Genomic DNA, 101,699 nt, shown 5'->3' with positions numbered 1-101,699 from the left:
CCAGCTGTCACTGCCAGGTGAGGAACTATTCCTTCCACGCAGGAAGTGAGAATGTACCGTTTAGTTCCTCCTTCCTGTTTTGAGTGGACACCTGTAACTTGAGAGGAGGAATGGCACCAGGCAGTGATTCTAACAAATAAGGAACCATACAGTGGTATAGAAAACAGAACTACGTATTTAAATAGTATACTGAAAACTATAAAGTAGAAGGAAGAATCACCCACACTAGCAATCTCCCATATCATACACACATGTGGTATGATTAAGGATTTTGCAGCCAAACAGTCCACTGGCACATTCATTTACACGTTTCCGGTTCTTTTGACATGCTTTCTGGTCTTTTACAAACTCGCTGCCTGGGTTGTAATGGTGGCATCAGTTTTTGTAAGATTGTACTTTAGGGTTCCCTGAAAAGTGATAGTGTTTCAGTATCACTTCCCCTCTGTGTTTTACAGTATATTCCTCTGAGCAGCAGTTGGTCAATGTGTGGTTGTGTGCACTGTTAGCCGCATCCTCAGTCACCCACCAGCTTGCAGCTCTCTGCCATTTCACCACATATTGTGCAGAGACTGTCTGCTAGGAGGAAGCAGGCAAATGCATGCAGAATACACGCAGATGGACAGACAGATCCACAAATACAGGTTTCCTCCTCGGAAAAGTGTAGTTTACTGGAACAGCAACCACACCGTCATCTATCACATAGCATGTGGTGTACTCTGACCACAGCTGTACGCAAGCTGAGGTGAAGTGATGTTCTGTTTGTTTTCATCAGACACCACAGGAAGCTGGCACGTATCAGTTTAGATCTTTTATCTAGGCCTTTTATATTTTTCTGGGGGCTGTGCTGTGAGTAAAATGTCACGTTAATCTCTAGGGTAGCGATCGTGCTGTCTGACAGTCTTCTTCGAAGCTTTGAGGACAGAGATGCAGTGCTGTTCAGACAGCAGGGGGCGCTGGCGACACAGACAGGCTTTCAAGGAAACGGCATCCACATCAAGCAAGCAGGACCTCTACATGTTATATTGAAAAAAGAATGGAGTAAAGGCAGCATATAGCCTGGTTGATACTGTGGCAATGAACCATGAATTTACTCCTTAGGGTATAGTAAAATTTCAGACTAGTACCTAAAGTTCTATATAACACTGAGAGGATATGAAAATAGGCTGTGCTCCACAAACAGTGAGCTTCACTCAACCATCTCACACTGGCCTTTTTTCTGTCTGATGTCACCCCCTGAAGTTTTGCATCTGATTTCCAGACAGCTAAAGCCATCAGGACGGTCGGAGAGGGGCCGTCAGTTTTGCGAGCGAGAGCAGTCACGGGCTGTCACTTCACCATTGCGCCATGAGGACGAGGGAACCCCAGGAGGGAGGGGACTCAGACTGCTTTTCAGAGACATGCCCACTCGGGTGTGGGATGTCACCCGTGTGAATGCACACCGGAGCCGGGGCGCCTCTCCAAACCACAGAGGACGGGGCAGCTGGTGAAAATGGGGCTTCATGAACCCCAAAATGGGCGGTGCAATTAGAGACGCCATGGTCTGAACCAATCATATCACTTTGCTACAGAGAGCAAAATCTTAATTGGCCAATTCGAGTCAAAGATTCGTATCACATGGTCGTTTGACCTGTTCTGGAAAGGAAAACGTGCTGGAATGCTGACCCTAAGCCTCTGTCTGCTACCTTTGTCCCTATGCAGCCTGTGAGGTTTAGCGTATACACCGTGCCACCGAGCCGAACATCACAGACCAATCCCCCTTTATTTTTAGCATCTTTGGCATATGAATAAACATGAGGGTAAACACTTGTTTTCCGCTGTTGCCTTCAACAAAATGTAAATGTGCTGATATACAGCAGGAGTGGCAGTCTCATTTCCTGGAGGGCTACATGTTTGCTGGTGTTTTCCCCAACCTCTGCTTTTAATTACCTCATTAGCGAGAGTGTTTACTCCCTTTGACTCTTTGTTTACGCTCATGAGCGGTTTTGCAAAGGCTACGTTTACCACCGAGGACTTCACCTGCGCCAGGAGTTGAGAAATATGTAACTGCCACGTACCCCGGGATGTGGGGATGTAGATTCATACAGCAAAAAACGATTTTTTGCTATATAAATCGATTTGATTCAATTAGATCAGGGCAATTGGTGGGAACAGAAAAACACATGTGAAGCCCCTCCCCTAGAGTGGGTTTGTCAGCAGAACAGCCTGAGAGGGAGGATTTGCATGTGCATGCAATTGTACAGTTGGTACCAGTCAGTGTACCAACTGTACAATCTCCTCTGTGTGCATAGTATGCATAGCACTTCCTTGTGAAATGCCTGCAGATGGATTCATTCCTACATGCGATACATTCATTAAAAGACGGCCTTGACAAGGGCTTGCGGAGGCGTGCAAACTTTATTCTGTATTTGTCAGGCTGGGTAAATTAAACCCAGCCAACCCGCTGGTGTGAAGCGCCCGTGACGAGCCCGACGAGGTCACGCGACCTCGGTAACGGCTCTGGTGGGGATCCTCCTGCGAAACGAAGCGCACGGATAGCACCGGTATAAAGCGATGGCGTTTCATAAGCTCGCCGCTCCCTGGCATCCGCTGCGTAGGAGCGAAGGCATGCCGGAGAGCCGCGGAGCGTGGGCGAGAGGCTCATTCCTCATCTCGCCTCGCGCCGGGCACGGCCCTCCGAGGCAGACTCGCCCTGCGTGTGTGAGAAACGAACCCTGTGAAAGGTTCGGTTATGGTGCGAAATTATGTCAGGACAGTGCGGGATCGCCAGGAATGCGACCCCGCAGTGACCTCACAGCACCTTCAGAGGGGGACTGACGGTAGTGCTGGACACTGGAGTGATCAGACTGTAATGCACCGTTACATATGGCTGAACCCCCCATTCTTCAACTGAGACACCAACTCCATCCGTGCAAAACAATGGATAAAAAACAATGCACTTCATTAGCTGTAGAGCTAATACTCTAATATTACGAGGGGGGGGGGGGGGGGGGGGGGGATATTTTATAGGTTCCATTACTGTGAATTACAGCCTCTGGTGACCACAATAAGAAATACAGTACTTTACCTGCATGTGAACTGTGTGCAAAGCCATTTTGTGAGGAAAAAATGCAAATCTATACTATTAAATCATTTGCACCTTCAAATTTTTTTTCTTCACGCACATACTTCTATGCAGCTATGTGAGACTTGTCAGTGTTGTAAGTCTTATTTGCAATAAATTGTGGTGTTAAATTGAGGTTTGCAGGTGGATTTTCACTATGGCACCTCTGTGGTCAGACAGTGCAGTCCCCAAAGGGAATGGTCCCAGCACAGGGGTTGCAGCAGTAACACTGCTCAGCATTTGGAAGGGTCAAGCTACATTGGAGCGGTCGAACCGCACTGGGCTTAGAGTGGTCACACCACACTGGTGTGCAGAGAACCATCCGATTTAACACCACACTGCTCACAGACACACCTGGAAACCGGGACTCAAGAACACAAGCACCTGAAAATTCTCTCCAAACAAGAGCCACACGAACATTGTTACTATAGTCTTTATTGATCTGTTCATTTGCATTAAAGGGGAACTGATGAAACAGCAGTTCCTATATGGCTTCCTGGTTTGCGGCAGCTTTGGGTTGAGTGGAGGCTTCAGAACACATTCCAGAACATGACTACTGAACACAGTTACTCTGAATACATTGTGTAGCTCAAGCCCAAAATTCCCCTTTAAAGGCACAGTGGATTTCCAATATCCCAGTCTGTTGCATAACTGAATAAATATCAGTGCTGTATTCCATTATCAAATTATGCTAAATGAAAAGCATAATTGTCATACACCAACAGCAGAGTGCATCCTCAGAGAGAATTAGTGGTAACCTAACGCAGCTCATTCTAAACTACTGTACATTACTAGCTGCCATTTAAACATCATTTAAAAAAAAGTACCAAATTAGAATCTTCAAAACCCAAAGGAAAAAAAAAAACTGTACATTATTAGCTAAATTAACCTCATTCCATCAGTGAATTCATGTTGCCATCCCTACAGGTTATGAGAGGACAGTGAAACATTTGGTTTGCTGAGGAGGGGTGTTGTTTTGAGTTCTGATGTGGATCACACAAGTGAACACCGAGCAGGTGAGATTAAGAGGGTCAGGCACCAGTCGTGCGAAGCGGTGATGAGGATTTAGAGAGGGCTTACCGGGCCCGTCTACAGACCAGGAGAGGGCGCCAGTGAGACGATGAGAGCACTGACGGAGTAACGCAGCAGCAGGTACCGACTCCCAGCATGCCTTGCTTTAACCACGTCTCCTGACCCGACAGGTGAGACGCCAGCTTGGCGCTGGCGTTGCTGCCAGAGCAGCCAGCTGACTGGTTGAGCAGTGGCTCAGGCGGGTTTCAGACGGCGCTGGCAGCGCGAGTCCTGGGTCTTTGTTACTCAGACAGGAAATCCAGCCTGCCTCAAAGCTCTTAAACAAGAAAAGCGCAGTGCTCACTCACTGCAATTCCAGTCATGGGCTGGCAACCCTGTCTTCTAGCAAAGCAGCCTAGCGTGCAGGCCAGGTCACTACAATGTCTATATACCACCCAAAAAATACATCCTAAAACACGGCTGGTGCTATGCCTCCCACTATTTCCTTGGTATGCTGACTGCATATGAATGGTCTCATCAGATATGTTATGAAGGGATTTATGAGGGGTTAAAAATATGTTACCCTGCCACACCAAACAAAAAGATTTTCAGATTACGGGTCTTATTTAGGTCAAAACAAAACTCTACTGTACCTTACCAGAAGGTCTCTAAAGAAATAAAACCACTATGTATTAAATGTTAAAAATAAAGAGCTTAGAGAGTGTAAGCTACCACAGAATACAAAGCATTAAGTTTCTCTGCGTCTCTCTCCAAAATGTCTCCTCGACTGACAGCTCAATATTAACGTCTCCACAAAATCCATGCCTGCTGAAATTCCACGCTGTTCGTCTTTTAATTGAAAACTACACGCACCTCAGCATCTGCGACCTGAGGAGAGAGTGAAACCCTGGCACCCAGGATAGAAACAAGCTTACTCAGGAGAATGTGCGATTTGAGCGACGCCGAATCATTGTGTGCAAAAAACGAAAGCTCAGAATGCGAGTCAACCGCGGTCACGGCCTCCCGCTTCTGACCCGGGCCTCCCCGTCCGCGGTTCCCCGGCCGGTGACGTCACGGTCCCCGACGCGACGCCCTGTCCGGGGGCGGGGCTCAGAGAGTCTCGCTGGCGAGCGTTTCCGTGGAGAGCCAGATCTTGGCCCCGCTGAGGAACTTGCTGAGGGGCGTCCCCAGAATGCTCCGCCGGCACAGGTTACCCACGGGGGAGAAGGGGAAGGAGGAGCTGAGGTAATCGGGGGGCGAGGGGGGGTCCCGGGGCGTGTCGGCCTTGAAGTACATCCTGCGCTGCTCCGGCTGGGGGGTGCCGGGGGCGGAGGCCGGGGCGGAGGAGGGGGGCGCGCCGCCCTTGTACTGCCGCAGCTGCCTCTGCAGCGTCTCGATCTCGTCCGCCAGCAGCGACAGCTTGTGGAAGGCCGTGATGGGGCCGCCCCGCGAGATCTGCGCCTCCGGGACCCAGCGCAGGAAGTAGAGCCGCCACAGCTTGAGGTGCGAGGGCAGGAGCTGGGGCAGGAGCAGGCCCTGCAGGTCCGGCGGCCGCGAGAGCCAGTCCCCGAAGAAGCGCTCCGACGGGCTCTCCGCCGCCTCCCGCAGCTGGGAGAAGTCGGGCCGGAGCCGCAGCACCAGCGAGCTCCGCCGCGGGAAGTAGTCGTGCTCTCCCAGCAGGCCGTTCCGCAGAGAGGGCATCCCCCGCAGCGTGGAGCTGTAGTTCTTCTGCAGGGACAAACAGAGACAGCACTTACTGCACAGGGGGAGGGCGGCTCCACCACTTTAAACAACATCTGCCTTCAAGCAGAGAGGGGAGAGAGACACAGACACCCTGCGGGAGGCCTACCTTTGTGCGTTTGAACGACTTGACTGCCCCATTCTGTACGCAGGGGCCGCCCTTGCCCACGTACAGGGGGCTGTTGAACAGGGCCTGGTCTTTCAGGGTAAACTGCTGGGACCAGTCCCACACTGGGGGGAAGCGCAGCGCCTTGTCCCTCCCCAGGGGGATGTTCTTACTGCGGGCGAAATCCTGGGGAGGAGAGAGGCGGTCACTGACACAGCTCCCAGCTGAACTGCCTGCGGAGCAGACATGGCGTGCCCCACTCCCGTGTGTGCGTGTGTGTGTGTGTGTGTGTGTGTGTGTGTGTGTGTGTGTGTGTGTGTGCGCGTGTGGTGTGTGTGTGTATTGTGAGTGTATGCGTGTGTGTGGTGTGTGTATTGTGAGTGTATGCGTGTGTGTGTGTGGTGTGTGTATTGTGAGTGTATGCATGTGTGTGTGTGTGGTGTGTGTATTGTGGGTGTATGCGTGTGTGTGTGTGTGTGTGGTGTGTGTAGTGTGAGTATATGTGTGTATATATGTGTGTAGTGTGTGTGTAGTGTGTGTGTGTGTGTGTGTGTGTGTGTGTGTGTGTGTATGTGTGTATTGTGAGTGTATGCGTGTGTGTGTGGTGTGTGTAGTGTGAGTGTATGTGTGTAGTGTGTGTAGTGTGTGTGTGTGTGTGTGTATGTGTGTAGTGTGTGTGTGTGTAGTGTGTGTGTATGTGTGTATATGTGTGTAGTGTGTGTATGTGTATGTATGTAGTGTGTGTAGTGTGTGTGTGTGTGTATGTAGTGTGTGTACGCGTCTATGCGTGTGTGTGGTGTGTGTATTGTGAGTGTATGCGTGTGTGTGTGGTGTGTGTAGTGTGAGTGTATGTGTGTATATATGTGCGTGTGTGTGTGTATTGTGAGTGTATGCGTGTGTATGTGTATGTATGTAGTGTGTGTATGCGTCTATGCGTGTTTGTGGGGAAGGGCTCACCCTGCTGTGCTCGGTGTGCTGCCGGGCGCAGTTGAAGAGGAAGGTGCTGAAGACCGGCACCCACATGCTGTCGCTCAGCACGGTCAGGTAGGTCTCTGTGAACTCGAAGGCGGCTGGGTACTGGTTCATCAGCTGCCACACGCAGTCCAGGAACAGCAGGAAGAGGGGAGCCTGGAGACAGATGGAGGGGCGGGGCATGCTTACTAAACAGCTCCTCCAGTCTAACACAATGAATTCATTACTGCATTTACTGGAAACGACGCCTTTCAAAAAAGAGCTTCGAGATGGGGGTGAGGCGGAAGGCCACTCGCCTCAGCCTCCGCCAATGTGCAACCTGGGTGATGGATGGCAGCCATTTTGTGCCACAACACTCACCATAACATTAGGTCAGGTGGAGAAACCAGCATTTCATTCCATCACATAAAGCAGGGTGTAATTACAGAGCCTGAGGGAAAGCCACGCCGGCTTTCACCAGACCTCACAGCCAGACCGAGCCCACCTCCTCTTTGTCGTTCCTCTTCAGGTGGTTACAGCGGTCGAGGAAGCGGTGGCCGGCCATCACCCACTCCTTCTGGACCAGGCTCTGGAAGCCCTGCAGGCTGCGGAAGTGGGGGTCCAGCATGATCTGCACCAGCGAGGACACCACGCAGCTCAGGTCCCGGTCCTCCTCCTCTGCGAGAGAGGATAGCACAGTCAGGCGCGGAGCAGAGGGACAGGGACGGGAACATCCGAAAAAAAAAAAAACAGAGCCCCGTGCCTCATACACGGGCCAACAGCGTCTACCTTGCAGAATGACGGACGCCTGCTTCCCCTCCAACATGTACACCACCTCTGCGGAATGCTTCAGGAAGGCCCTGCAACCAGAGAGCGCAGACAGGGTTCAGCCACACATTGGGGAAGGAGCGTGATATGGTGATGCAATGAGGTGGGCTCCGAGTCCACAGTATATCAAGGCCATGCTCATAGCTACTGTGTCCATATGGAAAGTATGCTTAAACGGTGTGACAGTCCAAAGCCGAGGACACGCCCCCAGTCCTCTGAGAAGGTGCCAGACAAAACAACTCTCAATGTTGCTTTTCAAAATTAAACCTCATACTGGCCAGGGGTACGTGCCAACTCAGAAGAGAGCACCACCCAGCCCAGCAGAGGTGTCTAAATATTTGTGCATACCTGACATACTCCAGCCATCGAGAGCTTTCCATGGACGACAGCCACTTCTCCTCTGACTCCTCGAAGGGCTCTGCACACAAACAAGCTCACGGTCAGCATGCAGTCCACAAACAATCTCATGGTCAGGGTACGATCCATAAATGAGCTCACAGTCATCCTGCGGTCCACAGAGAAGCTCACGGTCAGCATGCGGTCCCCCAACAAGCTCACAGTCAGCACACGGCCCCCAAACAAGCTCACAGTCAGCATGCAATCCACAAACAAACTCGCTGTCACTTTGCAGTCCACAAGCAAGCTCACAGTCAGCTTGCAGTCCACCAGCAAGCTCACATTCAGTTTGCGGTCCACAGACAAGCTCACGGTCAGTTTGCGGTCAACAAAAAAACTCCACACCAGCCATTTGCTTCAGGAGGTGAATTTCACCATTCCTAATCCCGCTGCGCAACAGCGATGACACGCTAATCAGGAAACAGGGAGCTGCACGGTGAAGTGAGGATTAGGTTTATCGGCACACAAAGGGCTCTCTTTCTTAGGCTTTCATCGGGCTCACCGATCACACAGATGTGCCGCAGCCTGACGAAGGCCGCCTGCACGTCCTGGATGCTCGGCAGGCTCTTGTCCAGGTCAGACTTCAGGACGTCCCCGCGCTTGGGGTGGCTCCTGGTGACAGCGTTGCAGATCCTTCCGCGACACCACACCCAGGGGAGAGGAAGGGCGTTTGTTGTTATTGTGGTATTGGGGCACGTAGAATTTTGGTCATCGCCACCACCCCTCACATGTGAACCTGTTTATTTTCTCTACCATTTCTGCTTGATCTGCTCGTTTTGCAACGGATAAAATAGCCTGAAAATACACAGCAGCTCTAGCAATGGTGCTTGGGCAAATTATTTGACCAAAGAGCAAAGCAAACATTTCAAAAATAGCATTACAGTAAACAAGTAAAACAAACAACATTCAAAATATTTACAGTATTAAATTTAAGACACAAGAATGAACTTCGAAATTATGAAAAGAATACCATGTCACAAATTAATCTTATGGTGAGAAACTAACAGCAGAGACCACAGGACATTAGCAAGACATTAAAGGGAAACACTTCCTCCTCCTCCTGCCTCACCTCTGGTCCAGCTTCCTCTGCTGTGCTGGGTCTCTGATGCTGGCCATTCTGACCAGGGCGCTCCCATTGTGGTGGTTCCAGCACCACAGCTGGAAGGAGACACAACAGGCCGGATCTAGTGAATCCACACCAGTCATTTCACATCGTCACTCTACTAAAGATCTCCACACACTACCGCAGGCCCTAACGTTTGAGTCAGAACACTGTGAAAGGCTAGCAGTGTTACCCTGGATACCGCGGGCCTTTATAACCCGCCTCTCTTCGGCAGGGTTTGGACAGCAATCAAACGGGACGGTGGACTTACAGGGATACGCTGTGCGGTGAAGAACCCGGAGTACTGCTTCAGGTCCTGATCCGCCAGGGACACCGGAACCACAAAGTACTCCGGAAGACTGTAAAAGAGGCATTAGTACCGCTGTGTGTGAGCGTGCACTCTTTCATGTGCCAGCAGCCATTCTCATCTCTGCTTTCATCTGTTTGTGCAAGACACAGAGCCCGACTATTTTTAATTAGGCCGACATGTGCAGCCCTAATCGCACGTAACAGAGGATCAGGACAGTGTGTCTCGCGCTGGCATCTGTGTTATTGTGTAGGAGTGAGCGGGTCTCCACAGCACATGACTGCAGCTAAAGCACACTCAAAGTACCAAGCACTGCCACTGTGGAGCGACTACAGTCCCTGGCGCCGAGGCCAGGTGGCATTAGGTTTCATTACATTAGCTTTCATTGCGTTCCAGGTTGTTCCTCTGAAGTTACGTCCCTCAGAGAGTGTCATTTTCGGTCTAAAACATGATCAGCTGTTCATGGAACTTGACAATATTTAACCCGCATATAAAGTTATAATTGTACCTCGAACCTGCAGGTCAAAGGTCAAGGCCACAGACGCTTCAAAACCTTTTCATATTCCAGTCTCAAATTAAGCTGAATATTGTGAATGAATTAAGACCAAACTACTACTTGTACAGTACATTCCACCAAAAATTTATGGATTTCCACGTCACAAAGTCAAACGTCACAAATGCTCCTTTTTTTTAAAAAGTACTCCTACAGAGAAACTTTTGCATGAATTTTTATGTGATTTTACATAGACGTTCTGTTCACTTCCCCTAAACACCACTGATAGGAAAAAAAGTCAAATGTCCAGGTCACAGAGCTCCTCTGATGCTTCAGATGAAACTTTCATGCTATAATCCCTGTCGATCTTTATTTAAAAATGAGATGTTAATACAAATTGTCCACCACTCAATACTAATAAACATACAGACTCCCTTCTTACAATTTGGATTTCTGATATAAGATAAGATACAATCTACATAAAATTCAGTCTTTCAGTACTTTTATACAGGGCTGTATCTGCATATCGGCCAAGTGCAGTACCGCCTCATATCTAGTATTTCAAGTCTGGCAGGGCATCGTGGTTCATGTTCAATCTTGCCCCACTTGCCTGTCCAACTGAACTGCCACAGTATTGCTTTCAGCCTTCAAATGTAACCGTTAATGCTTGAGTGCCGCTTCTGTAAACTCTGCCTGCAACACCCTGTAGTGATGACCTGACTCAGCAACCACAGCAACACAGTGCAGCAGCAGCCGTTTGAATTTTGCAGCAGCAGTGCCTGCTACAACTCCACAGTGCTGGGCTTTACAAGCCTGTTATATAAAATATTTCACTTACAAGTCTGCTGGGATAACAGGAGCGTGGTAATGCAAATCCATGGCTAATGCTAATCCGGGCCATTTCGCTAATGAGCCGAAGCCCAGGGGACTCCATCCCTCCACGCAACGCGCCCCTCACCCCCCCCTCCACCCAGCAGCGAGGCCGGTCCCCTGACCTGGGAGAGACGGAGAAGCCCTCGTTGACCGAGCACACCCTCCACTCCGACGCCCCCGTGCGCTTGATCTCGCGGTCCCAGTCGCAGGTGCGGTCGAAGAGCGGGGTCTGCGGCCCTCCCGCGCGGTCGGCTCCGTTGACCTGGTCACCTGCGGGCGCGGTCCAGCACACGCGGGGAGGGGAGGCTGAGCGTTACTCTCGTTTGTGCGCCGAGGTTCGGCGCTCGGCGCGGCGAACCGCTCGCTTCATTTGCAGCTCAACGCTGCATTATCAAATTTGCTCCCTCGCGACACAACAGGCCGTCAACTCCAAATTACTATCATCATCGTTTTTTATTGGGGAGACGCCGCTATCCACAGCCTTTTACAAGGCCATCGCGGCAACAAGCATTAAATCCATTTCACAGGAGCGACGAGAACACAAACACTGAACAGCCAGTGATGCAATGAGCAGGCAACAAGCTGAAAAAAAACAGAGTCTGAGACAAAGAGCAGCAAACAGTAACCGCTTTAATATAAAGATGCTGTCACTATGCAGGGATGTTAGTGGGGGCAGATCAAATGAATCAACGACAGTATTAGTCACTGCTAAGTTCATTGTACATGCATAGGCTTGGTGTGCTCAAACATGAGGCCGCTCATCCTAAATAAGGACTGCATGTGCCGTAACCTGATAATTAAGGAAGGCAGCAGCACTTCAAACAGTTGTGGTGTGGAGCTTAACATGGACGGGTGTGTGTGTGTGTGTGTGTGTGTGTGTGTGTGTAAGGAGAGCACAGAGGTGCGTACCTGAGGGCGCGCAGTGTCTCTTCCCGACGTACTCGAACCCAAACAGCAGCTGCAGGTCGGCCGGCTGGGAGTAATGGGCGATGGCCAGGCAGACCTTCAGAGACAGCAGGGCGGGGCACACAAAAAACCAACATCAAAGAGCAGCAGCAACAACAGCAGCGGCGGCGGCGGCGGCTCCCGCCCAGAGCCCGCGGGCGAGGCGTGCTGCGGCACTAGGCCTCAGAGTCACGAGGCGCACTAGCAGGGTACCAAGGGTGGAGATGGACTATGATGAACCGGCGTTTTTTTGGCTTCAGTTTAATTGCGTTCCTCAGCCGTTCTTCCGAGGCCAAACCCCTGAATGCGGTCCTTTTTTTTTTTTTTTTTTCCTCGGCTGGCGTGCCTTCCCCCTCACCTGCCTGCATCCGCTTTTCTTGGCGGCCGGCAGGTGGACCGCCTTGGACACGCTCACCTCGAGCCGCGCTGGGCCATCACCTTTCTGCTACAAAGCCCCCGGTTCGGGAAACAGAATTTCTTGTTTCACCGTGACGTCGGGATCGGTTCCAGCGCTAAATCATTCGTGCGTTTTTTTTCACTCTGTGCACGGAAACTCAATCCGAGGAAGACAAAAGTGAACTGGCCTTATGCTGTCAAACCTGCCAGCCCTAATCAATATAAAGAGCGGGAGCGCTCATATGTGGTCTTTCATTTTCAATACTTTCGGTAATAGAGGCTGGCATTAGCAGAGATGTATGCATCTTGCCCATTTCTGCTGTTACACATACGAAAATATTTCTCTGCCAATTTACCCTTACCAAAAAACGCAGGCTGGTCTTTTTTGCAGGACTTTAGCGATAGACACCCAAAATAAACACGGTGATATTTGGAGCTTTCAGACTTTAGCGTGGCACGCGCTCATTTCAGCAGCGCTAGAGAGCAGAGCCCTCTGCGCAAACCCCACTGCTCCTGGGACGGAGTCCTGAGGCTGGCGTGCGGAGCCGTCTGGCAGTGGCAGTGGTACGGCTCTGCACAATGCCGTCCATTCACGGGAGGAACTGCGACAGACACGGGGCACGCAGAGAGGAAGGGGAACTTGTGAGCGGCGCTGCCTGCTCCCGGCTCTGTAATTTCCCTCCGCATAATGAGCTATTACAGACGCGCTGCGTTCCATCTGACACAAAGAAAAACAAAAAGAGAAGGGAGCCCTGCTCTTGCTCCACAATCGCCGCGCAGCGCCGGGGACGGAGCAGCTACGCACCACGCTCAACCGCTTCGCTCCGGCACCGACACCCACGAGCTGCACGACGCTAAACATAGTCTGGATCCCGAGGCTGAAAATAACCGGCAGCAGGGTGACCGAGCTGTTAAAAACACAACACACACACACCCCTTAAATTACAGCCCAAACCACAGCTCAGTTTGGGTGCAGCGATGCAAGTGGGTACAAAGCAAGCCACATTTTCCTATGGGGCACCTGACAAAGGCTGGTATGGCCTGCACAGTGTGTACTACACACACTGTGACCACGTAGTGAGCACTAAACATAGTGCTACATAGTGTGCACTGCGCACATTGTCTGAGGTGGTAAGCTAAGCGTGTACACACGTGTGAGCCACAAAGGAAGCCCACCGCAGCTTCCCAGTTACTCGAATACCGAAGGCTCAGCTCCTATAAGACGACTCCGAGTCCCTGAATTACATGACCGAGATTAGAATTCAATTCTTGCCCAAACCCCCCGGCTTTTGAAACTTTAGGAATGGAACTTGTTGCGTAAACGGATCTGTGTTTGCTGAGCGATCGGAAGTAATAGCTGAATAGACATTCTGTTCTCTCCCCCCCCCCCACCCCCTCACCACCACCACCACCACCACACACACCATCTATTTCCCCTCCTCCTCTTTGCAAGGGCTCACACGTTCACAAAAAAACTGGCAGGTACTACCGAGCACTGAACTCTAGCACCTGGCTGCTCTGGAACAGGACTGCAGCCCCACGTCTCCCCAGCCCTGAACGCCCTGTCCCCAAGCGCTGGGTGACTCCAGGTGAAACTTCTGCACACCATTATCGGCAGCAGAAACATTACTTCAGTGACCTTCAGGTTAAAAAAGGAACCCCCCCCCACCACCACCACCACACACACACACACACACGCACGCAGTGGACCGTGGAAATACGTGCACATAAAAACAATAGGCAACGCGCTACGGCTTTCAACGTTCTGAGGCCGTCCCGCTCGCCTTCCTCTTTTTGACGGATGACGGGTCTTAAGCGGTCACCGTCCGTCGCTGGGAAGGAACCGTGAGTCAGACCCGCAATGTGGAATCTTCATTTTACACCAGTTCCAATCTCCCTTAGCAACCGGATCTGTTATTCTCCAACAGCGAGCACGCCGCACTCTCTGAGTCATCGCTCACAGGTTTCACTGTAAACATGAAGAGCCGAACAACTGCTACAGTCTCTTCATCTCATATTAGCGTGAAACGTGCCCACAATGGTAATGAATAACAAAACCGGGCACGTTTGTGCTCAGCTTTGACGACTCTGTATTGCAATCAAGGCCCGAGGAATGAACTCAACCCTTGATTGCGCCAGATGATCTTGCTGCATAAACTGGAACACTTCATTGAGTTATAACTTTGAGAATAATTCATTATTCTTGCCCTTTTCGCAGTCAGTTGATTAAGCCCTTTGGAGGCTGTGCTTGTCCTTACCGAGTAATGAACTTAAACAAGTTGTGACATTTTGATCTTTACTTGAAAAGGTTTGGAAGAAAGCTGGTCTGAAATAGAGCAGAAACCTTAACAGAATCAAAAAGAAACAAGAAAATGTCAAAGACACAGGAGACAGATGGACTGAGATTAAATCAGAGGAGCTAATTAAGCAGACAGACAGGGTGGCCAGGACTAAGGGAAGAGAGAGATCAGCTGGGGGGTGAACACGGGAGGGGGGGGGGGGGTCTAGCTGACAGTCTGGGGGCTGTCGGCACGTGGCCGTCAGGTAAGAGGGCCTCAGGCCTTTCTCCGGGGCCTCCTCACTGGCAGACGGTGGCAATTTCGGCTCTATTTTAGGCACCCCGCCCACCAGATGGGACAGGAGGATGAAAGGGCCACAGCCCAGGCAGACAGAGCCAAATCCCCTGTTATCTGAGTCTGAGGGAAAGACTGCGGGGATGAGAGGAGAGGGACACGGGGCAGCCCCTAAAGGGGCTGAGGGGTTCTCTGTGCTGGGGTCCCACACCTCTAATCCAATTTTGTATGTCTCATTTAGATGGGGGAGACATTCACACTGACATTGATGATAATGCTGGCTGAAATGGCAACTCATCTCAAATGATTACAGGTGTGACCGGCATTTCGGAGGTGGTATTTAACAACAGAGGAAAAAGAGCACGTCATGTTGATGCTTGCACAGCATACCAACGGTACGACTACGATCATCCATTTCACATACAAAATGGGGGGCGGAATACGCAGGACAGCGCGTACTGAGTAAAGTATGAGCAAAATCTGGAAAACATCACATCACACTGAAAAAGGAACCGAGCACGGCTGCTTCAATCGATCGAAAGTACATTTCACTTTTCAAATAAAGTATTGCGGGGAATTCAGAGTGAAAGAAGGAAGAGGTCCATTTTTGTAAAAAAAATCACATTTCACCTTTCTGATTGAGAAACAGCCGCGATGATGAAATCACAAATCCACCGTAGTGCATGTGCAGCTCCACAGCGTATTAAATCGGAATCCTCTTACAAAGTAATCTGCCTTCGCACTGAAAGCTGCGGTTTGGGAATCCCCACCAGGGTGGGCTTCGAGCGGGATCTGCGCCGCCCCCACCACCTACCTTCTTGGCGCTCTCGGGCCCCGCCTCGTCGAAGCGGAACCTGACGATGCGGAAGTCCTTGCAGTAGACAATGAGCTCGGTGGGGTTGAACTTCAGCTTCTGGTTTGATCCCAGAACCTTCTGCTTCCCTTTCGCATCGTTCACTGGGGAGGAAGAGCGGCACACAGAGAGGACAGAGACAGGAAGAGAGGCTGAGTCGGATGCAGGATTAATTAGCGCTAATGGAATCGGACAATAACGGCGGAGGTTTCAGGGGCCCCGGGGCAGGGAGGAAGCCAGCGTGCGGTGGGAGAGGTGCCAGAGGGGTGGGCGTGATGAGAACCAGCGGTCCCTGTGGGGGGAGACCGCTCATCTCTCTGGGACAGACAGCAGACTCCTTACTGTGTGCGATGCTCAGAACTAGCTCTGATTCACTGACAACAGCTATAAGATAAAAAGGTCCTCACACCCGATACTGCAACAAAAGTAGGCTGTAATAGGAAGGGGGGTTCTGGGGGGAAACCTGTTGTTTCATTATTTGCGTTTTGGAAGTCTCCCCCCTCTCTGCACATGGGACACACTTCTGTAATTCTACCAGATTCTTCTTCTTTCAACTGCTTTCAAAGTCAGTCTTCTGGCATTCGGTGTCTGTGTGTGGGAGGTAGATGCTTCGACTCCAGAAACACCATCTGGTTGATCACATTTCTCTCGAGCCCATCAGATGAAGTCTAAATTAAAATGACTTCAAACAGATAGCGCTTTCTGAAAAAAATAGCCGCCTTGGTGGCAGAGAGGCGCCTAAGCCACCACCAGGCAGAAGGCGTGCTAAAATATTACCTGCACCTATACTGCTGTGTCATTAGAGGAGAGCTTTTCATCGGTGGTGTAAATTATGGTCCGCCCACCTCCGGCAGCCTGGTGTTGCAGAATTTTCATCGGGGGCGAGCAAACAGCGGAAGACCGAGGGTGGGAGTTATGCAGTTTCCAGACAGCCAAACATTTGTTTGTTCTGAAATTACCTTAACCGCTGTCCTACTATGAGATCCAACGCTACAGAGCGCGAGAGGTAAAAAGGTTGCAGTAAATGCAGCTTTGCTGCCGTTCCCTGTGGCGGGTACCGTGCCCCCTGCCATCGTCAGCCAGGCACGCTCACACTGAGGACTAACAGAACGCAAGGCCTCGCCCCCCCCTCGCCAAGCCCTGTGTTTTGGCGCACCCGCGGCGACAGACAGAGGAGGGAGCTAGAACGATCCGCCGCTGTTTTTGCCAAGCCCGGCGCTCATAATGCACCTTTGTTGAGGCTAAAGAGACGGGGGGGGGGGGGGGGAACGGCTTCATGCTCTGTCAGCTCAGTACAACAGCTCCATGCTTGGGGACCGTGTCAGCGAATAGGGCCGCGGTGACCTAATACAAACAAGATTAATCCCGGCCGGGTTTTTCAACCGGGGGGCAAGTGGCTACGCTATGACCTCATCTGTATAAACACCTAGCGCAGACCCGCTCTGCCGGGGGGGGGGGGCGCTGGGGGGCGTCGCGTCCACCAGGGGTTTCAGCCGATGCTCTTAACTGTGCGTGTCTATGGTCATTTTCATAGGCCATTTAAAAAGCACAGTGAAAATAAGCAAACGGCGCTGGGGTCTGACAGAGGTGGGGAAATCTATTCACGGAGTGATGGTTCAGATAGAATGCAGGGCACTCCCGTGGACTCCAGACACACATTACACGGATGGGAAACTTGAAAGGATCAAAAAAAGAAAACAAAACCTGCCCACTGTAGTGTGGGCCCATCTATAATTGAACGTGTCCAAAAATAAGACAAAATTTTTTGTTTTGGCGGCAGAGTGGGCCGTGGCGTTGAAGGACACCTACGCGGGAGGCACGTGAACTCCCAGCGGGATCTGAGGGGAAGGTTCAGGGACACTGACGGGGGGGGCAAGGCCGTCGCATTTGACAGGTCAGTCGTTCAGCAACGTTGCTAAAAACAGTGCCCATTCTCTCCTGCCCTGTCAGGAATACACTGCATCGGGTTTCTGGGCAGGAGAATGTCAGTGTTGTAAGACAAGCAAAAATATCATTCGAACGCTCTGACGGACGGCCCCAGTGTTGGAGAACTGAGTCCACTTCCCTTGCATCCTGGGTACAAATAACATTTTCTCATAAATAGCGGGTGCAGCAGCTAGCAGTAAACATAATCTTCATGTTCCTTATATACCTGCCCTTAACTGCCGCAGTCTTCAACTTTTACAGCGACATCATTCACTACCACCGCCGAGCTTTCAGTGATAAATGCATTCCGTCCAATCACGCCGCTTCTTGTCCCGGCGCTCACTGACCCGCGTGACTGCCGTGTGAGGGGTGGGGTGCGGCGGCTCACACCGGGGCGAGACGGGGGTTCTGGACGGGTTTTAAGCGACACAGAAGGCGACCTCTTACCTGTGACCACCTGCTCCACACACGCCAGGGGAACGTCGTGCTCTCCGAGTAATCTGTTCGCATACTGGAATTTCTGCAGAGCATAAAACACATTTCAGTGCAGTCTGGGACAAGGGACAGTCGAGACAGCTGAGCAGTAAGCTGGGGAATAAACAGTTTACACAAATACCAATTAGGCTCCAGGTTCTTGTAAGTGATCCTATGGACCACAGAACAAAAGCCTGATCTGAGAACCTTCACTGCACATTCCAAGACAAAGGATATGCGTGCAAGTACTGCCCATGAGTACTGATCGATTTCCATCTTGGCTGAAGGGTAATAACAAACGCCCAGTAATGTGACAGAAACTAAACCGAGCTAGCCAATCTCCTCACATAAGGTAGAGCGTCAAAAGTGCTTTTGTTGTCGCATTTTTAGGTTGGTGAAAATCTAAATTCTCTCCGTTAAACCGGTGCTTGAGGAAACCATCTTTTCTAATCAGGGACACAACGTCTTTAGCACGCACACTAAGAGGGGGGAACTATAAAGCAGTTAGACTAGAGAGAGGCATGAATCAGCCGTCACGTGGAAAATGAGAGTATGAGGTATGAGCGTGTTTTCCAGCGGGATCATTATCACCTGCTGAGTAATGCGCATACCTCCGAAACAGAGCAGATAGGCCAGGGGCAACTTGCACACCCTGACTCATCACAGCAGCTGAATTCATCAGACCAAACCGGGATGACGGATACAGAAAATAACACGCTGGCTAATTCTGCAACCGCATGACGGCAGAGTAACCAACATGGAAAGGTGAAGTGTGTTTTTTTTTTTTTTTTTTAAACACACACAAAGGGTTGTGAAAGTCAGCTCTCAACCGGCCAATTCCTTTTCGCTGTTTTAATTTCATCGTAAACACTTCAGCAGGACCTTTCACAAGAAAATGCACAGACACACATCCGAATAAAATGTAGCTGGCGAACTGCGTAACAGGTCCGCCCTGAAGCTGCCATCGATGACCAAGATAATGACTGAAACCGATCTGATAAAAACATCTGCAAATTCACTTCCGTCGAGACCGCCCCTCTCTCGCCTGCGGTGATGCTCAGGACTGGGTGTCTGACAGTGCACAGCCCCCCCCCCCCCCCCCCGTACCTGCTGAGGCAGCGCGTCGTGGGTGACGAAGGAGATCTTGAAGTTGGTGCAGATCAGCTTCCCCCACAGGTCGTCCCGGCTGCTCTCGGCGCCGATGCACTTCCTCACAAAGTTCACCTCGTTCACCACAATCTCCCCTGCGAGCCGCGGCAACACGCAGACGTTTGTAAGCAAAACAGATCAGCCGGGAAGACGGCATTTCTACAGTCTTAACACCACCGGGGTGCATGCGATACCGCACCGCCGAGTTCAGTGGAAGATAACATCGCTCAGCACAATGTTTATGCACCAGCATTATGCTGATATAAAGATATTATCATGACGCAACACATGCTGAGACTGTAGGCATGCATGATGACCGACCGTGTCCTTATTCAACAGGCAATAGCAACTTCCAAAAAGCAATATCTGCTCTTATATCTTATATCTCTCATGTAAATCTTAGACTTTACATACTTGGGGAACTACAGCAAAAGGAAACTTGGAAGGAAGTTTGAGGACAAACTGACACAAGGGCCAACAGGACCAGAGGAGTCGGTGCATCTTCCTTTACTTATTCATTCTTTCACCCTGGTAACTATCGGTAAGGGGATGGTGGCGAGTGGATTTTATTCAGGTTTCCTCTGTTCAGCCTGAGGCATTTGGTTTCCCCCTGGAGAAAAGTGATCCCTCCATCCCTCCCCTTCAGGCCGAGGGACTGGGTAATGGAAATACCTGAGAGAGCTGGGGAGTTAACCTCCACCTCCTCTCCAAAACCAGGGCTCCTCTGCTGCGCCCCTCTCCTTTCATCACCCGACCCCTACACCCGCCTTCGTTCTGTACTGACGGCCGCTGCTCCCTATCCACACACGGGCCCCTCCTTCGCTGACAAAAACAGCAGCTTTTAATTAGCGGGGTGGCTAAACTGCCCGCGGGCTCGAGGGGTGGTTTAATATAGGCAAAGTCGATGAGTCACTCTCCTCCCCACTCCAAACTTTCTCTGAGCCGGGTTCCCCGGTCTCTGCCTCTCCTTAACCGCCTTCCAGGGAAACCCCGTGAGCCGCTGGCTGAGAACGGGAGGTTAATGCCCTCTCTTAATGCCAGGGAAAGCGACGCCGCGTCCACAGGAAAACTGTGTCCTTGAGACGGGCAGCGAGGACGCGTAAACTTTTACTGCGTCCTGCCCCGCGCAGGAAACGGAATACGAGCTCTCCGCGAGGTTCCGAGTTCCGCTGTACCCTGAGCGCGGCTCGGTTTTTACACAGACTTCAAAAGGGCCCTCTTCATCAAAGACAGGTGTGCGCTTTTGCCCTGGCCAGGACATAAGAATCCCTGCCCTGCACAGCGTTTTGTTGGCTTGCTCACGCTTGAAGACTGCCCAGCTTAGTTTCAGAGTAACGGCAGCATACGCAGGAATGGTGGATGCTATAACACAAGTGGTTCTCAGGCGCAAAACAAGTAGCTCAGCTTCAACACCACTGCACCTCTGACGGAACTGAAGAGCAAACCCTTCCACTGAAGCACCTGCTTCAAAGCTCAGTGCGTCACCTACGGCACCGGCTGCCACAAAGTGTCACCGCTTGTGTGGCAGCCAACTCAAGCCTATGCATGGCACTGATATGTTGCCATCTATAAAACCAGAGCAATCCAGCCGTTTCCTGCAGACTCCTGGCGGGACACATTTGAAATTTGAAAATAAAATACATGGCAATTTGATTGGACAGTTCCTGGATCTAAATGGCTCTGATTGGCTGTGTTGGCAGACGCTGACAGAAGCACACTGACAGAAGTGCTGAGAAAGGGCGGCATCAAGGCCAACATGAGCGACGCAGGCTTGTTCTAGATACACCCCAAACACCAAATACCAACCAGGTTCCTCAGTAAGTGCGAGTGTCAGTTTCACTGTGAGTCAGAGGGAGGCGATTCTTGTCCTCTGACTCATCCTTTTAGATCATTAAACGGGGTCAAGCTGCAAGCGTCACGCTGCGTTGCCGCGGAGCCCGGAGGTGGGCCGCTTCCCACAGCCCCCGCTGCGCTGAAAGCTGCGACGACACGCTGACGGATTTACGGCTGGAAATCTGCGGGCGTCGGCTCGCCCGTCCCACCCGCGACACGCGAAACGCAGGCCCTGTCCGCGCGTCTCAGTCCCCGTGGGACCCAGACGCCGCCTCAGACAGCACATTCGGGGGACACGCAGCGCGCCTGAGCGATTCCGGCGACCGAGGCAGCGCAAGTGCTTTCCAGATGTTCCTCTGCCTGTCTGTCACCGCCTCTCCTCGTGCCGGCTCACGAGCTCTATGACTCCCACTTAACCACGCGCCTTTATACACCCCACGTTAAAATGCTCCTGTAAGGCTTTCATTAACTGCCTTATGGCGTCTCATTTGACTGACAGCTTTCTATGTTTTATAGCAGGGAGGGGCTGGCACAAATCTAGACCTTGCATGTGCGACTTCAGACATCCCTCATTTAGTTTTGGTGGCTGAAGTTTTCCATGTCATTCCGTTGTGTTTTGAAGCCAGAGGGAGTCATATGGAGAGACTCAAGAGGGAGGGATAACACCCAACAGTTGAAGCCAGAGGAGGTAAAACCATTCCCCTTTGCTGGCCCTCTAAAGAGGACACTGATTGGCCCCTAATTTTCTGCAGGCCCTCTCCCAGAATGAGAGTGGAACATGAACAGGGATACCGGGGGGCTCCCCGGGGGCGGTCGGTGACAGGACACTGTGGTTTGCCCTCCGCGATGGGGATCTACCATCTGTTTCACTGGACAAATTAACAGCTCTGAGCAGGCTGCTGATTGGCACAGGCCACCATTATGGGACTGCAGTGTGATTTGGGGGCTTTTGCTCTGGTGGGCCCATTGCGGTGCATGCACACCAGACGCCTAGCAGCCCCAATCAATCAGCACAGCACATCTCTACACAACCAAAGTTTCAGCACCCCTGCAATGCAACACAGAACATCAATAAAAGGAAAGGAAACCAATTATGTTTAAGCACTGAAAGACTGGGACATGAAAATACTACCATGTGCGGTCGTCAAAATAAATCTGTCTTGGAATATCAGTATTTTACTTGTCAAACTGCCTTCCCATCAACCAATCATATACAGGGTTACATGCCTATACTGCTTCCTGGACATAGAGCAAAATAATTACCACCAGCTAAAAGCCACAGCCCTATAAGCCTTACTTTCTTTGCAAAAACAACTGATGCAGCTTAACTTGTTTAAGTTTAAATTTTCCATGCCCAGCGCATGCAAACTATTACCTAGATGTCATATCATACAAATACATTAGTGGGCTGAAATAGATATCAGCTTCCTTAAACTGACAGAATGAACCTGGGAGAGTAACATATCCGTCCATATTATCCTCCTGCCATTAATGACGTCCTCCAAGCTGAGAACACAGACGGACTGACACAAAACGAAGCAGGTTCAGAGAGGAGGAGGAGGTGGACTATGGGAGTTCAGAGAGGAACAAACAGTTTCAGAAGAGAGCGTAGTCTGAGGCGAAATGGGGGGGGGGGTAGAAACAGGGACAGATTGAAAAGATAGCATGTGGGGGGACAGAGAGACAGAGAGGGACTGTGAAAGACAGGAAGGGTATGGTGAAATAAGCAGAGAAAGAGAGAGGGAGAGAGAGACCGAGGGACAGGAGGACAGTTGAGGCCCCTTTGTTTGGATGACTCGGCCTGACTGCAGCCCACTGTCCGTACTCTGTGGAGGGCTACGCTGGGTCTGAAAGGACTATTCAGCGAGGGACAGCGCTGAATGAGACACATTCAAGTCACGCACTAACACGGGGGCAGAGCGGAGGGACCCGACAACAAAATGACTCACTCACTCCATTCAAGCTGGCCTCACAGATAGCCACATGATGGACTTAGCCAGGGATAACACAAACACCTGGACGTCACACAATGCATGCTGGTGTTGACAGAGAGTCACGGTCAAGCTGACTCTAAACTGAGCGTAGGGAGAAGAGCTATTTAAAACAGAGGCACGTTAAAAATAGAGGGGATCATTATGAGAGGGAAAGTGAATTTAATATTCTCCCCACAGTCCTTTATAAAATCCCCAAACCCTAACCCCTGAATGCCCTCATAAAAAGGATTAGCTTACTAATAATGTGCATTAATAAGGCAAGCCAAGGAATCAAAGCTAGGAACAGACTGCCTAAAAACAAAAATATCAGACAGGCTATTGGTCAATGTAGGACAACGCTCCAAGCTTCAGTCTCAGAGTCGATTGCCTGCTTTAGTCCTACCTGGCAACTGCATTAGTATATTGAACAACATAAGTTCCAAAAAAAGACAATGAAAAATACAAATTTCAGCTGTCTAGGCAGTTTAGGAAACCTTACATGAAAAGGGTATTCACATCAACCCCCACTAAGAAAAAAATGTTCTCCAGAGTACAGGAATAAGACCCAGAGACCCTGTACCCCCTCCCCCTAACCCACGTCTCCCACAGAGCATACCAAGTGCAAAACCACTCTCCGAACACTGCCTTACAAATGACACACTGCAGAGGCCCCACAACCACCTCCCCCTGCTTGATAATCCAGCCCTGTAATAATATGGTTTCATTATGAGAATAGTAGCAGGATCACAGCGTGGTAACGTTCCAGGGTCATCCGGGCAGGGCAGCAGACTGCCTCATTATAAACAGCTCTGGAAGTAGTCCTGACTGCTAACGCTCACTCGCTGGCGCAGAGCAGGCGGCATAAAACTGGTAAAAGAGATGTTTTGTTTTCAATGCAGCTGCATAACTGGAAACATGCAAGCTTCTTCAGTTTTTCTTAAACAGGGCAGGTCTGTCTTATGCCAGTTAATTACAAGAGCTGAATGCCACAGAGCACTTGTGAATTCCTCTATTGTACTCATCCAGGTATATTTTAGGAAAGTAACAGACAGAACCTGTTCCGAAGGCTAGACAGCAGAAAACGTTTTCCTTATAATCGTGTTACAGTGCGCTACATCACCAACTGGTTTATTATGACATCCACTATGAAAACCTGAGCACGATAACAGATTTAAAACTCCAACAGTACATGAGACAGGAGACCTCACAAGCAGCAAGGTCAGGAAAAACTTCAGCTTCAATTTCAGGAGCATAGCAGGTTAGCCAACTTCTTGGCTACTGCACAACTCCAGCATTTAAATCCAAACCAGACTTTAAAGTGATGGAGGTATATAAATAGATGGAGGTATTATGCAATAGACTGATTTTGGAAAAGCAGTACTGCTGTATAAATTACCCTGTTGCTGCTTCACATAATACAGTAGGTCCACAAGTGTGGTACAACCATGACTACTACACATGGATGTTAAGTCACAGTTACAGAAACAAGCTCTAAAAACAGCTCTACTATGTGCAACAGAGCAACACTTTCAAGAAAACAAATTCTCCTGAGGAGGCCATTTTCTGGGCAACAAAGAGGTGTCAGAGTTTTGAATGAACCGTTAAAATCCACTTCTGTGGACACACGGCGTCTACTGGCCTCACATCATTCTGTGCAGAGCAAGGCCAGGAAGGTGATGCACGTCAAATGAGATGCATACCTTAATTACGATCAACACATTCTCAAGCCACTCAGTGAATCCTGCAAAATGACCCGACCCTAGGAACGTGATTCCACAGAGTTCCTTGAAGACAGCACAATGGCTCAGCCAGTGTTTTCCCAGCATAAAAAAGAGCGGAGTAAATGACTCTGAAGTGTTGCAGCATCTTTGTAAAAAGCAGTCACCAAAAGAACTGTGACGCAAACCAAGCCATCCCACCTCACAGCAGCTGAGAGGTGTCAACCTGAGGCAACAATGATAACATCATCCAGCTCCAGGCAAGTAGGTCCACAGTTACATTACGGCCTAACTGCATACAGCAGAGTTAACACTGTAACCACTTACCCTAATTTTCTCCTGTCTATATCAATCTGCACAACCTTGATTGTGCTTGATCATGTCACATCCCACAGCACAGACAGCCATGAAGATATTAAAAGTTATATGTACTTAAAGCAACTTGTCATTTGTTGTGGTACAATGGACTTCTAACAAAAGACACTTATCATGTACTTGTGTTCGGAAACAACTATCCACAGTTAATTTCAGTACAGCGAAAAGCAGGCCATAGACTGCTTAACTATGGGTGAATTGACAGGAACCTGCTTTCACAGATTTCCCAGGACGGGAGCTATGGTGCTGTGCTTCTCATTGAGGTGAGATGGGAGACATAAGGAAAACGTGGGACTACTACCTTGTGCACACAAAAAAAACCTTACAGAACCACATCATGTATTCGTCAGTTAAACTCCCAAATAAACCATGACCGCATCTGCATCGCTGAACTATTTAGAAGTCATCATTTAGCCATTTTGAGTCACCTCACTGGTCTCCTGAACCGCAGTTATTTCTCTGAGCCTACAAGCGACGCTATGGCTGGACTGCACAGAGAGGAAAGAGGAAACATAGCAACTGTTTTTAGAACAGCCAGGTCCCTCTGAGTGGTCGCTGAATGCCTTCGTCTACTAAACACGGTGCACAGTGTTTTTTAAGGTTATGAAAATAAATAGCAATCGGTTTCACTTCTCTAAACATGCACCTTACAGTGGTAGACTGTCATAACTCGAACTCGGTCCCAAGAGGACATACCAGACAATTAGCCGAGCACAACACAATCAAATGTACCTTTGAATTTCCACAGTATGCTCGACTGCTTACCTGGAAGTAACTTGGCCTCTAACTTATTGATTGTCGGCTGAGGGGTTTTCGTCAGTTCTGTCTGTGTATGAGAATCACATACGTAGCCATTACTCAGAAACACATATTAACGTTACTAAACTACAATGGCTGTGCATACGCAACAATGACAAGAATTTCACACTGTTTCTAGCTAACCCTATGAAGCTGGACTGAATATCTTAACTTACGATCGTACACTGGGCCGGCGAATAGTTGCTAACCAACACAATTTACTTAGTTCAGGTGAACATTAACATGACTGCAGCTTACAAAACTTATGAACTAATAGATCGACGCGGCATCCTACTGTTAACTAGTTAGCGAAGACGTTTCGGCTTGTTTTGAAAACGGCTTACCTGCAAAGGAGGAAGGTAGGACTTAAATGTTGGTTTCAGAGGTTTGACGGAAAACATCACAAGCAGAATGGTGAAGTAGCTAGCCAGGTAACACCTCGCCAGCTAACAGTCGCTAAACCAACAGAAAACAGGTGGCTTGCTCTGAGACAGCAAGCTGACAAAACAATAATGTCCAAAAAAATAGCTCAGCTAGATAGCTAAACGCCAAATTCCATAACTAGCCAGCGAGTTAGCTAACGTTACTAGTACTAAAGCTCAGTGACAGGGTTGCTGTTAATTCATTGTTTGCAGTGGGAAACCCCTGTCGTGCGGTGTGATCACAATTCTCCATATGGTAAGTCAGCTTGCTGGCTTACAAACCATCAGAAATGTGCGATCTCCGGCTAATTTAACTAACATTAACTAATCTCCGTGCAGCCCTTGCGGAGGCGGCGTCTCTCTCCAGTCTTACTATATCGCTGGCTGGCTAACTGTGCATGCGCAGCACAGAGATCTCTGCTAAACTTTGCGAACGGGTAAGCCGAGCGGGTTGGTTAAGATGTCCATGCGTCGCATGTCTCTTGCTGTGAGCTTCAAACTTTCAGCGGGTACTGAACCTGCGGTTTCATCTCGGAAGACGGGAGAGAGAGCGCTGGAAAAAAAGTTGTTTTGCGCTCCCCGGTCCCTCCCTCTATTCTGACGTTCCCGAATGAACCGATGCGTTCGAAATTCGGAGATCCCCACGTTCTACGTTCGGAACGTAGCTAGCAGCCATGTTTTACACTTTGAGGCATTTCGGGGATTTTAGAAAGCCCTTTGCGCCCCTGTCGCATCGGGAAATTATATATTCCGAGTTGGTTCACGTTGTTTTTACTTTTGATCGTATTTATCACCCATGTTTTTCACCCCTGTGGTCAACCGACTCGCGTAAGAAGCTTGTTAGCTATACAAGCCAGCTTACTACGGAACCACGGTGAAGACAAAAGTTATTTCACTTGAACGCCACTTCCACAAGCGAAGCAAAGGTGTAACTACAACATTTTCATTTCGAGAGTTGGTTGTATCCAGACGTTTATGTGTACTTTTTTTTATTCAATGTCTATCATAATGTTAATTTTAACGATTGTTCCAATATGTGGAATTCATGACCCCTTCCTCATAGTCCCATAAAGGTCTGACATGAGTGGACATCAGGCGCCATCTAGTGGCACATGTAAGTTGAATAGGCTGAACATTAAATTCCGTGTGGAAAGTTTTAATTGTTCATATTGCCTGCAGACATATTAACGCTATACATTGCCATATTAACTGCCACTCTTAAACTTTACAGAGAGCTTAAAACAGGACGAACAACTCGACCAAGGAAACGTAGCAGTCAATCATAACACAGATTACCTGTGTTGCATTCAAAGCTGGAATTTGCACATCTACATGCATACATACTGTACATCAACGTAAAAGAGGTAATGACAGCAAAAAGAAATGTCTATGTCTCTAAAACAAAAATCACAAGCCTGGATCTTCAAGTACGGTTGTTCTGCTTTTTCAGTGGCTTGTTGAGAGATGCTGCATGTGTCTGTGACTCTCGTACACGCAAGCACGTTGTCTCCCGATAACGCACAACCTACATTGATGAAACAGTCCTCATGGCCAATATAAAAAGTAGGCTAGATCGGTTTCAGTATGGTCCGAACTCAGAATATAAATAGTCACTGTTGCTGTGGTCATTGAGCTTCCCTTGTACAATGAAAATCGCACATTCCTTCGTCCTTCGTAACCCCCCGAATTGTGACATGCTATTGCCTGAAACCACTACTTTCTTACTAGCTTGCTTGCTTTGCGAGTGGTAGGCTAGTACGATCGTGGGCTATTGCATTTGCGCAATAACACCCAGAATTAGCAATCTATCTTGAGCGGAAGCATTGTGGTACAGTGGTAAGTAGCAGGGCTGTTAACCCTTAAATTATCGGTTGGATAGCCAGCAGGAGGACTGCTGTTGTACCCTTGGGCAAGCTACTTAAACTAGAATTGCCTTAGTAAATATCCCTCTGTATAATTCGATAATATGGAAAATTGCAATTTACAGTTTCTCTGGATAAAAGTGTCTGCGAACCAACTAAACATAAGTTGTATTTCTGAGTACAAGCAGAAGTATAGGCCTGTACGCTTTTACATGCGACTACCACGAATTCTTAGACAGAACGGTGTGCAAAGCACACCATCTGTCGGGAGACAACGGTGACCCCTCTAGGGTTGTTTTGCAAGTCCCGACAAGGTGTTCAGTCCGGGAGCTGGAGTTTTCTGTCTCCTGCTGTAGAGATGCGGCTTCTCAGGTAGAGCTTTGCCTGAGTGCGGTGTGTAGAGCACAGTCGTGAAAACAGTCTGGTCCCCAGCTCTCTGTGCATTGCCTCCAGGATCTGGTGAGGATGATATATGTTTATGAAATAAACGGTCCAGCATAATCTTATCAAAAGACACATTGGAGACTACTTACCCTTAGAAATGCTTGTCCTTGTCACCATATAGATGGTACTGACAAAGAGAGTGATGGTTGAAAGGGCTCCAACTACATACAAAGGTGTGAAGTTCCCTGCAAAAATGACAAAATACACTTAAAAGCAACACTTAGTCAGTTATGATGAAACTGAAACATGATTATTTTTGATTCGATGTTGTGAAAGTGCCAGTGCTGTTAACATAAGAACTTGGCTCCCTTCAACATCCCTTCAAACTGTAACTGTTACACTGGTCTTAACATTGATATTCCTCACACATCCAACTTTAGGAGTGCATAAAGATCAATAAGCATATGTTTGGATCAGTACACAGTATATAAGTAATTATGGAATAACTCACTGGAGTCATTTGAAGATTGAGCTGGTGTTGATCGTTCATTCTTTCCCGGCGTTACTGGCGTTACCTTACTCTTCACCGTTACTGTGATATTGGTAATTATCCCCCAGTAGCCTTTTTTACTCTTGATCACGTTTAAAGCACATATGTATTGTCCACTGTCAGAAATTTTGCTTTTTGTGATGGTCAGGTTATGGATGCGGGGGTAAATGAGTGGAGATGATGAAGTAGTGTTTGTAACCCTGGCGAGGTAGTCTTTTTCAAAACGACAATGGTTATTGTATTGTCCATCATCCATAAGAGAGAAATCATAAGAATAAACACATGTACTGGTGTTGCCATTTGTCTTGATCCAGTACACCACATAGCGTTGGTTTGAGAACTTCTTTGTGATGTTGAATTTACACATTAGATTAATCTGCTCTTCCTCAGATATTTCAAGTGGATCTCCTCTTGTTATTTCAGACTGGGGCTTTTCCACTGTGGAAAAAAGCAAGACTTTAGTAATTAAAGGACTGTAGCAAAGACGAGAGCAGTCACCCCACCCAGCCTCGCACCCTGCTCTACGGGGTACCAACCATGCGACTTTGACCGCGACGCCAAAGAGCCTGGCTCGTTGGTATGGCAGTCAGAGCGCATACTCCACTGTAGCGACAGTCACACTGCCTCTGCCTCTGTCACACTCTGTCACACTGCCCTCCCCTTTGGGAAGCGCGCCCATGCACTTCACGCACCGAGGCGTCCCTCACGCATTCCCTTGCCGTACTTCTCCCATCCCAGGGTGCCCCACTCACCAGTGCTTCACCCATCTCTGGGGTCCCTCACACCGTGCTTCACACATTTCTGGGGTCCCTCACACCGGGGTCACCCTAACCTGGGGGTCCCTCATACAGCTCACACACTGGGCACACCTCTGATGGCCTCGCGGCAAACCATCCCACTTCTGGGAGCCTGGAGCCTGGCTCTTTGGCGTCGCAGTCAAAGTCGCATGTTTGGTTCCCCATAGACTCGGGTTCTAGGCTGGGTGGGGTGACTGCTCTCAGCCTTCACTACAAGGACCACCAGCAATTTGGGACAGCAACAGAAAATAGAAAACAACAGTAGATAAACATGAGCCAAACAAGAGGTTGTGTAAATTTTGTATGCATGTTGCCACAACAGTAATAATCGAAATACCTTGCATTTGCCTTGTGCTTTTGCTTCGCTCAATGTATTGTAATGTACAGCACAAAATACACTATTTCTATCTTACATCAATATAATAAGGATATGTAAAATAAGAAATTTCCAAATACATCACATTACATCTACAATCTGCAATCACATTATCGTATCCATGAATGTCTTGCAGTTATAATTCCCAGATGGTTTCTACTATGTTAGTTGTAGATCTTCGAAAACATTTTTTTCAGTTGAGGAAACATATTGAGAACTCACCCAGTGGCCTTGCAAGTGCTAAGATGAAAGTGTCGAAGTCTGATTTAAATGGATATATATGTTTTAAATCAAATATACTAACACAACTAAAAAATCCATTCACTTTTTCAGGATCAAATGTCCAACACTTCCCTCTTTTTCTATTATTGTGTGGTTCTTCGTCGTTGTCATCACCATCGTCATCATCATTCTCGTGATCATCGTCTGCCTCGCAGTCACTCTTACAGTTTTCACGGGTGACATTTCTATCCACCTCGTTGTCATAGTCAGTGTCAATTTGCCAGCCTTCGTGTTCACATGGTATTCTCACTTTTCTTACTTCTTCTTTGCTCTCAAGGTAAAGGAAGTATGTTTTTCCTTGAAAGATAAGCCAGTTTCATAAACTTACAAACAAATTAGGACTCAAAAAAATTAGGACTACAATCAGTCTTCAATGTTCTCCAAGCGAAACGATTCCATCAAAACAAATATTTAAAAGCCTGATAATGTATGAAAGCAGTTTAAGTTCATTAATACACCAGTGACTCCTACAAGTAGGAGTATTTTGAGTTACCGAAAATACACAATCCCAGATACATGTAAACCATTTTATTATGTAGTGACCATTTGGAATTCCAAGCTAATAACATCATTTAAAGTATTATATATCATGTTCACAATTATCAGCATGCTGTTACATGGCTGTACCACTGCTACCAATTTATGTATTAAAGACATGAACAATCTCATATTTGTCATTTCCTGCTGAATAATGTTTTTAAATATAAAATTAGCTTTAAGCTCTACACAAAAGATGCCCCTCCCCTGAGCACCCTTGCTGCACAGAACATTTTGCTTTTCTGTTGAAATACATCAAGAGCAATTTTCCCTTAATTCTTGAACCTTCTGATGATAAATATTATCACAATCACCTACCTTGAGCTTCTTGTAAGAGAAGTAGCAGAAGGCTAACACACAGAAGATTCATCGCTCCCTGCTGACAAGCTAGACTTTTAGTGAAGAAATTACTTGTGAAACTGCAGCGGTTAAATACATTCAGGCAGCCTTGCCTAACCAAACAGGAACTGACCGTCTTGCTGTGCCTTGTTTCATAATAAATAAAACCAAATACAAATACAGTACACACTGAATTAAATACAAATACAATATGCAGATATCTTGCTTCATTTTTCCATTCAGTATTTATTTCAAAGAATTCGTAATGTAAGATTTCAAAGAATCTTACATTAAAATGAACTTCTTTTCACATGAGAAGTATCTGGGGCTATGAGGTACATGTATTCTTCTCAGCTAGAAATGTATGTTTAACAGCAAAAATTCAAGCACACCGTGAGATTGCAATGGCTGCTGGTTGCTGACACTTACATGAAATAGAAAGATCCTTAAAAAATAACACAAGGTATCAGGTGAGTAAAAGACAATAATCAAATATAATTTGCTACTCCAACATTAACAGAGAACATAGATGCATGGTTCACAGGGGTTGCTGTCTCTAGGAAGTGATCTGAAAACAGAAACTAGGGGTCCAAAAAATGTGTTAGTTGTTCCTGAGCCCTCTGTGTATCTTTATGTTTGTTCTAACCATAACTGCAACCAAGGAATTACAACAAGTTGTTACTTGAAAGCATTAGTGGTCATAATTTTGGATTGTGATGACCTGAGAGGTGACATGACTAGTTTGCCTGATCCCTGTTTTCATAATTAGTCCCAAAGGCTATCTGACTCCTTTAAATCAGACAGTCCCACATTCTGACCTCATCTGTCCTCAAGGACAAATGTCGAGACAATACATTGTTTTGATTAAAGTTCTGAAGGCCCCCCTAATGGTCTAAAATGTCAGTGATGATTATCCCTTATTAACCAGTTTAACACAGGGTTTAACAGAATTTTCCTAACAATATGCATACAATATACCATGGTGCCTCGAATTCCAGGTGTGAGATGGACCACTGGTTTTTGAGAAATAGTCACACAAATTGCCGTGTAGTGTGGGACTGGTCTGACATTTCTGTGTTGTATTTTAAGATCATGGAGGAGTTCATAGCAAAACAAGTTGTTAAGCATAAAGTGCAAATACACACCTTTGTAACAGGACAGCTGCAGATCCAATAGGACATCTGGATATGATTCTGTTTGGGTTGAAATTTAAGGGTCATTCACGCAATTTAGTTCATATTTTAGGATCTCAAACCCTAGATTTAACCCTCAGTTGTAAGTAGGCTAAATGTCCTTCTGTAGGAGCAGGGCCTCAATGATTCAGAGCAGGGGCCTCTCTCTTGCTGGTTGCCGATCGAAATTGTGACAACAGGTGGAAGACCTGTGCTAGATGTCCTGATAGGAGGCCATCAGGACAAGTGGGTTGCTGAAACAGGGGCTGCTGTTAGTATTGTTAGCATTGTACCGGCTCACACCTGGAAACATCATCATACACTGGAATCACAAGGCTTTAGTTCTGATGAGCGTTCAGTCTAATCATACTAATCACCCCAATTTAGTACATATTTTTAAGTGTATATTCTAAAATGTCTAATAAAGGATGGTTTAACTTCTTAAGGGCACCGTCCGTCGGAAATATCTAGAAATAGAAATATGTATGTATGTCATGATAGATAAATTTTGCATTTTCACATCTCAGAACTTTTTATCAATCAGATGAATAAATGCTTTCATGTTCTGTACTATGTTGTATTGCAAACTATTCTTTTAAATATAGGTTACATTTTTGAATTGATTAAATTATACTTGACAGGTAAAATCAGCGGGGTCAATAAAAAGTTCCAAAAAAAAAACAAATGGCAATGAGTCAATTCGTGTTATTTTAAAATATGTTTGGGGGAAAATGATAGAGGCATTTAAACCTTAGTTTTCTGCAACCTTTATTGAGCAAGAGCTGAAAACCAACATAAATAAAGGAGCCCAGGACCAGGTCTGAGATCCTGTGATCCAGAGCAGGGCAGTAATTCAGGGCCTTTTTATGCTGCAATGCTGAAAAACAGAAGTGATACTTTCAGCAGCACCCACAGCTTCCTTCTTAATCATCTGCAACAAAAGCCAACCACAGTAAAATGGTCACTATATAGACGTTAAACACATACACACACTCTCTCTATTTCACTCTCTCTCTCTCTCTCTCTCACACACACACATACACACAAACTCTACATAGCTGTGAGCACAATATAGACATATATCCATTTGGTGAGTTACAGCTATAATGTTCTTTAGATGAGATAGAATATGTCAGCAGGCTAAGCCAAATAAATCTAGCTAAGCCAGTACCTGAAAACATCTTGTATCTAGGAACCATTGTGTGTAAACAATCTGTAGTTTATATGCAGTTACAATGAAGCCAGTGACATCCATCGGCAAACGGTTTTGTAGGGTGACCAAGCAAAGTGTCGTAATGGCCTAGTGAAATCCGGCTGCTTTTGCACTGAGGTTTTATTGAGCAACGGTCGGCTGTCAGTAGGACCTTGTGACTGTATTTGAGGATGCTTCACTTAATATGTCACTCCTCTTTTTGAAGTGGGTCCAGAAGTGCTTGCTGTATGCCTAATTCGAACAGTTCAACATGGCGACAGTTTCAGGATATCCATTTTCAGCACGTATATGGTGCATGGCAACATGCCACAATTGAAAAACCCCTCTTACGTTAAAAGTGAGCTTTGTCACAACTGAGTGTTTGCTTTGCATTTTACCAAACCCCTTGCTGCTTTATGGAAGTTCTTTTTGAAATTGATTCAGCAACACTTTCGCAAATGTTCCTGGAACAAAAAGATCTGTTCCCTCACTTTAACTTGAACAATAGTGTAAAAAAATATAGAAAATTAATGTGCCCTTCCTTGTATGTTAACTAGTTAACTAAAATAGGTTCCACATTGAACAGGCTGAACATTAAATTATGTGTGGAAAAATGTTTTGATCATTTTTCACATTGCCTACATGAAAATTAACATTACATATTGCCATATTATCTTCCATCTTGTTGTGTTACAGAGCTTGAGAAAGCATAAAAAACAAACCTAGCAACCAGTCTGTAATCATGCAAAATAATGTTTAAAATGCATGTCAGAAGTTCTTCCAAAGTTGTAATTTGCATATCTACTTATAAGGGAACTGTTGTAAATTATGTGCATGCATGCTGTGCATAAACATATTATTACATTAAAACAGACAATGACAGCAAACAGTGTGAAATGTCTATGCCTCTAAAACAAAAAGCACAAGCTTGAAGCCTTATTCAGGTATAAAAGATCTGCTCCCTCTGTGGATTATTGAGAGATGTATGTGTACGTATCTGTGTCGTCTTTGACTTTCTCATACACGTTGCGTGCTGTGTCTGCGGTCCCCTCGGGCTGTTTTCCTTCCCGGACAAGGTGTTCAGGCCGGGGGCTGGAGCCGTCTGTGTCCTTTCGTGGAGACGAGGCTTCGTAGGTAGAGTTCAGCCTGACTATGGAGTAGACCTCATTGGAGGGAATGTTCTGGCCCCCTGCTCTCTCTGCACTGCCTGCAGGATCCGTGGCCAGGGCTGACAGCTGTACCATAGAGTATGGCTCAGCTTCTCTCCCAGCCACTGCGTAAGGGGAACCTACACTCATGAAGAGTAGGGAGGAGGGTTCTTATTAAAGTGATGATGATTATTCACCGATTGATGATTAATAGATGTGGCTGGAAGGGGTTAAAACTCATATTTTGTGACTGTTTCAATATAACATTAAAGGAACTCACAATCAGGGTCGTTTGTGTCTTCTCCCCTTCGGTTTCTGTAAAGAAAGATATTAAAATAACTTATTAATTATTCATCATAACTATGGTCATGACCATATTTAAAAGCTAATTAAAAGCTGTTTATTACCTTTGCACTCTTACACATTTTGTGTCTAAATGGAAAAACAAATCCTGGTAAGAAACATGGAATAGACTTTTGAAATAAACTATAAAGCATAATGTGATTAAAAGATATGTTGGGACTACTTACCCTTAGAGATGATGCTCTTTGTCATCATATAGATGGCAAGGACAAGAAGAATGATAATTAAGAGGGCTCCAGCCACATACAGAGGAGTATACTTCGCTGCAAAAACAACAAAATAAAATTAAAAACAACACTTAAATACGTGAGATTATGATATAAGTTAAATGTAACACAGGATGCTTGTTGATTTGATGGTCAGCAGTACAGTTAACATCTGAATATGGCTCCCCTCAACACCCCTTCAAACTGTAACTATTGATACACTGGTCTTAACATTGATATTCCTCACACATCCAACTTTAGGAGTGCATAAAGATCAATAAGCATATGTTTGGATCAGTACACAGTATATAAATAATTATGGAATAACTCACTGGAGTCATTTGAAGATTGAGCTGGTGTTGATCGTTCATTCTTTCCAGGCGTTACTGGCGTTACCTTACTCTTCACTGTTACTGTGATATTGGTAATTATCCCCCAGTAGCCCTTTTTACTCTTGATCACATTTAAAGCACATATGTAGTGTCCACTGTCAGAAATATTGCTTTTTGTGATGGTCAGGTTATGGATGTGGGGGTTATCGAGTGGAGATGGTGAAGTAGTGTTTGTAACCCTGGTGAGGTAGTCTTTTTCAAAACGACAATGGTGATTGTATTGTCCATCATCCATAACAGAGAAATCATAAGAATAAACACATGTACTGGTGTTGCCATTTGTCTTGATCCAGTACACCACATAGCGTTGGTTTGAGAACTTCTTTGTGATGTTGAATTTACACATTAGATTAATCTGCTCTTCCTCAGATATTTCAAGTGGATCTCCTCTTGTTATTTCAGACTGGGGCTTTTCCACTGTGGAAAAAAGCAAGACTTTAGTAATTAAAGGACTGTAGCAAAGACGAGAGCAGTCACCCCACCCAGCCTCGCACCCTGCTCTACGGGGTACCAACCATGCGACTTTGACCGCGACGCCAAAGAGCCAGGCTCGTTGCTTTGGCAGTCAGAGTGCATACTCCACTGTAGTGACAGCACTCTGTCACACTGCCCTCCCCTTCTGGAAGCACGCCCATGCACTTCACGCACCGAGGCGTCCCTCATGCATTCCCTTGCCGTACTTCTCCCATCCCAGGGTGCCCCACTCACCAGTGCTTCACCCATCTCTGGAGTCCCTCACACCGTGCTTCACACATTTCTGGGGTCCCTCACACCGGGGTCACCCTAACCTGGGGGTCCCTCATACAGCTCACACACTGGGCACACCTCTGATGGCCTCGCGGCAAACCATCCCACTTCTGGGAGCCTGGAGCCTGGCTCTTTGGCGTCGCAGTCAAAGTCGCATGTTTGGTACCCCATAGACTCGGGTTCTAGGCTGGGTGGGGTGACTGCTCTCACCCTTCACTACAAGGACCACCAGCAATTTGGGACAGCAACAGAAAATAGAAAACAACAGTAGATAAACATGAGCCAAACAAGAGGTTGTGTAAATTTTGTATGCATGTTGCCACAACAGTAATAATCGAAATACCTTGCATTTGCCTTGTGCTTTTGCTTCGCTCAATGTATTGTAATGTACAGCACAAAATACACTATTTCTATCTTACATCAATATAATAAGGATATGTAAAATAAGAAATTTCCAAATACGTCACATTACATCTACAATCTGCAATCACATTATCGTATCCATGAATGTCTTGCAGTTATAATTCCCAGATGGTTTCTACTATGTTAGTTGTAGATCTTCGAAAACATTTTTTTCAGTTGAGGAAACATATTGAGAACTCACCCAGTGGCCTTGCAAGTGCTAAGATGAAAGTGTCGAAGTCTGATTTAAATGGATATATATGTTTTAAATCAAATATACTAACACAACTAAAAAATCCATTCACTTTTTCAGGATCAAATGTCCAACACTTCCCTCTTTTTCTATTATTGTGTGGTTCTTCGTCGTTGTCATCACCATCGTCATCATCATTCTCGTGATCATCGTCTGCCTCGCAGTCACTCTTACAGTTTTCACGGGTGACATTTCTATCCACCTCGTTGTCATAGTCAGTGTCAATTTGCCAGCCTTCGTGTTCACATGGTATTCTCACTTTTCTTACTTCTTCTTTGCTCTCAAGGTAAAGGAAGTATGTTTTTCCTTGAAAGATAAACCAGTTTCATAAACTTACAAACAAATTAGGACTCAAAAAAATTAGGACTACAATCAGTCTTCAATGTTCTCCAAGCGAAACGATTCCATCGAAACAAATATTTAAAAGCCTGATAATGTATGAAAGTTCATTAATACACCAATGATTCCTACAGGCTTATCACAGATTCTGAGTATTTTGAGTTAGTGAAAACACACATTCCCTGATACATATAAACCATGTTATTAAACACTGATCATTTAGAATTCCAAGCTAATAACACCATTTTAAGTATTATCTATAATGTTCACAATTATCAGCATGCTGTTACATGGCTGTTGCACTGCTACTAATATATTTAAGTCATGAACGTATCCCATATTTATAATTTCCTGCCGATGAATTCTTTTAAAATAAAATTAGCTTTAAGCTCTACACAAAAGATTCCTCACCCCAAGCACCCTCTGCTGCACAGAACATTTTTGTTTTCTGCTTATATATTGTATATCAAGAGTAATTTTCCCTTCTGATGATAAATATTATCACAATCACCTACCTTGAGCTTCTTGTGAGAGAAGTAGCAGAAGGCTAACACACAGAAGATCCATCGCTCCCTGCTGACAAGCTAGACCTTTAGTGAAGAAATTACTTGTGAAGCTACAGTGGTTAAACACATACAGGCAGCCTTGCCTAACCGAACAGGAAATGACCATCCTATTGTGCCTTGTTTCATAATAAATAACTATTAAACGAGTTAAATACAACATGGTGATATCACATTTCATTTTTCCATTCAGTATTCATTTCACCAGAAACTGTCTGATCAAAATTAAAATCCCTTTGCAAGAGATACCTTGAAACATGGGGGACTTTGAGCTATAGTCTCTTCAGGCAGCAGCCTTCATTTTACAGCAGAAATGAAACCATGTGATTGCAATGGCTGCTAGTTGCTGACACTAATAGTATCAAGATCCTTAAAAAAGAAAAGGAAAGAGAAAGATGACAATCTAATATTATTTACAACTACCAGTTTGGATAACTGAAAACATGTAGCACACACTGTTTGCAGGGTGGCTGTCTACAGGATGTGGGCTTCAAAGATGAACTATTTGTGAAAGATGTGATTCACTACTTTCTTTTTAATACTGTTTGTGCATATGCACATCTCAGAACTTTTAATCAATCAGATGAAGTAATGTTTTCATTCTCTGTATTGTGCAGTGTGGCCAGTGGTTCCTTTAAAAATGGGTTACATTTTTAATTGAATGACCTATAGGCTGACCACTGAAATCCATGTGGTCAATTGTTTAAAGTGTGGATACCTGACCACTAAAATGAAACCATTTGTGGAAAATGAAAACGTTGAAGGCAGAGCAAATGACAACGAGCCACATCACATTGTATTGCAAGAAGGTTAAGAGAAAAATGATGGAGGAACTTAAATATTAGTTTTTGCAACCATGATTGATCAAGAGCCGAAAATCAGCATAAATGGTATAAATAAGTAGGAGTATAAATGGCATAAATAAGGAAGCTCAGATCCTCTGATCGAAAGCAGGACAATTCAGGGTCAAAAAACAGAAGTGATGATTACAGCAGTATCCTTGGCTTCCTTTTTAACCATCTGCAACAACAGCCAACCACAAAAAATTGGTCACGATATATAGACATTAAACACCAACACGCACACACAAACACAAAACCTCTTCTTAGTCACACTTTAACTGTAGACATAAAACACACAGAAATACATTTAGTTTACATTTAGTGACTTATAGCTATAAAGTTCCTTAGATGAAACAGAATATGTCACCAATTTAAGATAAGGAAATTGAGCTATGCTTGTATCTTGTATCTAATACTCATCAGGTGCAATCTATCTGTTGTTTCTACGCAGGTAGAATGAAGCCAGTGGAATCAATCTGCATTGTTAGAGCCTAGGCTATAGTTTTGTAGAGCGGCTATGCTGTGTCTTCATAACCTAGGGCAAAAAAGTTATTTTGCCTCAAAGTTTTACTGAGGAACAGTCAATTGTCAATAAGAACCTGTGACCGTTTTTGAAGATGCTTCATTGGCTTATGACAGCCGCAGATCACTTGGTCTGCTACGTGGAAAAACATTTTTCTTTTTTTTTCACAAAATTGTCTGACCGAAAGTCTGGCATATAAATGGGAAGCACAGGTATACTGAATGACTGTTCCAACATACCTTTTTCAATTGCAGTCACTACACCCTCATCTATAAAAAGGTTGTAATACACCAACTGAGGTAATAACATTACCAGATATCAGATCACAAAAACTAAGCTCTAAATTTCAATTCTCTATTCTTTTCTAGAATCATTAATATCATTCATCTGACACCCAGAGCTAACATTTTAAATATTATCCATTTAGACTGTTAGATTTTCACTAAAGCACTTTGCTGAAGAAATTTTGGTTTACCTTGCTGAAGAGTCTTACTGTGGTCCTTGGAATAAAACTGCAAAGCTTCTACACGCAAGCCCAGCCCTGCAGCCACAGTCCAACACAGCTACTCGGATGGTGAATCAGGACAATGTTTGCCGCTCCTCTTCTTGCAGCAGGTCCCGGTTCAGAGGAAGTGCTTGCTGTACATATAATTGCAGCAATGCATTATGGCATTGTTTTCAGGATGTCCAATTTGGGCATGCATATGGCACAGTACAGTATTTGCTTTGTGTTTTTACCAAATCTCTTTCTCCTTCGTGAAAGTTATTTTTGAATTTGTTTGATTTGGCTACACCTTTGCAAACGTTCCTGGAACAGCAAGTTCCATTCTCTTCCTTTAGGTGGGGGTTTCCCCAGTCAAGCTAAACCGAAAAACAAGCAACAGGTTCGGTGTCTTGTAAAATCAATAAAACATCTTTTGTAACACCAGCTTTCCAGTAGGTGGCAACAGTCTCCCTCCAAACCCCTTTATCTATACTGCAATTAGGTTGACTTCTTTCCAGACCAAAGCCATGTCAAGTACATGTCATTTTCAACACATTCTCTGCAACAGTCAAGAATGGCTTTCTTTCGAAAGGGACTTAAATCTCTATTTCTCCAAAAGCAAATACTGGCCTTAAAGTGTCATGAATTTGAAAAATGGGGGGAAAGTGATGCCAGGAAAGCGAATAGAGAAATTCATCTGAGGTATGAATTTTGAAGGACTTATCCCAAGTGTCACAACATTTCTGTCTTCAGCTTACCTATTCTGCCTAAAAAGTTAACATAATGTTGCGTTACAGTCTTCTTTAACATTAGATACAAAAGACATGATTTTTATCCTGTACCTGTCTATGTACACCTGCTAGTTTATTTTTATAGCGATGAAAAATTAGAAACTGATGGTTTTTTGGCTTATCTCACTGTCTTATAGCTACTCCATGGGCTTCAGAACTGCTTTTCTGCCTAACATGTCTTCTAATAAAATTCCTTTGTCTCTTTATATTGTCCTCGTATTACCTGGATTTCTAGGTAATACGAGGATTAGGTTTTTAGCACAGCCACCTGTAGTTAAATGTGGCTGAATGTGTGAGTTCTACACTGTGCCTTACTTGCCAGAGACCAGTATATTTGGGACTTCTCAGATTCCAGGACAAAAGGTGACTCTGTGACACTTCAGCCACCCCCCCCCCCCCCCCCCCCCCCCATTAACACTAGCCAACATTTAAAACTCTTGATCTCCCAGGTCTGTAATCATTAGTAACTTAAGGTACACTAGTGCCACTTTACCAACGAATTTACCCATTTACCCTCAATCAAGATGACGGTTATGGGAGTCATCCAGCATTCAGCTATGCTGGGTATTTTCCAGAAGCAAAACCCCTTACACAATGATGCTGGTGTGCCACATGTCATTTTTTTTTCTTTTTTTGACTTGTCACGCAGGTCTCCTTCAGAAAAAGCAGTCATGCCACACCCTTTTTCCGCCCTGCACAGCCATCCTGTAAGGCAGCATACCTCTCGCCCGTGAGGCAGAGAGGAGACGCCGCACGCCCTGACACTCCAGACCGTCCGCCCGCGTAGAGATGCGGCGGGTCTGGTTCCGCCCCCGCTCCTGCGTCTCTGCTGTCCGGCACGCGTGGTTCACAAAAACGACAATAACGACCACAGACAGCGTGCCAAATGACTTCGAGCGCACGATAAGAGGACTTGGAGATCTTAAGCAGTGCATTTAAGGTCCAGGTTTCTTGAGCAGAATTCAGCACCCTGGAGATAATGTCAGCAGTGTTGATTTTATGCCAAGCTTGGGCGTCTATAATCTTCTTGGAACAGTGAGCCCCTGGGGAGGCAGGGCCTCCAATTTATAGCATTCAGATTTTTATAATGCCAGTTTCACACTTAAAGAAAGGTTAGTTGCTGATGTTGCTGAGGTTAGTTCCTATCAGTGTTGCTGAGCAAGAACGGCATGCATGACATCATGCAGACGCCATCATAAGAACATGGCTTTGTGATTCTTAGAGCTGCCAGTATGTGCTCAATACAAACCTTGCTGTGTAAGAGCACAGCCTGCTTCTTTCTTCAAGACGGCTCATGTTCCCGTTTCCTTTGTCCACACTTCCATACTCAAAAACACATGCTGAAGGTACCTGCGTGTTTCACCCGTCGCTTGTTTGTGAGAAACGTCTACCCTGTGCTCTTTGTGCGAAGCCTGATGAAAAAGATGGGTGGTCTGGAAGAGCACATTCTGTGTGTTGCAGCCCCAGAATATATGTTTTTTTTCTCTACTCTCTAGTCTATCATGCGAATGCATAAAGCATTATTCAGCCAGGACACACAGCATAGGGCCCCTGATGTGCATGTACACGTTTCATTAAAATGGATCACAACTTTGTTCCCCAACTCCAGGAGCAGGTTTAAACTGACCTAATGCGTGTCATTCTCACCAGGTCAAATTGCAGCAACAAGCGGTGGGCACAGAGCTGATTGCAAAGCGGCATGCTGACTGCAGAGGAATGCAGACCTGGGGAGGGATTTTTGCATAATGCAGATGGTCCACTGAAAGTACACACGCACAGCCCCTTAACCTCATATCAATGCCTGTAGAGTTTCAGGCTCACACAGTGTATATGAATCTACTGGCCGCCTAAGAACATGTTTTTTTTTCTTCATTATGTTTTGTTAACTAGAAGTGAACAGTGAAAATGGTAGAAGAGAGAAAAATCTGTGGCTCGACCTTACAGCATTTTCTGTCCATACAGAGCGGGGCCACAGTTTAAGAACAAATTTCTAGTAGATCAATTTACTTAGCTAACAAATTGTCTGAAAATAATAAATAAACTAGGAATTCTGATCAATACCACGTGTAAGAGAGACGACAAACCTAACGTGTCTTTACCATTAATGCTGCCCAGTGAAAATTGATTATATACCCTGTTCAATGTTTAACAACAGCGACACTGAAAGTGAATTTATTTTTAGGTCTTCTTGACGACATATACGTTGACGCAAAGACGCCCAACTAGAATTCGTCAGGCAGAGCCTTTTGAGATGGCAGACATGCCCTCTGCCCAGATGAGGTACCTAAAGTCACACATCAAACAGTGTTAGGGGTTTCTTCTGTGTTGACGTTGTTCGGATTACGCGCCACTGTTCAAATGCTCATCATCGCCCATTGCACCGGCTGATAAAATCTGCATATGGACTGCTCTGAGACACTCAAATGGTTTAAAATCAGAACATTTGCGCAGAATATCGCAAGAAACAATAATAATAATACAGCCCCAATTGGCTATACGTACTAGGACGCAAATATCTACATATTCCAATGTTCTGTTAAATTCAAGTAAAATAAAAGCAAGTTTTGGTCGTATTTCGGAGCGTCATGCTGTCCCAAAATTTGCGGAGATTCACTGATATGTATTCAATCTGGATTGCTCAAACAATTCAGCGCCCTGGGACATGGCCGATCCATCCACATACAGATCTCAGTGCACTTGCGCAGAATTTTACGCAGCATGACACCCTCAAACACGATCTTTGTTTTGAGAGCTCTTTGTAGTTGCAGCGCAGCGCTGCGCAATATGGACTCCCTCTAGCATTTCTCGAGCACCGGTAGGATTCCCTCTGGAGTGACGCGATGATGTGTGGCTCCCATTGGCTGGGGGCAAAAGACGAATTCACCATTTATGGATTGTTTGCCTAGTGAACTCCACCGACTATTAGCCGCCAGTTAAACTTTGCCGTCCGCTGGTACAGTCTGTAATGTATCTGTGCGCGTGTAGATGATCGCTGCAGTTCAACAGTAACTATGGGGAGGGGGAACGATTGGTCCTGAGGAGATTCTGACTGTCCCGATTTGGAGCACTGCAGGGATTCGAGTGTGCATTGGATTTTTATTTTCCTATCTGTTTTTAGATTTGTCTGATCGAAAACGATCGCTTGTAGAGATTAATCAAGACAACGCCTCCTCAAAACGGAATAATACATCAGAACACAAATAATCCCTGTAAAAGTAAAGAGAAATAATGGTGAGTGACTCTTACAATAAGTCCTGTTCTGTTGCTATGTAGGGGCTGAGAAACGATAGTGACGAGAGAGCGATTTTTTTCATGGTAGGTAGGTGTAAAGACTTTATGTTGGGGGAATTAGGTAAAGCAGTTTATCAGTTGACTGTGAAAGACTGAAAACTCACGGTTTTATGTTGGCGTTTATTTGTGGGATGAGAAACAATAGAAGCAAATGTGTTTCAGCTTTGTGCATGAAGGCAACAATTTTTGAATCGAAAGTTATTGAGTCATATAAACCCACATGTGCTATCTCTCACACAGTTAACAGCTCATTACTTGCTTTTTATCTAGGCATGATAAACAACGAGCACGAGCAGTATCTGAATTAAAGCGACCACTTCAAGGATGCTAAAGGAACAGTAACCCGAAGCCATATATGTCATCTGTATCTATGATTTGAATGTGTGTATCTGTATACTTAATTCGGCAGATTTATTCGAGAGTATCTTGTATTTATTCGACTTCAAGTTCAACCTGCTCGCTGTAGGTGTTGCCGCGGCCACAACAGCACAGACCGCTCACATTTACGACCTATACTGTGCTGTAAACGCTCCAACTATATTCGAGTTTGAACTGTGCGCACGGTTAGGGAATTTTCCTTGACGGAAATCAAATTCTGCTCATTTTGCGATGAGAACCATAAACTAATACACGACCCAGAAAAACAGACTTTTGCTAATCGTTCTTTGTTGCTTTGTCAGCTATGACCTTCGAAACGTTTGCGAAGGTAAGTTTGATTAATAACGGCAACATTTCTTTTCTTGTCGGCTGTGTTTATCCGGCGATGCAGTTATATGTTGAAACGGCCAGGTTAGGCTACCAGTTGTTTTGGAGTGAATCCCATTCTTTGGCTAAGCGTTAACCCATATGTATAAACTTCCTTAGTTTACCGGACACCTACTGTCATCCACAAGGTCTGTCGACACACGGGATTTGAATCCTTGCGTTTTAATTACCATAGTTTTTCGAAGGAAACCGAACGCTCCGAATGTTAGCTGTAAAGCTATTGTTTTGGTATGAGCAGAATTAAATTTGCCCTCCAGTGTGAAACTGATAAATGATAAATATGTATTTAGGTAGTTTCAAATTGGGTTTATGACATTGGTGGTAGATTAATGTACGGATGAGTAGGTTGGACCTATGCCTGAATGCAACAGCGATCCACTGTCTGGCACTGTCGCTGCCCTGCTCAGTAGGTCATCATCCGAGTAAACGGATCCCTGATTTGAAATAGCTGTGATCCTCTGAAGTCACTGCTATCTCGTGTCACCTCGTCCACCTACTGAATTACAGTTTGTATTCGCACTTTCAGCCGGCTTTAGGGATATCTAAGAAACACCTCTAAGGGTACACAAGACGTGCTCAAAATGAACACAAAATCCTTCCTGTCCAATTGGGCGAAACGTCTACGAGTGGTGTTAAACTACGGTACCACTTTCATGCGGTTTATTACCTCTTAGCCTCTTTCTGCCTGTCTTCTCACCAGCCGCTGTTTAAACATGCTCTTAAAGTCGGTGTGTTTCACTCTGTACTCTGCTCTGCAGCATTTCCCAGGGTTTATTTTAGATTTCAAACCTTGGCCATCGAATGGGGAGCAGCTGGGGAAGCCTGCTTGCAAATAAGAAATGCAGTGTTTATGAAGACAACTCGCCAGCAGTACAGCTCAGTTGTTTTAGTTGTGTTTGCACAGGTCTGCATGTTACAGTGCGATGTGATGCTTAGGGTAAATAGCCGACTACTTCATTCTCCTAATAGGTGACTTATTTAGTGTGGGAAGGTGGGGTGTTAGGAAAAATGACCCCCCCCCCCCCCCCCCCCCAGCAAACAGCCTGTGTCCTTCATTTCACATTTAATTAAAGAGGCATTTTAGGTCACTGTGAAGGACAGTGTCTGAACGCAGAGTGTGCGTGTTCACAAACTTATCACACAGCAGCCGGCAGCCTTCGAGGGATAGACTTACTGCAGTACGTAATGGCTCAGGTTTCAGACAGGACCCTTGTTTATCGGTGGTGGTTGAAACACCTTTGAATGTGATGAACAGCTCAGATTCAGGGTGGTAAGAACCAGAGTGCGTTGAAGTGGAGGAGAGGTTATTTACGGATGGACAGTGTCACAGACAGCTCCCGCTCGCTAGCCGCGAGAGGCGGACACACCCTTGCATGAATAAAACCGGGTGGCTGTGGGAGAGGAGATGTAGGTGTGCGTGTGCGTGTGTGTGTGTGTGTGTATTTGTGTTTTTTAACCTGGGCTGGACTCGAGGCTGGGCTCCTCAGGTTACAGCAGAAGTCACCAGTGTGCCTGAATCACCTGTAGAAAGCCCTGCAGAGAGGCATATCCCTCACAGCGGGGCCTCACCTTTTGTGCTTTGAGACAATGACAGAGGCCTTTGTCACCAAGGTGGAGGCCCACATTGGATATCATGTACAGTATTGAATTTCGAATCTCACAGATGATTGAAACGGTTTCGTTTTCTGTATCGGCTGTGGCATTCCCGTCCATCGGCCGTCGCCTTTGACTTTTAATTTCGGGCGTCACTGTTCTTCATCACGCCTACCCACCTTTCTCAGTAACAGGTGTCTCTTCCATGTTAGTTCAGAGCAGGCTTGTAATGTTATTGTCCTCCACAGGCCTGCATTTCTCACATTGTCTCGGTACAGAGGAACAGGTCAGTCCTGTTCTACCGCGATCTCATCCCTGCTTCTCAAAAACCACCTATTAGGATGAAATATGCAGCCCGCAGAACTAGTTCAGCATGGGAGGAGGGATGGAAATAACATTTCTGCAATGCGCTGTCAGCAAAGAACTAGACTCGTGACATTTTTTAATCATCTGTGAATGTAAACGCCGCATCTGTGCTGATGGGAGTGAGGTGGGGGTAAATTCAATTAAAAGAGCTGGTGCACAGCCATCTGCATAATCATGTCCACTGCTCTTCTCGCACCCTTTGCCAGTGGAAACGGTGTGGGAAGGCGTTGACGAATTGCATATGCTCCCACACCACTTCCTTGTGATAGTGACGATTTACAGACCTACATTTTATTAGCATTGAGAAAGTTAGCCTCAAGTGGTGGGCGCTTCATAAAAACACATCACTGACAGCTTGTCAGTTCTGTGTGTGATAACATGAGTTGGTCACACTCTTGACAAAGAGCTCAGCATTTTAAAGAGGTTCTCCTTTCTCGCTCATTTCCAGCAGTTTTGGGTGTCGTGTGGCCGGCAAACCCAGGGTTTACCTCAGTGAGCGAGCGTTGAGCAACCTCTTGTAGTGCTGCCGCTTTGGGGGTAAAGTCCATAGTTAGAGGCCGTGGAGCATTTTTATATCACCTGTTAATTCTGCCACCAACGCCAGAAGCCTAGAACATGGCTCACACTGTGGCCTTTGGGTTTGAGTCTGCTGAATATGATACTGAGCTAATATTTGACGTCCTTCACAAAGCTTAGGGAGTCAGCTAAAGAGAGCGATATTTATTTCAACTGCAGCTTTTTGTGGAAGTCCTGACTGCAACTCCTAATCTTACATTTAAAACAATATGAAAGGGGCTGGTTTTGCTATTTCATTTAACATGATTCAAAATGACAATTAATGACATATTCTTATATCCTTAATTAATGTCAGTTTTTTCACCGTAAACCTAAAAAATCCATATGCTACATATTCATGTATCGAATTTCCCTCTGTTTAGCTGTAATCCAATTAGGTTCTTGCACTAAAACAGAACATATGTATTTGTTGTTTGTTGCTTGCAACCTGTGTGGTTGTATTCATTTAAATCAATACCCTTTTAGGTAAAGGGCAAAACATTTATAGATTCTGTTACCCCTTGAATACAGATGTAGAAAGAGGCTCTTTTAAGTGGTTCTTGTGCCTTTATTCACAAAGGCCCATATATAGAGGCCTTCCCAAAAAAAAAAACCAACCAGACAACCCAAACAAAGTCGACCAAAAACGCTTCACATTTCGCCATTCCTGTCGCATTACGCTGTCCTGTGGCATCCGCCTGAAATTTTCAGGAAAAATAATCAACAGGATGAATCACCACGACACCGATGCAGACTTCCCGCACTCAGAAGCTTCTCGGGGCGTATTATGACCGTTCAGGGTGCTCCAGTATTTGGGTTTTGTGTAAAGGAAGAATCCGTCTCCGACTGTCTGGAGCACCAGACGGTAGCATCAGTCACAGGCTCTCTCTCTGCCAGATGCTGAATAGTAGGTCAGTATGACAGCATATGTTCTGCATTACCAGCTCCTTTAGGGAGGTGCATGCCTAGTTACACCCCCCCCCCCTCGCCCCCTCACCCCAATTCAAGGTCTGCAGTTCATTTTCTGCAGCGTGCGGCAGAGAGCTGGCGCAGGAATGCAGCCCCTCTCTGGAACAGACAGAGCGAGCACTTCCGCAGGGCTGGGGAACTCGTTAAGCTATGGGCACTGTTATCCAATAAACCCACTCTCCTTGCTGATCGATCTTGCGTGTCGGGGCCTTTTTTTCCCCCCTCCTCACAAAATTCCGAGTTCTCCCTGCGTGTTTCAGAAACGGTCCAATTGTGAAGGAATGGGAAAATGCCTCAGGTGGGGAGGTGCAGGCTGTTGGGACAAAAGTGAAGAGACTGGTCGCGCGCTCTTTTAGCTGCAGGTCTCAAGTAATATTAATGGTCACAATTCCGGTGAAAATATTAGAGATGTAAAATTTAAATTCCTTGAAATTTGGAGCTAAAAGAGTGTGCTGTATCAGACTCCTTACTTCACAGCACAGCATGAATTAGCGTAGATATTTTCATTTGCAGACTGTGGTCCAGGACTGATGGTAAATGGATGTGAACTAGCATTACTTCCCTACTCTTTTCTGAAGGGTGTTGGATTGGATTTGCCAGGGCTGTTTGATGATGGGTTTGGGTTGCCTTCACAGCATCTGCTCAACATGATATGTTATGATTAGCCTGAAGTGTCTGTGGTTTTTTCAGAGAACAAAAGAAGTGAAAGGAACTCATGAAACAGAGCAGGCTTTGATGTTATTCTTATCAGAGTGTTTAACATAGCATTGGCACAGTTGCAGTGAAGACCTGATGCTGACCTTTGCTTGCTGAGGAGTATGCTTTGCTGCTAAACCTGCCCTGCCAAGTTTAATTAAAAAGTGCTCACTCAGCACGTTCTTCAAGTCAGAGGATCTTTTACTTGGCGTCCATTTGATGTAAGGTCATCATCCCTGTATCCTCCCTGTCTGGTATTCAGTTAGCGGGCCTCTGGAGTAGATCACAGCGGCAGTTTGTCTCGACTTGCCATCAGTCTGTCTGCTCTAAGGTGGCTTAAAGTGGATGATTATTTAAATTTTTTTTTTTTTACCAGCTCACTTGATTTTGGAGGTGTGGCCTTGTGCACTCCCACTATCACCTGACTGACCACAGGAATAAAAGCTGACAGTGTGGTTTTTTTTTTCCATGCTTTTGATTTAGTGGGTTTTTTCCTATTATGATTCAAGGTGAGAAAAAGCGGTGATGGCAGGCTCTACATTTTAGACCTTTCTGATGAAAAAGTGTTTCCTGGGTTTAATGACCTTGCTACTTTCTTGAGGACGGTTATCTCACAGTGATACAATTTCGCATATTTGTCTGAAGCCTCTTTTGCACTTATCTCAAACTTGGCGGAGGAGAGGGCACCTCTGTGCCAGCTGTCAGTCCTTAGTACAGGCACATGGGGCAGCGGTTTCCTCCTCGTTACGCTGTCCAGCTCACCATCAGTCCCTCAGACCTCTCTCCTGTCTCACCTGGCCTTCCCTGCCGCTCTCCTCCGCGCAGCTCTCGGTCTTGTCTTACTCGTTAACGTGATAGCCGTGTTCCCCCCACCGCCCCCGCGCAAGGCCAGGAGTCTGACGGTTTCTGGCCCCGGGACAGCAGGCTGTTCCACCAGCGCATGTCTTCCATTAAATGAAGAGGGACAGTGAGGCGGGTGCCAATGCTTTGATCGTGCACACGCTGCCCGAGCAGAACTCAAACAGCCCGAGAGACATCCTAGGTTGCACACAGACCTTAGGCACCTGCTTATGTCTGAAAATAAATTTCAGTAGATATTTTGCTGATAGACGTTGATTGATTTGGGAACTGGCTCGGCATATGGTCTTTCCTTAAGATGTGCGGCCAGCACATCACAAACCGGCCCCTAAAAATAAAAATATAAAACCCTCACTTCAATCTTAATCGGGTCTTTAACTACGAAAGGTCTCGGCTGCTTATACAAAGCATCTTTTAACAATTTAGCAAAGATACGACTCCATATAGCAGCTCTCAACATTTGAACCCATATTGCCAGTGACGTCAGGAGTTAGCACGTACCATTTATAGCTGCCCATAGCAGGGGATATTACTTTGACACTTTTTGGCAGAGTGAGAAGTTTGGCCAACTTTTTCCAAACACTCACAATTGAAAACATCCCTTCGCTTGTTTGTAGTCTGCCCTCCTTCCCCTCTGGTCGTGTGGTCCTCGGTCCCGGTTCCGCACCAGCTGTATTCCCGAACCCGGATGACACGGCTCTCTGTTTGCTCAGCGTCACGGAGGCGCGCGCACCGCGAGGCCCCTCGCACGGTGACCGGGTTCCAGCGGAGAGCGGCCTGGCGCTCGCCGGCGGGGCCTCGTCCAGCTGCATGACGGGCCCGGACAGATAAATAAATGCTCAGCGTCGCGGGCCAGCGCGGGCAGGGTTTCAGTTACTCATTACAGAAGCGAGGCCGCGGCGTCCGCCCTCTGAGGATCTCTGTTTGTTTTTGCTATGGGCTGGCTCTGTAGACTGAAACTGCAGCGGGGTCAGTGACACCGCTGTTAAAGCCAGCAGCTGGGAAAGAAGTAAACCGCCCCACGCCGGCCGCCCTGCGTGTGCAGACAAAGTACCAATCGAAACTACGAACGTGTCAGCGTTTGTTTTTAAGGTGTCCTCTCAGCAAAGCGCAGCACTTTCCCCCGAGTATTTGCTGTTGTTTTTAGGCATTGTTTCTACTGAGGATCTACCTTGAGCATCTCTAGGCCTGGTTTGAGCATTATGCGTCAATGTGTGGTTTTTTTTGTTCCTTGATTTGCCCCCCGCCCCCCTTTTTTTTTTTTTTTTTGCCCTTGCCTCATTGTCCGGAATTCCAGCCCCCACTTTCTGCATGTGTGCCAAACCGAACAGGGTTCCCTGACCGAAGCTGGCTGTCATAAGTTCATTTAGACAGCCATGATTGTCACATTGTGTTACCATACCATGCAGTGTGTGCTACTTTTGGGCGGGTCTGGCGGTTGACCTGCGTTGCCAGTGATGCACTCCTGCCACGACTGGATGGAAAGCTCCATGGAATGTGACAGATTTCGCAGCACACCAGGCAATAACACAGAAGGAGAAAAAGTTGCGTGGTGGCGATGTGGGTGGTGTAGAAGACACCACGGGCTATAATGGAATGCAGCTGTTTTTTTTTTTTTCTTCAAACCCTCCAATGCTCCCCTGGAGTGGAAGATGTGTACTCTTGCCCTGTCCCCATGCTGGAGGCTGTCCCATGTGATCCTCTCTTTGTAGAGAAATGAGCCTCAGGTAGAGCAGGTTGCCAGTGAAGTGACCCATGTGAAGAATTGGAACATTTCTCGCTTTTTGTGTAAAAATTACCGCAGTCTGCTTCTTTTTCAATGGAGCGCTCGCATGTGTCTTTTTTCCGGGGGGAAAAAAATCAAAGCCTGTGATTTGACTCGCTTGTTTTTTTTTTTGCCCGTTTGTAGTGGCTGGGAACCGACGTCAATTTCACGTCTTTCCATTTCTAATCTCGGAAATGTAGCGCTTTACTAGGCGCACTGTTTTCCCCGGATATTCCTTACATTTTTTTGACAAGCTGTTGCGAATGGGTTTGCCGGAACATCTGTGCTCAGTTCTGTGACCAAAAGGGTCCATGTTCAAAGCCGATTTGCATGCCATTTGCGTGCTGGTGTCTTTTGACACGTCAGAGCGGATGGAGCGAAAATGTCACGGTCAGTCTAAGCTGAGATCCCGCTCTGTTTTCATCTCCTTCTCCATTATCACATCACCCTGTTGGCCTGAAATCAGCGGTTCTGATGACTTTAAAGGATCTCTGGCAATGGCAAACTGAAACAGAAAATATGTGCCATGGTTTGGCCTGCTGTCTTACAGCAGAAGCTTACCAACCATGCCAAAATCGCCTGGTGTCACCTGGCCAAACCACTTCAAGGCATTGGTGTGCACAATATGCACCTAGCTGTGTTTGTGCTTGAGTCACACATTCACCAGCCAGCTAAGGAAATTATGGACTGTTGCTGAGGCAGCTTGAGAGCTAGTCATGTAACAGACGGGGTAGCTTGTCTCATGCATTAATGATTTTATCCGTGCGGCAATGATTTTGATTGATGAGCTGATGAAAAATGCTTCCTTATAAGGATAAAAAATGAAAAAAGTCACAGACAAAGCAAGTTATGTTGCATGGCTGCATTTTCAATAGCTCTTGGGCTCTGGCTAGATCAGTTGCGGTTAAAATAAACATATGTATAGTCATTAAATATTTGTCTGAAACATTTCTTAAAATCATAGCTGACAAGCCAAGATTACCAATATAATAACAGCACAGCTAAATGTAGCAGTGTTTTCTTTATCTGGTTCAAAGACTGTAATGCAGAGGATGTGGTATAGCTAAACATAACTGGCTAAAGTCGACAAAACAAAGAAGTTTCAACAAAATAGCGGTATCTTGCTGAGAAATCGCCTTATGTTCTTTTCAACAATCTGATACTGCAGGCAGCCATCACTCCTCCGAACTCCACAGGGAGTAGCCCCCCTGCTGGGTAAAATCTCGACGGTTACAGAACGGTCACAAATGGGGATTAGCTTCACCGGTGTCCGCCTGACTCTTGCCTCAGATCAGGAGGCTACCTTCCTCAGACCTGTTTTCATATCAGTAGAGAACGGTCGAACAGGCTGCCGCCCATATTTATTCTGTAACACAGAAGTCTCGGTGCTCTCAAAGTGTTTGCAGTTTGCTGTCCTCTCCTTTTACGTGAGCATTTCTCATTTGAACCAAACATGTTTAGCTATATAAACTCTCCATTTTCTGGAATGTAAATATTTGTAGTTAGCTTTAGGCTGGATAAGCAGGATGTGCAGCCTTTAATTTGAACACAGATTAGGGTTTAGTGTGAAGACGCCCAGGGTTGAATGGATCGCTCACCTGCTCTTTTGGGCAGTTGCTACTGAGACGCTGTCTGTGGGTTCCTTGACCCTTTTTTGTGTAACTGTCCAATCTGTTAGATGGCTGCTGTACGTGCCATGCATTGCACCAGTCACTGACTGGTCTTAAAAAACACGGGTTAGATTTATATTTTGGAGATGCAGTGTATAAATACACTCTGATGATTATTTCCAGCCTAAGAGAGCCTGCATTGCAAGGCATGTTCTCATGAGTTAGCATGTACCGTTATTGTACCATTGTGTTGGTTATTTTTGAGGTGGACCAGTGGACCTTGGGGTTTGTCCGTTGAACATATGGTATGAAAAAACTGTCTCCATCTCCCCCTCGCTGGCTGAGCACCTCTGAAAGGAAAGAATAACTCTGAGGAATAACCTGCATGAGCAAAGGTCCGTGCCAGCACTGTTTGGGATTGATCACTCTGTTTGTTTTACGTGGGAAAGAGGAATTCTCGCTGGAGGGGGTGTCGATGACTACTTCCTAGGCATTACCGGGAACTGGGGCGTGAGTTGTGAGCCTTCTTGGTCTCCTGCCAAGACCCTTTTCCCGTAGGAGGTGAGTAAGAGTCCTATCAGCCATGCTTGATGTGAGTTGCCATTTTTAACCGTCACTTTGAGAACGCTGCCTGTAGTTCCTCCATTACGCGGCAACAGCAACCCCAGCAGATAGCCAGCATTAGTCTGGAGAGCTTTACATTTACACTACATTTCAAGCAAGACAGGACACACTGCCAGGCACTGGCATCTGCATCTCCTAACGTTTTCTGTAAATCCCTTTGTCGTGCACATGGCATATGAAAGGTGGAAATATGTACATACAGTGTTTACAGTGTCCTTGTGGGAAGGGGCAGTAACACGCACACCCGCTGTCCTTTTAATAAACGGGTTAAAAGGAAAGCAATAAGGGCCGACGCTCTGACTGCGCTGGTGTTTAATCAAAGCCCCGTGCGTGCCTGACTTTGATTAACTTCTCATTTCTGCTTCTCTTTTGTGGGGTGGCAATATCTCCCTCGCTCTGTCGTGCATCTGCGCTCATTTGTAAAGCCTTGTTTAGACAGGCCGCCTGTGTGCGTGTGTAGCCGGTGTGCAGTCGGTGGCCCGCGTTTGCTTTGCTCTCTGTGTCCACAGCACCGGGCGATATTGCCAATATTGATTCATAGGGGAGTGCGGGGTGAGCGTAGCCTGGAAGGCGTGGCCTGACAGGATGAGGTGGCCGCTGTCATGCGGGGCTGACGCCCTGAAACGGAACTCTCCTGGCCGCTCCTGGTTCCCCTCCGCACCCCTGAAAGATGGCAGTGTTCTCACCTGCTGCCTCTTGCCTCCATTCGTCGCGTCTCTCCCCACCTGAATGGCCTGCTTTATTAGCCGGGGGAGGAGGGTTAGAAAACGGCTTCTGAACTCGGTGGAACCCGAGGAGGAGACTGAAGTGCACCTTGAGCGTTTTCTTCAGTAAATATACAAAGGGAGCTCTTTTTTACCCCTCTCTCTTCCCCTCTGCATTTGCACAAGGCTTGCATTGCACCCCCTCCAGCAGCTCCTGCTTGGCGGCTGATGTATTCACCATCTCTCCCAGGCCCCACACCGCGCCCTCAGGCCTCTGCAGGCTATTTCCAGATATCTCCCTATCACTGTCAGGTGAGCCCATAAAACCAAATGTGCTGAAGGCATTAAACTCGTCTTTGTACCGAAGCGCTCCATTGGACAGTACCTTTGACCTCTGTCAGCTTAAGTCGCTCCATGCCGTTGACCATGGTCCAACTTTATATTAGCGTTGCCGTATAGCAGAGTGAGAGATCGTATGGCTGTGGTGCACAATCTACACACACGCCAGGACAGCTAGGAAAGCGTCTCTGTCGTTCTCACTCTTTTACGTTCATTCAAAGCCTGGTCTTGGGAGGTCCTCTTTTATATTTCCACTAAATGGCCAATTATCTGAGAACCACAGGCCATGAGCGCTCCTGGGCTGAAGCCTCACCAGCAGTGTGTGGAGTCTCCCCAGTAGAGGCTTTTTAATGGCACCGGACTTTCTCCCTGGAAGCGGAGTCTCATTAAAACAGCAGCTCCTATATTAGTGAGGAGGGGCCGGAGCCCCTGAGAGACTTTCAGAGCTGGAATCACTGCACCCAGCCACACAAAAAAGCGTGTTTACCCTCAGAACTCCTGCTTTTACTGTAACTCTTTTCAAAGGTAAAAACACACACCGCACACAAATGGTTGCTCGCCGTGTTTTCCTAGCTTGTCTGTAAACGCAAGCAAAGCAAGGTGATTTCAAAGTGTTTCTTCTAAATGAAAAAGCCTTTTTGGTCAGTTAGATTCTTGGATATGAGGTGGCATCTCTGTGTAACTCAAATTGAGCCACTGGATGTGTTGGCTTTTAGCACCGACTATAGGAATGGCTTTGGCTAGGATATGAATCCTAGGCAAACGTTATTAAATGTGGTAATATACTCTGAGAAAACAAACTCAGCGGACTGGCAGATGTGGTGTGGCTGGCGCCTTTGTTCGAATGCAGTTGACTAACTTTCGGAGCATGCTGCCCATTTCCGGAGCCCCCGACCACACAAGAAAACGTATTCATCGAACTTGAGTACGGCACCAGGAAGACGGGCCAGTTCCTCTGCAGTGGGCTTAGAGCGGGCTCAAAAGGGTAGAACAAAGCACAAACGAACAGAACAGGACATTTTAAAAGTGTGTGGGAACGAATGTTGCCAAAGGAAATTGATAGTACAACCGTGCTGATAACCCTTGATTTCTGTGGTTATTTTTTACTCGGTTATTCGTTTCAGTTGTAGAGTGGCAGTTGCTAGAAGTCATGTGGGACCGATTTAGATGCGATAACCAATAGCGGGAGGGGACCTTTCAGCATTGTTTGAAGCGCAGGCACAGAAGGTCATACAACAATATGGAAGCAGGAAGTGTGCGAAGGCTGATTCTTCTAGGTGGATTCCAGAATGGCAGGGCCGAGCTCAGCGGAGCGTGAGGAACACCAGAGTGCGTCTGCTCGCAGCGAGGGTCCAGAGTGAGCGTGGGCCCGCTTCCTGCCGCGGTGGCGGTCCGAGAGGGGCTGAAACCTAAACCGGCATGAATGGGAGCCGTCGCATTTCCCAAGGAAGCGCACTTATGAATGGGAGGCCTATTTCACACGCCGAGTCATTAACGTGCGGCAAGAAAAAGAGCACCGTTAGATTCTGGAAGGGGAACGTAATGGGAAAATGGTGCACCCTCTCTGCATGTCATCTGGGATGGTCCACACACAATCCTCTAAAGGCTTCACGGCTCCGTTCATTACGTTCAGTGATCTTTAATGGACTGTTTTTTTTTCCACCATGGTTTGGGAGTGGGGGGTGTGTACATAAGTGATGACATCACAATCAGAAGGGCAAACGGCTCAACATGAAATAATGATGTCGGATGCATTAGCTCCCGCGGGGCTGGGATGAGAGTCCCGTCTCCATGGTGTTATTGCTGCCTTTGTTTTGACAGATGTCACGTTAAATGGTGACACCTGTTGAGGAAAAAGGGGGAGTGGAAAGAGAGAGCAGGGCAGAGGAGCTTGAATTGTATCCTTTCCCACATTTCCAAATCCCCATGGTGATGTTTTGGAACTCCACCCATCTCTTTTAAACATCAGCACCGTTTCCTCTCCTGAAGAAAGACAAGGCAACACCTGCCCTGCCGTAGCCCACGGGCCTGGGACTACCCCACTGGCTCCATACTTAATTACTACTGCAACACTCCTGTTCAGCAATCTTCTTTATAATAGGCCTTGATATGACGTTTATCCAAAGGAGCACCAGAACCTGCAGAAATGATCTGGGCACATGAAACTGGAGAATTCCACAAAGGCTGTGAGACTACGACAAATAACTGGTTTCCTCATCTGGATTTGTTCAGCTGTTGCAAACTGAACATACACAGAATATAGATAATTGTGTTTTATTTAAATGAGACCATGTACAGCGTTGTGTTGTGTTTTAGAAAAACAAAGTCACTGAAATGACTTCACGGGATCAGCTTTGAGTACACAGTTGTTTGCCGTTTTCACTTTGTTGTGGCAATAGGCGGCCGTCACAGCTGACATCCTCTAAAGTCGTCAGGCCTGTGTTTTTGCACTTATTGTCGAGCTGGCAGTGCCAGCATTAGGCCCAGACTGGGTCGGAAGCCTTCGGACTTCCTGCGGGGAGAGGATCTGTGTGTCTGAGCCAGGGGAGATTTCCAGCCTTGGCACTGGCGCACCGCCACTGGCATCGGTGTTGCCAGCGGCGACCCGCCGTGCCCCTGCCGCTCGGGGCAGCGAACCCCCCGCCACCGATGCCGTAATCCGGCCAGGCTCCGCCGCCTCTGTCCGAAAGTTTCCAGGACAGCGGCCCAGGGAGAGCTTCGGGGCGGCTGTCTGGGGCGCACTTTGATCCTAATGATAATCCCATCCCGCTGAGTCATCTCCGGTACCCGAACCCCTGCACTGAATCATTGTTCTTCCTGTGCTGCCGTCTCCGGGGGAACGGCGATGCCGGGACGATGGGCTCGCTGTTTTATGCATTTTGTTGGGTCGTTATACTCAGCGTCTCTCTCTCTCTCTCTCTCTCTCTCTCTCTCTCTCTCTCTCTCTCTCTCTGTTTCTCTTGGTCGCGCTTGCAGGCAGTCAGCACTGCGGCCGGTGGTGCTCTCCCAACAGATGTGGGTTTGCAGATATGCTGACTCAGCCGTTATTCCTCAGCAGTAATACAACCCAGGTGGGAGGATTGTTTAGAATGAATAAAAACTCCTTCCCTGGCCTCAGCGCCCCATCCCCCTGCCTGCCTGCCTGCCCTACCCCACCCCCCCCACCCCAGAATTTGACATATTGGGCAAAAACTGAGGTACAGTTTGGATTGAACCACAAAGCTGCAGTACAGCGTCACAGCCGTGTGAAAGTGTCAGGACTTTGAGTCGCCTGTGGTTGTGGTTGCCATGGGAACCAGCAGAAATGCGCAGCCCTTGGTCAGAGGTCGGGGGTTAGCGCTGGTGTGAGGGCTGTCTGACCTCCTCCTGACCAGGGCGAGGAGGCAGGAAGCGTTAACCAGCAGCACAGCCTCCTGGGCCAGATGGAGCAGCGCTCAAAGCTGATTGGTGGGTGTGGCGCTGGGGGGAGGGGCGAGGCCTTGGCACGCTAGTTAATTTGACAGATTTTTCAAAGTTTACGAGCGTACATGTCTATGCAAAGCTTCCGCAAAAATCCTCTAATTCTTTTTCTTGATCCAGCTCTGGCACCAGCGTCCGCCCTAATTTCTGATGCAGGACGAGGCCCCGGGTTCAGAACCCAGCCCTATAAAACTGCCGCTTACATTCCTTAATGCTTGCCTCTTGCGGCGCTGGGAAAACATTTTTTGTGTCACTAACTCCCCAGTCTACCACCAGCACCCATTCCAGTGCAAATGTACCTTCAGCGCAACAAGAGCACCGGTGTCCTGGCTTTGCCGAAACGGCAGGGTCCCGTGTTTCCGAGCCGGGCCCCCGCCGAAACATGGAGGGCATCAGTGAGGGGGGGAGCGGATGGGCCCGCATGCGGAGGGGAGGCTCCTCGCCGACCCTGGGCCGCTTTAACTAGCGCTACAGTAATGAGTCCAGTCTCAGTTTGTTAATAACACACTGGAGTCTTGGCTGGTGTCTCAGCCAAACCACAGGCTGTTGGCCGGGACGCCTCACAGCTGAAACGGGGAGGGAGGAAAGGAGGGAGTGAGTGAGCTTTGCCGGGGCAGTGTATTGTTCAATGATTTTCATTTCTAACTGTTACAGCTTCACACCAAGCTCAAACATTTTTTTTTCTGTGTGATGAATGAAATTACAAACAAGTTTGTATGCATTTCATTCATTTCTAGAAACATTAATGTTTGCATGTGCGTAATACATACATCCATACATGCAGTAGTGTGTGCATACATGCACACGTGCATACATTTGCGCATATATATGGGTGCTTTTGGCTTTGTGTTCAGCCATTTATGGAGGATTTTGAAAAGATCTGGGTCACTGAGCAATCACTTAATACACTCTTTATGTCCTGACACAAAAGAAGGGGGGATTGCATCTCATGCAGAGTCGTGCAATGGAAGGTTTACTGTTTTTTATTCTGCCGGTACAGTACGTGAGTTTTGGGGTCTTTGCAGACGTCAGCTTCCGTGTAAAAGCCAGGGAGGGGAAAAGAGAACAGAGAAAGAGAAGAGAAAAGAGGGGGGGGATAAAGAGCCGCCGGTTATACTGAATCAAACCCAGCCATTTCCTGTGCCCTGAGCCTGGCTCGGCACTCTCCATATATGGGAATGGTATTTGCATGAAGGAGAGAGCCGGCCTATGGATCCAGGCCGGCCCTTGAATTCCTCAGATGCTGTCAGACTGAATATTGGGAGCGGGATCTGGCCAAACCAGGACAGGCCGCAAAGTGAACCCATCCGCGTCCCCTCCCTGGCACGGGCCAGGCCGATCCCATCGGCCCTGCGTGCGCTCGCCCCAAAGCCTTAGAGGTTACTGCGGGGACCGCGTTCACATCCAATTTTCGTGAATGGACTTTTTTTTCGTGGAAGGTCTTTAGAAATCAAAAGCAGGGCAAACGGCTGTGCCGCTAATTGGCGCCCCGAAGAGCCAGGCGGTGACTGCACTGCCGTAGCTTCCTCCCTCTCCCGCGTCTCCCGCGAAGTCGCGCTCGGCTCCATGGTGACGTTGTTATTGTTTACTCCTCCGGGTACCCTCCCTGTGGAGTGCGGCGGCCTCGGACCTCATCATTACAGACCTGCCTGGGCCCCGTCATTGGCTGTTTGTTCCCCAGCCAGGGTTAGCGGGAGGAACCGCTCGGCGGTAACCAGGACACGCCGCGGCCGTGTTTGCCCGAGAGCCAGGTAAATACGCTCCTCTCAGCGGGCCTTCTCTCTTTCGCGGTTCGTTTCAGAGGGTTTTTTTGGCCTGTTTTTCGCCCTGAATTTGCTGCAGTGTGCCAACCTGCATACCTCTCTTCATCCGTACACCCTCAAAAATACACACACATTACGCCACCTTTTGGGCTGGTGATAATCCCTCATCCTGTAGGTCAATCTCAAAAGACCAGAAGAGGAACAAAATGGCTCTCTGAAATGACTGGGTCTGTTTTATTTATATTGCACTTTGGTTTGCTTAGAACAGTCCTTGATTTTACAGGGACAGTAAAGCCTTTGAAAATACATTGTAACAGCTGTGTTAAGTATTCCCTCTAGTTGTTGTATAATTTCACACTTTTTTGCACTTACCGTGACACTCACAATTATTATGGAGCATCCAGTCTCAGAGGCAATTACTAACAAAATTTAAATATATGTGGGTGGAAGTGACCAGCTGAGTTAGGTTTCTTGGAACTGTCTTTTCCATTCTTCACTGTAGTGGTATAGCAGGTTTTGATGGGTGGAGTTTGAAAAGGCCCAGCTGTGACTGATCCCAGGTCAGCTCGTGGGCAGCATCATGCTGGCTGTATCCACTGTGGAGGCTCCTGTAGGCCACTGGCCTGGCTGAGCCCTTATGCACATGTCAGAGAGACCGGACCTGTCCCATGATGCATCTGGGTTTGGAGAGTTCACACGCAGGAGCAGAGCTATGGGAGGGTTGAAAACAATGAGTCTCAGAGTGGCAGACGCGTCTGACGTGACGAATAGACAAGCAACACGATATATTCACTCCTCGGTCAGGGAAAACTCCCTGGGAGAACTGGCCTGCTCAGTGGAGCGGTCCCATTGGCCGGTTTGGTCTTTGTTTGTTCGCACCTTCGTCCCAGTCGGGGTGTTTATAAGGTCCCCGAGCATGACATCATTCAAATGGCACCTCGTGGAGGCTGTCGGGGGGGGGGAGAGAAGGCAAACTTCTCTTTACCTCCTCCTCCTTTTTCTTTAAATGCAAAGCTGTAAAACATGATAATGGCTACCTTCTGGAAAATTAATCAGCCGGTAATTTACGACATGCCTACCGAAATGAGAATGCACTGAGGGGAGAAATGCTCCTGGGTAGTTAACATTCCTCTCTGGGCTCCACGCTAAGATCCAGTCTGTAAAGGCAGGGGCTTTTGCTTTGTTGGTGGAAGAACGTATAACCGCCCTGGTGACTGTTAATTACAGTAAATTTGCTTCGGTTTTCAGTGCTCCCTCTCCCTGTGTTTCCCATTGGTGCGCCGGTCCGCTACTTTTGCTGTTGCCACCTTTCTCCGGGGTTTATTGTGTGTTCTGAAGTCTCCTGTGTGAATGCTCGCCTGCTGCACTCTGTAGTTGTTTTACGGTGTTTGTGCAGCGGCAAGTTGATTTAGGCCCGGGCATGGCCCTGCTTTAAATGAGCACTTTCGCCTCGCGCGCTGTTCTGTGGGGCGAAGTAGTCCCGGCCGCGGCTTTGAAATATGGAAGAGCTCAGACCTTTTGTTTTTTCAATCTGAATCACTTCCCATAAGCACTATCAAAGCATTCCAGGACCACGGAGGAAGAGAAAAAAAAAAAAAGCATCGTGTTACAGGGGTAGAAAAGCACAGAGCTCTCCACCCTTTTCCTGTACCCCATGTACAGGAATCGTGCACCGAAAACGGGCCCTAACTACAAGTATTCCCGATATGTGGGGGAGGCAGAGTCCTGCACAATAAGTGTTTGCAATGCGCGTTTTTGCATTAGTGATAGACGCAGGGCTACATCCTACCCAAATAAAGAGGCAGAGTCCTCCCACCACTGTACTCCTCCCTGGTGGTTTTATTTGCACATACAAATAACACGGACGTTGTAAGCCCTTGGGATCCTTGTCGGGGCCTTCCACTGTTTTCTTATCGTGTCCTCAGTTTGTTGCGTTACCAGTGCCTTCTCTTTTCGGGACATCCTCTGAGAGGGGCGTGAGAGGGTTAAGCGGCGCAGAGCCCCGTCCCGGGCTGACCGGCGCTCTGAGGCCGGGCCGGAGCTCCTGACGGGCGTCCGGCTCAGGAAAGGGAGACTCAGCGCTCGCGGCACGCTGCGATCCTCTCCCACAGTAGCCAGATGACTCTGACTCACGGCCCGCGCCGAGCTGCCAGAGCTTTTCGGAGACGCCCTCTCGGCAAAACAGAGGCGAGAGGGAGGAAGGGTGGGGGGGGGGTGTGGGGGGGAGGGAGAGGGAGAGGTCTGGCGGGGCACAGCTTCAAAAGAGCCATCCGCGGCGCCCGGAGAGCGCGAGCGAGGAGCGCGAGCTTGCGCGGGGTGACTCACCGCGAGGGGGGTCACAGAGCAGCTTCACATCTGGGGGGGTGACAGAAAGCAGGCGCGACCAGACGAAGAGCGAGCAGCTCTGTCAGTGCGCCAAGCGCGCGCGTGCCTTATCGCCTCACATTCAAATCAGGTGAACTGCACTGATCGCCGTTGCCCCCCCCCGTGCAGGGTAGAAGGGAAGCGGCCTTGTCAAAGGGAAATCGTTGTAGCTTTTAGCTTGTCGGCACCCATGCTTTGCTCGTGCTGATGGGGTCAGTGATTCACTGCTCATGTGGGTTGTGTGTGAGCTTTATTTTGGTCGCAGTGCATGGGTCGGTGATTCACAGCTCGTGTCTGCTTTATTTGAACCGTGTTTTTTTTTCTTTTGGTCCTAATGCATAGGTTAACGATTCACACGTCTACTGAATGGTCCTTGTTTGGCTGTGGGTCTTAACTTGTGTGTTAGTGTTTCACAAGCTGTGTGCGCTGTGTTTAACCCTTTCTTCGGCTGTGTGTCTAACAGTGGCATTTGCATGTGTTTGTGTGTGTGTGTGATTGCAGGGGAGCAGGGGGCACTACCGGTACCACTGGCAGAGCCACAATGTCAAACAGAGCGGGGTGGACGACATGGTCCTGCTCACCAAGATCAACGAGGACGCCATCGTGGAGAACCTCAAGAAGAGATACATGGACGACTACATCTTCGTATCCTTTTATGCTTTATGTGACGCTCCTCCCCCCGTGGCCCTAATTCGGGCTGCCCAGGGCAGGGGCGCAAGGCCACAGGACACAGCACTTAGAGGATCAGCGCACCCTTGCCTGAGCTCTCATAATTCTGGCATCGTCCTCCCTTGGGATAGTATATGGGTTAATGGCTTTTTGTATTGCATTGTTGTATGAAATGGTGTTTGTGCGGCCTTTGAAAGCTGCAGCATATAGGAGAAAACCAGCACGGTCACTTCTCCACAACAATGCTAATGGTCTCGACTCTTTTTTTTTTTTCCACCCTACAAAGACTTTCCGTAATCATTGTGTGGACAGGTTGTTAACGTTTCCCTGTCCTTTTGGCCTTCACCCAGCTGCGTGATAACCATTTTGTCACTTCCTTTCTGGTTTTTTTTTTTTTTTTTGGCCGTTCAGTTGAAACAATGTTGTGGAGTGATTAGCTGCTAATGGGTGGCTGTGAGATCAGCAGTAAGTCAGTAAGTCAGCCACCACTGGAAATCATGTAATTGAAAGGGCAGCAAAATGAAACGACAGCTCCTTTTTGTCTCCCGGAGGAGGGAGAACTTGGCAAACCCGCTGTACATGTTTGCTATGCCAACACACTACAAACAGGATCCTGTGTTCTGCAGTAACGCTGGGATGCTTAAAAAAAAGACTCCAAGCTGTAGGGTTGTAGGGCTGTTGCTTTCACACAAAACTCACCCTGTTCCCTCATCCTGGGTAACATAGTATTATCGTGTCTTTCATGGTCCTGAATCTTTGTCAGATTGAAAACTTAAAGAAAGCACTGCAGGCATTGAGGTAACTTGATAGTTAAAAAAGCTTATGTGCATTGAGTGTTAGTTTTGTGGAGCTTAGCTGTCACAAGCAGTTTTAAACCCTGAATCAGTCTTCTGTGGTTCGACTAGCAACAACACCAGAGTGTGTCAGCGAGTAACACAGCAGGGGTTACTGCAGATCTCCTTGAGTACCTACAGTACGCACACTGAACAAAAGCCGCTGCAGACACACAAACACAACTGTGTTATACTGAATTATGTGCATGCTCTGTGTCTTTAAAAGCCTTTGACCCTGTCACTAAACACCATGGTATTGGTACTCAGAATCATATTGCACTGATGTCATTGCCTTATTATTAAGAATTAGGTCATTTTTCGTTAACCTCTCCCGAACTGAATATGCGTATAATTTATAAACTGTAAGTGCTATGAAACTTAAAGCTGCAAAAGTTCAAAGGAAAGTGTGTGTGGTGCAGCCAGGGGGACCTTTTGTTTTTAATGATCTGTGATGTTTAAGTCAGACTGCGCTTTTTTAACGATTGTGCGGTTCATGTCAAACTCGTTCACTGAAATTGACCATGGGCGTGTTAAATTTGTTGAGGGACAGAGAGCCCTAGGTCTTCACTTCTGCTGCTCTGGGATTAGTGGTGGTAACCTGAAACTGTGGGAGATGCTGTCAAGCTTGCAAAAGTCAGTAGGAGGACCAGTGTGGTGGAATGTTGCTGTGATGTGTCTGCAGGAAGTGACCCTTAACCCTACCGTGTGTAGACGTACATCGGACCCGTGCTCATCTCTGTCAACCCCTTCAAGCAGATGCCCTACTTCGGGGACAAGGAGGTGGAGATGTACCAGGGCGCGGTGAGTGGTCCCTCCCGCTGACGCTCTGAGACAGGGATGGGGGGGCTCCTGTTTTTGGAGGGCCTCAGGGTTCCCCGGTTTCTGCTGTGCCCTCGGTCCATTATTTAGGGAGAGGAGAGGGGCACCTCACCTGCTGCTCCAGGTGTGCATGAGGAACTGACCATGTTGGCATCCAGTAATATAATTAGTGATTTAATGTGATCTGTTAAATATTGAGGCAGAGGGAAAACGCCTAGGCCAGCCAGAAACCAAGACATAAACCAAGACATCTCCTTCCCTAAGAAGGACAAAGAGGAGCTTACAAGCTTATTACCATACTCCACCATTTTGAATTAGTGAAGAGAAGAAACATTTTTGCTGAGGTCAAAAATATTACAGATTTACACTGGTGTGGGCTAGCAAGGCCTTATATTCAGTACACATCATAGGACCATAGGGACTGAAGCATGTTGACTGTCGCTGAATGGTATTTGCCAAACCCACAAACATGGTTATCTTACGAATGTGTTTTTTTTTTTCTCCTGACGTTAATGGTGATGGAGAATGGCTTTAATTAGTCTGGGCAAGGTGTGGCGCAGATCTGCCCGGCGGCTCCACCCTTGGCTGGCACGAAGGTCTCGGAAACCTGCCTTTCCAGTGAAAAAGCCCTGGCAGTACCTCAGCAGCACAGCCTGTTCGTGTCTGTGTTCTTTTAAGTGTTCTTGGCCGGCGAACCAAAAGCGGTCTTGGCTCCCGAATTGGACGTTTCATAAACGCAGCTTGACAAAAAAAAAAAAAAAAAACTCTTAATGCTCAATAAAAAACTGTTAGGCCACAGTTTATTACCAGATTGTATTAAACGCTCCTAATTCTTCCTTTCGTACTGTGTCTTGACTTCACTGCTAGTTTCTCGTTTATGATCCAGCAAATGATCCGCCCATTGTTTAAGGTCAACCAGAGCTGTTTTTTAAATTATTAATAGTTATTCAGCATGCATCAAACTGGAGCTTGGAAGTTTCCCGGAAAAAGTTGATCAGGATTCAGAAATAACCCCCCCCCCCCCCCCCCCAAGGAAAATGGTTAGATTAGTAGCCCTTACAGTGCTGATGTATTCCAACCTTGACACATTCAACCAAATGCTTTCCCTGGGTGTAATTTTCTCACAGAAACTACCCTCTGTGCCTTTTAAAGCTCATGACGATCACTTTTTCTCCCCCCCACCTGTGGCAGGCCCAGTATGAGAACCCGCCCCACATCTACGCTCTGGCCGACAACATGTACAGGAACATGATGATTGACCGTGAGAACCAGTGCGTCATCATCAGGTAAGGAGCTGACGCGGTGGGCCGTCCCGTCCCCAGGGCGTAGACAGCGCATCCTCTATTCTGGGCCTGTTTTTTCTTTTTGGAGAAGGAGGGCGGCGGCCAAAGGCTTTAATGAAAGAACGGCGCTGGTATGTGCGGAATCTATGCACAAGGGAGAAGTCACTTGACAGCGTGAGGGGACAGATTGCTATCACCGTGGTGACGGGGGACAGCGGCGGAGGAACCAACCCGGCAGGTTCGGTTGCCTCGGTGCGGCTTTGTGCTGTAAACCCTCAGAGTATTTTTTTTCCAAGACATTTTCTTTTTTTTCTGTTTTTCAGACTTGAAACACAGCGTCCAATGCTGTGTTTTTTTTTTTTTTTAGAACCCACGTGTGAATGCAACCGCTGTTGTGTGTCGTTAAGGTGGGGGCTTGATTTTGGAGGTTTTGTTTGACTGAGCCCCCGGACGCCTCATGCAGACAATGCCGAACGAGGCGCATGCCTGTTTATGCCAGCGCTTCCTCTTCCGGAAAACAGGAAGCGCACCTGCTGTAAACAGCGCTCTGCCCGCCTCGCACGCGTCGTGGCCAGCCCGTTAGCGTGTGGCATCAGAGTGGGCTAAATTTCCACAGGTGGAAGTTACATACAGGGTCCAATGTCGTAACATTCACGACTCATGTCACCTGACCAGTAAGTCAGCTGTGGTGTGCACTTACCTGGCTGTCCTAAGTAGGCATAGGTAAGGGCCGTCGCCTTAACCGCTAGGTCGCAGTGGGGTTTTTCAGGAGTTTTTCACTAGGCGGTTTCAAGAGAAGCGTTTAGCATCCCAGAGGCGCTGGGGATCTTCTCCAGAATTCTCTTCTGCTCTTATGGAAGGGTGTAGCTCGAGAGCCTCTCGCTGGGGCTCCTCCGGCCGGTGGCGTGCAGGTGCCGGGGAGGATGGAGTCCCGTGCCCTGGCCCCCGTCCCAGCGCGGAGCGCCCGCGGGCCCGGGTTGGTTACTGTAGTGCTTACCTCATGGGGAAATGGCTCCTGCTTCAGCACTTTTTCCCCTCGCGGCTCGGGTTTTTGTGCCCCGCGCAGCTGCCAGGACGGCTCCCCCACATAAAGGGGCCGGGAGCGAGGCCGAGGCGGGCCAGCTTAGCGGACAAAGCCACGCGTGAAATCGCTGTGCGTGCAGTGCGGTCAGCGGCGCACTCTGCGAGACCTTTTTCCAGTCGTTAAAAAAACATTCAGCTTCTCCTGAGGTGAGCAATCTGAGGCGGCGAAGGGGAGTTGACTCAGCTTTCCCAGTGTCTTACAGGCTTAATGTTCGGGACATTCCGCTACTGGGGAAGAACCTATGGGAGAAAAGCAGAATGGGTTGTTGAAAACACATGGCCATTTCTCACTGAATAGTGGAAAAATAGTGCTGTTCAAACAAATACAGGATAAAATGCTTCTCTGAGACAGGCTCGCATGCAGAGATGGTCCTAATATGTTTTCTGTACCACAGTGACATACCGCCCTGAAGACTTGGCCTTTATGCACAGGGATTTATCACAATAGTGGGGTATGTCTGTTGAAGGACATGCTTGTGCGTTATGCAACGTTCAGGTTGTGCAGGTAGCTAAAGCACACGGGAGGCTGTTCTTGTTTGTGCATAGCAAGCAAGCACCATGTTCAGCTCCCAGCTCACGTCATCTGTGAAAGTTTGATGATGGTTTGCCAGGATGGGAGAAAGGGAATACAGGAGCTAATTAGACAAAGCAACACCTCCAAATTCAGTCTGTTTTTGGTTTCTCATTGCTCGTGTCTTCGTCTGCTAACAAAACATTTTTTCCCCCTGTCGTATTAAGTTTACATGTGTTCCTAATGGGGTTTTTTTTCTGTTCTTTTTCTCGCTTCCCATTAATATAAAAAGCATAAAGCACAACGGCTGTGCCATGGGAACGGCGACAGCAGGAAAGACCGGGGATTCCGTCTCAATTAAAAGCCCTTTTTTTTTTCCCTTTTAATAGAGGAAAACGCTCACCGAGCCGAGGTTATGTAGCGTGACGACTTCAGGAGAAAGAGCGCGGGAGCCGTCGCGATTCGGTGGCACCTCATCAGCGCTGGCGTGCCGCAGCTGGAAGCCGGAGCGCGCCGGGCCAGACTGGGAACACCGCGTGCCTTTAAAACACGAATTTTATTACGGTTTATGTTATGGAACAGAAGTTTGCTTTTAGCAGTGCGACAGTGTGTATTATGGAAAATGAATGGGAGTTATCTGGGAGTCAGGAGGGCGGGATTCAGCGCTGAGCACCGTGTTCAGTTCCCAGCGCACTTTACCGAGTTCAGTCTGTTTTGGTTTCCCGCTGCTCATGTCCTTGTGTATTAATAAAACGCTGGCGTTCCCCAGCTGGAAGCCAGAGTGTGCCGGGCCGGACTGGGAACATCGTGTGCCTTTACAAAAACACTCCGCGCCAGAGTCCCCCACCAGAGTCCCCCACCAGAGTCCCCCACCAGAGTCCCCCACCAGAGTCCCCCACCAGAGTCCCCCACCAGAGTCCCCCACCAGAGTCCCCCACCAGAGTCCAGCACAACCTTTCGCTGAAATCACCAAGCATGTCCGTATCAGATGGTCAAACACTTAAATGTCATATTTTATCACGTTTCATATTATGGAATAGCAATTTGTTTTTAGCAGTCTAGGATTATTTCAAAATGAATGTCCTGGCCATGCGCGCTTGCCTCGGTTGGGTGTTTGTCGGAGACCCCAGGTTATGTGGGAGTCAGGAGGACGTGATTCAGCACTGAGTGTACAGAGCAGCTCAGGTTTCGCTCCATGTTTGGCCAGTAAATCTGACAGGAAGTCAACAATGTGTTTAGCATCTGACTGCTGTGTAATTACAATATACAATGGGGGAGCTCTCCGCCGGAGGGTAAAAATAGGAGGCCGTTAAGTCGAACGCCAGCCCTGGCACTGAGGGAAACCTAAGTGCGAGCCATCCACAATGGCAGGCCTTTTGAAGCCCGCGGACAGCAGCTCACTGCTGGAGCAGAGGGCGCTCTTTAACGCTCAGCAAGGTTCACATTTGATAGCAACTGCGGCTAAACACACAGGGAAAGTGACTGAGGGGAGATACCTGTCGCTTGATTAAGACTGGTTTAATGTACAGTCTGCCTTGAGTGTTATAGAGCTACGCTTTTCTTCACACAGCTTCTGTACAGTGGTAATTCAATTGCTGTGTGACGGGCTTAGGTGGAATGTTATGCAAAAGCGAACTGTCGAGCATCAACTTCAGTGAGAATCAAAACGACGAGCTAGCAGTGCTATGACCTTGTAGTGCAGCAACGTCACCGGACTCCTCAAACTTTCCTTAACAGTCTACAGCTGTGCTTTTTCAAAAGGGTATTACCGACATGACTACCCTTCAAAGAATGGTATAAAAAGGGCAAGGAAACTTCTGTAATCTGGGGCCAAACCACAGAAGTCTAAAGTAAGTATGATCATGCAGAAAGTGAAGGGTGGGGGGCCGGGGGGGGGCATCAGGGAAGCAGGAGAGGGGAGGGGTGAGAAGAAAAGCAACCCAGCAGAGTCCACAGAATGCCTTATTATCACTATCATGGCACATTTGGAGCCAGGCTTGTTTGTGTAGTAAAAGGTTCTGTGGGCTGACTCCTCAGGAAAGGGGGACAGGAGAGCCGGGCTCAGAGCAGGAAGGCAGCCCTCGGCCAACAGGACACCAGCGAAACAATATTTCACGCGCTCGTTCAGGAAGTTCTAAAATAGCTCCGATCCCAAGCCGCCGCGGCTCGGAGATGAAGCACTTGGCTCCTCTCCACGGTCTGTCCAGCTGTGAGGTTGCCGGGGACACTGAGCACCCCCCATCCCCCCTAAAGATCGGTATGGGCGCGCCCCTCGGCGTGCGAACGGAACATGTCGGTTCCGTTTTCCGGCGGGGCCAAACTCCGGCTTCCCCTTGAGTTGACGGAAGTCGGAAGCATAACTGTGCCTGGGAGGGACGTCAGGCTTTAATTAAGAAATATCCCCGTTTTCCCTATTCAGCCCCCATTCAGACCCCTCATTTGTGTTAATTGGGGATAAGTATCTAAAAAGTGGGATTTCAGTAACCCCCCCCCCCCCAGACCCTCTTAGCCTGCTGAACAGGGATTTTCCAAGCATGTTGTTTAACAGTGCTTGACAGACTCTTTGGGTCAAAATAAGGGCTGGCTCCAGCACCCATATTTAGGGTGGGGGTGGTATGTGTATGTGTGGGTATGTATGTGTGTGTGCACGTATGTGTGCGTGAGTGTGTGTGTGTCTTGGAGGGGGGGAGCCGGCATATTGGAAATTCCACATTAAGAGACATACTCATTCAGAAATTAGCACCACGGGTTGGATTGCTTGGATAGGTGAGGTCAGAGGTGTGTATGGCCTATAGAAGTGGGCTTCCTTAATACTAGTTTCTGACTGAGGCTCTGGTCTATTGGGTTTGTTGGGTTTAAATGATCTTCCAGAGTTTCTTCATGCTGTGCATTGGTGCGCTAAACTGCTGGTTCCTGTTTAGGAAGAGACATCTGGAACTTCTGCTCCTCTCAAATATCTCTGGAGATAAAAGCTGTAATTATAGTATCTGGTTGCTCATGTCTATTTTCCCCATCACCTTACACAGCTTGCAAGAATCCAGTGTATAAGCTTTATGAATTGCTAGATTGGTTTGGCCTTTAAAGTACCATGAGTGTTAAAGCACTCTGCAACGATCATTTCCTTTGCATAGATGAGTCAGCTGCTAAAGGACATTATTCAAAGTGGATCCTGTAAAATGAGTCATGGCCCAGTGGCAGGAGGTTAAACACTATTGAGTTGTTATGGATGGGAGTAATGGGGAGATTGGTATCTATGAACCACCTGTGTGTTTGTTATTTCTCTCTTTATGAGCTGATAAAACATCCATGATGCTGTGGAATAATATCTCTGTAGATGTTTCATGTAAAGGTGTTTCCATTAGTCAGCAGTGTGGCGTAGTGGTCAGGAGCAGGGCTTGTGACCGAAAGGTTGCTATTTCAGAATTCTAACCTAGTTAAGTAACTCTGGATAAGAATGTCTGCTAAATCACAATAATGTAATGGTCATGATAATGGGTATTGATGATAATGTATGCTCGTAATAGATGGTAATGATAATGTATGCTCATGACAGTGGATGGTAATGATAATGTATGCTCATGATAATGGATGTTCTGCTGTTTTGTCATGTTCCCCCCCAGTGGCGAAAGCGGTGCAGGGAAAACCGTGGCTGCAAAGTACATCATGAGCTACATCTCCAGAGTGTCGGGTGGAGGGCCCAAAGTTCAGGTATGTGGAATGGAAGAAATCAAATCCACTTCCCCATGAACGACTCTGCACCTGTAGATAATGGACGATCATGTGTGATGATGCAGTTTTTGATGTATGTGTGCTGCATGTGTATGTCCACTTCTTGGGTCAAGTTGTTACCATTGGGCTGACACACACACACACACACACATACACACACACACACACACACACACACACACACACACACACTTTTTAGGCCCATACACTTGCCCCCCCTGCATCACAAAAGCCAGATCCCCTATTGTCCTCCAAAGGGATCTCCCCGTTATCAGCCCATCAGCAGAGGGACCACTGCCCCCCTACCACTCCCCCACCCCCCACCTGCACGCGCCATCTGTCCCACACATTGCCCACCAGATGTCCTGTCCCCAAGTCACCCTCCTCCGCTGGCCTCTGAAGTATCCCCGATTCCCCTTGTCACCCTCTTGTGCTTGCACTTGTGACTTCTCCTAATGCGCTGGAAGTACTCAAACAGGACGAGGGTATTTGCCATTTTCCAGTCTAATTACTTTTTCCCCCTTCTTGGAGCTCAGCTGCTACAGGCCTTAAACTTCTTTCAGTGTCACATGCCTTCTGGAGCCCTAATCCTGCAGGCTGGATTACCATCCTCTGAATATTTAAGGTTTTCAACCCATTTTTCAGTTCATGCAGACGGATCCCATTTTGATACAGCATGCCTCTGGAGATTTTGCCTTTATCAGCAGTTTGGCTCTTTGCAAAACATGTTCGAATGCAAATTAGAAATGGTATTATACAGAATTATTGCCAGGTGAATTCAGATGTCAAAAGTATTTTCTTCTCTTGTGTTTTTTTCTCAAATGCCCAATGCTCTGAACATTCCAAAGACCTGATGGTATTTCTACCTTAGCTTATCTGTGCAGAGTGCGTGCCTGTGTGCGTTTGTGCCTGTGTGCGTGCATGCGCGTGTGTGTGTGCGTGCCTGTGTGCGTGCTTGCTTGTGTGTATTATTTTGTGGAATTGCCTGTGGATTTTATTCAGTTTGCCTCATTCAACAATGCCTCCCATTGTATCAGATCTGCCCCCTGCTCGCACACCCCACTCCAGCTAGAGTCCCCTCTGAAGTGCCTGAAAGCCGCGAGGGCCCCCCACCCATGCCCCCCCCGCCCCTGCATGCTGCCTGACTCCCTGTCACGACTCCTGTCCTGTCTGTGTCCCGTGACACCACACCAGAGCCTGTCACTGCCGCTGATTGGCATCTCTCAGGTGCATGCAAATCAGATCTGTCACTGGTCGCCTGAATTCAACACGTGGAGATAGGGCGGGGAGCTGACATGCCACGTTTTCTTGTTTTGCAACACGTTGTCAGGAACATCCATCTCCCTCCAACGTCTCCATCTCAGTACACCGACGCAGTTAGTCATGCAAACTTACGGAGCTCTCTGTTCTCCGTGTGACCCGTCGAGGAGAACGAGATGTAAAAATACCACAATGGCACTAATCATTTTCTCTCGCAAAAGATCAGAAGTTCAGGCATGCGTAAGGATTCCCAGAAATGCCGCCACTCCGCTTCTGAAAGACGAATAAGCGGATCTGTCTCCGCGCCGAGAGGCCAGTCTCGAACGCACGGTCAGATACGGGGTCGACCTCAGCTGATGCGCTCCAGATGGCGCGCGCGTGTCTGTGGAAAGTTACGAGCTCCGTGCGTGCATCCATGTGTGGTTCTGTCCCTCGGGGGCGTGGATGGGCGGGGCTTGGTGTGGCGCGGTGCCGTGGCGACTCCTACTCACCTGTGCCTCTCTCCTGGCAGCACGTCAAAGACATCATCCTCCAGTCCAACCCGCTGCTGGAAGCCTTCGGGAATGCCAAGACCGTGAGGAACAACAACTCCAGCAGATTTGTAAGGAAAACGGCTGTTTTTCATATTCCCTTCTTTAGGTGGGGGAGGGGAAAAAAGATGTGGTCGTAACACGGGGCTGTCACTGTCTAGTCATCCGGCCCGATCTCGGTCCGGCCGGGCCCTCCAGGGCCAAGCCAAACAAAGGGACTCTGCTTTCAAAGGGAAGGAGGAAGGAGGGAAACAAGGTTTGGGGGAATCGTAGCGTGTGCTTTTACTAGCTGTGATATATTGCCTTCTCCCGTCTCTTTTTGGCCGGGGTTTGCGGCCTGCTTAACTGGCGCTGTGGGGAGGTAAGAGCAGGCCTGGGCTCCACGGAGGCCGCGCCGAGGACACGCTGACCGCAGAGCTGGACAGAGCCACACCGCCGCCGCTCATTACCGATCCCGCCTCCCCGCGCAGCACCGGGCCTCTCTGAACGTGCGCTGAAGCACCCTGTCCTAAAACACAGAGAGGAATCAGCACTGCGGCTGCTCTGCTGTTCTTCTGATTCAGTGCCAGGGTTAGGGTTAGGTGTAAGTGTTAGAGCTGATTTCAGATTGGAAGAGAACATGTTTTCTGAGAGTGTTACTCTATAGGGAGAGAGGCCACCTTTCACCCCAGGGATTCACCACGAGATTAGAGTTTGGGAACGAAAGTGGTTCCGGGGTGCAGGGTCTGTGCGTGAGCAAATCGGGGATGGCACAGCACGCGTTGTCCTCGGAGGGTCTGCTTTTGGGCTCAGCGGAGCCATACCTGACTCCAAGGCTCTCTTCTCGGTCCTGCAGGGGAAATACTTTGAGATCCGGTTCAGCTCGGGAGGCGAGCCAGACGGCGGGAAAATCTCCAACTTCCTGCTGGAAAAATCACGTGTGGTCATGAGGAATCCGGGAGAGAGGAGCTTTCATATATTTTATCAGGTGAGGAACCCGCGCAGGGGCATGTGTGAGTGTGTGAGTGCGTGTTTGCGTGTGTCTCTGTGTCCGTGTGCATGCATGCAGAATAAGTAGAACAATCTTGGACCAATGTGACCTAGATTTTTTTTTCTGAAACAATAAGAGCAACACATTCCATCTGACTCCTGAAAACAGGTCATGTTGTCCCCCCTCTAAAGTGTACCACTTGAGCTGTCTAGGAGGAAGCAGATAAGGTTGCAATTTCCCATAATGCAGTTCCCGAAATGCATTTTGAGAATTAATACAGAACACACATCCCTGTTAAGAGAATTAATACAGAACACACATCCCTGTTAAGAGAATGACGTAACTGAACGGAGATTGCTTTTAGGGTACCAGAGAAATTAAAGGGCTTATGTCTGGTAAGTGGCCTTCCTGCACCATGTTCCACTGAAAGCAATCTGAAATTGCAGTTTGAACACCATTATGGGAAGCCGAGTCTAAAATTACTGGCACAATAGTGTTCCCGTAATGATCTGCTTTCTTGCTTGTTTGCAGTTAATAGAAGGAGCCAGCGGAGACCAAAAGAGTAGTCTGGGAATCACGAATTTAGATTACTACAATTACCTCAATCAGTCCGGATCCTACAAAGTGGACGATATCAACGACAAGAGCGACTTCCAGGAGACAATGGTGAGTATCACTAGCACAGCTTGCTTGCTGGGCTTTAGCCTGGGGCTCCTCTTGTACTTAATGAGCGGAAAAATCTAAAACAAGGACAGAACAGTAAATAGCCTGTGATGTATTTTTACTAAAGGACTTCCCCTCGACTAGAGACTCTGTGGATGCAGAGGACTTTGACTGTGTCACTTCTGAGTCAAAGTTGTAACAATACTTCTCTATAGTCCTCTGTAGCTCTTTCTCTATTTTCTCTCTCCCTCTCTCTCTCTCTCTCTCTCTCGGTCTGTTTCTCTCCCATTCACTGGCTTCATCTACCCAGTCTGTTCAAACGCTGAAGTCTGTTTCTGTTTACCAGTGTATTTATGTGGTTGTGTTGCTGGTTTTAGTATCAAAGTGGTTTTTGCAGTCTGTAGACCCAGAGCTGAATGTGGCCTCTCTCTCTCCCCCTCCCCTCCCCCTTTCTAGCACGCCATGAACGTGATTGGTATCAAGCCAGAGGACCGCACCCTGGTCCTGCAAATCGTGGCGGGGGTGCTGCACCTGGGCAACATCAACTTCAAGGAGGCGGGGAACTACGCCGCGGTCGAGAGCGAGGAATGTGGGTACCCGCACACCGCTGGGCACGGTCTCTCACACACACGCACAGCCTGTACATGCCGTGTTGTTACCCACCTCAAGTCACTGTCCAACAGTGGTTATTCTAGCTATTATCATTTACCACAAGTGTATAACTGGATCTAAATGAGAGCTGAAGAAGCTCTCAGTAAAAGGACAATGGTTTGACAGTTAAACTCAGGGAAAGGTTTGGGTTGGTCCACCCACGCTAACTATATGGCTTTCCCCAGGGTGTGAGACAAATGTTTGGTGAACCCACCCAAACGCTCTCCCTGGTCTGTTTTATTTTAGGTAACTGTTTTAGGTGCCCTTTAAGAGCGGCGTTTCTTTGGGCTTTTTTATGGTTTCTCCAAACTGCCTTTGCGGTGTCCTGAGTTGCCCTTCTGAGGCAGGAGGGAGCACGTTCTTTTTGGCCTGCCGGCCTTTTTTTCCGAGCTTTCATTGTGTTAATCCAGGGCTCCGGCCAAACGTCTGGCCATGCTGAATTACCAGAGAAAATAAAACACAATTTCGGAGTCTGGGCGTATTACATCACAGAACTGAAATTACGCCGAGAAATTTAGTATTTCCTGTCCTGCGCTCCCCCCCTTCCCCCTCTGTCTCTGTCTCTGCCCCCCAACCCCACCCAGTCCTGAATGACGAATTTGAGCACCCCTTGTTGCCAGGATACAAAGCCACTGTCTGTTCCTTGCAGATGCATCTCTGGCCTGTGGTAATGGCCGTGCTTCCTCTTCCCCTGTCTCACAGACCCCCTCTGGCACCTAGTGTGCTGCAGATATCTACATTTTAGTACCCACACATCCACACACACAGCCATCAGCCACACACTTCAAAATGCTTATATTCTGTGCTGTTGATACCAATCATCTAAAATGAGTGATAGTGCTCTGCTGAGGTGTGAATTCATTATATAGTATTGAACTATATTAATGACATTTATATATCATTAATATGTGTCATTAGTAGACCATCAATGTGTATAATGGTGTATCTTATTGTACTGTGTTCCTGTGATATAATTAGATAGTTCCCCTGCATTAGTCTGAGCTCTCATTTGGTCGTATGGTCTAACTCCCTTTGGGTTAGAGACGTGTTGCCATTCTTTTCCAACATCAAACCGGGCCGCTGTGGGCGCGGCAGTCTGCTGCACACCATTGAGTCGGACTAATGTGGGCTCCCACACCCCTTTGTCCCAAATGAGCGTCACTGGAGCGGGCTGATGCATTCTCAGACATTTCCAGAATGTTTCCTTCACAGGAAAGTGACTCACGCTAATGAGGCAGGGAGGGAGTCCCGAGGGGCGGGGTGAAGAGTGGGTTACCGCCAGTAGCTCGTGCCCGCCTTTTTTTGGGAGATTACAAATGAGCACCTGGTGAACCTGGTGTTTTCTAAGTTTTAAAATGAGTCATGATTTGACGGCCAGCTCTGTGGTATGAGTGGAGGTAAATAGTGGGAGTTAAGTAGCCCTTGGCCACTCTTGGTTCTGTTAAATCCAAACCGGGAGGAAGGCGCCCGTTCCTGTGCGCTCTCAGTGAGTTAGTCCTAACCATGTCCCCTCCGCCCCGCAGTCCTGGCTTTCCCCGCCTTCCTGCTGGGCATCGACCAGAAGAGGCTGAAGGACAAGCTCACCAGCCGCAAGATGGATAGCAAGTGGGGCGGCAAGTCCGAGTCCATCGACGTCACCCTGAACGTGGAGCAGGCCTGCTACACCCGCGACGCCCTCTCCAAGGCCCTCCACGCCCGCGTCTTCGATTATCTGGTGGAGGTAAACCCCCCCCCCCCGCGCCCTAAAAGCCTAAGAGGACGTTCCTCCTCTGATGATGTGTTGTGAGCGGTAGACCCGCTGAGCTCTGGGCAGGCACGTGTTCCTGTCCGCGTGGGCCTCCTCCATCTGCAGAGGCCCCGTCCGGACACCGCCGCCTCTCACCCCGTAGCGGCCAAGGAAAGCTGGAAGGGAACAGAGCCTCCCCTTTTTGTAACGGAGCAGGGGCCGGGAGGCGTAAGAGCGGCCCTGCTGGCCCGACGGAAGCTGAGCGCGCGCTGCAGCTTGCGTCCAGAGCCCGCTGAAGCGCTCCTCTGTCTCCCGCCCTGGCCCGCAGTGTTAATATGCAAGCTGCGAGCCAGCAGCAGCTGTCAGAGTTCGAGTCAGACAGAGCAAACTGTGTTTACAAGGGGATCATCTCATTAAATGTGGGTTACAGCTCCCAAAAGAGGCGTTTTTTTTTTCCAACAGCATACGTCATTTATACGCTCACAGTTTTTTATATATATATATTTAGGAATAGTCTTTAGACTGTGTAGGCTAACCTATTTTTTTTCTTAAGTTTTATCATTTGTTTTTTTTTTTCTTAACAGTCCATCAACAAAGCCATGGTGAAGGAACATCAAGAATTAAATATAGGGGTGCTGGATATTTATGGATTTGAAATTTTTCAGGTAAGTACATTTTATCCACAAGAACTGTTTCTTACTGACATTGACCGGTGGATAAAGAAAATTAAATACCCATAAAACATCCACTGATTATGTATTATAAGTCAAACTGTTCTAAGGTCATAAGGTAATAAATGCATTTTGTCACCTGACCAATATGAGGTCATACTAATACATTATCTGCCCTGTGGACACTGCTGTGGGACCTCTGTTGAACGGGAGCTTTTAAACTGCTTAAGACCAAAGGCTCAAACCGATTTTTTTACTCTTGAGATTAATGCCCATCTCTCGATTCAGACAGATAAGTCTTGATGAACTCCTAATCTGATTACCTAAAATTTGTTTATTAGACAGAATTAGGGTCTTAACCAATGGACATGCTGACATCTTAGTAAACTCCTTGCTGCATTTAATTGGACTTCATTAAAGCAAAAAGATGCTACTGTGTGCTTAATGTGCCTCTTACATAGTGGAATGCATTGTATTATTTAATCTAAGACTCAGTGCTGCATTATCAGAATTCCTATGATGATAGTCATATTTTTATGAAAAAAAAAAATGCATCAGTAGTTCAAAGTTGTTTTTAATGAAAAAATGCTCTCTATAGGATATATTAGTTGCACCACCAACTGAACTGTTGACAAGTGTTTCATAAAGATTTCTGTAGGCCCCTGATGACTTATATTGTTATAGCATTAAAACAATCTCAATGTTGTGTATGTTTTTGTGTAGTGTAACATTTTCTGTACAATTTCCATTATTGAGGGCGAACAAGTTTGGTCATGCAAAGGCACCATTGTCTGTCCACTGACCCACCCAGTGCAGAGCACGTTAGGGCACAATACAAATATTAAACATAACCGTTAATGAAATAAACATGTCTAAATATGCTTGAGTCCTGATTATGGAGGGAAATTGCAGGTTTCCTCAGATAAAAATGCAGTTAGCGCACCAAGTGCAGGTCCTGAGTTCAAGCAATATGCTGTGAGCAACGATTTCCCCTAGCAATGCCATGCTGACTCGCAGATAACCTCTCTTTATAAACAAGGCTGACAAAGGATATTCACATTGTTCCAGGGCAGCCTTGCAGGCAGGCCCTGCAAGTATCCTGTACACTCCATGCTTGACTTCTGTGGTTTCTGAGTCATTGTTTAACACAGCTATACCGTTACTGATCTGCACACTCCTTAATGGGCACGCTACACAAGGACAAGCTTTTTTCCCCCCATTTGTAGAGCAGGATTTTTATGTGATTGTTTGACAATACAGCCAAGAATTTCAAGGCTCAAGCAAACGAGACCACACTTAAGACTCTACTGAAGCTTTTGCTTTGGTGCCTTCAGATCATTCAACACTTATTTATTATATTTAAGTGTTTTCATTGTTAAAATCTTTCTCTCTGTATAGTGTTACGCTGCTTGTGTTTTTGGGTATGCTGGCCTTTCAGGTTCTCAGATTGATCCCTGGTGTTCCTTTCCCTGCAGAAAAATGGCTTTGAACAGTTCTGCATCAACTTTGTGAACGAAAAACTCCAGCAGATTTTCATTGAACTGACACTGAAAGCTGAACAGGTAAAAGATGCTAGTTTCTTTCATGATTTCCTTCTCTCACTTGCTTCTCTTATGCTTGAAATTAGAAATTAGAAATTTGACATTTTATATTATCTAAGTATAAAAAGCATCAGGATGAAACTGAGAGTGTTCCTTTGGGTTCAGGCTCCATCCTCATCAACTGTGCTGTCTATTCATGCAGTGCTCGAGCTACTGTCTGACCATTCTTACCCTCCCCTCCCCCCTCCCTAACCCCACCCCCCAGGAAGAGTATGTACAAGAAGGAATCAAATGGTCCCCCATCGAATACTTCAACAACAAGATAGTCTGTGATCTCATTGAGAGCAAAGTGGTAAGTCGAGTTTTGCACGGTCAGCCCCCACACAAAGCCCTTCCCATGACGGTCAGCATAACATCTGCACACATGTGCTGACACACTTCTCCATCCAGTTAATTCACCGAGATCAAAGCCGTAATCCGTGAAATTCCCATTGAGAGCTGGCTTTTAACAAAATGACGGATGTGACAATGGGCCCGCTTCTCTCGCGCTCCCCCGTCCCAAGTGTATAACCCCTGTGATGCTATTTGCCTGTGAAAAATTAACACGCCGTTTTGGCAAGAGGAAAGACTCTGACTGACCGTAGTCCATAACAAATGATCCAGAAACAGCCGGCTGAGGAAGCTGGTTCTGTCATTGAGACCTGTTGTAGGACCGTCTATGAGGCAGCTGCGGCTTATGACATAATCAATTAGTGCGTGGGGTGCAGCGGCCCACAGAGGCAGGAGCATGGGGATAACTCTATTAAAGGCTGGAAATTCAGAGGTCAGCGCCAGTGCTTCCATGTGTAATCTGTTGTTTGTAATGCTGGCAGCTGTTTATACACCAAACACTGACTCAAGATAATTTGATTATGAGACAAACTGCTTCATCGTTTATCCCAGAATAAATGCACGTGGTATGTTTTTAATCAAGTGTCATCTGAGAGAATCAAGATTGTACAGTAGTCAGAAAAATCACAACGTTGTTTAGCGTAACCCCTGGAAGGTACACTTCATGGTGAAGTTTACACTGCAAAACATCATACAATGCAGAGTGTTTCTACATCGTTGCCATACCTGTGTGGTTCAGGCCTGATGCAGCGCTTGGTGGCGCTTGAGAGCTCTATTCAGTATGTGAGTATATATATTTTTTCCCAGAATCCTCCGGGCATTATGAGTATCCTGGACGACGTGTGCGCCACCATGCACGCGGTGGGCGAGGGCGCAGACCAGACCATGCTGCAGAAACTGCGGGTGCAGATCAACTCCCACGAGCACTTCAACAGCTGGAACCAGGGCTTCATCATTCACCACTACGCTGGCAAGGTGCGGCGGGAATCCGTTCAGTCAAAAGGGACGTTAATTAACGCTTGAAAATCCCAGAACCATTTTGCATCGGGTTTCCAAGTTTATAAAGAAATGAATCATTAACGATCTTCTGCTGACGTCAGTTGCTGACACATCATGAAGATGGATATCAGTATGAATCACTGAAAGAACTGGCGCAGCTGGGATCTGGGACTGGCTCAGTTTTATGTTTGTGATTAAGGGGTACATGTGATCATCCTCAGAACTACCACCATGTTAGGTACAGGCTTTCATTCCCAGATCAATGCTCACAGTGTTGGAACTCTTGGTGTCAGTTCAGCGAGCCACCTGGCCCTTGTAACCAAATACCTTACCTGTGTCACGTGGTCGTCACAGTCGCCACTCACGCCTGAGAATCTCTCTCTCCCCCCGCAGGTGTCCTATGACGCGGAAGGATTCTGTGAGCGCAACCGGGACGTCCTGTTCACAGACCTCATCGAGCTGATGCAAAGCAGTGAAATGTAGGTAACGCACCACAGTTCTGTCAAAGAGGCGTTAGGGTGGGTTCCTGTACTCACAGGGGGTGAACTAGTTTGGGTGTTTGCACTGCAAATGGAACGAAAAACATCCTCAGAAAAATATGTAAACCACAGTCCTAACAGGAACAGCTGTAACTGGAACAGGGTGTCTCTCCCCCCCCCCACCCTCCCCTCCTCCCGGCAGGACAGCACATTGGGCCTGGTTTTGTTAGGCTTCCTCAGATCTGGTGCAGTTCTTCTCCCCCTGGGGACCAACGCCGCGGAGCACGCCACTCGTCTTGTTCATTCTTCGGCCTTTATTGAGCCGAGGCGGCCATCTGTGCAAACGGCCCCCTGTCCCTTCGGTCTGATTGTGCGCGGCCTTTGTGGAGCCTGCTGGGGGGTCCGCTGTCAGGCACACACGCACACACGCCGGCAGATGAAGCGGGCAGGAGCGCAGTCCTCAGTCTTCAGAGGTGACCCCCACCAGCAGGTCGGCGCTCCTCTTTGTCAAGTTCAGCCCCGCAATCTGCGCAGAGGAATAAAAAGCTTTCTTATTGTTAGCTGCTCGTTGTCTGCCAGCTGCCGGTTAGTCTGCACACATGCGTGGCAGGCTGGTGCACCACCCCCTGTCCTAGCATTCTTGTCGAGAGTCTCTAAGGCATTCATGTGGAAAATTGGGGGCTTTTGTGAAAATTCATGTTTCTAATGAAAGTACATCATCATTTGCAGCGTGCTGTGAAATTGTTGGGAAGCTTTGCATTGCTTAAGACTTGTTTTTTTTTGGTTATTTGTGTGCACATACACAAACCTTCTTTTAGTTAGTTTCATGCTGCATTTGCTCAACATGTCAAAAATGCAAGATAGATATTTTTCAGGCTTCTCTATAAACCATACCATACCATACCCCATAAAGGTATGGTTTATGCTGTGTTTAAGAGAGACTAACTAACCCGTGAGACTAACTCATCTGAAATAGAGAGCAATCTGCTCAGCCTATTGATCAAACCACAGTGTTCCCAGAGTGTTCCGGGAATATTTGCAAGTATGTGCTACATTCAAGACATCGTGAATTCATCTTCCGTCTAGACTTATGGAAATGAACGGAAAAAATTCCTAAAAGAAATAGAGAAAAGAATGAATATAAGCATACAATTTAATTTGCTGGTATAACGTTTCATCCCCACAGAAAACCTTTTGTGTTCCAGAGGCTCCTCTTTAAGCATGCGAAAGCCGTAGTTTGGCTCCGCGGCGGTTGCAAAACCGCAGCTATCTCAGCTCTAGCCCTGACTCCAGGACTCTGTAACAGCAAGAGCCGGGGAGCTGCATTATGGATTCCAAAGGCCTCAGTTTGCCTGGGAAAACTGGCCAGGGGTGGGGTGGGGGTGAACATGTACAACTGTGGTATTTTTCATTTCGGGATCCTCCAGCTCGGCAAACACAACACCCCTGTTAACCTTCTCCGCCTTTGTTCGGTTTCCCTTCCCAAAGAGCCTTCATCCGGGCCCTGTTCCCAGAGAACCTCAACGCGGAGAAGAAAGGCAGACCCACCACTGCGGGCAGCAAAATCAAGGTGCCATAGACCCCTTCCCTCTTATCAGACCCCCTCCTTGTATGTGTGGGTAAATGTCAGCCGGCCCCGCCTGGGCTGACCTTTGCCAGGTGCAGCTCCTGTGGGCAGAGGGATGAAAAGCTCTTTGACTCCGGTGTTGTTTCAGCGTCGCCTGCAGCGTGACTCAAGGTGTCGGCACCAGGGTGTCACTCTCTCGAGCGTGATCAGCGTCTGGGTGCAAGACTGGAGTTTGCCTCCACGATTCTGTGCTGTTCGCACGTCATCGGGGAAGAATTTCAAGGCTCCAGATCTTCTTTTTGAAATGCCCTGTGTCATAAGATTCTTAAAAAGTTATAACATTATTTTAATAGTTTAATATTTTATTCAATTTATTCATGTATTTTTTAAAGTGAAAGGACATTCTTTGGTGATATCATTATCCAAAAACAATAATAAATAATTGATGCGAAGTACCAACAGATAAAATGGGTAATTCCTCTGTCACAGTACTAGAGCATCTTCCTTTCTGAGTTCATATACTGGTATCAGGCTAGTCTCAGACCAAACATTGATCAACAGCCTTTGACATAAACCTCGACATTGGAAATATTGTTGATTACGCAGAATTCACTATTTCATAATTTAGCAAACCTGACTGTCCTTTTCTCCTCTTCCTCTCAGAAACAAGCCAATGACCTGGTGGGCACCCTGATGAAGTGCACCCCGCACTATATCCGCTGCATCAAGCCCAACGAGACCAAGAAGCCCAAGGACTGGGAGGAGGGACGGTGAGGCGCGGGGGCTGCCGGGCTCTCTCTGCGGTCGGTCTGATGGCCTCGCTGCCGCGGCTCTGCCACAGATGCGGTGTGCTGGCTGGCTGTGAAATCTTCATCTCGAAATAATGAAGGTTCTCAGGAAGGTAGTTGAGGGAGGCTAGAATCAGGCGCAGAGACTTTGTTTTGGGACTCAGTCACTCTTTTTATTTCCTTTTTTCTTTTCTTCCGCTGAAAGAGTTGTGGGTCCTCTGGACTTCCTGTCATGTGTGGCTGTGAGCCTGGCTCAGGACAGGTGGCTTGAGTGAGAGCCAGGGGTTTTTACGATGCGCTGTACACTCAGATAAATCAACACGGGTTGGTTTAACATCTGCAGAAAAGGTTGACGGTTTGGATATTTTATCAAGAATATTACCTGGAAAATCCCCTCTTTTCTGTGTAATTCTCTTTTCTGTGTAATTCTTTTCTGTAATTAGGCTGCATTTCACTTTTAGGATTTGAGTTTGAATGAATTTATTTCCATGAGGAATTGTTAACATGAGGTGGAGGCACTGAAATGGATGGGTACTGAAGCTGAATCTCTGTGGATCTGGTTGCATTGGATGCATAGAATATCAGTCTGATCTGTGATGGCACTGAAGTGATGTGAGGAACAGGGCCTTGTGCTTCCTCTCCCTGCACCCGCACCTCATCCTCCCCGTCTCTCCTTTCTTTGCAGCGTGAAGCACCAAGTGGAGTACCTGGGTCTTAAGGAGAACATTCGTGTCCGGCGTGCTGGCTACGCCTACAGGAGAGTGTTCAGGAAGTTCCTCAACAGGTGAGAACTGAACGGAAATCCCTCCTCCCCCTGTCTCAATGCCTCTCTCGTTCTTTCTCTCACCCCCTCAGCACTCCCTCTTTCTCTCTTTCTTCTCCCTCTGTCTGTGTACTCCTTCCCCTTCTCTCTCTGGGTACAGACAGGGTCTTCATTTTGAAGGAAGTCCTCACTCCGATGTTTGTATTGGCACGGCTCAGAGAACAGGCTGTGTACCAGGCCCTGTGAAAAGGGGCACCAGAGAAGTACAGATAGAGGGGGACTAAGTTTAGGGACAGGGGGTGGGCGCTGCGAGGCCCCCACCTCTCTGGTTCCCTTGAAAAGGAAAGACAGATGTGGTCCCACCCTGGCTGGCCTGGCCTGACTCCGCCTGGCGCACGCTCCCTCCCCAGGCACTGTCTCTGGCAGTCTCTCTCTAAGGCTGCCTCCTTAATCTCCGCTAAGGCTACCAGAGAAGAAGCCCACACACAGACACAGAGGAGTATTCACCCTCACTCAGATACTACTCACCACACACTGCACGCACACACACACACGCACACACACACCACACACACCACACACACCACACACACCCACACACACCCACACACACACACACACACACACACACACACACCACACACACACCACACACACACCACACACACACACACACACACACACACACACACACGCACACACAGTATACATATAAACACACACACAGAGGCACAGGAAGAAGGGCATTTACCCTAACTCAGGAAAAGTAATTCTTGCAGTCAGATACAGCACATCTCACACACACACGGGCACACACACGGGCACACACACACACACACACACAACTAGTCTCAATATCACAGCCTCGTTTGTCAAAAAGTAACTGGCAAGCATATAATTGCCTGTGCAGTTGCGACCATGAATGTGGTTTTTATTTTCAAACTGAATGTGATCTGTAGGGAAATTAAGACTGATTTGTCTCTGTCTCCCCCTTCCTCTCTCCATCTCTCTCGCTCTCTCTCCCTCTCTCTTCATCCTCCCGTCCCTCCTCAGGTACGCCATCCTGACGAAGGAGTCGTGGCCGACGTGGCGCGGGGACGAGAAACAGGGCGTCCTGCACCTCCTGCGCTCCGTCAACATGGACCAGGACCAGTTCCAGCTGGGCCGGACCAAGGTCTTCATCAAAGCCCCCGAGTCGGTAAGGCCCCTCAGGCATTAACACTGCCCACCTCCTCCCATGGCCTCATTCATGCTGTGTCATACATCAGCGCTGGCAGCGGCGGCGAGGTTGCCATGGACGCGCTGTTTAATAATACCTCAGTCTCTGTCACCGTCGTTATCAGTGGAAAGGACTGGAGTGTGGGGCACAAAACGAGAACACGGGGGGGGGGGGGGTTAATAATGCTTACATCACTGGGCGCTAAACCAACAGCGAACTGCGCCGCTCAGCAGAGCCGCTGTGAAAGGGCGGCAGTGTGGCGAGGAGGGCGGCGCGGGGGCCCGGGAGGCGCTCCTCCGTTTCCCACAGTGGCTGCAGTTTTCTCACCGCTCCTGAAAGCTCAGCTTGTGGCGAGGCGCGTGACCTCACTTATTGACATTTCCACACGCACCTGAATCAGCCTTTGTGGCCCGGCTGCAGCGGGCGGGGGGGGGAGCCGAATATGCGGCCGTGGCGTCGGCTCAGCGAGCCCCGCCCCTCATTCTCAGGCCCCGCCCTCCGGGGGGGGGGCTCACGCCACAGGGCCCATGTATTAAATGTGGGAGGAACCGGCGAGGAGCTGCCATGCTTCTAAAAACAAAGCTCCCGCCCTGATAAGGCATTGACACTGAGTAATTACTTTGTGACTTTCAGGATTTTTTTTTTTCTTTTGTGCGCAGTTATATAACACACCCCATTTCCAGCTCCTCCTCTGAGGCAGAGGGTTCCCTCCCTGTTAATGGTGCAGTTATAAATGCGTGCATTTTGTGCTTTTCAGGGGTGGCACAGGCACTGGGTCCATTAACTCGGTTAGGAGGTGTTGCAGGGTGTGTTATCTGGCAGGGGCCGGTCAGGCTCAGGCCCTCTCTCCTCACCGGCTGGTGAAGCTGCGTCCAGGCTGCCGCGACTCTGTGCCAGCTGTCGAGCGGGAGCGGGCAGGATGTTTAGTCTCGGACGGAGAGCGGTGATCTGGCTGTGATGACGGCACAGGAAATGGCGGGGCAGTGGGGAAATGGGTCCTCACGGGGCGGACCCAGGACACCGGCCTCGGGACATTCAGAAGAGGGCGGTGGGGGGGCTGAATTTGGGCTCGACCTGTTTGCAGACAGAGCCTCTCAAAGCAAATGTTGGGCCTGTGTCTGATGTCTTTCAGTGGCCTTTTTATTAACAGGGGAAGCTTTCATAAGAAGTGACATTTCACTCCTCTGCATGAATCTTTTTTTTTTTTTTTTTTATTACTCCACACCCTTTACATATTTAACTGCAATCTTCTGCTATGGGACGGGATGCTGTGATATTTCTCAGGGCACAACAAAAAAAGCACGTATCTGTGTCCTATTCTTCCTCCACTGGACTCAGGGTGAATGGAGTAAACAGTGTACAGACTAGTAAGATTCAGACAGCAGTAGAGTGAGTCTGATGTAATGGATGGTTTCATTGTGCAGGGCAGTGGGTTCTGCTTCATGCTTCCCGTTACTCCTGGGGTAGAGAACACCCATTCACGAACGCCGTGGCGGTTTCACAGGAAGCTTTGTTCTAAGCGGCTCATTTAGAAGAAGAAAAACATGACATTCAAACTTGAAAGCATGAAAAACATGACGTGAATCAAATTCCATATGTGGACTTGAGTTAAATAAAGGTTTTCAGTACACTGAGAGGCACATAGTTCTGCGGTATGGGAGGAAGCGTTGTATCAGTGTTCTGTCTGAACATACTCATTTATATTCTGAACATACTGTCTGTGCGTTCAGACCAGGCGTGCACATATGTGGTGGTTCTAGGAGTGGCGTTGTATCGGGGTGCGTTCGTTAATGTCAGTGTGTTGGAGCGTGGTGGGCGTGCCGTGTGTCAGGGTGTGAATTGTGTCCCGCCCCCTGCAGCTCTTCCTGCTGGAGGAGACCAGGGAGCGCAAGTTTGACGGCTACGCCAGGGCCATACAGAAAGCCTGGCGCAAGTACGTGGCCCGCAAGAAGTACGTCCAGATGAGGGAGGAAGGTACGTTACACCAGCTGTTTACCGTGCCCAATTAACACAGCACAATATGCGCACACATGCTACAGATACATAATATACACGCATGTGTGGCCACACACACACACACACACACAGACAGACAAAGACACAAGCTCATACCTTACATATACATACAAACAATACACTATATACATACCATACTCACACACATACACTACCTATACACAATACACACAGACTCTCACTACACACACACACACACACTGTCACTACATTCACACTATACACAAACTATACAGACATATACTGTACATATACACTATACACACACACACACACATTCGCATATACACACATTACATACACACTGTACACATACAGACACACACACACACACACTTACTGTCCATCTTCATGTTATGGCTGCGCTTCCTGTCAGTTAAACCCAAAGTAATAAATCATTGTAAATGATTGCATTGCACACTGATCATACCGATACAGACAAAAAGGGAAGTGAAAGCCACAGATATCAGAACACGCCACTGTGGGGTTTTTTTTATATGAAATGTGTTGTGGCAACAGTTACCTTCCCTTTATGTTCCGGCGAGTTCCTCTTCAGCAGCAACGACACCTGTCAGATCTGCTGGAGACGGAATTACGCAGAACATTACTCAATGGCAGGGTGTTTTATTTCCTAATCTATTGTTCAGTCAAACAGTGAACAGGAGTTTCAATAACCACAAAGCAGATATAGATGAGTGCAGCCTATCTGTGTGAGATTCCTCAGGTTCCTGCTGTCTCTCGTCCAGTACACCTACCTGTTCCGTGTAGACGGTCTCTGCGCCTGTCTTGTTCAGTTTTTGGGGGATATTGTCACACACCTATACTCTCTCATATCCTCCTCCTTCACTCACTGTCCCATATACGAACTCTGCATCTGTCCCGTTAGGTTTTTGGATCACACAATTGTACTCTTTCGTATCCTTTTCCTTCATTGTCCCGTATACAGGCCACTACATCTCTCTTGTTGATTTTTGGGGCATATGGTCACACGGTTGTTCTCTCTCCTCTCCTCCCCCTTCGCCGCCCCCCCCCCCCCCCCCCCAGCCTCCGACCTGCTGCTGAACCGGAAGGAGCGCCGGCGGCACAGCCTGAACAGGAACTTCGTGGGGGACTACCTGGGCATGGACGACCGGCCCGAGCTGCGCCAGTTCCTGGGCAAGAGGGAGAAGATCGACTTCGCTGACAAAGTCACCAAATATGACCGCCGCTTCAAGGTGCCCCCCTTTGCCCTCTGTGTCTTGGGTTTCCGTGACCCCACAGCTCCTTTCTGGCATGAAAATATGTTGCACTCAAGCATATCACCATATCCTGGCATAAGAAATGCACTGTAATAATATACTCTCCCCTGGAAGAGGTGTGAGTTTGCAAAAAATGATGTTCATGTATCACAGACGTCCAGTTCACTTTAGCATGTAATGTTTCATGCAAGTGCTTGTATAAGCTCTCCTTTGGTTGACAGTGGTCAAAGTAAAGGACAGTTTTGTAAAGGAATACATATCGTTCTCCCTGAATTGTGCTTTGTGTTCATACTGAGACACTTGGAGAGGTTCCTGCTTGGTTAGTGTCCCACTGCAATTAGAGAGGGAAACTAATTTCCCTCACCACCTCACTAAACCTTCTCTTTCTCCGTCTTTTCTGTTTGTCCAGAGCATAAAGCGAGACCTGATCCTGACCCCGAAGTGCGTCTACCTGATCGGGAGGGAGAAGGTGAAGCAGGGGCCGGAGCGAGGTCAGGTGACCGAGGTGCTGAAGCGCAGGATCGAGGTGGAGAAGATCCTGGCCGTGTCCCTCAGGTGAGGCTCCCGGGCTCAGCTGCAGGTGGCACGCACCTGGACGACAGAAATGTTCACTCACGCTCCGGCTCAACATCTGGTTCATTAGTTCTTTATGCTTCATTCTGGTATTATAGTGGAAATGCAGTGCTGGAGTCATTCCTGCCCCACTATGAGACAGCAGTGGTATTCTGGTATTTCACTCTAGAGTGAAAATCAAAGTCAAATCTTGCCAGCAGTAAGACTGCATGTAAATAACACAATATGGAGAAGGTTTGTGCTTTTTATTAAACGTGTTAAAAGTTTTTAACTGCATATATGTCAGGTTACGCTAAAGCCAAAGCTTGGAAGGAGTGAACGGTAAAGTTACTATTCTGTTCTACTGTTTGCTGTGAAGCATGGCTTAAGTTTCAGGGCAATAGAAACTGAAATGTTAATACATCTGGATAAACTGGGTCTGGCTTTTGCCCGTCACCTTTGGTGCACAGCCTTCCTGTTGGACAAACGAGAGGTGGGCCCTCCTTCCGGGGGAACGGTCCTGACCGAATCTGGGCGCCCGTCCCGCCAGGCCCAGGCCAGCGGTACCCTCCCGCTCAGCTGCGGCCTTCATCTCGGCGAACAGTAATGAGAAACACACAGGCCTCGGCTCAGTGCAGGGGCGCGCAGGGCGACTTCAAAGGGGCCCGCTCCAGGTTTAGGTCCCTCGTCAGTCTGCTTTCCCTTTCAACGCCACACGTGATATCGCAGACATCTGCAACAGATTGCCGCTCTCGCTCATATATGTCAGCTCCTCTATGTAAAAGTCAAACAGTTTATATATAGCTCAAGAGGGTGGCCCAAGGCAATGAAATTTAACCCTTTATTAAATTTTTAAACCATTTTCCCCGCTCTTAGTCATGGAAAGACGCTGTAACGTTTTTGCTGCTGTTTTTCCTTTCATCTCTCTTCCTGCGAAATAGTGTCAGGGTTCGGCCTCATCCCTCAATGAAGCAGTGATTCAGTTAACAGGACAAGATGATAACCTGATTTCCATATTTTAACATTAGCCAAGTATGCTCTTTGTAGCATCCTTACGAGGAGAGGAATGCTGACGTGTCATTGGGTGTCAGGAACGGGGAAGGCCGCTCGAGCGCCCCTGGGGCGGGACAGCAGTCGAGGGGGCGAGCGTGTTGCACGCGTGTGTTTCTCTCACCCTCACTGTGAGCGCACAGGATGGGGGGGGGGTTGTGGGTAATGTAAAGCAGGTGGTGCCCGTAGGGAAAGCAGGCATTGTAAAACTCTCATTAAAAACGGCTTAAGTTTATTTAGGCTCCAGCGCGGTGCCATTTGCGTTGCCGCCTCGGTCCCCCTGGTAAGCCCCACCGCTTCCTTTGTGCCGTTCAAATGGAAGGGCGTGACTCATGCCAGTGGGGCACAGCGCTGAGCTTGGGGTTTGACAGCCTGGGAACTCGTTAAGCGCTCCTGCAGAGCCCCTGAGCTCAACACGGTCTGACCGCCGGCCCGGAAACAGCGAGACGAGGAAGGCACGTTTAGCTCGCTTAATTCACGGTCGCTTTGCTTTGAACAACACTGCGAGGCCTCTTTTTTTTCCAGAAGGCTGAGTCCATTTGCATTGCATTTACATAAGCTCGTCTACATTTTCATCACCGTGCTGTGCACCTGGGTCTGCCCCACATGACCGCAGGTAGCTCTATTCTGCCTGCTTGGCTCAAGTGGAACACGTTTTCAAATGTCAGGCCGACTGGGGAGGGGAGGGACCAATCGCGTGACTCTTTATTCCACAGGGAGTTGTTTACTCCTCCCTCACTCTCTCCTCCCGCAGGAAGGGCGTGCTGATCCCCCTCTGTCTCTCTGTCCCGCAGTACCATGCAGGACGACTTCCTGATCCTGCACGAGCAGGAGTACGACAGCCTGCTGGAGTGCACCTTCAAGACCGAGTTCATCAGTCTCCTGGCCCGCCGGTTCGAGGAGAAGACACAGAGGAAGCTACCTCTCAAGTTTGGCACAACGTCAGTAAATCACGCTCCTTGCAACGGTTCACCCTGCACATGTGTGCTGTGTTAGACCTTAACTAGCGAGCATAGCTTACATGCTTACATGTTATTGAAGCAATACATGTTTGGTGCCTCAGGCAAGCGTACAAGAAATGCCCACATGTTACACAAGCTTATTTCCTTAACCTGTTTAACACGCTTCCACCTCAGTTTGCTGTGTATTTATTCCTCCGCTCTCCCTCTGTCTGTTTCTGGCTCCTCCATCCGTTCAGGCTTGATCTGAAGCTGAAGAAGGAGAGCTGGGGTCCCTGGAGCGCCGGCGGCTCCCGGCAGGTGCAGTTTGTCCCCGGCCAGGGTGACGAGGCCATACTGCGCCCCTCCAGCAAGACGCTGCAGGTCAGCATCGGCCCCGGCCTGCCGAAGAACACGCGTAAGTCAAGCAGCCGTCACCCCGAATGTTGAGGTCTCTTGCCCGCTCTCTGTAGAGTCCTATGTCCTGTTCTCGCCTTGTAGAGTCCCTGCCTCTGATTCCTCTCCTTGTAGTGTCCCTGCCTCTGATTCTTCTTCTTGTAGAGTCCCTGCCTGTGATTCTTCTCCTTGTAGAGTCCCTGCCTCTGATTCTTCTCCTTGTAGAGTCCCTGCCTGTGATTCTTCTCCTTGTAGAGTCCCTGCCTGTGATTCTTCTCCTTGTAGAGTCCCTGCCTGTGATTCTTCTCCTTGTAGAGTCCTTGCCTCTGATTCTTCTCCTTGTAGAGTCCCTGCCTGTGATTCTTCTCCTTGTAGAGTCCCTGCCTCTGATTCTTCTCCTTGTAGAGTCCCTGCCTGTGATTCTTCTCCTTGTAGAGTCCCTGCCTCTGACCTTCTTGTAGTGTCCCTGCCTCTGATCGTCTCTGTCTAGCATTCCTTCCTCTTGTCCTTATTCTTTTTCTGATGAATTTCTGTTACTCACATCTCTGTAAGAGTCTCTGTTTTTGTGGAGGAAATTCATTTGTTATTTATTTAGGCAACCGATGCACCAGCTATAAACGCATGTAGAGCTGCTCGCCAGAGGAGGAAGTGCTTCTCGAGAATTTCGGCCACTTCTGTTTTTTGGGGAATGAGGAGACTGTTTGTGGGAAGCTGCTTTAAAGCTGTTAACTCTCACTCTTCTCTCCATCTTCTAGGCCCCACCAAAAAGAATGTTGCTCAGACCCGCTCAAGCCAGTCCAGAACCCACCAGCACTACCCATCCAGGGCCGCCCCCGGACCTCCAGGTGACTAAAAAAATCACCAAATCTTCTTTTACGTGGGGTTTTGATAGATGTCTTCTGGGGTCAGGTGACATTACCTCCTGCAGTGAAACACTTGCGAGTATTATAGCACAGGACTCTGTGTAATACCTCAGTTTTATCAACTTAAGGTTTAGTTTTTAATTTTGATACATTGAGAGAGAGATGTTAGAGAAGGGGAACTTACTTTCAGAGCACTTTGATCAGTGGTTTTAATTGGACCTCTTTGATTGTTGCACTCTGGAGCAGTTGCCCACCAGAACGGGGGGCTGAAAAACACCAATCACACTGCCAACCAGAGGAACGCATCACAGCAGCATGCCAATCAGAGGCCGCCGTCGGGCAGCGCGAACCGCCCCTTCCTGCCTCCGGCGCTCAGCGCCAGCCAGCCCAAGGACAGGGGCAGCAGGCCGCAGCCCAACCTGGACTGCCTCAAGGTCCCAGACCAGGGCGCTGCTGGGTGAGTGCAGGACGCTCACCGCGTCACACGTTAATGACAGGGACGTCACTTTAACACACACACGCACATATACACATAGCAAGTCAGCAATAACCTTACTCTACACACACACAGACATGTGCACACACACACATGCCTCAGCAGAGAAACAGTAAGCTCCCAGACATGCGATGTCATTCATATAGGGGGGGAGACACACACACACACACATATACACGCACGCACACAAAGACATGCATCTGGTTCATATCACTATATTTGCAACAGTGTACATGTACAGATCCGTCCATTCCGTTGTCTGGAGAAACTGCTCAACACTAAATAGTTTCTCCAGACAGCAGAGCACCTCCCTTGGGCCGGTGTTTCTGAAATGAGGCCGATTTACCAGAGGATATCTGCGCAAATCGCTGTGTTTGCCTGTGGAGGACAGTTACCTCACGTTATATAAAAAAAGCCCTCTAGATAAACGTCACTGTGGTCACAGGCTGTGTGCTAACCAGTGAGTGTAATCGGGTTGTGTTCCCTTATAGTAACGGAAGCGGACCCCCCACTTCAAACGGAGGAATGTGAGTCTCTCTGAGTGTGACTGCCGTGTTGGGTGGTGGTTTTAGACCCTAGCCGTGGTGCAGCTCGCTGGCATGTCTACGCTCTCTCTCTTTCGCTCCCTCTTCCTCTACGGTAGCAGCTCTTGATTTCTCTCTCTCGTTCTGCTTGTCTAACAGGTCACTGAAGAGTCGGCAGAATGGTTTTTGCCTGGCCTCTAATTAGGGAGGAAAACACAGGCCTCATAAAGAAATGGGGGGAAAAAATCATGCCCAGTTTAGCCCTGCCGGTCTCTTGAGACAATGAAAATGGCATTGTTAAGTGTTCTTGCGAGTTCAAGCTTCCATATAAGGCTCCAAGCAAGAACTGCCCTACCCACATGTGAAAACCTTATCACAAGTTAGACCTCCTGCCATGTCAACCTTTTTTTGGAGTGTCAGAGCGTCAGATTGCCTCCAAAATGCTGGGCTGTCGGCTGTTAGAATTGTTTCACTGTTCTGCTCCTGTAAACAATCCCCTGTCGTATTTGGTGGCAAAATGCATATCCCAATTGGAAATGTAAAATTGGCAATTCTTGTGGTGATTTCTTTGGTTTGGGTGTTTGCTTCTTGGTGGTTACTGTGTTGGAGATTCCGTGTGTAGTTTTTACCCCGCCCGCAATAGTAAACTTGTGTGCGATTCTCTGTAGTCTAACGAATGTTACTTCCAGGGTATTTTAAACTCCTTTTAAAAACTCAAATTGCCTTCATTTTTAAAAAGTCACAGTTCTATTCACAGCTCATTGTGGTTAAGGATTTCTTGGGGTGCAGCGCCATCTGGTGGATGGTGTCATAACTAACGCCATCTTCAGATGAGATCTGGAATTGCTTCGAACACATCCATTGAAAAAGAAAACATGCAAAGCAAATCACTGTAATTTAAGTGGCGCTGGTGATGGGATATGAATTGCCGAGGCAGTTCACATCTATCTACCACAGACCAGCGCCACAGCTTTCACTGTTTTTTCAGTCTTTCTGAGTAGTGCAACCATCACAACGCTGTCCTAACCCCTAACCCCGGTGTTGTAGCTGCTCAGTAGACCAGCAGCCCAGACTAATGATAGAGGAGGGGCTCTGTGTGGTGAAGGCGGAGTGAGTGACCTGCTGTCTCCCTCTCCTCCCCTCAGAGCTCACAGACAGTCGGTCAGCAGGCCCACACCTGGAGGAGGCCGGCCCAAGCCCACCCCCAAGCCAAAGCCGCAGGTCCCCCAGTGCAAGGCCCTGTACGCCTACGACGCGCAGGACACCGATGAGCTCAGCTTCAACGCAGACGACATCATCGACATCATCAAGGAAGGTAAGCGAGCTGCAGGGCTTGAAATGTCACCGGTCAGCCAGGTAGACAGCTAGGTAGAGGGCTAGGGTGGTAATATAGCATAGTGGAAAAGGAGCAGGGCTCATAACTAAGAGGTTGCTGGTTTGGTTCCCTGAGACACTGCTGCTGTACCCGTTAGCAAGGTACTTAATCCCCAATTACCTCAGTAGATATCCAGCTGTATAAATGGATATCGTGCAAAATTTTAACCTGTGTAAGTCACTCTGGACAAGAGGTCTGATAAATGACAATAATGTAATGTAATGTTGATGGCCATCTTAGGGCCTCTGCCTCTGACCTCCCGGATACACCTGCTCCACAACACTGATAACAGACCCTAATACCACAACATCCAAACCCCAGATAACTGCGGGGTGAAAGCCACTCTCAGCTGTTTGTCTGCCTGCGAGAGAAAAAGGCTGACCGTCTGTGTCTCTCTCTGGCAGACGCCTCAGGTTGGTGGACCGGGAGATTGCGGGGGAAACAGGGCCTATTCCCCAACAACTACGTGAGCAAGATCTAGACCCGCTGCTGCTCGGCAACCACCTGGAGAAACGCATGTGCCACAACTGAGCCTCCCGAGGGAGGTAGCGGAGAGCAGCCAATCAGAGGGAGAGCGTTCCTCCATGCCCACACAGCACATGGGTCCACGGTGCTACTTCCCGCTGTGCCAGACCTAACCGGAAGAGAGCCAGGCATGTTATGCGAGGACCCAAAGGAGACCAGAGACTGTTCTCCAGGGCTGATGATAGCTACACAATCCCTGTGAGCACTGAACAAAACTATTTATTGTATTTATAGCTTACTTTATTGTTTTTTTTTATTCTTGTTTTGTTTCTTTTCACCTTAGAAATATTTTAAAGGTGAGTTGGTTTATTTGAAGAGATGAGGTATGCATCACATGTGGAACCAGGAGGTTTTTTTTTTGTTTTTTTTTTTTGTTTGCCACTGTATATCTTTGTTTTTGAAGACAGTTCTTTTAAATTCTGGAAGGTAGTTTCTTTTGTAGACTTGCAAATTTTCTGATATCTTAAGATTAACTGGTAGTTTTTATATTATTCCAACCTAGCCTATTTTCAGTGGGAATATTTGCTGCTAAGACAGATTTTACAAATAGTATTGACTCCAGAAGTTGACAATTCATTAACATCACACCCTGTGAAAAGGTATATTTATTTTAGTCCACCTCTGAGCTGTTATGTACATTGATCATTTTACCCCGGTGATTATGAGGACATTGGGTGTAGATTTAGGAGACGGTGATTCATATCTGCACATAGTGATGGGAGTGGAAAGTTTGTGTTGTTTTCAGCTGCTCCGTGAACTGGTGGAACCTTGAATTTTGGAAGCGGCGGAGGAACAGTGAATGTTGGAAAGAAAAAGTGTCGCTACTAACACAACAGTATAACCTGCATCCTAAGGCAACTGTTCTGCTCTCAGCAGGTTTCACTCTGTGATCAAACAAAGGACGCTGAAGCTGAGGGCTGGGCTGAGTTTTGTCAGTGGTTCATGAGCACTTTATCAGCAGGGTCCGGAAGAGCTGCAGCGGCCGCTCCTGTCGAGACGCGCTGCTCCAGGATCTTAGCGAAGGACGTACTTGGCAAACGAAGGGAAATGTGGATAAACCAATGCATTTTTTTCCAAATGTTAAATAGGTGTTTGTTTAAATTAAATTTCAGGGGGCATTTAAAAAAAAAACTTTGTGGACCGTTTTGTCAAGACGGGAACAAACTAATTTTATAGTGCATTTTCCTTCTGCAGACTCGATTTGACGATTTTCTGCTAGTGTTATTTTGGGATTTTATTTGTCCACTTTTTGTGAAGCGTGCTCAGAGCTCAGAGAGGCATTGAAGACTTTCTGGAGTGGTTAAGTCTGCCCTACTGGAGCAATCCTCAGCACTTCTCTTAGGAGGAATTGCCCCTCCTAGTCTGCCGCTGATATGACCAAAGGGGTTTTTAACAGAGTTGTTTTCTATGGTAACCATGATGAATTTGTTTTGCATTTTTTTCCTTATTCTCATGCCCTCCTTGCTGGTTCTTCCTCAGCCTGCAGTTTTCCTTTGAGCAGACTGACATTGTAAACTGCCAGGGCTGGTTCTTTGTTGAAGGGCATTTGTTCATACCTGCAGTAGTGCGGACGTTCAATCCAGCCCAAATTCCATCAAGGCATACCTTCATATAGAATTATAATAAAGCCTTGCATTATTAAGGAGGGCCATAGCCTGTTGGTGTGGGGAAAGCACCATTGTGCAATGTCGAAAGTGGCAGATCTATGTAGTTGTCAATCTTTTTTTTTTAATAAAGCATGTACTGTTACTTTTTTACTCTGCTTTTTTGTGTATTGATTTTAGTGTAGAGCTGGGATTTGAACAGAAACTCATGTTAGAGCAAGAAGCATGCAGTGATGTGCTTTCCTGCAGCAGTCAAAGGTAGTTGATTGTCAATATGGACTATGAACTAAGTATGTCAGTTCCCCATTTCAGCCATAATCTACAGTAGCTCTTGTCCAACTGATAATTATGCATGTTCAGGCAATAATCAACCAGAGATGGGTAACACTGTGGAAGTAGCAACCATTACCCATCACTGTACATGGGATTCACTTTCAACACATGCAACTGGATTTGTCTAAAATGAGCAGACAGTGGAAGATTTTTGTACGCCAACTAGAAAGGTTGTCAGAACTGGGAACGAGTATGACCAAAATGCTCACACAGCCATGTTCCATTACAGTGCAATCAAGCCTTGCTCATGAGTTAAGTACTGCTGAAGACATTCAGAAAGCTCAAACCCACTAAGGTCTGATTTAGAATAAGTGCCCTTTTTGAATATGGCTGGTCCATATTGTCTTAGTTGCCCATTATTTTCATGTACTGTAATTCATTTCTCTAGAGATTGTATAGGAATGTACTCCGATTTAGGATTGTTGAAATTAGGCCTGGTACTTAGACACTAGCCTCTGTGGTGCATCACCCTTTATTACAATGGTGACAAATAAAACTATTCAACAGATGCAGAGTGGTTTCTTTGGCATTTAATGAACATTTAATGACATTTACAAGCAAACTGGTATAAAGTTTATAAAGGAACAGAAATGTACCTGGCTTTAACACTTGAGAACAAAGAAAATGAACACTTAAATGAGCAACATTTAAGGCAACAAACTTGCATTAAGCCACAAACCGACATTTGCAGAACTGAAGGCAGTTTTAAAAATCATGTTTATTTCTACAAACAGTTCACAAGAATATTTACAAAAGGCCAGACGTCAGGCCGTCTCCCACGGATGATTGAAACCTTAAAATGGTCTAAAAAAATAAAGTGCAGGGGCTGAAGAGTCCGTGACTCGGCTGGACACTGAGCCTCAGTGAGGGAGCAGGGGAGCAGCCATGTCCCTGATGAGTGCCCCCGTCAGCTGGGGGAGTGCACTGATCCTCATGAGCTTGCTGCTCATGTACTTGTTCTTAATGGCCTGTGAAACAGAGACATTGCAGCTGAGCAGAGATCAGTATTTCCAAAGACCAGGCACCTGTATTGGGTGCATTGCGAGGTAAAGACGAAGCAATTGGCGGGCGTCACTTACGACATGTTTGGTGAGCCCCTCGTTGACCCGGACTACATTTTTGGCAATGTGCTGCATGATGGGCTTGAGGTGGTCTTCGCCATAGGTAGTGTAATGCTGTTGTGTTGCAGACTGAGGAAAAGAAACATTTGTTAACAGGACAAACCCCAGAATTCCAGTCATCTTAGGACAGTTGAGATCAAGCCATATAGCAGATGCTTATCCAGAATGGCTTAGACATGTTACCCATTTATACAGCTGGAAATTTACTGAGACAATTGTGGGCCAAGTAACTTGCCCAAGGGTTCAACAGCAGTGCCCCAGTGGAGAATCGAGCCAACAACCTTTTGGTTACAAGTCCTGCTCCTGACCAGTATGCTACATTGCCACCAATTCAGCTTGAAGCACAGCACAGCAAGGGCTAATGCGATCTTTCATGTCACCCCACACACACTCCACCTTCTAGGCAGGTAACCCCTGAAATAAAGGCATCATACCCATTTCTGTCCAACTAGAACCTCCTGGGAAAGGCACAGGGCAGCAGCAGCAATTTCAGAGGGGTGGTAGTGCAGCATGTTGTAGTCCATCAGGGTCAGCTCCATGAAGTATTTGGCCAGTGTGTGTTTCTCTGCATTAGCCTGTGTAGAAAGCACCAGGTCAACCCTAGCATCTGGGAGCATCCAGTAAGTCTCCCTCCCCCCACCCCACCAAACAACTGCAAATGCAACAATGGCAGCTGCTGCATTTCTCCAGGCAGTTCAAGTCCAAAACAAACCACTTTACAAAACAAGGTGCAAACAAAGTCAAGTCATTTACATCGCCAGCTTTGGAGGCCCTCCTAAGGAAGTGCAGCGGGAGGGGGCGCCCCAGCTGGAAGTTCAGCTCCCGCAGAATCATCATCTCCATCTCGCGGATTTGGGCCTTGGTGAAGGCGTTGTCGGTGATGTAGACGAAGTCTCCCACCTCGGGGGCATACATTTCCTCGTATTTGGAGGCGATGAGCATCGCGGTGACGCCGACCAGCTGCAGCTTCCGCCGGCTCACTGGCTGCACCTGGAGGGAGAAGATGTGCCTTCAGAACACAGGGTTCCGGAGCACAGCCCACGACAAGGGGCGAATGAGCGACATCAAGAGCAGGCCTTGCCTGGAGGAAGCGATCCAAGATGGCGACGGCCATGTACAGGGTTTCCTGCAGCAGCTGAAACCTGGAGTGCACCTGGATCAGCCAGTCCACCAGAAGTTCACGCATGCGCTCGTTGATCTCGTAACCCTCCATGTACCTGGGGCGAACAGACTGCTGGACCTGTGGGGAGATGGTGGCGCACATCTTCAGTTTCCGCAGTTTTGCTAAAGAAACCTTAGCTTTACTACGCTCTCGTCAGCTGGCAATCCGCTCCCCATTCAGAATGCCACAACTAGGTAGCGTGCCAGCATGCAAGCATACCTCGAGTTGCCGAAGGTACACGTAGATGTCTTTCACGTATTCGTAGCACAGCTGGGGCAGGTCCGCGTCGCCTTCATCGATGTCTTCCACAGCCACAAGGGTCTCAGAAAACGCTTGGCACAGCTCCTCCTCTCCCATGGACACGTCGGAGCAGACGGACACTCGGGCATCTTGCGGACGGACGACGATCTCTGGTACGACCGGAGCGCACTGGGGCTGTGCTTCCGCCGGCAGTGTCTGCTGCGAGGCTGGCTTAGAACGCTTCGCGGCCTGAGTCTTCACTGCAGCCGTTTTCTATCCGGTAGGAAAATAGCAATTCAATAAGCATAGCCAGCCAGGTAATTTGAAAGGGATGAGCTGGGTGGCTGGAACTGGTCAGCTATAGCTGCCAATTTAAAAGATACCATACCTTGGCTTGTCCTGTCTTGTTGTGCAAGTTGGAGATTTCACCAAGCACAGGCCTCCTCGTCCCGGCCGCCCTGGCCTTGCCCATCGGAGCTGCGTTTTCTGCATCTCTGTTCTGCGCACGGAGAACATTACACGTTTTTTTATGTCGCAAGAAAGTCAGCTGTTAGAGGGAGCACCAACTGGCCATCTGCTGCAAGACTCAACTAAGGCCGAGGCGCTAGCTAGGTAAACCTTGAGATGCAAAATGCAAAACCATAGTTGACTGGCTAGCAGGCCAAATAGGAGATCCATCTCAAGATGGGTTTATGAAATATTCAGTCCTGAAAGCAATTTTATCTTAATACAGGTACCTGGATGGATAACCTTATCAAAATGGCAGTGACACACTATGTGAATTGTACCCTCAATGTAATATGAAAGATGTGCCTGTTTAACGAAACAAAACATGCAAAGTAAATAAACGATAGCGCAACATTAGCCAAGTTAATATAGAACCAACTAAGCGAACTCCAATAGCCTGCAAGTCGACGACCACATTTTTCTCTTACAAACCAAAACTGGCGGTCTTGAGGCTAATAAATGTGCTTTAAACAGGAGCAGATAGCCAGCTAGTAAGCTAGATCTTACAGCTAGTTACTTTAGATACTTACAAATCCACGAACTGCCAGAGACATCGTTGGGGGAAAAAAAAATACTCTTTAGTAAAACAACTTCCGTAAATCTTTAAAAACCACTGGCATGCAGCGCCACAAATTCGTCCTCAAGCTGATCGCAATGCTTCGCAGAGTGAATGATAACAACCGGATCACCATTCAAATACCGCTCCGGCAGTTCTCATTGGATACCGCTTCATACGATGCACTGCTTTCATTGGTTGCCAGAAGAATCTCTAACGCGTTCTTTTGTTACCATATGCTAAAGATTTGCAATATTATAACTGCATTATAGCACTTTAACATGATGGATTCGAAATGGTGTGTCATCTATAGGATATGCCTGAAGTTTTAATGTATTTTTCTACTTTAAAAAACGTGAGCTAAACAAATATACTGGCTAAACACAGCCATTCGTTCTCGCGAGTGAGGTCCTGCGAGGTGACCTCACTAGGCATTCTGGGAAAAGAAGTTT

At 47.6% G+C, this 101,699-nt stretch overlaps 3 protein-coding genes and 1 long non-coding RNA gene across 5 annotated transcripts; 1 reads left to right on the top strand and 3 right to left on the bottom strand.

Moving 5' to 3' along the window:
- Window positions 1-4,500: 4,500 nt before the first annotated feature.
- On the bottom strand, window positions 4,501-26,468 carry mtmr10 (myotubularin related protein 10). The gene is made up of 16 exons (XM_036544079.1): window positions 26,265-26,468; window positions 25,888-25,948; window positions 19,182-19,318; window positions 18,048-18,120; window positions 15,636-15,778; window positions 11,817-11,910; window positions 11,030-11,177; window positions 9,506-9,593; window positions 9,202-9,290; window positions 8,635-8,765; window positions 8,085-8,154; window positions 7,698-7,768; window positions 7,414-7,586; window positions 6,915-7,085; window positions 5,961-6,143; window positions 4,501-5,839 (listed from the first exon to the last, which is right to left on the bottom strand). Exons 1-16 carry the CDS (start codon window positions 26,319-26,321, stop codon window positions 5,222-5,224), a joined length of 2,307 nt encoding a protein of 768 aa, XP_036399972.1. The 5' UTR covers window positions 26,322-26,468; the 3' UTR covers window positions 4,501-5,221.
- Window positions 26,469-34,805: 8,337 nt separating this feature from the next.
- On the bottom strand, window positions 34,806-35,580 carry LOC118787669. Its single transcript, XR_005005388.1, has 4 exons — window positions 35,512-35,580; window positions 35,389-35,413; window positions 35,262-35,296; window positions 34,806-35,121 (listed from the first exon to the last, which is right to left on the bottom strand). It is a non-coding gene; the product is annotated as an uncharacterized LOC118787669 (long non-coding RNA).
- Window positions 35,581-43,840: 8,260 nt separating this feature from the next.
- Window positions 43,841-96,812, top strand: myo1ea (myosin IEa). Of its 2 annotated transcripts, XM_036543519.1 has the most exons (29): window positions 43,841-44,117; window positions 63,109-63,252; window positions 64,821-64,910; window positions 66,120-66,214; window positions 71,426-71,513; window positions 73,306-73,395; window positions 74,160-74,291; window positions 74,826-74,960; window positions 75,414-75,546; window positions 77,132-77,328; window positions 77,919-77,999; window positions 79,481-79,567; window positions 79,812-79,898; window positions 80,744-80,911; window positions 81,329-81,414; window positions 82,903-82,984; window positions 83,645-83,751; window positions 84,455-84,553; window positions 85,586-85,730; window positions 87,611-87,725; window positions 88,812-88,981; window positions 89,415-89,560; window positions 91,402-91,548; window positions 91,806-91,963; window positions 92,697-92,786; window positions 93,051-93,261; window positions 93,792-93,827; window positions 94,970-95,139; window positions 95,604-96,812. In XM_036543519.1, exons 1-29 carry the CDS (start codon window positions 44,115-44,117, stop codon window positions 95,678-95,680), a joined length of 3,369 nt encoding a protein of 1,122 aa, XP_036399412.1. In that variant the 5' UTR covers window positions 43,841-44,114; the 3' UTR covers window positions 95,681-96,812. The 2 variants fall into 2 exon arrangements, with proteins under 2 accessions (XP_036399412.1, XP_036399414.1); XM_036543521.1 differs by lacking the exon at window positions 93,792-93,827.
- A 1,679-nt stretch (window positions 96,813-98,491) lies between these two features.
- On the bottom strand, window positions 98,492-101,245 carry ccnb2 (cyclin B2). Its single transcript, XM_036544018.1, has 8 exons — window positions 101,222-101,245; window positions 100,573-100,683; window positions 100,164-100,457; window positions 99,864-100,022; window positions 99,536-99,772; window positions 99,217-99,357; window positions 98,741-98,851; window positions 98,492-98,629 (listed from the first exon to the last, which is right to left on the bottom strand). Exons 1-8 carry the CDS (start codon window positions 101,243-101,245, stop codon window positions 98,522-98,524), a joined length of 1,185 nt encoding a protein of 394 aa, XP_036399911.1. The 3' UTR covers window positions 98,492-98,521.
- Between the last annotated feature and the right edge of the window lie 454 nt (window positions 101,246-101,699).

Source organism: Megalops cyprinoides, chromosome 13, assembly GCF_013368585.1.
Source record: "Megalops cyprinoides isolate fMegCyp1 chromosome 13, fMegCyp1.pri, whole genome shotgun sequence".
In the NCBI taxonomy this organism is placed as follows: Eukaryota; Metazoa; Chordata; class Actinopteri; order Elopiformes; family Megalopidae; genus Megalops; species Megalops cyprinoides.
Note: the sequence above shows the minus strand (reverse complement) of the source record. Positions and strands in the feature narration are given on the sequence as shown.

Bases quoted from the DNA above. Each gene is read 5' to 3' on its own strand.
- mtmr10 (XM_036544079.1), bottom strand. From the start codon at position 26,321: ATGTTTTCCGTCAAACCTCTGAAACCAACATTTAAGTCCTACCTTCCT. The intron at 7,086-7,413 runs GTGGGCTCGGTC...ATCTGTCTCCAG, and splicing joins AGAGGAACGACAAAGAGGAG to GCTCCCCTCTTCCTGCTGTT. The intron at 6,144-6,914 runs GTGAGCCCTTCC...TCTCCTCCCCAG, and splicing joins AGCACACCGAGCACAGCAGG to GATTTCGCCCGCAGTAAGAA.
- myo1ea (XM_036543519.1), top strand. The intron at 80,912-81,328 runs GTGCGGCGGGAA...CTCCCCCCGCAG, and splicing joins TTCACCACTACGCTGGCAAG to GTGTCCTATGACGCGGAAGG. The intron at 91,549-91,805 runs GTCAGTAAATCA...CCATCCGTTCAG, and splicing joins CCTCTCAAGTTTGGCACAAC to GCTTGATCTGAAGCTGAAGA.
- ccnb2 (XM_036544018.1), bottom strand. From the start codon at position 101,245: ATGTCTCTGGCAGTTCGTGGATTT. The intron at 99,773-99,863 runs GCAAGGCCTGCT...TTCTCCCTCCAG, and splicing joins TCTTGGATCGCTTCCTCCAG to GTGCAGCCAGTGAGCCGGCG. The intron at 99,358-99,535 runs GTAAATGACTTG...CTTTCTACACAG, and splicing joins GGGCCTCCAAAGCTGGCGAT to GCTAATGCAGAGAAACACAC.